The sequence below is a fragment of the Carassius carassius genome, chromosome 9, assembly GCF_963082965.1.
Source record: "Carassius carassius chromosome 9, fCarCar2.1, whole genome shotgun sequence".
Lineage (NCBI taxonomy): Eukaryota > Metazoa > Chordata > Actinopteri > Cypriniformes > Cyprinidae > Carassius > Carassius carassius.
In genome coordinates, this window is record NC_081763.1 from 24,467,257 (window position 1) to 24,611,435 (window position 144,179).

Consider the following 144,179-nt stretch of genomic DNA (forward strand, 5'->3'; position numbering starts at 1 on the left):
GATACATTAAGATTATCAGGATATCAAAACATTTAATAAAAACACGTTTTTCATTTAAAAATCGATTACACATATTAAGTTACACATACGTCTCGATGAAATATCGGTGTTTAACTTTCAACACTGCCCCCTAGTGGTCGGGAGCACTTCCGTTGTGTTGTGGCTTAATTTCGTTGTGTTGTGAGAATTTAGTTGTGTTGTGGCTTAATTTCGTTGTGTTGTAAGAATTTCGTTGTGTTGTGGCTTAATTTCGTTGTGTTGTGGCTTAATTTAGTTGTGTTGTGGCTAAATTTCGTTGTGCTGTGAGAATTTCATTGTGTTGTGAGAATTTCGTTGTGTTGTGGCTTAATGTATTTGTGTTGTGGCTTAATGTCGTTGTGTTGTGAGCTTATGTTTGCTTTTTTAATGTTGTTGTGTTGTGCACTACTGGGCCACTGTACTTATGTGCCAATCCTTAACGGTCTAATTGTATACTTCAAAAAAAAAAACAATTCCACAAATTGTAAACACATCTTACTGATCTTGCTCCGGATTTTATATCATATAATATTTTTCAGGTGGTTTGATGAGTGTTCATAATGAATCTTTGGGCTCTTCAACTGTAACCTCAAATTCTTTCATGTAAAATTTAATTTCAACTTTGTTTGAAATGCTGGTATATATTTTGTGATATGTTCCTGCTTTTGCTGTTGCTCCATTGCATTGCTGTACGTGAAGCCAGTATCCTTTCTGATTGGGGTGCTAATAAAATTCATTTATTCATACATTTGTGTGCATGGTTTATTCACCCAGAATAACATTCATCCCTAATTTTGTCATAATGCTCATCCAATAATTGGCACAACCATTTTTTTTTTAATGGCATCTGTCTTGATTTCATGTCCCGTTTAACAAGCAAAACACACACACATTTTCATTCACTTAACCTGGGTTGTGTACATGAGACACACACATCCTCAAACCTGTTTAATTGGCTGCGATGGTTAGTGTTAGTTAATTGATATGACTCATAAGTCCTCATGGCCCTATACTCCTCAGTACAATTTTAATGGCCTTTGAAAGTTTTGCCAGAAACAACTCATTAATTTTCATAGATGGAGATCAGGAAGTGTTAATGTAGTCATGTGTCACTGCATGATTTAAAAATAATAAAAAATGCTGTAGTGGTGCTGTTTATTCAACAAGTAGAATGTGTTGTCTTGAAAACATCCAAAGGCATAGAATGGGGACCGCTTTGGACTCCTGCTTCATGCTCGTAAGAAGTTTTTAATAACCTGCATAACAGGTCAACGTTGTCTGTTTTTAGTAGATCATAGTCGTGAAATGTACCATTAGTCTTGAAAAAGGCAGTTTCTAACTAGTATCAAACCCAGCAATCAAAAATGTGTTCCAATAATGTTTTACTAACATTCCCATTAGGTTATGAAAACTTTATTTTCTGTTGTTCTCTATATGTTCATGAAGTTTTTTAAATGTTTTATTAACATTTAACATTTTATCCATTTAACATTTGGTTTTAGCATTTTGCAAACATTATGGCAATGTTACTTTCCATTGTTCTCTAACATTTTTGAGAACATTTATGAACCAGACAACATTAGAAGGAAACTTAAGGGGATATTGGATGGAAAATTCACTTTTCAAGTTTCAAGTTTCAGTTGTTTCAGTATTTATATAGCACGTATAAAACCAAAATGACCAAAGTGCTGTAAAGAGATTCAAAATAGTAAAAAGAATATAAAAATCAGCACAACTACACAATTGAACAGGGACTCGCCCTAATAATAAAATAAGTAAATGTATTAATAACACAAGAGAAACGAGGTATAAATCCATAAGAGACTAAACAAAGACCATAGTAGAAAATATTTTTTTTGCCAAACAAAACAGATATGTTTTTAGGAGAGATTTAAAAGTGGACAGAGATGGGGCAAGTCAAATCTCTGAAGTGAAGCTATTCCACAGCTGCAGCCCAACCACTGAGAAAAATTCACTTTTATATGGTGTTTACATTTAATTTGTTGTAGCAGTGTGTGGAAACAACCACCCTACAATGATAAAAATCTATTCACTTCTTTTCAATCCTCCCAAAACCCAAGCAGTCTCAATTATCAAGCTGTTTTGATTTTCTGAGCAATATAACAAGTACATATATTGTACAAGCCCCACCCATGACCGCTGACAGAGTAGTCACATGTTCCGTCACATGTTCCCTTCACTAATGGACTTCTGGAAGGGCCCTTCATGAAGGGATTCAGTTGTTCTTCACGTCTCTTCATTTGGGATTCACGTCTCTTCAAATGGCGCCCCCTTCCCGAAGTGCCATTCGCAGTTTGGAATTTGCAGAAAGACTCGAAAGCAATGCAGGTGTCTTATAGTGGGATGTAAAAGTGAATATAAGAGTTTTCATTTTCTCCTGACATCAGAGCCACTGAGGACGCAGTGGATTAGTTTTGTTTTTTGATGGTTATGCACCACAACTAAATTGGTTTATATCTCTGTAAATCGTTTTACTCCAGACTGCTTTCTGAACGAATGACGATTCAAGGCAAGTTTTGCTAAAATGTTAAAACTCAAGGATGGATCATTATCCACTGTTCATGATCCAGCTGCACCTCCAGAAGAAGTAAGTCTCACACTTTGGGCCCTATCTTGCACCCAGCGCAATTGACTTTGTACACCGACGCATACGTCCTTCCTATTTTGCACCCACGCAAAGCGCGCTTTTCCCTCCCCAGAAGCACGTCGCTAAACTAGTGAATGAACTTGCGCTCCCTGGGCGGTTCAGCGCAAAAAAGGAGGCGTGTTCCGGCGCAAACAATCCCTGGTGCTATTTTGCTGTTCCATTAAACAATTGCGCCACTGACCAGAAAAAACCTAGTCTAAAGTCAGTGGCGCGTTGCGCGTTGTTCATTATGCTATTTTAAGGGCGCATGCTTGATCATAATGTATAGCGTGCACAACGCGCATACACTTTGCTCATGTAATCTACACAGATGCAACAGTTACTTTTGCAAATCATAAATTGTTACAATAAAAAAAGATTAACACATGAGATGACGGAAATCATTGTGGTGTGCCACGAAGATGTGAAAAAATAGGCATAAATCTAGCTTACAAATTATTCAGGCTAATTGTAGTAATTAAGGATCAGACCTGTTTGCCCAATAGTGGCAAGACATATATGTATATACGGACATCTGACAAATTAGTTTGTCCGTCAAGAACCAGGAAAAAAAAAATCGACTCCATAATGGAACTTGCGCACCTGCTTTTAAAGGGAATGTTGGATGACGCTCTGATTGGTTTATTTCACGTTACGCCCAAACCAAACCTATGAATAATGAAGCTACCTAAGACCAACCCATTTTAGATTTGTGCCGGGCGCAAGAGCCATTTATCCCGCCGGGAAAATAGCAACAGCGCCGAGACCCGCCCACAAAGTTACTTGCGCTTTGCGCTTTGACACTTGCGTTTCAGATCGTTAAAATAGGGCCCTTTATATTTTTTATGATTATTGTCAAATCGCCATTCCTCTCCCACAGAGGAGACCTCCTGTCTCAATAGGAAATGCACATCAAGCATTTAATGTGGTCTTTAGCCAAAACAACCAAAAAACACATGCATTATGTGAAATGATAAGGAGGACTTTCCTAAGGACAGTCTGATTACAACATTCTTGATTTTAAGATGTCTGGAGGTCTGACACTAACAAGCAGCTGTCACTGTCTTTCTGTGGAGTTATCACAGCTTTTCACTGATCTAGATCAAGGCTGCTGACAGAACTACAAGAGAAATTGAGCCAAATTCTGGATTTATACAGAAAGAGCTTGATGATGAGTCCTAGTTTGTTTCATGTGCCAGACATTTTCTAGTTTTATCATTTTGTGAAATGCCAGTGCATCTGTGCTAATGAAAGCATCAAAGATACTGTATGTGTAAACCACTTGGCATTACAACATTCACATTAAACCTCTTTTGACAGATTAGTTTTATCATTAACTTCTGTTCATTTAAATGAGATTTTCCATTCTTTTACATTTCACTTTTTTGCGGTCTTATTCAATTGACTAAATCTTTTCAAATGTTAGCTTTTAATTTGAATTCAGTCCTTTGGATTTGCCAGCTCGGATGTGTCATTTCCCCCATCAAAAGAGCTCGGAGAGGATATACTGTAACAAAAAAAAAAATATATATATATATTGAGCAGTGCAGCAGAAATCTGACATCAGCAGAAATTTTATGTACACAAGCTGCCCAAGGTCAGTCTCACAAATGTATTTAAGCATTTTTTTTTAAATGTCATTATAATAGTTGCCATCATCCTTCAGTTCTCCATTCTGCAGGTTCAGCTCAGTGTTCCAGCATCCTGTCAAGGCTTCTGGAGTTTGGGCCATGTTTCTCCTGCCAAATGTCTGGGCTCGCCCTGGGCTCTTTCTCTTCCACTTTCCCTCAGTTCTTCTGTTCCTTCAGAAAGCTCCAGTCTGTCTAGATTAAAGATGGTGTGAAATTGATGTTTGGATGCTTTCAAAGGGCTTCTGCTTTATCTTATTTTCCGTAAAGCCTCAAACCTCACTTTGCACCCTTATCAGTACTTTCCTGGGTTATCTTTGAAGACACTACCGTATTTATATTTTGCCCTAAAATAGAATATCCAGTGTTTCTCTAAAGATGAGATTATCATTCTTTAAAAATGTTTTAACTTTAGCTTCACAGTGACTCTTTCTAAAAGAAAAAAATGCAAGTGTATATGTATGTACATATATATAAATATATATATACACACACACACACACACACATATACATATACATACACACACACATATACACACACTGATTCTAATGAAATGATATATTAAGTAATGTGATTTAATATACAGTAGGTGTGATTAAGTAATCACAAAGGATGTGATTTATTTAAATGAACAGTAGATATTTTGGTAATATAAATAATTATCATATTATAGTTCAAACCGAAATCACACACACACACAAAGTTAAGCTATTCAAGTCATCTGGGGAAAATTATAGTTATATAATTAGTTAATATAGTGGTTATAATTATTTTAGCATAAATTAAATTGTTTGAATTCCCTTTAAAAATAATAAGAACTTGTCATACAATGTAACATTCATGATTCTTCTACATTGTGATCAGATCCTCGTCTAAGTCCAGTAACTAGATAAAGGTAAATCCACTGAAGCAATTACACAAAAATCCTTTTCATTGTTTTTGTTTTTTTTTTTTCAAAAGTATACATCTTTCTAGGATGCCGTCAAACAACAATAACTGCAATGACATATTTCTTGTAATATAGATATATATTGTATATATATACACGCTTACTTAGCTATCTAAATGGGGACATTCCATAGGCGTAGTGGTTTTTATACTGTACAAACTGTATATTCTATCGGCCTACACCTACTCTATACCTAAACTTACCCCTTAAAGGAAACTTTCTGCATTTTAACTATTTTTTAAACTTTCTGAATTTTCAGGATAAACTCAGGTTTTAAAGTATATAAGAAAATCCAACAAGTGGCAAAGTTACAAAAACCTCTAACTCTGATGGACAGGGGAAATTAGATACCTGGTTATACAAAGCCAGACAAAAATCTCATCTTTTGACGAGGGATTTGTTTGGGAGTTAAGAAGCACTTTTGGGACCCCCGGAGATCTGTTTTATTAGAAGTAACAGTAGTAGTAGTAGTAATGTAATAGAAATTATAAATGTATCTACCAATGTGTTTGGGGGCAAACCGAGCTGGACGATTTGGTCAGTCACCGTTTTAAACAGATTTATTAGTTTTGCTATAGAAAATCTAAAAAATTCACACTCTGCTTACATAGAGCAGCAACAGGAAGTGGCGAAGCACGTGAGGTTGTTATGGCAACCAGATACACTGCACATGAATAACGGCTCAGTCTGCGCTTCTATTTTGCCACACTAAACTTAGCAATAAACAGGTTTAAAATAATACACAATAAACATTTCTGTCAAAATTATTTCAAAGGAGGCTTTTATTAAGCAAATCAAGGAGTGAATTACTCACTCAATACTTTAGCTGGGTTTCCACACAACCTGTCCTCCAACCAATACGCTCGTATAGGTCGTTTGTCCAATTCCCTGAAATACGACCCATCAGAGCGTATCCTACAATTGCGCCCCTATCGGCAAAACGTCGTTTTCATATTAATGTTTTGTTTTCTTTTATTTGCACTCTGGTTTGTGTTTCGTGTAGCTCAGTTGGTAGATTATTGCGCTATACCTTGATATGTAATCATGCTATCATGGGTTCGATCCCAGGGAACAGACGTTTACGAAAATGTATATGCTCAATAAATCATAATTTAGCATGATTTCTGTGAGGGTTAGGTTTAGGGGTGGGGTTAGGTGTGGTCATTCAGCGAATAAGCAACCTAGTAAAATATGTAGGAAATACTGTGAGATCGGTGTAAAAAGCCCACACATTGCATTTAAATAAATGTGCGTTTTGATTGGTAATGACGTGATACGTCATTTCATGACGACAGACGCAATGCGATACTTTCATTATTTTTACTGCCGCTAGATGGCGCTTAACTTTAAAACGTAAATATGGGTCGTAATAAGGTGCTTGTACAAACGACCTATATGGTCATTTTTTATTGGAGGACAGGCTCTTTCCACAGGCAGGGTCACAAAAACTGTCATTATAAAACTTTCCTTTCACTGTGCAACTGTGAAGCGGACCAGGACAATGTCCCACCAGTATTTGTTTTGGATCCTTATCCACAGTCAACCGGTTTTGGGCAAAGGGAGGGGCATTTTTTGCATGATAAATATGAGCAGCACGCAGCAGTTTATATGTATGTTTATCCATAAATGGATAAAAATGTATCCTGCAGTTAAAATTATTAAGTGCAGACAGTGAGAAACTCTAGCTTATATTTATGCATGTAAAAAAAATTCTGATTTAAAGGTTGTGACATACGTATACGTGCACATCAACCCGATCACTTAATTTAGCTCTCATGTAAACACTTGATTCAGATTCATCAATCAGTATAAATTCAGTTCGATTGAACCAAAAATTGCACAGGGCTATTGCTGTAAATGACTAAATAATGTGCACACCATCTTTAATAATGTGCCACACAAATACATTAAATTGATAATTAAATAATCAGGAATCTTACTAAAAATAAACTTCAGCCACTCATTGGATTCCTTCAAAAGGATAAGCAGACCACTAGCTTCTGAACACACTCAGGAGCAGTTCAAGGTTTTCATTTCTGCATGCAATAGCATAAAGCAGTCAAGCAAAAGACTCAGAAATTTGATTCTACACATTATGACCCCTTGTCTCTTAGTCATTTCTGCTTTCTCAAACTGACTTGTATTGATCAGTTACAATGCATCATTCAATCAGTGGCATTTGGCATCAGTGTCAAACATAGCATTTGTTTTTCGTGACATATTTTAATATATGAGCACAAATAAATTTTGTCAATCCTTTGTCAAACCTTCAAGACATCAAAGCTCTTTAATTTAGTTATAAAGCACAGAATAAACCTCAAATCATGCCAAATATTATTGAGGCTTGTAAGAATGTGGATAGATGTTTATCTCCAAAGGTGACAGAAGGAACACCATGAATCTGAACACTTAAAGGCTCATTTGCATCTTCCAAAGAGCTCTCTGGGGTTTTGTAAAGCTGGCTGCATCACCTCTTCACAAGCTTCTCCAGATGAGACAGATGACAGCAGCACAAAGAACTAGTGGTACCTCATATAATTCAGCAAAAATACAGCACTCAGAAGAGACTCAAGAGTTGTATGGCTCTTTCTCACAGTACATCCGAGTGTGTGAACTGTCCACAAAACATGACTAGATTAAATACTTCTCAAAGTTTTTAGCCTTTGGTCAATGAAATTAAATCTCCGTCCAGAATTTCACAGAGACCTGTTGCAATAACGAGACCCTCCAGTGGGGAGAAGTTATGTTGAATTATACAATTATGACTTTTTTTCTGTATTGCACTACATTCATGTCAAATAGGATGACATCCAGGGGAGAAAACATAACATCCTTTTAACATGAGCAGTGAAATCATAGATTTTTGAGGGATGTAAAAAAAAAAAAAAATGGTCGGAGGTGGTTATTTGTGCAAAATGTCACAGATTTACAAAAAGTGAATGCACTTTCTGCTAAATTTCAATTCGTTTTGTTTTTAAATTAGGTGTCCCTTTAATATATTAATTTGTTATTTGGAATACATTCCAGTGTTGTCAGGATATTCACATGAGGCAGAGGTAAGTGAATTCGAAGCACAGTGTTTATTTACAATTCAAGTGCATGGTGAATACTTGGGGTTTTCAGGTGCGGGCTATGTGCAGATCACAGGATGCGGGGCCGAAGACAGGCGAGTACTTCCGTTGCAGGAATGTCAATGCCACAAAGTCACAGATTGTCAATACTCCTTTCTTTCCTTTTCAGACGCATAAGCTATCGAGTCGACTCGGGGAGAACACAAAAGACTAGAGGGATCGTTGGATCTCAGGTAGCAGGAGAATGCTCAGGAGTCCTGGGGGTAGTAGAACAAATGACACAGGTTAGTGTTTCAAAAGGCGAGTATACTTTACGTCTTGTTGTTCACGGTACATCAGAGGATCGGGAGACAACAGCGTATGGTCGGTTCCTGTTGGAGGCTTGACCCAGAACTGAGGTTGAGGTGACTGCTTTATAGTTCCATTTGATGAGGTCGCTGATAAGGAACAGGTGTGGGCGATTAGCTTGACAGGTTCCTTGACACTACAACCCCCCCCCCCGCCTGCAGGGTCCACCTCTCTTACCAACCTTGTGGGGGTCTGTCACGAGGACGTGGAGCCTGAAGAATCTGAGGCCAACACCATGGTGGAGCCAACAGTGGGAGGAACCAGGGGGGAGCTTTGACAGGAGGATTTGGCAACACCCCAAAGCCGATCCACGGAGGCGGAACCAGGGGCATGACGGAACCAGTGGAGCAGAGTGCTTGACGGACCAGGTCGCCGTCGCCGGTCTGGATGCCCAAGGTGGAGCGGCTGGCTCGCGTGCCTGAGGCGGAGCCGAGGACTCGGCTGACCAGGACGACGATGAGGCGAGCGAAGATGACAGGGAAACCGAAGGAAGGGAGGAGCCAGGTGAAGCCAAAGGGGTGGAGGGTCGAGGAGAAGCCGGAGACCCGGAAGTCCATGGTGGAAGTGCAGCGATGGCCGACCGAGGTTTATCTGGATGGACGAGGGAGCCCGGAGGAGTCCTTAGGCAGGCGGGTCTCAGTGGAGCCAAAGGGATGCAGAGCCAGCGGGCTGACGGGCCGAGGTGAAGACATGGATTTGAGGGGCCGAAGTGCAGCAGGGGAGTCCGCGCAATACTGAGCTGGTGAAAAGGAAACCTCTTCGGGGCCTGACGGGGGAATCGGGAGCCCATTCTGGGCCTGACTGGGGAAAACGGGAGCCATCCTGGGCTTGACTGGGGATCTATCAGGTGAAGATCTGTGGATGGGACCGGAGGCTCTTGACACATTTGTTGGTCGCTGTCAGAGTCGTCGTCTATAGGTTCCCCAAACACTTCTCTAAAATGGGGCATGAAATTCTGTAAGGACGAGGTGACCGCAGTGTCCTGAAACCACAACGCTTCGGCCCATCTCAACGCATAATGATAATGAACGAGATTTTCGACCTTTCTGTAGGGTATTGATGTGCATGTTGTTCCAGGATGAGCATGCATTGCGATAGGAATCCATTGCAGTCCTCCTCCCGGCCGGAGAAGGGCGCTGGTCGAGAGCCTGAGTTTACGATGTACACCAGCATGGGAGCGGTGTTTGCGGAAGCGCCGTCTTTGGGTTGTGCCTAATTTATAGCTGTTTGCATCAAGCCTTCTGTCAGGATATTCACATGAGGCAGTGCTTATTTACAATTCAAGTGCACGGTGAATAGTTGGGGTTTTCAGGTGCGGGCTATGTGCAGATCACAGGGTGCAGGGCTGAAGACAGGTGAGTACTTCCATTGCAGGAATGTCAATGCCACACAGTCACAGATTCTTAATACTCCTTTCTTTCCTTTTAAGACGCATAAGCTATCGAGCCGACTCAGGGAGAAGACTAGAGGGATCGTTGGATCTCAGGTAGCAGGAGAATGCTCAGGAGTCCTGGGGGTAGTAGAACAATGACACAGGTTAGTGTTTCAAAGGTGAGTATACTTTACGTCTTGTCATTTGCGGTGCCTCAGAGGATCGGGAGACAACAGTGTATGGTCTGTTCCTGTTGGAGGCTTGACCCAGATTTGGGGCTGAGGTGACTGTTTTATAGTTCAATTTGATGAGGTCGCTGATAAGGATCAGGTGTGGGTGATTAGCTTAACAGGTTCCTGACAAGTGTATTAACTTGATTTAATGTTCTTTGTTCAATTAGACCCAGGTTTATCAGAGTCTAAGGCCTAGTCCACACGGACACGGGTATTTTTATAACCGGAGTTTTTCCTCCTGCGTTTAAAAAAAAAATCCCGTCCACATGAAAACGCAAAAACATGCTATCAAGCGCTGTCAAGAGCATGCCACACCAGCAGGCGGCAATATAACCCAAATTGTAAAGTCACCTTGGCCAATCAGAAGCAGTCAGCGGCGCACAATCTGGCGTCAAACACAGCGGATAACGGCGCACACTCTGACGTCGCAAGGCAATAACCCCGGTTATAATGTCCACACGACAACACTGCAACCGGCGTTTCTGAAAATGCTCACCCTGGCCGTAGTTTTCAAAAATGTTCGGTTTCGGTGGCCTGAAACTGCGTTTTCGTGTGGACGAAAGGCCGAACCGCGTAAAAAAAGTCACGGTTATAAAAATACCCGTGTCCGTGTGGACAGGGCCTAAAATGTTAGTAAAATTATTTCTATTAAATCAGTTGATTGGACATAATGTGAAATAAAATATTTACTTATATACTTACATATGATAACACGATTAGCCTGTTATTAATTTGTTGTCACTATTTCAAAATAAGCACAAAGCTTTTCTTTTTTCTTCTCTTTCACGTATCTGCAATCAATGCCTGATTAAATCGACAGGCTGCACATTATTTTGGCTGGATGAAAAACCATGAAATCAGCTTGGGTCTTCGATTTGACAAGCCATCTTCGAACCCCACAACTCTGAGGCTGTATTTGATTTGGGGCAAAGTGTAATTTATTTTCTGAAATATATTTGATGTGGCCATTTAGCAATTCATTATGAAAGAAAAAAAAAACTGGATGTAATTTTCGCTGCTTTCTTCTTGCTATTTGCAAATGCCTGGATCTGTCAAAAAAGAAATGTGGGTTATTAGAGCAACAATGAGCATTTTTGGAAGAAACCTCTGACCTTGAGATTAAAATGCCTTGAATCATTGAGAAACAAGTAAGAAATATTGAATGCACTCTGCTTCAGACAGTCAGCATTCAAAAGAGTTCAGATATTTTACTAATACCATACGTCATCTCATAATATAAGGCCAAGCAGTAAGTGGCTCTTTGGATTGATCTAATGCAAATCAGTTAATAATCAGTTTCTCAACTTGGAACAGTGAATTTCACACATTAAGGATATTGTAATTGAATCCTGTTTTAGCCCCTCATTTTCATTCAGTAACATTACAACAAAAGTGTCAGTTTTTAGGGCTGATAATTTGACTTGCTAATTTAGCGTGATTAATAAAAACATTAAAATAACACAATGCAAAATAAATAAATGCAATTAATCATGTCTCTGACCAGGCAATACTCTGAATATTTGTGTTACCAGTCATGAAGATCTCTAAAGTTCATTATGTATTATAATTTCCTCTAGTCAGTAGGTGAATTAATCATATGTGACATAGGGTGAGAATATTTGATGCATAATTTTATACTCTAGTTTGAGGATAAATATAACCTATAATAAAATGTACGAATTGGTAAAAAAAAAAAAAAAACACAGGACTCCAAGGAAATGTTATCATAAGGATTGTGACAGTATGGGTGCACCCTTTCCTTTATTTCACAGTACTTCGTCTGAAAGCAGGTAACATAGTTTTAAGAAATACAAAATAACACACATTGTGCTCTTGTTTGTATTTGATGCCCTCCGTTCACAGATTTCTCAACATTTCCTAATTTAATGAGTTACAGGAGTGCTACACTATGCATTATAAAAACATGTAGGTTACTTGCTAGATTAAGTATAAACCTGACAGCTGTTGAAGTCTATTGAAATGTACTGTCTTAAAAAACAAAAAACAACAACAACAAAAAACAACAACAGATGAAGATTTTTCAAAAACATCAACAATTAAAGAAAAAAAGAAAAATACAGTTATACAGATATATCCAGAAGTTTAAGGCGGTTGAAAAAAAAAAAAAAAAAAAAAAAAGGAAAAGAAAGAAAGATTTTGGACAACCCAGTTACTTCCTGCATTTCCCTAAATGGCAGATCAGCAGTGATGGCCACAGGGTCCGTGCAGTGGCATTCAACATTTACAAAAGCATTTTTACCCGCCAAACAGTAGAAAAGCCTAAAACAATACCCTTAGGTTTATAAACATTTGTGTTTCTTCTGATTGATTAAATATTGTTGACAGATATGTCAAATGCATGAAACTGAAAAGCATGAAAAATGGGAATTATGTGATTGTAAAAACAACAACAACAAAGAAACTGCAGCTGAAAAGGCTGATTTATGTATGTGATACATTCATCCATAGGGCTGTTGGCTCGAGATTGGTGGAAACATCTGCAGAAAAATGTGTAATGAGCTGCCACCCAAGCACTTTGGTTCACGATTAGATAACCCCTCACTACTATTAGGCATCGTAAGGTCAAAGCAGAAGTGCATGTTTTGTGGAGCGCTTTACTGGTAAACATATCAGACATAACTACTAAATGTGTATCAAAATGCTCTACTGTTCCATTTTTCATTTTGTTCCACTTTGACACTGCAATCATGTATGCAGATGTTTCTAAACCATCCCAACCAAACGGATTCACTTTGTGGTTATGACACACAAATATAACATTATTTCAGCCTTGGTGTAATATTGTGCGGTCCGATTAGTGGTATGGATTAAAAATTGGCAAAGCAGGGTAGCGTAAACTGTGGCCTAAAAGAAAATATGCCATTTCATTGACCAGTGCAATGTTTATCCATCAGGACGGTAAACATTCATTTAAGGACAGATAATATCACAGGAGCTAACTCCAAAATCCATGGTCTAAACCTGAATCATTCACATTATAGATATTTTTTCTCCATTTTTAACAGCGAACGTTGCAAATATAGAAACAGTATCTGTACATAGTTCATTTGTATTTAGAACAAACTCAAATATTGGGAGAAAAATGGTCCATAAATTACAGTGGTCCTGCAGAAGAAATAGTAAGATTTCAGAAATTGTCTGTCACTGTTGGATTCTTTTTAGTCTCACAGTACACAACAGCAAATCCACTGTCACAGGACTTGGCCATGCGGTAATCAAATACTAAAAATCCATTTCAACATATATATTTTATATTTGCAATATATTCTCCCCTTGTTGCTTTAAGTAACATCTTTTAATTTTGGTACACAAACCTTTTTCCCTAAATTGAAATTCACTGTAGTTTAATATTTATCCATTAGAACGTGATTTCACTAGATTAAGGATTCCTTCTGGTCCTGTTTATTGTGGTCCTTCAAAAAAACACAGACAAACATTTGAGTAGTTTAAGATTTTTGTTGGGCTGACACTCCCTTCCAGTAATCTAGAATGTCATGAAGATCTTCATCCTTAGCAAACTGCACTTTTTTCCTCAGAGCATGACCTGCAGCCATGTACTCCTCATTTTTGTGTCGCTTGCGATGGAGTTTAAAGCGCTCCCAGATGCTGTGTGATGGTTTGCTGTAGTACTCAGGACTAGACGAGTAACTGAGATTGTGGTATTGGGGAGAGAGCTGCGAGTAAGCCAAGTCTCTGGCACGAGGCCGTGTCAGGGGCTCCAAAATGGACGTTTTCCGACTATCTGGTTCTTCCAACTCTTCAATTTGGTGGGCGTCGGGGTAGGAGTGCCGATGCTCACTATACTGACGGATCTTCTCCGCCTCTGCCCTTAGTATCGCAGCTGTGGGTGTGATAGTCAAAATAGTTTCCCCTGTGGGTGAAGTTTTCTCAATGTACTTTGACTCTGACTTGTAGGGCCCCTCTGAGCGGTAAGGCCTTGGACTCCGCAGTGGACCACCAGTTGCTGTACTCGGACGCTTCGGAGAAGCATCTGATGCGTGATGTCTTTGTAAAGAGTGGTGGTAGCTGTCCTTGTAGACAGGTGACAGGAAGCCAGACTTGCTCTGAGGCTGCTCTGAGATCAGTACCAGTTGAGGTTCAGCTGTTGAAACAGCACCAGATTTCACCCCTTGGAAGGAGGTGGACTCTGATTTCAGAGCATCTATACAATTGGTAATAATCTGGTTTACCTTGTCTACTTCCTTTGCGATTGTCGATATCTCGGGAACTGAGCCTTGGCTGTTGCCAGGCATAGACATCTCACATTCCCTTCGATCTAGGTGTTCCCCTGTTCTCACTTCCATGTAATTTCCTTTGGCCATTTTTGGAGTGTCACTAATGTCTTGAAGTTTGTATTGCTCCATTCCACTGCCGGAAGGTAGATAGGGCATGCGGGTCATGCTCTCCCCAGCCATCATTTGCTTTTGAGACAGCCTTGATATCGTCCCACCCTCTAGCTCACCACCATATTTAAGCTCAATTATGCTCTTCTTTAAGCTTCCTGCCTTTTTGTGCTTTTCATCTTGTTGTCTCTTTTTTCGCAAGCAATAGTACACTATCCCTAAAACAATTACCATACCGAAAAGACATCCTATGATAGTCATTATGTAGTGAGTGGCTGTTGCATTACTAGTTGCTCGCTCTTTTCCATTCCTATGCCCTGTGGATAGTGTTAAACAAGTATGATTGAAACGCAATGAGTTTCTTATGGAAGCCACACAGTAGGTGTAATCGGTGTGGGGTTTTAGGTTTTTCAGTTCAATGTCCTCCTTCTGTCGCTTCAGATTCTGTATAACAGTGAAGAAGCTGTTATTGTACAGGACAAGGATGTACATCTTCTTGTAGGGGTAAGGGATCTGAACAGTGATTACTGCGTTCGTGTGAGACACTTGCTTAAGTTTCATGATTGGTTTCACATCTAAGTCTATGTACGTGGGACTGATGCTGATTTCCTCTGGCTCAGTCCCTGAGGGACAGTCTTCCAGCCCACATGGTGTAGAGTCTGGAGGGTAAGTGGTGGTCTCAGTAGGCACAGCGATGTACGAAGTCGTGTAGTCCTCCGTGCACACAGTGGACAGCATATGCAGAGCATTCCGGTATGTGGGATTGTTCGGATTCTGACTTAGGAGACTGTAGCCCGAGACTCCTGCAGGAGAATCACACACCATCCGTTCACTTGTCCTGTTGGGAAAGACAGAGAGCCACTTGACAAACCCCAAGAGCTCACAGGAGCAGTTGAAAGGATTGGTGTAGAGTTCACAGGTGGTCAGCTTTGTCAGGCTGGTGAAGGTGGACCTATCAAGCACCTGGATGCGATTCATAGAAAGGTCAATGTTTTCTATGTTTGGGCACTCCCAGAAGGCATTGGGTGTCACAGTCTCAATCAGGTTGGCCTGGAGGTAGAGGTACTGCAGCTTTCCCAAACCCCTGAGAATCCCTTCAGTTAAGTTACGTAACTTATTAAAACCCAACTGGAGAACCTGCAAGTTGAACTGGGCTGAAAAAGCACCATCCTCAATGTAATTAATCTCATTCTTGGTCATATTCAGGTATGTGAGGTTGGTAAAGCGGCTAAGGGCAGAGTAGTGGATGCTCTTGATCTTGTTCTCATTCAATCGAAGGTCCACTATGGTGCTGTTGATATGCTGAGGGATGGCCTCATAGGGTGGCTGGTTTTGGCTGCAAATGGCGAGCCATACAAAGCCCTTTTCACCTTCTATGAGCCAGCAATCCCCCCTCACTCCACTTATGTGAGTCAGATAGATTATGGCCAAAGACCAGAAGAAGGCACTCTTCCACATATCTCCTTTACTAGCTCCTGATGCCCTCCTGGAAGCCATGAGCAATGCCAGTTGGTAGCGGCTTGGGGTGCCACTTGAGTTTGAACTAGGCTGGATGGAGCCTCACAGTATTTAACAGGGTAATAAACCCTTTCCCTTTAGCCAAGGGATAAAAATGTCCAGTCTCTGGTCCAGAGAATTATTTCATATGAGTTGGGGTGTTCTGCACTAATATGTCAGCCCCTTATTAAACCCGCTGACCATAGCTTATACATTTGCAGGTTAAGTCTCCAATGGAGAAGTTTTCACACCAGTGGAGTGTTTGAGCTGGGTCTTAGTCTTTCACCAATTCAAAATGGCCTGTGCTTATTTCCCCAGGGTAGAGCATTGTAGATGGCTTTCATCCTCTTGTCTTTTCTTCTCTTCCACCATTTTAGTCTCATTTATAGGCCCAGAGGTACACCCTGGATAAGAAAAGAAAAAAGGAAGCATTGACTGATGCTCACAAAGTTTTTAAATTAAAAAAGCAATATTCGAAATACAGTTCAACTTGCGACAGCAGTGATGACATGTTCCATACTATACAAGCAGCATGCTATGTTTGTGTGCAAGCTCAAAGGAATAATTCATATATTTCATTGTATGTATTTCCCTGACGTCTTACTCATATGTCTGTGGACCTGTGAAAGGTAAAAGAATAACTTTATCTGACCATCAATTTTTTTTTGTACACAATTTCACTTCCCTTTCAGTTTCTGTGACATATTGCTATTATCAGAAACCATTGGCCAATTTCCTCCTGACAGATAAAAGAAAGCAAAAGTGTCCCAGTTCTCCCTCCATTAACTCTGAGACCATCAAAATGAGGAGAACCAATACTTGGTGGGTGAAACGGATCAATTACATTTCGTCCTTTAAAATGTTAAAGTGAAAACTGATTGTAAGAAGCTCTGGATAAAAGCGTCTGCAAAATGGCTTAATGTAAATGTAAATTTGACAACCAGTGGCTCTGGAGACCAGTTTATCAAAATCAAATGCATCCATATTGCAGAGTTTGGAAGATTTGCATCTAATCTTATATACTTGATTTATAGGAAATACTAATTTTTGACCAAAAAAAAAAAACCTGACCAATTACTAAACACTAAAGTCTTATGCAAGCCTTTTCTTCAGAAGGAAATCAAAAGGGGATTATATTTATTTTAAAGACACTGCCCTTACAAAGAGAAGGTACATTCCCTGAGGTGCCAGAGACAAGAGGGAGCTTCAGTTCACAGTCATCCTAGGCAGTCTTTGAAACCACATTGAGACAGCTCTAAGCAATGTTGGCTGTATCACAAATCATTTTGTGAGTTAAGAGAGGATGGGAACTGGTTTGAAAGCAAAGGCATTTCTTTCCACTGCCATGGACATAAAGGCACTTGCTGTGTGTGTTTTATGTGTGTGTGCATGTGCATTTGTATTTTGCAATAACCTGAGTGCTATTAATTATTCTTATTTTGCTTTATTACTAAAGTAAAGGAACAATATACTGTCCAGTAACTAAAGACCGCTTTGTCCTCTATTGGAATCACCACAATGTCAAATAATGCATGTTACCTACAATTTCCATCTAATATAAATAAAACTATGCTATTTTACAACCATAGACTGTGTTAGAAAAGAACGCAACAATGGCAGCACAATATTAAAGTCATTCAGTGTCTCCTTGAAGCTGGTGAAAGCTCCTAAAAGCCTCTTCACTCAATGGAGGAACTATCTAAAAACTTGCACAATATGGAATTCTTTACAGAGATTTCCACTGCACTAAAAACTCATTCTAATTACCCTGTCTGATTGACCCACTGTAAGCCGTAACTTCAGCAGCTACTTGCCCTGTGAAAGCCACGATTACTGGCAGAGAGGGAGCACACTGATTTTAAGCGAGTGAATTATGCAAGAAGGGCTTTCACTGAAGAGGACAGAAGCATTTCTCAAGTGCATAGATGGACATGGTCCATAAAGCTCTCTATGGAAGGCAGTGGATCAAATATGGTATTTTACTGGGAATCTGGGTTTCCCCCAAGTGATGCGTTGGTTTTTCTGTGTGTAAGATCACACTAAAGTGTACAGCACAAATGACATCTTGTGCATCTTATTAAATCTTTGTTAATCATCGCTCAACTGAATTTTAAGCATTTAGAGGAATCCAAAAATCTGAGTAAACAATGGAAATCTGGGATTTAAAATCCCATTTAAACCAAACAAATAGTTTTAGGAAACAAAAGTTAATGTTAATGAAAAATGACAGAAAGAAGAATAATCAGTAATCAGCATTGTTATATTGACCATGTGACTGTACTGATTGTCAGATGTTCTTCTATTGAAGCTCAAGATGCTCTTTGGATCATCTCAAATCATGTTGGAAAACATGATCATTAGATTTTACACAAATCTGTGGAGTTCATTCAGCATGACTGCTGCTTCCATGAAAGCAAAATAATGTGATGCCAAATCAGAAGGTCTAACTTGTTTTTATTTTATTTTTTTTTCATTTAGATTTTCAATTGTTAACAATTCAGTTGTTAACAATTCAATTGTTATTCTAATAATATAACAATTATTACATGAATTAATTAAATATTAATTGGGCCCCCTCTGCGCAGCTGTTCATCTCTAGGACCTAACTGTCCCATCAAAAGCTTTACATAACTTTAATCAAAGGCTTGCAACTGTCTTGCTGCTTGTAGTTCAATACAAGTACTAGCACATGCTGGTGATTTGTAAATGCAAGTCTGCACACAGTATACAGTTCACTATTTGATGCCATGGAATTTTACATGGAAGATTTAAAGCCACCATAAAAATGTCCTTAAAGCAACACTATGTAACATTTTTTACCTTAAAATAATGTTTCCAAAATTGTTTCAGTTGTTCATCAAGTTGTAACAGGGTGAAAGGCACTTATGCCTCCCTGCAATGATGCTAAGACATTAACACAGTGGTAGCTAATTTATATGTAGTTTTCAAATTAAAATAATCATTAATTCTTCTCTCTTTAGACCAAATCAATTAAGCTTAAGAGAAATTTGAATCAAGGAATACATTTGAAAAAGTGTGTGTATTTGAGCGCTGAGAACTGATCGCTCTGTATGTGAGAACTGAGGGAGTGGAGCGTGCGCACGAGAGAACACTTCTATCAGGGTTATTCCACCTATCCAGCCTTTAGTACCTTTAAGTTAATCTACAACGAATTGTGACTACCAGGAAAAATGGGACGTCTGGTCATCTCATCCCTGCCCCTTCGGGTGCTGAGGCCATTGTTTCAGATCACTAGTTCGCATTTTGGTAGTCTATCCATCCACTGCAGCTGTTATACTGACTAGATATACAAACGGCCCTTATCCGATCGCAATCCAATGACAGGGACGCACATTTTGAAAGACAATAGCCTATAGTATGCATTTTGAATGTCCAATAGTCCTCAAATAACATTATAGTCCAGTCTCGTCTAGTTAACGAAAATGCGGCATAAATTTCGTCATTATTTCGTCATCAGCTATTATTTTTAGCTCATCAACGTCTCGTCTTAGTCACATGAAAATTTTTTCGTTAACCAGTATTTTTCGTCGTTGTCTTTGTTAACGAAATTAACACTGCTAGCACTCCGTGCATTAATTGACTGTCTGCAACTAACGGAACACCGTCACTGATGAGTGCGCTAAGGAAGGACCAAACCATTTCATGCAGATACAGGGGGGTGGTCGGTCAATATGGATGTTTTATTTTTTGGTCAATGGTGATATTTAACTTTTATTGCCAAAATAAGAAAAATCATAGACATCATTCATTTTATTAGTATTTGAAATATACTCAATGATGTTTTATATAGTGTATAATATAATACAAATTTTAAATTAGTTTTTACCTATTTTTTGGGCCCCTTGTCAGTCAGGGGCCCTTGGAATTGTCCTAACTTTTCCCCCCTATACGGCGCCCATGCTTGTTGTTTTTGTTCACAGGAGTTGATAATATCATCACAGCAGCTAGTGATTGACATGCAAGAGTTGGACAAGGAAACAAGCAATGTGGTTATTTATAGAAATAGGTGTGTACACATAACAAGTATATGTGCATTTCCCCCTTGAGACTACAAGCTAGCAAGATTCTCCGTGTTTGACACTGAAATATTACATTCATGACATTCAAGTGATTTGTTTTGATAAATATTGTTAGTTTCAACAGACTGAGAAAGACAATTGTCATACTCTGCATGTACAAATAAAAATTAGGAAAAAACTGCTAAAATTTAACATTCAAACTTTAATTTACTTGTGCATATACTCCATAATAATATTTTTATACCATTGTAGCAAGTTAAATGCAGATCTTGTCAGTCAAATGAAAAATGCATTTGCTGTGAACTAATTTTCAATGAGATGCAAATACAACAAATAATATATTGACTTCTAAAGCCACTGTTTGTTTAATTAACAATTTACTTGTCTGCCACAAAAAACAGTGTCTGAAATTATTTAAATTTATGGGTACTTCTCAGCAAATATTGACATAGGCGGCTAATTAATCAGCAAGCATATGATGCAAGGAATTTCATTCCATTTTCTTTTGTTTTATTTTATTGGTGGTTAGCCCTAATTTTTATTTATGTCTGTGAACCGAAGCCAACATAATCGTATCCCATTTGTTTTAATTGCCAGTTCCCTTCCACTAAACTGCCACACTGCAATCAATCTAGGCTCCTCATCTAAGTAAAATTCAAACAATTCTAGAATATGCTAGTGGAGAAAATTTCCCATGCAACCCAATTACAAAGAGATTTTTGTATATATTGTCCATGGTGTCTACATTCTTGTGTGAAAGGCAACTGGGCCAATGTAAAATAGTATATTAACAATCAGCAGGGTGGTGTACTTGGACATTTTCAAAAAACATAAGTCTTTAGCCTCTACACAGCTCCTATTATTTGCCGAAGCTCAGCACTTCTAATCTCAGGGTGAAAAAAAAATTGTGTTCACGAGAACCATGCCCCCGCCTCGCCTGCTCACGGCCCATATTTTTCTATGGCGACTGATAGGACAGTGACAGGACAAGCAAGTGACAGGATGATAGACAGCTTCATCATGGGACACTGCTCTCTGGATGGTTTAATCCTCTGCCCGTGCCGCTCCCTGGTTTCAGCTGGCCTGTGCAAACAGATATCCTGCTGTCCAGAATGGCAGCTGCTGACACGAGAGCCCTCTGTGTCACGCGCAGGTGCAGAGCAGGAAACTCAGCTGGTGGATATATTCTGTGGTGAATGGAGAGCAGAATGACAGCTCGAGGTAATGGAGGCTTCAGCACCAATCAATCAGATTCATCAATGACACTTAAAGGTCAGAGGTCATCTTCTTAGTCAGATGACCTTTTCTCTATTTGGTTTGTCTTTTTTAGACCTGCGAGCTGGTGTCTATGTTAAAATGACTGAAGTCAGACATTTAAAAGATTAGCCCAGGGACAAGACAGTTGTGCACGGACTAACTTTTAGCATAGGATATATAGTTCCCTTTAAAGTTAGTCACGTTTGACGTTACATAGACACTGACGTTTGGGATCCACTCATTCAGATTTTTGCTTTTTAAAGATGACTCTCCGTCAATGTGTTTTTGGGAAGCCATGTCATCCGGACTAAAGAGGACAAGGGCAACCCAAGTTGTTATCAGCACTCAGTTCAGAAGCCTGCATCTATGATGGTATGAGGTTGCATGAGTGCACGTGGCATGGGCAGCTTACACATCTGGAAAGGCACCATCAATGCTGAAAGGTATATCCAAGTTCTAGAACAACATATACTCCCATCCAGACATCATCTCTTTCAGAGAAGATCTTGCATTTTCCAACATGCCACACCACATACTGCATCAATTACAACATCATGGGTGTGTAGAAGGAGCCGGGTGCTGAAATGGCTAGCCTGCAGTCCAGATCTTTCACCCATAGAAATCATTTGGCGCATCATAAAGAGGAAGATGCAACAAAGAAGACCTAAGACAAGAATGGGACAACATTCCTATTCCTAAACTTGAGCAACTTGTCTCCTCAGTCCCCAGACGTTTGCAGACTGTTATAAAAAGGGGAGGGAATGCCACACAGTGGTAAACATGGCCTTGTACCAACTTTTTTGAGATGTGTTGATGCCATGAAATTTAAAAGTCAACTTATTTTTCCCTTAAAATTATAAATTTTCTCAGTTTAAACATTTGATATGTCATCTATCTTGTATTCTGAATAAAATATTGAAATTTGAAACTTCCACATCATTGCATTCCGTTTTTATTCACAATTTGTACAGTGGTCCAACTTTTTTGGAATCAGGTTTGTACCATTCACATATTTGAGGTTTCTGAAAGAAGACTTTTATGCACACCAAGGCATTAATTTGATGAAAAACACAGTGGAACAGCAATATTGTGCGTAATATTTTTAAGTTCAAAAGAACAATGTTTATTTGAAATATAAATCTTTTTTTTTTTACTTTGTATTTAACTCTTTATGGCACTTTTGATCTATTTAATTTGTTTAGATTTATTTAGATTTTGCTGAATAAAAATGTTAATTTCTTTAAAATAATAATATAAAATCTTATTGACTTTCTAATGATCGTGCAAATAAATTTAATCTGATTTAGGTTCATAAAATTATAACTCATAAAAATGAGTCATAAAAGTCATACAACTGCATTGCCTACAATCAAACGTGTTTGAATAAATCCATTTTTGATCCATTTCAGAAAGCCAGTGCCATCTTGACATCAGGACAGAGTCACAAAGTAGCCAGTGTTAAAATTTGTTTTGTCTGAATCTGAATGAGGCCTGAGGGAGGGATTATATGGAATTGTTATTCAGTGTTGGCTGGGTTTGTGTTTGGACTTAACAGTGGTTTACCAACAATGCACATTTCTATCCTAAACTTAAACATTATGCCAAGCATTACTGCTTCCCTTCCCACAAATTTGAGCCCTCTCATCGTTCTGTTCTACGTTCATCCACATATATTAATGACTCTCGCTCTGCATATGCCATTAGTGCCTGCTGGCAGGCAGGGTTACAGAAATTCACTTTGTTTTCAGGGGTGCCTGAGGAAGAGCACGGACATCCATGTGTTGAGAGCGGCTTGGCATGAGCTATTGGATGGATGCGAAATTGGTTGGACTGAAAAACCAGAGCCTCTCACGTCAGTAATGGTGCTATGTGGTAACATGATCATAGTTTGGGTTGGAACAGCCATTGATATTGATCCTGAATTTCTCTGAACAGATGCTTCCCATACAAACAGAAAGAATGAGGCAACTGTGGTACAGGGACCGGAATTCGCTTACGGTTCCTAAAGGGATAGTTCACCCAAAAATGAAAACATGGAGCACAAAGAATTGTCTTTTGTTTTTTTTTTTTTCAAAGAATTTTTACACAAATCATCACACTATATTCTCACATATGACTTAAACTAATGCGTTTTGAATAAATAATGAGATTCAAGCTCTGTGGCTTTTGCTTAAATTTCAAATTTTCTTAAAGAGGAGGTTGATTACGATTTAACTTTTTTAACGTTAGTGTGTACTATTCCTGTTTGAGCATAAGCAATATCTGCAAAGTTATGATGCTGAAGGTTCAATGCAAACTGAGATATCAGAGATATATGAATATAATGTCTTTTAAAATTCTGGCAGTTTAATACCAACAAAAACGGCTCGTAGGGACTGCAACGAGTTACTTCCCGGGTTTGTGACATCACAAAACCCTGACATTTACATAAACATCGCCCCCGGGAACACATGCAAAAAACGGGGGGCCATGCCGTCAAAACTAGGGGTGCAAGAAAACATCTGTTTATATATGAATCACAATTCTGTCTTTTAATGAATCTAATGGATTAATACATTTCAAAATCAATTTTCTAAAACAGTGGTTCTTAATACTTTTCTTTGCGTCCCCCTGCTCTGCATCTCTCTCTCTTTCTCATTCAGATCATCAGCTCTTCAGCTCCAATAAACTGTGTTCCAATTATATACTTCATGTTTATAGACAGACAGATATTTTTCACATAGCTATGAGAAGCGTTAAACATGGATGCGCATGCTGTTGCCGTAATGTATTAAAGTTTAATCAGGATAAAACCATATGTAGTATAAAAGCTAACATAAGCAGTAGCTTTTACAAATAACAGCGTATCTAAAAGTATGAGACAACAACAAACAAAAAACATACCATTAAGAGCCATGCTTGCACAGGTTCTGCGCAATCCTCTTCACTAATATTCTCTACTTCTCAATCGGGCTCAAAATTATAAGCAATACAGACGATGTCATTGTTTACAATACAACCGAAGCACATGTCGCTAAGGTAAGGGGTGGGATGCGAATATAGTGAATATAGCGAATCACAACACATTGGACCAGCTAACTAATCTCAGCCCAAAGCCTATTTCTGAGGGAGGGGCTTCATAAAACCAGGAAATGAACGGACCTTTACTAAACTTATTCGAAGAATGACGAACTTCTGCTACTTCTCACACTTTTCAAGTATTCAAGTATATTCAAGTATTCATCATTAGCCGTTTCAATAATAAGCTACGGAATTCATATTTCTTTTGAAGCAATACTGCTTAGGAAATGCATCAAACTAAAGAAAACCCCATGAGAAAATCTATCACTTAGATGAATCTGAATTCCTGCAATTTCCAAAATCACATTGTCAAAATCACAATCACCAAAACCATCTGTGCATGTGCTGATTTTTAGAGTGAGTGTCAAGAATATGTTTATGAAAATAGCTGGAGTTCTGCATTGATTACTCATAAAATGTGGTCTGACCTTAATTAAATTAAATTATACAAACACTATCTGCCTAAACAAATAAAATAATGAAAGCCTTTGGAATGGAGGCATGGTTTACACAAACAAACCTTCCTTGATAAGAACAGATTTGCCAGTAACCAGGATTTGTGTGATTTGTGCACAGAGGTTCACTTACTTATAGACACTTTCCTCTATCCTTTAAAAAAAAAACTTTACCTACCAAACTCAAATGTCCATGAAATGAATATCAGAAATCCATCAGGGCAAAATGTGAAATTGGATGACTGATGGCTTTAATGGGCAAAAGAAATGGACTCCATCCTGGGACCCATTCTCCCAAGTCTGTGACATTTAAAGCAACAAAATGGCAAAGGCCAAGAGTGTATATAACCACAGCCAGCATGATACAGAGGCTAGACCCGCTTTAGGTAAAGTTCTGGGTATACCAACAGAGACTGGGCTCATTAATATAACATAGACATGCTGTTTGTCCAGCCAGACTCACTCCAGTTAGACTGATTTTACCACAAAGTGCAGCATACATTACAGATGAGCTGCATAACTTGTTAGAGTAAACATGGAATATGTTCACAGTGGACACAGATAAAAAAAAAAAAAACATGATCTGCATGAGCCATAATTTCCATTCACATTTTGTTTCTCATGTTTTTGCTTGCATTTGGCTCCAAACTCCTTCAAAACATACAGAATCTCTTGCAAATTTTAGTATAAATGCTTCCATTAACAACACAGGGCATGTGTTGTTATGGAAGACTATACTCCACTCTTAAACAAACTACATAAATAAATGGTAATAGAGTCTGCAGGGACACTTCCTAGCTCCACTTTCTTTATCCTCTGCCCATTCCTCATTAATAGCCTGAGTCTCTATAGTCCAGCGGAGGCCATGTGTGCTGTAGACCAGAACAGTCTGGGTCTTCAAGCCAGACGGAGCCTCCTCTGGGAGTGCACAGCTGCTTCCTGGTCTGGGTGACATTTCGCTTTGGCGAGCATGCGGAGCAGTGATGACTTTTTCTGTTGTTCTCAATGCACAACCTAATGAGATGGCTATAGATAAACTCAAATGTTTTCACCACACATAAAGCACTTTTGAAATGCTCTTTGTTATGATTTAAAAGAAAACTGTAATTAGGAAAGGGAATGACAAATTAGTTTTCTTTAATATTTCAATTGTTCCTACTAGACTGCAAAGAAATGAAAGGGAGGGACTTTTGAGCAACTACGCTTTCTCCTGACAAAAGACCACAGGAATCTTGTGTGTGTGAGAGATCTTAATGTGACACACTGTGAAAAGTCTGCAATCAAGTAACAGGATTCAATTTGAACTCAAATATTTCTCATTAGATTCTTCCTAAACCAAATGATCTGAGCCAGGGATATATTGTGTGGTAGATTTACATTTTCAAATGTTTGGGATTGGAAGATTTTTTAATGCGAAAGAAGTGTCCTCTGCTTACAAGGGCTGCTTTTAAATACACTTTTAAATAGATATGTCTAATTACATAGATGATTATGGATAAATAAGAGCTCTAAAGTGGCTGATAAAAACATTTCTGAACTCTGAATTTTAACTTCTAATCATGGAGCCTATTATAAATTCTAAGACCCTGGTCACATACAGTACACTGTGAAATTATTCTTAGATCAAGTAAATAATGATGAGAAACATTTGCCCTGTAAGACATTCATGACAAATATTTCAGTTCATAATGACTTGACTGCAGACTGAGCAGTTAGTAAACAATTTAAGCTCTGTATACTGTACGCCCACAAAATAATTATTGAAACATCAGAGTAAAGGTTTACCAAAATAACTGAGAACTCATTTGGGTCTCCTTAGCTGTGAAAAAAACAACTTCTGAGCAATGATATTATCCTCTGAACTGGACTGTTTTCCAGCACATGCAATGGCTCTAAAATACTAATAACTGGCAGTGAAAATACCTTGAGAACATCTATAAATCTTCTGGATCTGCATCATAAACTGAATTCTACACATACAAAAATATTCAAAGCAGTACTGGAGAATCCCATGTGAGTAGTGATTGCTGCTGCTTGAAATCCTGTTAGACTGAACGGAGCCGCTATTCTACGGTGCTCTTCTACAGAGCCCTGAGGGTTCAACACTCTGTGATGAGTACATCACTCTTAGCAAAGTGCAGGTGGTTGGACCTTCACGCCTCATAGAGTAGCTACGCAGATACACTGTCTACTGTAACTATCTCACCACCCAGGACCCGTCAGCAGAACTGTCAGACTAAATCACAGAAATGTTCACAATTTAAAAGGGGTCATGAAATGTCAACATGTTCTTGATATTTACCCATATAAGAGGTTATGCTACAATAAAACATAGTGGAAGTTTCATACCTCAAAGGGGTCATATGATGCTATTTCAATCTCTCCTTTCTCTTTGGAGCGTTACAAGCTCTTGGTGCATAAAGAAGATCTGTAAAGTTGCAAAGACTAAAGTCTTAAATCCAAAGAGATATTCTTTATAAAAGTTAAGAGTCAACCACACCCTCCTAAACGGCCTCATTCAAACATGCCCCCACATGTCTACGTCACGATGTGGATAGATTTGCATAACGACGACCAAATGTTAACACAAAGAAAGAAGGCGTAAAAAAAAATTCTCGCTGTTGCTACTGGCGCCATGTTGTGGGCAAGCTGTGTGTTTCATTGTGAAAGCGTCCAACTTCCAAAAGAGGACGCAACTAGAAATCAGTGGTTAAGTTGTATTTACAACACTGTTCCAGAACAGTTCATCCCAAATATGTGTCAGATGTGTGTTGCACATTTTATGAAGGATGAGGACTTTCCTGAGCCAGTAGGGTACAATGCCTAAAATAGTATATAGATCTGAAAATGCATTTCATGAGCCATTTAAGAGCTTGCTCACAATTCCATTGTTCTTTCTTTCTAAATTCAAATCCAAATCACAGATCTATATTCCTTTTTGCTACCTCAAATTCATTAATTCTTAATTGATTTTTGAATTCTGCACAATCTAAACCACAGAACCTCCCCATTGTTGCCCCCACTGCTTCTTTTATCTCTTTCTCTCTGCCCCTCCAATTGCCCAAGTACCTCCTTTCTTCCTTGTCATTTCCCTCATATTTTCAGCCCCATCCACCTTTCCTTTAGTCTTCCTTCAGAGGCATTCTGAAGGTGTTTGAACCCCTCTGAGGCCGTCCTGCTATGATGTTCTCTGGCTGCTTATTTGAAGTCATTTTGAATTAAAACCTTTACATGTGTTACAGGAAAACATAAAAGAGTTGCACAGAAGGGGCTCAGAGGTGCTGCAACAATTTAGTTGTAATGAAGCCAGCTCTCGTGGGAGAGGAGGACATTTGGCACATCAAACCCTCAAATTACTTTTGAGTGTGAGAGAATTATGAGGAGTTGGGAGTCGTGCTTCATTTGTATCAGATGATAATTACCAGAAAATAACTGGTTGGAATTGAGTGTCAGGGGTCCTGCCCCAGCCAGACCTCTCCGTGTAAAGGGAGCTGGACTTTCTCTTATGACTGTGGAGATTCAATTTCAGGTCCGGCTTTCAGGTTTGCCCCAAACGGCTCAGTCAAGAGCACAGACTGCCTTGGGGCTCTGCACACTAATTATCTTTATCTAACGTTAGCGTGCTGATAAGTGAGCGTCATTGTGCCGATTCAGGGTACTTCGGATTCATTTGTTTGTGGGACAAAGCCTATTATTTCCTCATGCCCACTGGCGTTGCCTACAAATATAAATTGAAGGTAAAACAGATGACCGGATGCGTCTCTTCATATGCTACACTTAAATGTGACATTGAGATTTCTTCCAATTTCAGTTTCTTTCGCATGAACTGAATCTTTAGCTATGATCGAGCACAGCGTTAGTTCAGTCAGGCCACGGAAGCATAGGCTACGACCAGCTGATGCGGTCAGCTGTCAAATCGCTCCAATCACTATCACTCTCCTATTAGACACAGAACATATATACGTGGCACCACTGCTCGGTAAGTATGCTCAACGGTTTGCAACCCTCCCTCCCCTTTATAAGCATGAGCATATTACTGCGCACCTTCTGGTTGTCGTCTTCTTTGTTTCAGATCACTAAGGCTTTCAAATCTTAGCTGGCATGGACCTCACTGCTGAGAGACACTCATCCTCATAACCAGGCTACAGGATAGACATCCCACTGCCACATCTACTTGATTATTACTGTTTGCTTTAAAGACATTATTAAGAGTCTTAATTGTCATGTATTTCTAAGCTGATGGTTCCAGGGGGTTAATGTTTAAAGCTCTTGTATGTTCAAATATTTTTTGAGCAAGAACCCCCATAAGGAACCATACCGCCAAAGGTAAATTGTGTTCAATAAACTCAAGTAACTTCCCAAAGTGGTTCCTGTCTAAACTGTATTTAACAGTGACTCTCTGGCAGCACATTAATGCTAAAGTGCCTCAAAAACAGATCACTAGATATTGTGTATTTGATGAGTATTAAAATGAGCATGTTATGCCAAAAAGGTTTTTAAAATATTATAATTATTATTATTTTAATATGACCTACTTAAGCTACTGCCTCTATAATTTGATTTTACGCCAAATTAAGTCTAAATTATGCTTCTAAATGGGAAACATAAACAAAAATCTATATTTTCAGATTCATCAGATATAGAAGCTATAGTCATGATGTCAAAACTTGTAAAAATACTTTGCTTCACTATAAGTAAATCAAAGAGTGAAAAAAATAAAACTGTGGTGCTATCAAGACACTGCTCTGTTTATGCAAACACCACGATCAGCCCAGCAACAACATCTGCTCAACCAATGGCACCAATTTGGGACAAGACCATCAGTTTGACCATCCAATAGTAGACAGGGGTTTGCTTGATTAAAAACATACATTATTTTTGTAATAACATTCGGTGTTGCTAATGGTGCAGAAAATGCTTTGACATTAAGCAACACAAGAGTTACAATAATCATTTATGTTCAGGATTCATCCAACACAAGTCCTCATAAACCCTAAAATGCTTGAATGCAGCTGAGAGTACAAAATATTCAATGTCCCATATATCCATCCCAGCAGGTAATTTAACTTAAGGATATGACAATAATCAGGTTGTAGAGCACCTGTTTCTCCATAGAAATGGTGTCAGTCTATAATTGGACTAATTTGATTCAGCACATGAAATGTGTGTGATGGATGGAGGAATAAGACCTGCAGGTTTTATTGCAATTTTCCAGACCATCAACTTGTTTGCTCGGTGCTGTGGCCTTTGTGTGGAGCAGCTGCAGGCAGGAGGATGGGAGCTGACTCCTTTCCCACTACTGACTCAGGATTTGGAAGCCTACAGCACATCATCAGCCAGCTCAAGTCGAGAAAACGGAGAAGGAAAGAATATGAGACACAGTTTTATGGGTTAATGTGGCCCTGTGCACCATCCGTTTGCTCTTTCATTTTTGTCTTCCAAAAAACAAGGGCTGGGCCATCAGAAAACACATGACAAAACAGTGCACAGAAAATGGGACAGTTTAAAGGGACAGTTCACCCAAAATTAAAAACTGTCATTTGTTCACCTTCAAGTCGTTTCAAGTCCATATGAATTCCTTCTATGGAAAAAAATTTAAATAAAAAGAACAACATCATACAGATTTAAAACAACATAAGGGTTAGTAAATTATGACATAATATTATGTATGGGTGAAATATCCCTTTAAATGTCCTTCTCTCTTCTGACCATTTCAAACAATATCTGGTCTCAGAAAGAAATTTGGGGTGTTACCCCATACTTTTCTCTGCCCTACTTTTCTATTATTGTTATAAGTACAGTCGTCTCTTTGCATTTGTATTGGTTACTAATGTCATAGCCAGTTATATATAAATGTACTCTACTCTAAATTATGATATGTGGTGGTTGCCAAACCATTGGACATGCAGTAAATACGGGCAGTTCAATGTAAAGTGTTCATTTGAGTGGAACCTCTTAAACACAGAAATACTGGACACAATCACCTTAAATATTGCCCAAAAAAGCCTGAGACTGAATAGCCTACATAAGTAATTCCTCTTATGTAAACATGACACAGCAGAACACAACGTAAGAGCATTGTGCTGCTGCCATGGAAACCTCTTACAAAGCCTCATTATTACCAAGTGAACTCATAATGGGTTCTGGACATAACATCTGGTTATTTGGAGCAGAGCATATTGTAAGCATGCTCTTCGCCCCCACAGAGATTAACCTCAAATCACCATCACAACGAATAACAGCATCAAACAGACTTTGTGTTCATGGAAAAACCTGAGAAAATGTCATCACAGGGTCGATGACTATAGAAATGCAGTATACAAGTGGCAGTTTGGAATTGCTGTTTGATGGAAATGAAACACTTTGACAGGAAAAACAAACAGACTTTTGAGAATAAATACAAGAAAACAATAGCTTTTTTCTAAAACCTAGTTGGCCGACCTAATGGTTACTACATTTACAAAAGAATGGACTGATTTGGAATGCCCTACTTAGGCAGCATCATGTCAAGTAAATGGGAGACTTGACTTGGAATTGATTTCAGTACAAGCAACATGTATGTATTTGGGTAAAATACTGAGGTAAAATTATTCTACATTATTAATACTTTTCAGTATTGAATGAATTCTAAGTATATTTATAATTGACATTTACTTGTTTCCTCCATCTATTCATTTGTTTTGTCACAGAGCATATTGCAGTGCATTCTGGGATTGTATTGTATGGAAAATATAGATGCAAAGCTGCCCTAGAATCCAGCTAAAACGAGTTATCTTACACAGTTTTGGAATATAACAAATGCTTTATTTTCTTAGGCCACATATGCAATTAACAGAATGTTCCAGACCAAAGGAAAGCATTTAGAAAGGGCTGACAGTCAATAAATCTGACTGAATTAGTAAAGACCATTTATTTTCCGCATTCTGTGTTCATGTACTCTTGTGAAAAAGAATAAGAATAAGAAAATAATTATATAAAAAAGTGTCCTCTTGAGAATCCTACACATCCAACTCTATTAACAATTATTTACCTGTGAAATCCAGTAATTCAATGAAAAATGTTATTTTTCCACGTTATTCAGGGAGTACTTCTATTAGAAAAATACATACATCCCATGCAATACAGAATATATATATATATATATATATATTTGTCACGCTCACCTTTTTTACCTCATGAAAACCTTCAGTCCTCAGATACAGTACATGAGCCATTTTTGGCAGCCTGGCTTCCATCATGAAGATGCAACCAGATTTAAGCAATATCATGAGCAGGGGTACTTAAGCCTTAATATTGCGCCCATTGCGGAGTCATCAGATATTCAAAACAACGGCATAATTGCAAAATTGATATTTTTACAGTGATTAAGAGATTTAACAGAGATTTAAACTTTAGTTGTGCATATTTTTAGGCAATGAAAATAGTTTCAAAAGAAGTCAAAGCATCAAGCAACAGTATCAAACAACCTCTATGTACTGCTCACATACTCTGGTCTAGAACGTTGCAAGCTCAGCCAATCAAATTCAAGCTTTTGTCAAAATGGATTTAAGACAACATGGAAAAAGAAGAATCCAAACAATCTAGTTTCATTTCATTTCCTATTATGTGGATAGTAAAAGGCAGCTAAACAAGAGCTTGAAAATGCCAACACCTTGAGCACAATGTATGATCTATTTCACTTTAATTCAATAAATAAGCGAAAAGACCATTTCCCTGAGTACAGAGAATATGAATAGCAAATGACAGCAGCGAGTGGAGGAATGAGACAAAAGTTTTAGGGAGGGGGAAGGATGTTGGATGGAAAAATTGAATCAATCACGCAGAGAATTCGGCGGCAGTGAGGACATTGGGCCTGTCAGAATATTCCAGCTCCTGCGTATGTGATCTATCCGCAGTGACGTAATGACTGTGGAGTGGAGACCGGAATGGGAAATTGGATGGATAGAAACATTGAGAGCTGTCCTGCCAGATGGCTGTTTTGGAAAAAGAGGATGCTGTAGAATATTTTTTATATTCTGTCATCACTCTTGTCAATCCATTCAAATTGTGCATAGTAGTAATAAGTTTTTTTTGTTTGTTTGTTTTTTTCTTGTTGTTGTATTCCAGCTCCTTCAAGTGTGATCTATCCGCAGTGAAGTAGTGACTGTGGCATGGAGACTGGAATGGGAAATTGTATGGAGGTGGACTGAAACATTGAGAGCTGTACTGTAAGATAGCTGTTTTGGAAAATATGGTTGTTGTTGTTGTTGTTGTTGTTTTCTTGGTTTTTTTGAGATGAAATGATTTTACATGGTATAATTCTGGAGGGTGGCGACTGAGAGGGAGATGAGATGGAAAGTCGATAGGTATGGAACAGCATCAAGAAGACTGGCACAGACACATAGGATTTGTTAGGGAGCTTCTTGTAAAGATGATTTCAGTATCACAGCAGTTAGGATTCTGGACATGTTACTGAACCTTATTGTCCTTAAAGTGCTGAGCATAACAGGAAGAAACAAGCAGTGACTAACACATTTTGATAACAGCTGTGCAAGAAACTTTTGAATTAGCATTTTTATTGCAATTGCTTATTGATGTTTTTTTAAATAAGACAGGGCATGAGGAGGGGAATGTCTTTAAAGCCTAGAGGAGCCTGATGAATATGGAATTTGCTGTGCTCATGCTATTCATTAAGTTGTAAATGTTTTTTGAGATGTGGTGGCCACCATCTTCCATCTTTTGGAAATCATCTTTCAGCTCTTGGCAATTTCCATCAGTGGGTCCCTAACAGGGCACCTTGGCCAGCCCACCCCCTCCTCGTCTCCACCGCCCCGCAGCCATCCCCAGGTTTCATCTTCCTGCAGAGGTGTGAGTCAGCCAGCCCTCCTCACAGACTGCAGCTGTTCCACTGCCTCCTCGCTTCCCCGAGAGATGTCGGTCGCCATTCCTGGCCAGCTGAGCTCATGCTATTACCTCCACAGGCACTTCGTCTACTCGCATAACTAACACGCTGCTCTCACTCTCACACACGCTCTCGCATTACCAAACACCTAATGAAAGAGGCACAGAGAATCGAAGATCTGTTCGAAATGCCTGGTTCCCAAGCCCTCACTAAACAGTTCAGCTGCATTAAGCCACCTTTCACACTGACAGCCATGAAATCACTGGAGGCCATTGAGTCTCGCTGTTGGTTGTTGCTAGTAGGTGTTTATATTTGACTCCTGAATTAAAAAACTAAAATTCTATATCCAGGATGTAGTCGAAATTGTAGTTGTTTAACACAGTTTTTATATATTATTTACTCAAAATTCTATCACGAGAGATCATTGAGTCTTTTTGTTGTTAGCTGCTAGGTGTTTCTATTTAACTAAAGAAACTTAAATAATTCAAGTTACAGATTTTCTGTCTGGTCTCAGATGTCTGGACCCCACTGTAGTGTATATGTTATTGACATCTTATAAGATTGCATAAGATTGCAAAATTGCACTAGTTTACCCAATTGCCACACAATATTCACTTAAAATTTACTCTTCTTTGTCATGTGTGTTTTATCGTTTAGCTATTACCTAACTGATGAATCTTAAACACTTCTTGTGATTTTTATGCAATTCACTTTTTAAAAGGCTGAAAAAAAACATATTTATATTTGCAGGACCAAATGTAATTTAAATCAAATTGCAGTTATTTTACCCCATATTTAGATAACATTAACTAAACATTCACAAAATCCCAAGGAAATTATTTCACTGGAGGGCAGTGGGTCTTTTTGCTGTTGGCTCCTGGTAGGCATTTCTACTCGACTACTGAATCTTAAATAATTCTACTTCATGTAAGATTTTCTTCAAATGTATGGACCCCACTGTAGTTCATATACAGTATATATATGTGTGTGTGTGTGTGTGTGTGTGTGTGTGTGTGTGTGTGTGTGTGTGTGTGTGTGTGTGTGTGTGTGTGTGTGTGTGTGTGTGTTTAATGACAGTAGATAAGATGTACAAAATGGCACTTGTTCTGTGTTAAATAAATAAAATAAAAAAACACAGAGACAATATTAAATAAATATTAAATAAAATAAAAAAACACAGAGACAAACAAAAATTGAAGAAATGTAAATAGATCTTTGATTTTTGTCACATCATTTTTTTCTGCTGTATTAAACTCTATCACACCTACCCAGAATTACCTCAGCTTCACCAATGCTTTTTATTTATTTATTTTATTTTTTTGTAAGTGCAAATATTAAAAATTGTGACTGAAGGACAGACAGCACTACAAAATGTTTATTCTAAATAGTTAGGATCGGGATAATTTTGTGTTAACTTCACATCAGTCACAGTAAACTAAATTCCTCATCTCATTTTATTGCTCAGCGAATAAATTTGAGTTTCAAATCTTATGAGGGCAATTTATCTTTATAAGAGATCAGTAAAACTTGTGTGACAGGCTCTTTTAAGTCTGCAAATAATTATTTTGAGTCTTCCTCAAAAGCGCTAGTTTGTAAAACTCTTTTCTACAGAAACAGTAATTGGACTCAAAGATAATGAGGACTCCTTAACAGATGACAACATCTAATCAATCTTGACTCCTTTGACTTCCTTTAGATCCTTAGAACAGTTGCAGCAATCATTCAAAGTCCTCAGTTAAAATGCTCTAAATAAATGTTGGATTTAGTTGATTATTTTAGCCATAAATATCTCACCATCATTTGTAAGCAACTAGTATTACTTTTATGTCATTTCAAACCCACTGGACTTTCATTCACCTTATGTTTTTTGATGGAATTGTGGGATTTGATGGTTAGGTAACTGCACAACTAGGGATATATTTATATATTAGTTGTCTATGGATAGGCCTTTGGGTTTTTCAATACCTGATTCCAATATGATATCTAGAGAACAGAATAACTGTTAAAATGCTGTTAATTCAAAAATATAAAATGTTACTTATTTTATACAATAAAGATTTTATGGGAGCATCATGTCTGCTATTTATTCATTAATTTAAAGGGGCACCAAGTTAAGGAGGACTGCTATTCAAATAAATAAATAAAGTAGGTGTATAAGACTCATGTAAAATAAAGTGTAAAATAAGTCAAAATCAGACATCATGAGATTAGACCTGATTGTAGAATTAGACTATCAGAAACGAAAAACCTATTTTTAAATTAGTAGCTCTTTAAAAAGTATGATATTTCTGGCCTTGTTGATACATCATTTTTATATAATATCAGAACAGATACAGCAATGGTATTAAATGGTAGTGCTATTTTATGACAAATGCATGAGACAAAGTCCTTTTAAAGATATAAAGACAAGCTATGATGAAGTGCAACACAAGATGAAAGAGCAGGCATTTAATGCCACTAGATGGCACCTTCCACACTTCACACAAAGCGTCCTTTTTCCTCACACCTCTCTATCTCATTTCTTCACTGAGATCACTGTAGGCATTATACAGACACTACTACTGCATCTCATGTGAGAGAGAGAGTAGTCAACGCCTGAGATGCCAAAATGCATTCCGTCTTCTAATCCATATCCGCAGAACACAGTCTGCGAATCCATTCAGTTAAAAATCTGTAGTGCCATACAAACCCTTTCAAGAGCACATAAAAAAGTATGTTACATGAATCAATGATATTTTGACAAAGCACGTTTCCTCAGAGTTTAACATGAGTTTGATGTGGATGCTATGAGCTGGTTCAGTCATAAAGCAATTATGTTTCTAAGGGATTCTGCAAGAATGCACTTCACCTTTTCAACTATTTAGACTTGCTGGGGCATGTTAAAGGGGAAAAAAAGAAAATTATGTCATAATTTATTCACCCTCATGTCATTTCAAACCCACTGGACTTTCATTCACCTTCAGAACACCAATGAAAATATTGTAAAATTTTTTTTTTTTATGTCCATCTATTGAAAGTCTAAGTAGTAATAAGTACCGGTAACTATTTTCAAGCTCACATCATATCTGGAAGCTAAAACACGATAGCACTAAGATTATGATATGAGTTTCTCTTACAATATTTTTATTAACTTTTTTAAGTTTAAATATGTTGACTACATAGGCTTTCAGTGAATGGAACAAATATTAAGGATTACATAGGATTATGGTGTGAATAGTTTAAATCTGTCTCTGTCTCTTGGTGTTTGTACTCAAATCTCAGCATGCAAGTAATGACCAACAGTACTAACTGTATACAGCCTTTTAAAATCACCAGTTAATACATGACATTGAGTTAATTTATGTTGTAAGCCAAAGCAATGTCTTATTACAGCTTTGTACCTAAATTACCAATAAAAAGCAATGGCAGATGGTCATACATCCTTATTTAGAGGTGAGTGGCCTCAGGTTTAAACCATTGTTGTGCTTACAGCCTAAAATAAGGTGTTCTCTTTATCTTTAAACTACCTCATTGTCCCGAGATTAAATTGGCATCTTTTTGCTATGAGAAAGTAATACATTTGCTATATATGGTGTTTTAAATCTTTTTTTTGTGTGTGTGTGTGTGTGTGTGATTATATATAAATATGACTATATAAAAAATTAATTATTAATATATTCAAAATATTTAAATTCTATTTAAAATATTTACTTAATAATAAATATTACTGTTGCACAATGTCCATGTATACATGAAAAAAGTGAGTATTAAAAAAAAATATATATATATATATATCATTTTAAAATTTTTATTGTAAAATTACAACACTAGTGGCGGTCTTAATTTCTTCGTATTCAAACCTTAAACCATCAAGTTTCTCTTTTGGTGGAAAACAACAGGGAACCCTTAAAGCTTCTCTTTTGTTGACAACAGCTGGTTTATAAGTGCTTCTCTTTACAAGTTTGAAAAGATGGTTGGCGTATGTTGCATTCCCAAATGTATGTTAGAGGCAAGCCAAACTCACAGCCCATGCAAAGATGAGTGTGTGTGGAGCATCACTTAATGTGAACTGAGCTGCTAATAATCACCCAACTCTACATTAAGGTGATGTGTGTGATTTTTAAAATCACAGTTTAATTTACATAGACAATTGTAAGCCATCAGAACAGTGATTCTCAGAAAAGTGTAAACACTTTGTTGTGCTTTTAAAACAATGCTCCATCCAGCACAGCAACAATGGCTCAACCAATGGCATAGTAGTTGGGGCGGGGCTACTTGTTTGATCAACCAATAGCAAATGGGAGGTGTTTTCAGGAAAACCTCTTTGTAAAAAGTCATTAATTTAGCAATTGTGCTTGCTGTCGCTAGAGAAATGACATATTCACCTTTAAACGCTTCTTTCATCTCGGCCTTCCTAAAATTCTTTGATTACCTCAGCTGTCAGCATTCTTATAAGATCATATAACTCTCTCTGAAAGCAATGGCTGCAATCTGAGCTTATTAGTTTCACAATATAAAAACAGCCAAATATATCTCAGATGCCGGTATACATCTACTGAAAAACAAGATGTAATATTAATGTTTATTTACAAATCGCGCTTGACTGAAATTATTCAAATTCATGACCCTTTGCACTTAAGGCAAGAATTATTCCTCTGAGCCACATCAATTCATGCTCAGGTAGGGGGCTGATCCCTGCTAATACTGCAGTCCTACCACTGTTTCACTCAATCACTTCACTGGCCAAGAAGTCAGAGAGCATCTGACAGTCACACTGAGATGAATCTTCCTGTGTAAGTCATGATTTTGTCTGGAATGAAAAGGGAAAAGTACCTGAACATATTACACAATCTTTTCCACATTTTTTACCACAGAATTCTGTGAAATGTTTAAATATACACCTGCAAGCATTACTAAGTGAACATCAAAAACTTGGGAATGACGTTAAATTCCTAGCTTTTATTCAGATTCACACAGATTCCGTACAGGCCTTCAGCTCCCCATGTGTTTATCAGCATCGGCAGTGAGAGAAGTTACACTCGCTGTAATGAACATGTGACAGCTGCCTCTCAGCCTCAACTCGATTTATTTTCTTCATCATTACCTCTCTCAGCTCAAGTGAACCTCGATTAACAAGCAAGCTCTACTCTAATCATTAATAGAGCAGTAGAAGAAGCAGCCATTTGACTCTTACATACACCATCTCATAGGACCTTTATTTATCCTGCCATGCAAATGTAAGGGGCAAACTAATATATAGCTCTCATAAATATAGCTCTCACAAATCACAGTGCACGCTGGCCATTAATGCGGAAATGTATTTATTATTTTATTTTTATTTTTTGTATACTGCTGTGTAGTTGTAATTGTACTGCTGTAATTGTACAGTGATGCTCGTAATTGTATATAAAAATGTACTGTATTTATGTAAAATAGTGTATTTTTTTTTAGTATTGCCCTGATTAAGCTGGGCTGAGTTTCCCAAAAGCTTTGTAAGCCTAAATTTGTAAAAAGGATCGTACGACTGATCTTAATATTACAGTCTGTTTCCCAAAAGCATCATAACGTAAGTAGCCCTTGAAAATCATTGTAGATCTACTGGTGCTCTGGAGTAATCACAAAGCCCTAAGTGTGTCGTAAGAAGACAGATTTATGCGGTCACCTGCAGGACAATCGGCAGATTACGCCTTTAACTTGATTCAAGTGCAATGTGATTATAATATAAGGATTTGATTGTACACTTTATGACTCGTTTTATTTTTTTTATATTAATTTATAAATGAAATAATTAAAAAGGGCAGAAAAATAGAAATATACATTAAAAATAAAATGACTGAAAAAAAAATGAATAAAAGAAGTAATGCAGGAAATTCTTCAATGACAGGGGAAAAAATATGTCAAGGACTTGATTAAGTGCACAAAAACCAGCAATTTATTAGACCCGGAAATAATGTCTCTCTATCTCTCTCTCTCTCTCTCTCTCTCTCTCTCTCTCTCTCTCTCTCTCTCTCTCTGTACTGTATATAAAGTATATTATATATTATTATGTAAAGTATAAAATTATACACTATAATATAATATAATATAATATAATATAATATAATATAATATAATATAATATAATATAATATAATATAATATAATATAATATAATATAATATTGTATTATAGTTATTATATCCAAGTTGTCTGTCTGGAACGCAGCAATAGGTTAACGTCAATAAACGATTGTGTACAACAGTTACAGAGCCATTCTGTAAGGTGGCATTTCAGCACTTGACAAATGGATAGCGACTTCTTAGTAGAACTTAAAGCACCGCTACGTGGCATAACAGATTTGTACAGTACATAATATTCTACATGACAAATTAACTGAATTCACACAAATCACCCAACCTGATCTCATTAGTATTTATAAGTATCATAAATATACCTGTTACATGGCAACTTGTATAAAAATCATTAAATGACTTTTCACTCAGTTTAACATGTTTAAGTTTAAAATTGAGTAAATTGAATCCTTCAAAACAACTTGAATATGGCACCAAAAATTATAGATAACAGAAAGAGACGGTTATAATGTCTAAAAATTGTTAAATGCATTCTATAAATGTGATGGCATTGACAGAATTAATGAATGTAATTAATTCAATACAATAAAATCAATCCATATTCTATGAACATAAAGTGATTTGTAAACATTTGTATATTTCTAAAGTTCATATGTAAACAGCTTAAGGTTTAGATGCTGTCAATTTTGTCAATTTTAGTTTGTATGCAAATGTGCATGTGGAAATGCACATTATGTATAAATACAATTATTAAAGAAGTCATGTTGAATCATCCTGTTAAGGTAGTCAAAGTTACCCTTGGTTCTGAATACTGGTTGTGAATACTGTTTCCTCCTCAATGACTGTCTGTAGCCTTTAAAGCTACTTGTGTATGAGTCCCCGGTTTGTAACTTAACAAGTAAATACTTGCAATACGGAAACTCTGCAAAGGGTATTTAAAGTATAAGCACAACTGTAAGCAATATGTTATCATCAGCATGGAGCACAGTTCATGGGGCTGTCTGCTCAGCCATGTCATACCTCCAGCTTCTCCGTCAGTGCACTGTTCATTTGGACCATTTAAAAATGGCTGTTGTTGGGGAACCGGCCCACGTGAGATCTCTGGGCTCCACAATGGATGATTTCCCTTTATGCAAAGTGTGTTATTAATTTCTGAATGCAACGTAGTAGAATAAAAATAACAGCGTTGCTTTGTGATCAACTCCAAATTATGGGCATTTTAGAAAGGCCTTTGTTAAGCCAAAAAAAAAAAAAAGTTTTAAGGGCTGATCTCAGATCTACTACAGTAATCCATTCAAATGAGTCTGAGGATCAAGTCATTAGACACTCAACAGTAAAGCATGATGGAAACACACGTGTTTAGCAGCTACAATATGGCTGTATTTCCCACACAGGTAGAAATACAAGAAAACTATTCTTAGAAATCCTTTTAGATATGTCTAGACACACAGTATGTGCACTTCTTGGTCTGTCTTGATGAAGATGTTTTGTTGCTAGCATGTTTGGTTATAATTATTTTTTTTTAAACTGAATTAAATAATTTATTGTTTTTCTTGTAAGCTTTCTGCAGTGGAGGAATTTGAAATTGCATGTGAACTGATGAGCTATCACGTCCGCCGCCGGTTTTGGAGATGCAGTTGGCTTTTATTAATCCTCTCTGCTTTCAGCTTGCATTGCAGTGAGTTTTCTAAATGTAAGTCATTAGAGATGAACACTTGCTTTAAGTTGATGCAGCACGTTGTACCTCTTTTTTCATGCCCCATATAGATGAAATTATTGTATGGCAGAGTTAATGGCAATGGCTGTGGGAGGGATGCCTCTTCTCAGCTGGAAATAAAAATGATGACATTTGGGTAATGCGACTGACTGATTCGTTGAGAAGAATAACATTAGTGGCGCAGCAGAAGTATATTTACAGTACATATTCCGGAGGAGATGTTAGGCATCAGAGGTTTTAAAAAGTTACACAACACACAAACAGTGATGAACTCTATATGTTCCATGTAGCTCCACACCAAAAACAGTTTTGCGTGCAGTCTGGAGTTTCGCCTACTCAATGAGAAAGTGAGAATGAGCGAGGGCCCAAGAGGTAAAGAAGAATACTGATGAATACTGGGGTTCAGAATTACTTGGGAGAAATGCATCTAGAGACTTAAAAAGCTTCAAATGTCTATAAAAGCAATAAGCCACAAGAGGCCATGTGTTAGAATGATTTTACCACAGGGTGTTTTTGGGTATGATGTGAAGCCCCTTAGCAGCGGTAAAAATCACTGCAGCACATGGCTTTGAGTGGATTATTGCAGCAACAGCAATATGAAAATAGCCATCAATGCTCACTATGTGCTTAAATAATCCACAAAATCAAATGATGTATGCCCCAAGCAATATAGTTCATTAGAATAACTGCAACGTATGGGCGGTTACCAAGCAATGTAGTAACTCATCAGTGTGTGCATTCATTTCAGTCACTCTTTCTACGGGTTACGGAGGTGTCTTTATAAGTAAGTGATTTGACTAATTAATTTAACCGATTCAGTCAAAAACACTGATTCGTTTAGGAAAGAAGCAGTCATTTAATTATTAATTCAACTAATTTGTTTAAAAACATAACAAATGACTGACTTTTAAGTGACTTACTGAATTAATAATTTAACGGATACCATAACACTATTACTGTGGTTTGCTCTGTGTTGCAGCTGCAACTTCTTGATTATTGAGCTGTTTTATATCACACAATCATGGTGCCTCCTTCTTACTCAAACCTGAAAATGCTTTTTAAATGTTTAAATGTTTCTGCTGTAGTTCTAACATGACAGACATAGAGACAGACGATAGACAGAGATAAAAACATTATGTATCACCATATCCATGAAGGAGAAGGAGGCAGCCCAGTCTATGAGACATCAGTGCAGCAGCACACACATCGTTTAGGAGGTTGATGGTCTTCGGGAGAGCTAATGTGTCTCAGTGCCAGATAATATTGTTCAATTTACATTGTTTATGGGTCTAGAATTCATAAATTATTGAATACTTGACAAAATCATTCATTTTCACCGCTAGACAATATTATGTATATCTGGAATCAACCTGGGGCTCTATAAATAGGATTCCAGACAGACAGGACATGTTGAATATCTGCCTCAGACATTCCCCTCACAAATGCCTTGCATTATAAGGGAAAACTGTCAGTCAAATCAAGTTGTCTGACTTAACAATGCAACCTCTGAAGGCTCTTTCCCATCAGACAGTCTGGTCCTCTGGGTTCTGAAATATCCCACAATGCCTCACACAAAAAGCTGTCAACTACAAAGCAAGGTTTCAAATCTGTTCACTGATGAAATACTCCTTCATCGTTTAATTTGGACTGATTATCACTTTGGAGTGTTTTTTTTTGCTAATACACTAAATAACTGCACTATATATATATATAGGAATATATATATATGAATATATACAGGTGCTTCTCAATAAATAAGAATGTTGAGGAAAAGTTCATTTATTTCAGTATTTCAACTCAAATTGGGAAACTCATGTATTAAATAAATTCAATGCACACAGACTGAAGTAGTTTAAGAAACTAAAAACTTTTTTTAACAAAAACCCACCAATTCACTATCTCAACAAACTATAATACTTCATAAAACCAATAAAAGAAAATTATTTAAAAAAAAACATTTTTGGTGAATTGTTGGCCTTCTGGAAAGTTTGTTCATTTACTGTACATGTACTCAATACTTGGTAAGGGCTCCTTTTGCTTTAATTACTGCCTCAGTTCAGCGAGGCATGGAGGTGGTCAGTTTGTGGCACTGCTGAGGTGGTCTGGAAGCCCAGGTTTCTTTGACAGTGGCCTTCAGCTCATCTGCATTTTTTTTTTTTTTGGTCTCGTTTCTCATTTTCATTTTGACAATAGCCCATAGATTCTCGGTGGGGTTCAGGTCTGGTGAGTTTGCTGGCCAGTCAAGCACACCAACACCACGGTCATTTAACCAACTTTTGGTGCTTTTGGCAGAGTGGGCAGGTGCCAAATCCTGCTGGAAAATGAAATCAGCATCTTCAAAAATCTGCAGAAGGAAGCATGAAGTGCTCCAAGATTTCTTGGTAAACGGGTGTAGTGACTTTGGTTTTCAAAAAACACAATGGACCAACACCAACAGATGACATTGCACCCCAAAACATCACAGTCTGTGGAAACTTAACACTGGACTTCAAGCAAATTGGACTATGAGCTTCTCCACCCTTCCTCCAGACTCTAGGACCTTGGTTTCCAAATGAAATACAAAACTTGATCTCATCTGAAAAGAGGACTTTGGACCACTGGGTAACAGTCGAGTTCTTCTTCTCATTAGCCCAGGTAAGATGCCTCTGACATTGTCCGTGGTACAGGAGTGACTCAACAAAAGGAATACGACTACTGTAGCCAAATTCCTTGACATGTCTGTGTGTGGTGGCTCTTGATGCCTTGACCCAAGCCTCAGTCCATTCCTTGTGAAGTTCACTAAAACTCTTCAATCCAGTTTGCTTGACCATCCTCATAAGGCTGCGGTTCTCTTGGTTAGTTGTGCATCTTTTTTTTCAACACTTTTTCGTTCCACTCAACTTTCTGTTAACATACAGCACTCTGTGAACAGCCAGCTTATTGGCAATTCATTTTTGTGACTTACACTCCTTGTGAAAGGTGTCAATGATTGTCAGAGACCATTTTGAAGGCTCAGGAAACTTTTTCAGGTGTTTTGAGTTGATTAGCTGACTGGCATGTCATCATATTCTAATTTGCCAAAATAGTGAAATGGTGGGGTTTTGTTAAATCTGAGCCAAAAACATCACATTAAAAGAACAAAAGACTTAGACTACATCAGTCTGTGTTGAATTTATTTAATACATGAGATACTGAAATAAATTAACTTTTCCTCGACTTTCTAATTTATTGAGAAGCACCTGTATATATATATATATATATATATATATATATATATATATATATATATATATATATATATATATATATATATATATATATATATATATTCTTTTTTTTTAAGAAACAGAATAAGTCTAGATGACTTTTTGTGGTAGATAACATTACGCCACAAATGATTTTGACTGAGCTTAATGTGTACTGAACCTGGAATATTCTATCAAGTATTTGTATTGCTCTTATTCATTTACATGTTTAATGTATTGTTCCGCAGCCCTACAAAGGATAAGCAGTATTGAAAATGGAAGGCTGCTAATGAATTGGTGCATATTTGGAGGATTGTCCACGCTCAGTTCTCTACCCGTGAAGATAAGCAGAGTAAAGCAGCATCTAATCTCTTTGGCATTGCCCCACTGACAGTCTGGGTTGCATCAGCCAGTGTGAACTAGAATGAATGCACCAAGACTCAATGGACAGATTTATGTAAGAAGTCAACACACGTGGCTGCTGCTGTCAGTGAATAGCCTTGGAGGCAAAACGGTGCAAGTGCATGAGATATGGAGGAAAATTCATAAGAACTAAGCAAATTAAACTGCCTGAGCTATTCACTATGATCAAATATTAAAGCTCTTTCATATTTGCCACTTCATGTGATTTATAAGGACACATCAAAGGATCGGCTCATTCTTACTAAATTAAGTTGTCATAATGGTTTCTGTAGACATCCATGTCATTGATCTCTAGACGAGGACAGAGACTGTCAGCTGTAGATCCAGCCTGTGATGATAATTAAAGTGTATCTGACAAAGATGATTAAAACATGAATGAAAATAAAACTGAGACTTTCAGCATCCTCTATGGCTTTGGAATACTATCATGGCACACGTTTATATTTAACTTTTTATGAGGCACTGAAAGGTCTGATGATAGCATTTATCTTTTGGAAAGTCATGAATTTTTAAACAGCATGACATTATATACAGGTGCTTTTTGAAGCTCCTGACCAAACTTGTAAACAAAATAAATAAATAAAAATCATTATCATACATTGTTCTTTTACAAGTTCAAATAAATTAAATGATAACGGCTGTCAATTGAACACATCAATTTGGAACAATCAGATATTTAATTAATTAGTGACCCCTGCCCCATTTGTACATTTTGTAATAATCCATTTTCTTACCATCAACTGAGCAACTGAACCATGAATTACCACCAAAATGTAAAACAGTCAACAAAACAAAACAGAACTGAACTTATTTGAACTTGACACAGTCAAAAAAAAAAAACACCTTGGAGTCAATGGTCCTAGACGAAGAAAAATATGATGTGCACCAACGGCCATGTATGCATAGGAAAACAATAAAAAAATAGTCCAAGAACACATCCTGTATGAACAACCACTCTACCTTGGAAAAAACAACATGCTTGGTTGCAACATGATTGCTGTGGATATTAGGTACAGAAATGAAACAAATAGCAGACTTACTCCAAAGCTACTTTTTGTAATGTCTATTCAATGCTGTACTCATCTGCTAAAATAATAGTGTCTTTGAATCAACATTATGTAACTGATTTAATTTTATCAGCGGACAGAATTGAACTGAAGGAGAATCAAACTAAAATCATCTGTTATCACAGTTCAAACAATGGGTATATGTTCATTTAATGTCTGAAAGCTTTGACAGAAATCAGAGCGATAACTGAATGTTAGATCTTTAACAGTAGCACTTTAAAAAGGGGCTGATCCAATCAGAGAGGAGGAAACATGGGCTTTAGAGCAGCCTCTCGCCGTGCCACTATTCAGGTCATGGATGCATTCCAAAGAGAACTTACCCCGGTTAAACTTTCTAGTGATCACATGCATGTCTGAGATCCACCATCAGTAGCTGGCCTGTCCCTGTAGGAGAAAAGGAGAAAACTAATTAGAGGCGCATTTTCACATTCACACAGGAGTGAAAGTGACGTGACATTCAGCCAAGTGTGGTGACCCATACTCAGAATTTGTGCTCTGCATTTAACCCATCCGAAGTGCACACACACACAGAGCAGTGAACACACACACACACACTGTGAGCACACACCCGGAGCAGTGGGCAGCCATTTATGCTGCGGCGCCCGGGGAGCAGTTGGGGGTCCGATGCCTTGCCCAAGGGCACCTAAGTCGTGGTATTGAAGGTGGAGAGAGAACTGTACATGCACTCCCCCCACCTACAATTCCTGCCGGCCCGGGACTCGAACTCACAACCTTTCGATTGGGAGTCCGACTCTCTAACCCTTTGGCCACGACTTCCCTTAAATGACATCACTATGCACATTAGAATGTGTAAGAGCAATTTCTTTGCCTTAGACATCAAAACAAAAATGCAAAAAGTGAGATGGACATTCATTATGCAAAGCATTTAGTAACCTTTTTAAACTGACAAAAAATAAATTTATAATAATAATCAAGCAGCCATGAAAATCCTAGCCTATTAGCGTTATATCTCCTGACTTGCCTAAAATAAACATATGTAATAAATAATATTACATAGCAGCTTTTCAGTGCTTTGACTTTTTTTATGATGAGTGTTTTATCCATGGATAATTCCTCTATTTATATCTTGCAATACTTCATGCCTTTAGAAATTAATATTCACTTCTCAAAAGATGCAATGATATGCTATGCAAATAAGATGACACTAATGAGTTAGCAATTATTAACACTTCATTAATTCAGTATGCCTTTTTCTGTGAGCTCCTTGCACATCCATCCAGATTGCTAATGCATGTTCGGCCCAGCAATGTAAAAATTCTAACAAAAAGACGATTAGCTAAGAACACAGAAAAAAAGACTACAGGAATAAGGTTTGAGTTTTTAGATTTCAACAGGAATTATATTAGAACAGAATGAGAAAGTTACCTGAGCACAAATACAATTTAGGTGCTTCAGCTTCAAGACAAACAAGAGACAGCATGCTAATCGTCACCTTGGAATTATAAGTTTCTATCTGCCATTTTTTGTCAAAACGTATTTACATTAGGTGTTGTTGTTTTTTTTCATATTTTTTTTTTTCATTCTGGAACTGATGTATGAAAGAGACTTGTTCCACATATCCCATTTCACTATATGTAATGCAAAAACTTTGAAGCTCAATATCTCAAGCTTATAATTCCAAGGTGACATAATATTCAAATATGCATTGTTAACTAAAACTAAAACTATTCAAAATCATTATTGTTAAACCTGACATAAAATAGAAATGTTGTCATAACTAAAATAAATAAGTACTAAAACAAAACTTAAATAAAAATAAATTATTGGTAATAAAAAAAAAAAAAAAAAAATTAACGGACAAAAGCACATAATAAAATGACAAAAAAAAAAGAAAAAGAAAACAATACATTTAAATATACTATGAATATAATTCTGATTAGAATAAAAATATTAATAAACACTATTAAAAATAATATATATATGTGTGTGTGTGTGTGTGTGTGTGTGTGTGTGTGTATACATGCGTGTGTGTATTTGTTTAAAGTACATTATTTCTGTAATTATTACTCATTTAAAAAGTACACTTAAGTGTACTTCTTTTTATAAGAAAATGACCATTAAAAGAGTAAAATTAACAGCTATTTAGGCCTCACTCATCTGTATTTTATGATCATATATATATATATATATATATATATATATATATATATATATATTTTTATATATATATATATATATATATGTATATATATATATATATATATATATATATTTATTTATATATATATATATATATATATATATATATATATATATATATATATATATATATATATATATATATATATATATATTCTCAATAACACAGCACTAATAAGTATTGCAAATGATGTTTGTGCTGCTTTTAATTAGTATTTATCCTTAATAGCTGACTTGTTGACTCACATTATACAATTCACAAATTCTTATATATCTAGCAGTGCAAGGGTACTGGAATATATTGGATTTAAATGTCTAGCATAAGCATGCCTGGTTCTATGGGGGTACTAGAGGGTGCTAAGCACCCTCAAATGAAATCAAAAGCACCGTCAGTTAAAGCTGTATTAATGGCATTTTATTGCAGATTTAGCAAACTATCCTGGGCTGAGTTTCCCAAAAGCTTCATAAGCCTAAAATTATCGTACAATTATTTTAATATTACAGTCTGTTTCCCAAAACCATCGTAACTTATGTAGCCCTTGAAAATCATCGTAGATCTACTGGTGCTCTGGAGTAATCGTAAAGCCCTAAGTGTATCGTAAGAAGACAGATTTATGCGGTCACCTGCAGGACATTCGGCAGATTACACCTTTAACTTGATTCAAGTGCAATGTGATTATAATATAAGGATTCGATTGTGCTTTATTGTACACTTTATTACTCATTGTCTTTCTTTATTTTGTATTAATTTATAAATGAAATAATTAAAAAGGACAGAATAAATAGAAATAAACATTTAAATTAAATGACTGAAAAAAAATTATAAAAAAAAGTAGTGTAGGAAATATGCTTCAAAGACGAGGGGAAAAAATATGTCAAGGACTTGCTGAAGTGCATGAAAACCAGCAATGAATTAGACCCGGAAATAACCTCTCTCTCTCTCTCTCTCTCTCTCTCTCTCTCTCTCTCTCTCTCTCCCTCTCTCTATACTGTATAGAAAGTATATTATATATTATTATGTAAAGTCTAATATTATAATATAATATAATATAATATAATATAATATTGTATTGTATTGTATTATAGTTATTATATCCAAGTTGTCTGTCTGGAAAGCAGAATTAGGTTAACATTTCAATAAACGATCGTGTACTACATTTCAGCACTTGACAAATGGATAGCGACTCCTAAGTAGAACTTAAAGAACAGTTATGTGCGATTGATTTAAGTGCATTCTTGGGAAACGCACGTGAAACAATAATGAACGATCTTAAAATGACTTGTAGAAAATGCTCTTAACCACTAAGATCAAATATTATCGGGAAACCAGTGCGTTATTGTTTGCGCTCTGGAGATCAATTTCTATTTCAACAGATGTTTGCAGCATTGAGCAGTGTATCCAATCACAGGCATCAGAGGCATTTAAGTTAGAATCCACTCAGGTATTATGTTCAGCACCAATCCTTTCATTATAAAAAAGTTTAGACGTGATGTAGGCAAAATAAGAGATTCAGTGTTCAGCATAGAGCACATTATTGATTATAACATATCTTTATGATATTACGATGAACTAAAATAAGTGACAGCTTTTAAATGATTATGAACGCAGCGCTCTATAGCATATAGAGCGTCATAGCAACCTAGGCCACTAATATATATATATATTGTTTGTTTAGCCGTCCCTGGTTTGGTTGGAAGAGGTGTGTCAGGGCATGGCAAAAGTGATAGATTTGAAAAGCAATATATTATGAGAGGGCCATGTGTTACCGCGTCCCAAATGACTCAAAATAATAAACCACAAAGTTAACAAAATGATGCACTCCACTGGGCTGAGTGAGAGCACTTCTCTACTGTCTTCACGTGCTATTGGAAACTTCCTATTTCCCACTTGTGATTATGAGCACATTGCATTCTTTTCTGTTAAAAATAACAGTGAACAGTGGATTGTGAATGTTGATGCTTAGCCTAAATAATTTTCATGTGAGCGCTGCTTAGGCCCTCCAATTTTTCTATTAGCTACCAGCATTTATTGTTGTTACACAGCATAGTCACTTATAATAATCAATATTTTAATCACTTACTGTAAATACCTAAATACAATCATTTCAGAGTTCCTGACTCTTCCAACTATGATTAGCTTTCGTTTGCTAATATGAAGCATTTCTAGAATACACACAGTTAGCTAAAAAATAAATACAGTTGCACATGGAAAAAGTTTCACGTGAAAATATCAAGCACTGCAACTGTCAGTAAAGCAGGGGATTGTTGATGCGGTATAATTAGCTGGTCAGGGTATCATTTGCATACCCCTGAAAGAGGTCTCAGGCAGCTGTCATACAGCAAAAGCCTGTGAAACCTCAAAAGCAGCGGAACCTAGAGCTCCACAGAGACAAGGTTCATGGATTCGGGTGTTATTCTTTTAGTTAGTCGTCATAATGACTCCATTTAGCTGGTCAATGACCCATTTAATGGCACAGAGCAGGCTTTGGAAACACTGTGTCCTTGACAGGGCAGATTTTGCAGCTGCCCTGGCGTATGCTACCTTTAACCCAAACTGTGGCCCCTCTCAACAACACCAGCATCCCTGCAATTTCCTATATGTGGGAACTAAGAGGAGCTCAAATGTGACTTCCAAACTTGTAACATGACAACAGCCATATGCACAAACTTTATGAAAATAAAATAGCATTAGTGTAGTTTAATTAATGATGCATAGATCACAGAGAGCTTTTATACAAATAAATAAACAAAACGAAATTCAGAAACAAAAGTATTTTATACATCACGTCACAGGACAATTTTTTCTTCATGGCCATCTTGAACACACACCTTATGTGCATAGCTGGATATGGTCAGACTGCAGGCAAAAATAGACTAAATCTGTTATTTTATTTTTTGTTATTTATTTATTTTAGTGATTTTTTGTTATTGATTTATTTACATTTATGAATTTAGCAGAAACTTTTATGCAAAGTGACTTACAGTGTATTTTTATTTATTTTTTTTATCAGTATTTAGTTTTTTTCATAACCGTGTGAACAGCACAAACCACTTGAAATCTTTTAAAATTTAATTTGGGGCACCTAAAGGACGTTTATCATTTATCAGGCCCCCTGGTAAAAAAAAAAAAAAAGTGTCCCAATATTTTGCTGGATATTTTATTATAATTATAATTATTATTATTTAATAATGTCATGAATATAAGGATATCAGTATTTTTTTTTTTTTTTTACCTGTAATAAAGTCGTTCACAACCTGAATCCGCAATAAAGATCAGCTTCATTGCTAACAATGATAGAAGCTATTTTCCCCCAGTAGAAGGCTTCGGCCTAGTCCCAAACTAAAATATATGCCCTAGCTGGTTCAACTGAAAGATACTTGCACTGATTGATCTTAAAATATGTCATTACCCTTCTTTTTTCTCAAGATGCACACCAATAATGTTTTTTCTAAGGCATGTTTATAAAAATTACTTATATGTCCTAATTGAACTATGGCCTAATCCTGATTTAGTGTAAGCCCTGTCTGTAACCTCATCTAGAACTCTTGCTGTTTTCTGTCTTATAAAGCTTCAGTGTGAGAAACCACAGGGAACTATTCAGTCCGTGACTGTCTTAATAAATCAAAGTGTTCCAATTCTTAACAGATGATAGAAAACACAAGAGATGATTGCTGAAATATTGTCAACTTTTTTTTTTTCTTCAAGTAGATATTTAAAATGAAACATTAAATAAAATTAAGTACTTAGACTTGCAGTGTGAACATAGCCATTGTGACAAAACCCTGACCTATATGTGATGTAATTAAGACAGGAAAGCCACAGGTGTGCCGGTGCTCACAGACGATCAGACCCCAGTCCTGAGGAGCATATCACCAGCACACTAACTACGAGCTCCTCAGCGGCTTATGCATCCTACTGCCACTCAGCTCTGATTGATAGCCTCTGCTCAGCTGCTGACAAGTGAAGGAAGCTACATATGGGATCTGTATGTGGGCAAAAATAGCCCCGCCATGGTCCACTTTGGCTTTGCCGCAGCTGCTTCAGATAAAAAACAACAACACAGTCATTACACGTCTTGCAAAAGAACCTGGGTCTTTTGAACTGCAAAATGGGAGCACCCTCGGGTTAAATATTTGAATCGATGGCCATCATTAGAAGAGTAAGGATGTTTTTACTGCAGACAACAGCCATTGATTTCATTAATCGATACTGGTAATAGAAATGCTCATTAATGGCATGTTATCCAATAGGCAAACTCCACAACAACTCCCATCCCACAGAATGTTTCTTAACATTTATGACATTTATAACATGTATTACGGGTGCCAACTGTAATAAAGCACATAAACCTCTTAAAGGGATTTTCCCTGGTGAATAAGTATTACTCACAGACTTTTGGATGATTTCAATACAATCTCATCATCCTCTGCATCCTGGTGCTCCTGACCTTTGGAACTGTTCTTATGGTATGGAACTCCCTGGGTAGATGCAATTATATGTTTTATGTTAAGAAACTGCACTGGTCTAATACCCTCTTTAGCACTTGCTCTCTGCAGCAGAGCAGTCTTGGATTAAAGGATACTTTTTTCCTCTATTCATCCTCACAGGTACAAACAGGGCCTTGTTCCAAGGTAAAAAAAAAAGAGCATGGGACTAAAGAAGACTGAAGCAGTGTAGGAATGAAATGAGAAAAAGAGAGAGAAAAAATATGAAGGACATATTTGTTAGGAGTGAACTGACAATGCCTTTTCATTAGCAGTATGTGTCAGTCTATTTGTTCCCAAAAGGAGTTAGGCAAATCCATAATGTTTTCTTCTAATATTACTTCCTCGGTAGCAGAAAAGGATCCACTACGATAATGGTTTAACTTAAAAGTCCTAACCTTAGTTAGGCAAATCCAAATAACAGAGAGTAACTATACTTCACTGCTCATTCTAGTGATGCTGAAATATGCATGTGGTTATTATAAAAAAAATAGAACGTCTGTTTGCATACACCAAAACAACTGAATAAAGTGTAAAGATATTAATTATCTTGCTCTCAGTACAAATGAGTAAGAACAAGCAAAATAATGTTTTCCTGTACAAACAAAGGGGGAAAAAAACATCTACATGTGCAGGGAAGTAGAAATGGTACATGTGGTTTATTTGATTGTTTTAATGAAGATCATTTTAGCATTATGATCATGTACAGAACTCTTTCTTTACATATTCACCTTAGAAATGGCCACGTCACTCTTATATTAAAAATAAGGTACAAAGTAGCTAGTAGTATTTTTTCTGCACTGTAAAGGATTTGTTTTTCTTAATTAAAACTCTCAGCTATTTACAAGTGAATTGAAATATAATAAAACGATTCTAACTAATATCAATATTGTATTTCCATGTACAGTAGCTATTTATTTGGTAAGTACTTCTATAACAAGAAAGATAAAATGTACATTCAGTCAGTTATTGTTGTGAAATGAACCCCTCAGAATTAAAACCCTAGAATTATTCCTCATTCCATCACCACTCAAATTTGTCAAATATAAATATTTAATTTGATATACCTTTTAACAAAAAAAATTGAATAAATGAAATAGAGTACAAGTAAAAAAAGAACCTGCAACAATATTAGCTTAATAAGGGTGGAAAGAGATTGAATCTTCTGCCACAAGGGCCAAGAGCAGAGAGAATAATCAGAGAAGGGTTGCGACTTTGAAGCCGCACAGCGTGTGCAAGTGTCAGAGGATGATGGGGGTTTGAACGAAAGCATGCCGTTGGTGAGGACTGATAGGGCTTCTTCTAGTGACTGCCCCTAATGCTGATTTTCAGGTTATTTTAAGATGGAAAAGTCACGCAGCTCATCTCTTGAGCATTTCTGAGAATCTCTATAATGCTCTGGGGTGGTACCCACTGATGCACGAGTCCACGTTTGAACAGGGCTTCTGCTGCAGATCTGAAGAGAGAACGCCACTATAAGAGAGGCTAAAAGAAGCAATTTTTATATGACAGTGATCGAGTAACATAGGAAATATTTTGACCACATAACAAATGTGAATTTAATTGTAAAGAAAAAAGGCATTGTGATATTGTGTTGTCAGTCAGAGAGATATCAATGCCACACTCATGGGAACACGCGCACAAAAGCCATCAAGAGAATTATAATAAAAGACAGTCTGACTACATTGCACACTTCCTCATGTTGTGGACTGGCAGCAGTAGGAGACAGAGAAGAAGAAAAAAAAAAAAACTGAGGAGACCCCCGTGAACGTGATTTCACATCTGAGTGACTCTGTCTCTGTTAGACCTGGAGGAAGAAAAGCAAAAGCCACACTGTTCGTTTCCCCCTAGTGAGATGAGGAGAGGGAAAATCTTGAACCATTCGACCTCCAAATACCCAGAAAACACTCAGATCAAAAATAAAAGCATAAAATCTGCAATTTGCTACAGAACTGCCTTTCTGAATTGATTTTTTACAAGGGATGCCTTTACATACCCTCAGTGTTGGCACAAAACCAACATAAGTCCAGTCAGGGCAACATCTATTTGGGCATTTTCTCATAGAGAATTTTCACCATAAAAGACATTAAAAGCTACTATAAATCTATGATTATTATACATGAGATTTATCAGACCATCAAGGACAGCAGTTTATTTTTAAATGCTGTGTGCATATTACAGCATGCAAAATATAATTTGTTGCATTAATTAAAGAAGCAGTTAAGATCAAGATTAAGAACTACATAATCAGCAATTTTTTATTTTTTTTTATTTTTTTGGTATTTTATGCAGAAAAACTACACTAATAATAAAGGTTTAACAAACATGTGGAATTAATTTCCTTTCCTATTAATGGTATGAAATTAATATTGTGATAAATATCAATACTGAATGATATTTAAATATAATATATGCTTTGGTCAGACTTTATTTTATTTTATTTTTATTTTTATTTTTATTACTATTAACAAAAGTTTTGCCTCTATAAACTCCAGCACAGTTGTTTAGGTATGGGGCAGGATTAAGGGATCTAAAATATTGTCATGCAGAATAAGGCATTAATATGTGATTTATAAGTACTAATAAACAGCCAATTGCTTGTAATATGCCTCCTAGTTATTAGTGAAAATTGGCCCTTAAAATAAAGGTGTTACCACTAAAAACCTTATGTTAAACAGCACGCAAAACAAATCGGTCAGTTTACATTTCGCCCAGAAATACTCTTCCTATCTAAATGTGCGGTTCTTGGCCAGAATAAGCTGCAATGTGGACTAGACCTCTTGCTGGGGTCTGGTTCCGAGAGAGTGAGATCATTACATCATGCATTGGCCCAGAGTCATAATCATCCATCTGTAAGAGTTTAGGAAACTAATGTTGAAAATGAAACCTGACTACACACAGAAGTGGTCATGTGTTCTAATAAGAGAGAGGAGAAATGTTTTAACAGTGCAATCTGTCTCAAAATACAAATGATGTCTGACATCATGCTCTGGATATTCTAATTGGCCTCTGAGGGCTGGACGGAGCATCAGCGTAATTGTGATGTATCATGCAGGATGTACAGCCATATGCTGCAATAGATTTCCTCTCTTGTTATTTGTAGTTCATCAGACACAAAATATGGAGGCAGACCTACTGCAGATGAGTATTACTCATAGCAGATGTACACATTTGATTATTGAAAATGGCGTCTTATGGGGGGCTATATCCATGTTGACTCACCAGGTTTTCAAAATCCACAATGTTAATTTATTCATCACAGCCCATAAAGAATACAGACGGCATTTGATCTATTTCTGGCATTTTGATCTATTGCCGAAAACCAGGGAAATTGTTATAAATTGTATAAAGTACAGGTATTATAAAAGAAAACTCAAAGTAAATAAATATCCTGAATTTTCAGGGTGGGACAAAAAATACATCCGCTCTGGCAGTTTTCCTAAATGTAATATAAACAACATAATTTCAAAGAGAAACAAGAAAAACTCTGAGGATTATTTCTACTGTAAGAGACAAAACAGCCTGGAGTACACATGAGAATAAATGAAAAGAATGATTATATCAACACCTGCACTAACTGCTTCTTTAAGTCAGCTTTTATTGTTGCATTTTCTTACCCAAAGCTATTGTCAAATAGTTTTTCCTTTTGTATATCTTTTCAGCCATTTTTATTTTTTTATTTTCAGGGGTCATTAATCTGCTTTGCGCATTACTTTTTAGCTGCACTCCACAGTTTTATTGTTTTATAATCTAAGTTCCCAACACATTCATCCACATTTGCTTCCAATCCAGAACAAAATGTAATATAAATACACGTGGAACATCAATTTTGTCTTAAAGTTTGTCATTCCACAATGTTCTCCGTTATGTAAAGTTAACGCCTCCACCTGTCAATATTACAAATGTCAAACTCGACGCAACACCACTTAAAAGATGTACACTTAGAATCTGCCCTATAAAAGCACATTACAGTTTCGCAATGGCAGCTTGAAGACATTGCGTTCTTTTGTCACAGCCACTTTAATGGAGTGCACGTCTGTGTAAAGAAAGAGCAAGCGTTGTGTTTTGGAATGCAGAGGAAGCCATTATTGTGCCTTGTCTAGATGTTTTTTTGGTGAACCTTGCTCAAGGGAAATCGTTCATTCATCAGGCCGCTTTTATGGGGAAGATTTGTGTCGGAATTGTAATGTATTCTAAAGAACGGCCCGAATTACAGATTTGTGAAAATTAGATTAATGTACGACCCTCCTATTCTTGCTCTCAAGGATTATAAAATGATGGAGCTCTTATAGAGCTTACTAAAGCTATGTAATGACTTTTGTGCTTAATCTATGGAAGATATCTTGAGTGACTCAGACAGTAATTAGTTATTAAACTAAGTATGTAGGGTGGGAGGACGAACAGGCCCATTCATCACAAGTGTTTCTTGGCTTTGGTTATGGCTGTGAGCATCGTATTTTCAGAGGATATGGAGCTATGAAATGTATTGAGTTCACGATAAATAAGTAATCCAGGATTGTTTTCTGGAACATGGCAGAGTAAGACTGCTCATTCATAGATAATATATAATATATAAAGAGATTCTTTCAGGAACGAGTACGATTCACTTGGACATTCTGCTAGCTATAGGTGAGTGCGCTGAAAGTGTGCTTTAATTAACTAGTAATACATTCATTGTTTTGATAAGATGGTGCATACAAAAATAGACACTCATAAAAACGGGGCTTGAAATATCAACAGTTTACCTAATAAATGTGTGAGCTGATATATCCATTTTTTTATCAAAACAACTTTTGATGTTCAGCTAGCTATAAATTAAACATGGACTTGTATCGTATTTTTGTGATTATTGTGCTTTGTAGAAGATTAATTTCCTCTGTAGTCTCCCCTTGTGGTTCTGAAAGAGAGAAGTGCAGCACTTTAGATTCTAATACGAGACAAAAGTGGAACTAATTATCTGAGTCCTCAAGGAACCACCCCCTTCCCCCTCCTAAAACCTAGGGACCCTGAGGCCTGACCAATGATGAGAATCTAGTCTGAAGGTCGGGAACTGGGTCTTGTCATAGTAGACTTGGTAGGCTCCTCTTTTTGCGAGCCTCGCTAACTGTCTTAACGTTTTCAGAGTTATATCCGCTCCCCAGAGCTCCGTCTAGGCAGTAGAGGGGTGTATGCTTTTCTATTTTGAACTTCACTAACTGCCTTTGATGCTGAGTGTGACTAGGCTGGGGCCTCCACTCTTAAGAGCCCAAACTAGGATTGAGTGTGTAGGTTTCCTCTCGTTTAAGAGAGTCATTCTGCTGAAGCCTCCGCTCTCCTTAGTTCCACTTGGACAGTAATATTGGTAGGTAGGCTCTTCTTCTCCTTTGAGCCTCTCCAACTGTCTTTAGCGCTGAGTGTTGTTAGGCCTCCTCTCGCTCTAGAGAGTTGTCATGCTGAGGCCTCCACTCTTTAGAGGTTCTCTAAAAGGGTTGATTGTTAGGCTTCCTCTCGTTTAAGAGAGTCATTCTGCAGGAGCCTTCGTTCTTTAGAGCTCCGTCAGGTGCAGTGATATGAGTTTGAAGGCTCGTTCTTGAGCCTTGCTTACTGCCTCTGGCACTGAGTGTAGCCAGGTCTCCTCTCACTTTTAGAGGGTCGTTATGCTGAGACCTCCACTCTTAAGAGCTCCCTTGCCAGGGTTGAGCGTTGCAGGTTTCTTCTCGTTTGAGAGTTACTCTGCTGAAGCCTCCGCTCCCCAGAGCTCTTCCTAGGCAGTAAAGTGGTGTAGGCTCTTCTAGTTTGAGCTTCACTAACTGCCTTTGACGCTGAGTGTCGGCAGGCTGAGGCCTCCACTCTTAAGAGCTCAAATTAGGACTGAGTGTGTAGGTTTCTTCTCATTTAAGAGAGTCATTCTGCCGAAGCCTCCGCTCCCCTTAGCTCCGCCTAGGGCAGTATAAGGAGTGTAGGCTCTGTTTTGAGCCATGCTAACTGCTTCTGGCGTTGAGTGTAGCTAGGTCTCCTCTCATTTTAGAGAGTCGCTATGCTGAGATCCCCACTCTTAGAGCTCTGGACTTTGGCCGGTGAGTTAGTCTATGGTGGTTGGAACTTGAGCCTGCCTTAAAAGCCTAGAAGTTTTCGCTAGTAAGGATGCTGCCCCTCAAGTCCTGACTTGGAGAGGCAGTTACCTAGGCACTATCCTTCAGCATGGCGGCATGGGTATACTGTTCCCAAAGCGCCCCCTAGAGGACGCTGCGAGAGTTCCCTTTCGAAAGGGAACGTCTCAGGTTAGGCATGTAACCATGGTTCCCTGAGAATAGGGAACGAGACGCATAACCTGAGACGTTTTCTATTGACAATTTTTATTTTTTATGTAATTTATTCCTGTGATGCAAAGTTTACTCCAGTTACTCTAGAAATAATTTTTGGTATTATCAATGCTGAAAACAGCTGTGCTGCTAGAAGTATGTAGGTATCTTCTGTAGCTTCTGAAGGGCAATACAAAATGGGGGGAGGGGATCCCTCAGTTGATGTCAGTGTGAAAAGATGGATCTCAAACAACCACACTTACAGTCACTGCTGGAAACGGGTTCAAATATGCAAAAAATGCCAGAAAACCAAATAATTTGCAGGACTTGCGATGATTTTTCTGAAGATCAGCGGGCAGTTTAACTGCTCAGGACAAGTCAGCACTATTTATCAGTTATTATTTTGTCTTGTCACGAATTTTGTATGATCCCTCTTATTTTGGTAAAACAATTAACACTTTGCAAATTCTGCAAGGTGTATGTAAACTTGACCACAACTGCTTTTGGTATTTTGCAAGTGTTCATTTTGGAGTCTACTTTTATTTTGGTGTATTCTTAAGCATTTCTCGGCTGAGGTACCACATATATATTATCAGGGGAACATGCCAGAATTTTCCGCCCTTCTTCTAACATAAAAGTCTCATTCAATAGAGGCATCTTGACTCAGCCTTTGACTGAGGATTGAGGGTTTGGAATTCTTAATGTGTCTGTTCGTGTTGCACGGCTCTGGATCAATCGCTGTGATAATCTCTGGCTGGGAATGAAATTAAGGCCTGCGGCTGTCCAATCAGTCGGCGAGAACTGCCAGGAATAGATGTGGGATAACTATTGTCATCAGGGCCATTAGTGTGGCTGGACTCTAATTTCGACTGAGATAATTCCACAGACAAAGAGGAAGACCTATGGAGCTCTATTGAATAACACTGTGCTGCTGAGTCCATCTTTTTACGTGATAAGATCTGAACATTCCTACTCTATCCGCTTCTAGTGCACAATGCTCAACTTCGGAGAACAATAAAGCATCTTTTAGCCAACCAGAATGAATAAGCGCTGACATTTCATAATATCAACTTCCATACAAAATGATAGTGAGTTGAGCAAACGCATATTTCAAACCTTTTTCTTCATTCAGCTGACAAATGGAGCATACCGGCACCAACAAAAGACTGCTTTGTCATGCCATTGATGAATTTATGATTAACACTGCAGTTCATCTTGTCAATCAAATGCAATTTATGAGGGTGTTTTCTGAAAGGGAGGGACTGTAAAATGTGTAGGGTTCTAGCAAGCTGCCTGTCTGTAAAGAGACAGCACAAGAACGTGATCGAAGTGATAGTTCACCCAAAAATTAATATCCTGTCAGCATTTACACACCGTCATTTTAAAGCTTTACTATGTGTAGCATAAAAGAAGATAATTTAAAGAATGTCTCAGTTTATTTAATTTTTATTTTATTTATTTTTATATATATATATTTTAGTTCAAGCTCATGCTCACCTGCCATAATGTGTGCCATACATTCTTCAAAATCTTCTTTTAATGTTCTGCCACGGAAAGAAAGTCATATTTGGAGCATCTTAAATAATTTTTTTTTTCAAAATATTCCCTCAAAGTGTTCTGCAGAATAAACATGAGGGTGAGAAAATTAAGACTGAATTTTCCACAGCCAGGGAACAGAATAGGAGGCCTACAGATCAAGTTTCTAAATACAGATGCCCTCTAAATGTTTATCATGCTTGTCAGTGAGGAGAAAACGATGGGATGCAGATTTGTAAACAAACAAGTGCAGATTGCAAATTAAAAGCATTTATTGGAGGCATCCTGCATGACAGGAAGCTTAAACAGGTTTAACAGTGTCACAGAGTATCCACTTCCATGAAAACCTATAATAACTCACCTAAGACTATTTCATGAGGAGAGGACACAGCTCTGCCCGCGTTTACAGGCATGGGCCATCATCACACTCGTGTTCAGCAAGGAAACTGCTTTCCCTGTAGCTCTGCATGAGGGAAACTGCCGAGCGAGGCATTTTAGCGTGTGCTTAACAAGCTTGCTCTCACCTTCCGTAATGTGTGCCGTACATGCTCCCCTGTAAGCGCAACAGCTCTCTCCCATGCTCCATCTCTAAGGTTACGGGTCTGAGAGCCGAGCGTGAGAAAGCACTACAGTATCTCTCAGCTCTTTCATGCTTTAATTCCTGCCCATTAAAACATTCCCCATTGATAAATGTGGAAAATCAATTTGCAAATTTGCTGATTGTTGAATCTCATCCGCTGGGTGCTCATTAAACCCCTTGTGAGCCTGTTTCCATCAGAGCACATTGTGCCTGTGCAGCTAAATGGCTGACGGAAGCCCCAGAAATCACACATGGCCACATATCATGCTCTTGCATGAGCCACTACCTGCTTTTAGCAGTTACGGCACCGTAAAAGTTCATATTCATGATGGCATTGTTAAAACCCAGCTTGCAGTCAGGAAAGAATAACATTTCAGAGTAAATCAACAATAAGCTAGTGTGAAAGACTTTCACAGCCAACCATTAAAACTGAGATTCAGCAAATATCTTTACTTAAAGGTGAGGTGTGTGTAATTTCTAAAACAAGCAAAAATGGTAGTGTGTGTTGTGTACTTTGACTGCAGCCTTGGCTAGCTAAGCAATCACAATCCTTTTCCCTTCTCAAGAACAATTGTTCTTATTGATGAACATTCAGTTCTTGAAATTTATGAAATCACAATATTAATCACGGCTGATTAATTTCATAAATAAATACTATTAGTTTCTACTAATAAAAAAAGGGAAAGTCTGAAAACAAGAAGATATGTCATAATTCTAGCAGAAATACGAGAATTATTGTAGCCTGTATGGGGTGGAGGATCTTAAGATATGAATTTGTGCCAAGAAGATTGAAAATGCCTCAAGGTTACGTATGTAACCCTAGTTCCTTGAAGGAACGAGACGCTGCGTCTAGCGCTTTGGGGAACGTCCCTGACGAGACCGACTCTGAATATCGTGTGCAATCCGTCCATCGGAAAGGCGTGACGTCACGGGCGGGGTGACGTAGCGACAAGGAAGCTATAAAAGCACGTGCCGTGCAGCTGGCCTCAGCTTCGAGTAGGGAAGCAAGCGCCGGCAGGGGTGCCGGGAGTATGGCTTTGCGACGCAGCGTCTCGTTCCTTCAAGGAACTAGGGTTACATACGTAACCTTGAGGCGTTCCTTTTCAGGAACTCGAGCTGCGTCTAGCGCTTTGGGGAACGATGTGCCAACGCTGCCAGACTTCCAAATCCCTGCCTAGTGTGTATCCGAAGAGCACAGCTAAGATGAGAGAACAGAAGAGCCCGGTGTGGCTCGCATGTCAAGATCGTAAAATCAGACAAATGTGGAGGGCGTGGACCACCCCGCAGCGTTGCAGATGTCCAAGAGGGACACACCTGCTGAGAAGGCCTTAGAGGCCGCCATACCCCGAGTAGAGTGAGCCTTGGCCCCCAAAGGAGGGGGAAGACCAGAGGACTCATAGGAGACGTTGATAGCCTCGACTATCCAACGACTAAGGGTCTGCTTGGTGGCAGGAGAACCCTTGTTAGAAGGACCATAGCAAACAAGCAATTGGTCGGATTTTCTCCACAGGGCAGCTCTGTGGACGTATGCGTCCAGTGCTCGCACTGGACACATACAGTTTAGCTTCTCTTGGTCTGGCTCCCGAAAGGGAGGAAGACAGAAGGCCTGCAGTACGATAGGTTGTGATGTAACAAAGGGAACCTTCGGAACATAACCCGCTCGAGGGTGTAAGAATGCTTTGGCCATACCAGGGGCAAAGTCTAGGTAGGTAGGGGCCACCGAGAGGGCCTGGAGATCTCCAACTCTCTTTAGAGAGGTGATTGCTAGTAACAGGGCAGTTTTAATCGTCAGATGTCTGTCTGAGATGTCTTGAATTGGCTTGAATGGAGCTTTACACAGAGCCTCTAGAACCACAACCAAATCCCAGGGGGGAACACGGGACCGTACTGGAGGTCTCAGCCTCAGTGCACCTCGGAGGAAACGTGTAACTAGGGGGTGTCTACCCACTGACTGATCATTGAAAGGGACATGGAAAGCAGCTATGGCCGCCACGTAAACCTTTAAGGTGGAGTGGGATAACCCCGCAGAGAGCCTGGCTTGTAAAAACTCCAGAACTGTACCAACTGGGCAGTTTGCTGGGTCAAGCTGGCGGTCTCTGCACCATGAAGTGAAGAGTTTCCACTTCAGGGCGTACAGTTTCCTCGTAGAAGGAGCTCTGGATTGGAGTAGGGTCTCAACAACCTCGGTTGAGAGACCAGCTGCTAACAGTTGTGCCCCCTCAGGGGCCACACCCGCAGCTTCCACAACTCCGGGCGAGGGTGAATTATCGTGCCCTGCGCCTGTGAGAGTAAGACTGTCCTGATCGGTATCTCCCACGGAGAGCCGTCGAGGAGCGAGACTAGATCTGAGAACCATGCTCTGCCCGGCCAGAACGGGGCTACTAATAACAGACGGACCCGTCCTGGCGTACTCTCGCCAGAACTCCCGGGAGCAGAGCGATAGGGGGAAAAGCGTACAGACGAAGCCTCGGCCAGGTCTGTACCATAGTGTCCAGTCCCAGAGGAGCTGGATGAACTAGAGAGAACCAGAGGGGACATTGCGATGTCTCCTGAGTCGCAAAGAGGTCCACCTGGGCTGTGCCAAATACTCTCCATATCTGCTTCACCACCACAGGGTGAAGCATCCATTCCCCGGGCCTCGGCCCCTGCCTCGACAGTATGTCTGCTCCCACATTCAACCTCCCAGGAATATACACTGCTCTGATCGAGAGGAATTTGCCCTGGGACCACAGAAGGATCTGGTGTGCCAGCTTGTACAAGGGGTGTGAACGCAGACCCCCTGGTGATTGATATAAGAGACCACTGATGTGTTGTCGGTGCGCACCAACACATGGTGACCTCTCAGGTCTGGGAGGAAATATTTCAATGCTCGATAGACTGCTAGCATCTCTAGGCAATTGATGTGCCATGTCAGATGGCGACCGCTCCACAGACCGCGGGCAGGGTGGCCACTCATGACCGCACCCCAACCGGTGAGGGACGCATCTGTCGCTAGTGTTACACGGCGACAAGGAGCTCCCAGCACCGTGCCCTGATTCAAGAACCAAGGTTTCTTCCACATGTCTAAGGCACGAAGGCACCGCCGCGTGACCTTGATAACTCGAAGTGGATTTCCCCTCGGGGAAAAGCCCTTAGACTTGAGCCACCACTGTAGGGGTCTCATGTACAGCAGGCCAAAAGGTATCACGTTGGACGCAGCTGCCATCAGCCCTAACAATCCCTGTAATTGTTTGACAGTGAGTGACTGGCCTTCTTTGACTATCTCGACTGATGTGAGGATCGACTCGATCCGAGCAGGAGACAAGCGTGCCTGCATCGTGGTCGAATTCCACACTATGCCTAGATAGGTGGTTCTCTGAACTGGAGAAAGTACACTCTTCTTGGCGTTTAGTCTCAAACCCAGCTCCCCCATGTGTGCGAGAACGACATCTCGATGTCGAACCACCATCTGCTCTGATTGAGCTAGGATCAACCAATCGTCGATATAATTTAGAATGCGGATGCCCTGCATACGGAGGGAAACCCGAGCCGCATCTACACATTTCGTGAACGTGCGGGGTGAGAGTGCGAGGCCAAAGGGAAGTACTCGATATTGATAAGCTTTGCCCCCGAAAGCGAACCTCAGAAACCTCCTGTGTTGTGGAAGGATGGATATGTGGAAGTATGCGTCTTTGAGATCTATTGTGACAAACCAGTCCTTGGATCTGATTTGAGCTACAACCTGGTTGACAGTGAGCATTTTGAACTTCAGAGGCATAACTGAGCAGTTCAGGAGATGTAAGTCTAAGATCGGACGCAACCCGCCATCCTTCTTTGGAACTATGAAATACCGGCTGTAGAATCCGGATTCCCTGTCTAGAGGAGGGACCACCTCGATGGCCTCCTTCCTTAATAGGGTATTCACTTCTTGTTCCATAACCAGAGCCTGCTGGGGGCCGACCACAGTCGGTGTAACCCCGTTGAACTTCGGTGGTGGATGACCGAACTGAATGCAATAGCCTCTTTCTATTGTACGCAGGACCCACTGAGATACATTTGGCAGTAGCTTCCACGCTGCTAAATAATCTACTAAGGGAATAAGTCTCTCGAGACTGACCTCTGGTGTAAGAGGCCCCCGAAGGGGCGGCGAGCATCCCAGCTCCGCTGCGCTCACGGGCAAAAATAACTGGGAGTAGGGCTCGCTGGAGGCCGCTGCGCCCTGAAACTCTGGCAGGGTTGGCAGACCGACCTCCTGAGGGCACTGAGGTGAGGCGGGCACCGTATAATGAGGTGGACCGCGCTCTACCCCAGCAGGGGCTACCCTCTGGATCCTGGCGTCAGGATCTTTTCGTCGAGGACTTCCTGGGCTTCGATGACAGATCTTAAATCGGTTTTAGCCCTAGAAGCCCCCGACTCAGAGCGTCGCTGGGGCCCTCGGTCCCGACGTGGGGGAGCACGAGCGGCGACACTCTGTTTTTGTACTTCCCGGTATGAGGAGCCGGTATGTGGCGTGGTCATCTCCCGCCCAGATGCATCACGAGAGCGACGAGGGAGGATAACAGTGTTGACTGTGTCGCCAAACAGGCCCGAGGCTTGAAGCGGGGCGTCCAGGAGGCAGACCCTGTCTCTTTCTTTTATCTCTGACAGGGTCAGCCACAAATGCCTCTCCGCGGCCACTAAGGCTGCCATAGACCGCCCAATTGCGCGAGCGGTCTCTTTAGTGGCGCGGAGGGAGAGATCAGCGGTCTTTCTGAGTTCTTCTACATCTTCAGACTTAATCCCCTCCCCCTCATCGATATCTCTCAGCAGGTCAGCCTGATAAGCTTGAAGGACTGCCATAGTGTGAAGGCAAGCCCCAGCCTGACCTGCTGCCACATAACCTTTGCCCACTAGCAATGATGTAACTCGAAGAGGCTTAGTGGGCAATGTCGAAGCCTTTAGAGACGATGCCGAGCCGGGCGACAGATAGCCTGCGAGCGTCTGCTCGACCCATGGCATCGCTCTATAACCCCGCTCTCCCAGCCCCATCACGTTGCCATAATATAGTGAATCAGGGCCGAAGAGGCGGGTTGAATAAGGGTGGTTCCACGATCTCGATAACTCATCGTGGAGATTGGGAAAATATGGAAGGCTCCGACGTGGAGGTGGTTGCCTCGGCCGCAGAAAGCGTTCGTCTAGTTTGCTTCTCTGCGGTTCAGTTTGTTTTTCAGCAGGCCTTTCGATTTTTAATTTATCTACTGCTCGCGCAACCACCTCCAACAGCTCCTCATACTGGGGCGACAGGGGTGGCGAATCCCCAGCAACAGTTTCCACATCGACCTCCTCGGAGGAAGAGAGGTGAAGAGTTGATCCCTCACCCTGGGGGGAAGAAACCAATGAGCGTGCTTCCGAACCCAGGGTTTGGGCGTCGGATCTGGCAGATGAGGAAGGAGATAAGGACTGGCCCGTCTCCATTCCCTCTGACAGATCCACCTGCGATCCCCACGAGTGCAGCAGCGGGGCCAGCACCGCGAGGAACGCTGGTAAAGGCTCCCTCCTCGAAGAGAGCCCTCCGGGATCGAAGTGTCCGCATTGGCAATCGCTCGCAATGCGGACAGTCGGCCCCCTCGAGAGCCGACTCAGCGTGCTTCGATCCCAGGCAAGCCACGCACAGACTGTGTGTATCCCCGCTCGTAATGTAGCGAGGGCAGGGAGGAACACACAATCTATAACGTGGCTTGGAATCGCCCTTCATATGTTTGGTCTTTTGCTTTTGTTTTGGCATATTGAGCTGTTTTAGCGATCTTTTAATGGCTAAGGGACAGACAACAATAAATAGGACCAACGGGACAGACTTTTGACATGCACACACAGAGCGCTTGCTGACAGACGCGAAGCTGAGGCCAGCTGCACGGCACGTGCTTTTATAGCTTCCTGGTCGCTACGTCACCCCGCCCGTGACGTCACGCCTTTCCGATGGACGGATTGCACACGATATTCAGAGTCGGTCTCGTCAGGGACGTTGCCCAAAGCGCTAGATGCAGCTCGAGTTCCTGAAAAGGAACGATTGATTTCTATGATCTCAAAAGCTAATAGACATGGGCTAACAGCCAAAAATCTTTAATCAAAGTAACCACACCGGCAATGAAAGTGGGAAAAAAAGTTTCAAAAGGTTTTTGTTTGAATTTTGATTGATTTGATTTCAAGTTTACACTCCATTTTCTCTGAATATCAGCACAGCTGATTCAAAGACACCTGTCATAGGTCACATCACAGTCGAAGACACTCAACTTTGGCCATAACTCAAGACAAAATGTGAAGTTAGTGTATTTAGCCTTTGCACAGCAGAATAACCTGAAATAAAGTTACAGGTATGCGGAATCTGGAGTCATAATAAAAACCTTGGTCATCCAGGCAGAAACACATTTCCTTGAGCAAACGTAAATATTGCTTTAGCTTTGCATCTTGTCCTTAGAGAGCATGCAATCTGGCACCTAAATAAAATATGTTACTTAAAAAGCAGAAAACACCAAAGTCTGATGGAATTCCTCAATCGATACTGAGATAATTGCATGCAGGTCTCATGCAGTTTGTTTTGGCCGTTTACTTGGAAATCACTCAATAATGGAAAGATTCACTTGCGGAGTGTTTGCACTCAGGGCATTAGTCAACTTCTGGGTATTGATGGGTCTTGCCACAGTTGATTCATTAAACGGACTTAGAGGCACTAGTAATGCACTTGTGGATCAGATAAAGCCACGTTGCTGACATGCAGCCAAACTTTCAGCAACAGAGAGCTCAGCAAGGGGTCTGCCATCAGCCATGCATGCCGCACATACAGCATGTTAATAAAGCACCACTGCAGACCTCACACATACTGCATCTGTGCATACAAAACAGACTCAAAAAGACACATCCCACTTGAAATTAACTTGAATCCTGAGACCTATTTCGCTTTAAATTGAAGTTCAGCTCTGTTTAAATTAAACATCCAAAACTAGATTATTCATATACAGTGGAAGACACTGTTTACTGAGAATATGTTATAAGATTTTATGCTCTTTACTTTAATGTGGGCACATTTTAAAGAAAAATACCAAACTGAGTGTTACAAAAGTGAAGTGACATTCAGCCAAGTATGGTGACCCATACTCAGAATTCATGCTCTGCATTTATCCCATCCAAAGTCTACACACACAGCAGTGAACACACACAAACCGTGAACACACACCCAGAGCAGTGCGCAGCCATTTATGCTGCAGTGCCCAGGGAGCAGTTGGGGTTCGGTGCCTTGCTCAAGGGCACCTAAGTCATGGTTTTGCCAGTCCGAGACTCGAACCCAAAACCCTAGGGTTAGGAGTCAAACTCTCTAACCACTAGGCCACGACTTCCAAAGATGACAGGAATCACATGAGATGTGCACAATAAATTTACTTTATTAACTAAATATATTGATATCTCTTAAATGAGAGCTCATGAGAGAAGTAGAATGAATCAATCTTTTGAATCAGACCTTTTGAATTAATCTGCTGATGCAGTTCACATAACTGGATTGAACTGATCCAAGAATCAGACTGATTTGGCTTTTTAGTTTACTGACTTGAAATTCAGTAAATGAGACGTATATGGACCACTTTAATTATACTTTAAAGAAACTTTTGCATTCATTTTGAAGCTTAAAAATCTGCAGTAACCATTGCAAATAACTGAACAATGTATACATTTCTCATTTTGCATTCTACGAAGTCACGCAGGTTTGGAACACCACGAAGGTTAGTGTATCATGCAAATTTACTATCCCTTTAAACCATTACATTTCCTGTAGGTTTATTTCAAACGTATAATTCATTACAGGGTTATGATTCCTAGATAATAATTAATTTATTCCTGGCACACTGATTCTCACCAGCGCATTTTCTGTTTGACTTAATAAACCATAATTGCTGGCAGCAATCAGTCTATTACGCTACTTCCCCTCATTTGATTCATTTAAATCACTTGAAATGGATTGTGGCACAATGAATATAATTTTTCAGACTTTCAAAAGGAGGATGAGCAATTAATGCTTGTAGATTAAGCCTATGTCAGGCAGAATATGCCTCAAGAGTGAATGAAATAGAAATGGAAACACTCCCTCTAAGGTAATATCTTTAAACGAATACCCTGACATGATTTAACTTGATCAATTAAATATTTCTGAATGGAAAAATGGACCCTTTTTCAAACACATTACCATCAAAGTGAAGGCTGTAAATAGCATAAACAATAGCAAAAGCACTGCTACCTAAACGGTAATGCCACTTTGAAGTATGAGTAAAGAGGTGCTTAAAATCATATGATATTTGCATTTTAGATGAAGGAAAATAATAATAATTAGAGAGACAGGAAAAGATTGTTTCTCAGCTGCAGCATAGCTTGTCCCCCAACAAATAACACTAGTCTATATTTTGCCTGTTGACAGCACATTCACTCCTGCCCTCCTGCTTTGTGCTCTTCTCTTGCCATATTGTTTACGTGCATCTACACTGGGTCCTTCTCATTAGAAAAGGGCAACTATGCCAACAGAGGCGGCACCCAAGCAGGGGCTCCCGCCGTGTCAATCACATCCACTGCTCCAACTATCTTACGGCAATGACGTGCCAATCAATGCTTTAGAACAGATTGATGAGCACAGGCTCTCGGCTAGCAATACTGTTTGGAGGAGACCAAGGCCCAATCCATTCGCTAGATGAGATTTAGTTGTTCTCCGATAATTCTAAAGCCTAGTATTATCAAAGTGATTCATTACATAAATCTAAACAGCAAGAATTACTCTGACTGAATGAACAGCCATCAGCCAAAGTCACATAAAATGGCTTACTCATTTACCATGTTGGTTTTATGATGTGATGAGGAGTGCTGAAACACGGTGCATCTGTGAGTTTGAATGAAAGGGGCTTATTTCACAGCAAATGTGCTTTTCTTCAAAGCTGGTAGGACAGCTATTGCACAGAATCACATGTGTAATATCCATCCAAAAGCCCCCTGTTTTTTTTTTTTTTTAAATACATTCAGCCATTTACATGTCATTAGAAATGTCTTATCTTCTCACTGCCATGACAGTTACGCAAAGGTTTTTTTTTTTTTTTTAAGCATTGCATCAATAAAATTGCATTCAAAACCAATAATTATTTCATAAATGCACATTATTCAAACGGGTGAGAAAGATTTTTTATTTTATTTTATTTTATTTTTGTTGTTGTTGTTGATTTATTTGGAAGAAATTAATACTATTTCCAAATATTTCTATAATAACAATTTCTTGATCAAATTTCTGCAGTGACACTGATGACTGGAGTAAAGGTGCTGAAAATTCATCATTGCCATCACAGGAATATTTTTATTTTTATATTTTTATTTATATTCCACTATATTACAGTTTTACTGCATGTAATCAAATAAATGCAGCTTTCATGAGCATAAGAGATTTCTTTCAAAAACATTTAAAAACCTTACAGACACAAAACTGTTGAACAGTGGCAAAGATGGCAGGAAATTGCAATTCTACAATATTTTATAAATGTAAATATATATATATATATATATATATATATATATATATATATATATATATATATATATATATATATATATATATATACAGTACAGACCAAAAGTTTGGAAACATTACTATTTTTAATGTTTTTGAAAGAAGTTTCTTCTGCTCATCAAGCCTGCATTTATTTGATCAAAAATACAGAAAAAACAGTAATATTGTGAAATATTATTACAACTTAAAATAATAGTTTTCTATTTGAATATACTTTAAAAAATAATTTATTCCTATGATGCAAAGCTGCATTTTCAGCATCATTACTGCAGCCTTCAGTGTCACATGTAACATTCAGTCTATCACATGATCATTTAGAAATCATTCTAATATTCTGATTTATTATGAGTGTTGGAAACAGCTCTGCTGTCTAATATATTTGATGAATAAAAGGTTAAAAAGAACTGCATTTATTCAAAATAAAAAACAATTTCTAATAATATATATTCTAATAATATATTTTCTTTACTCTCACTTTTTATTAATTTAACACAAAAAAAACAAAAAAACAATACTGACCCCAAATTACTGACCAGTAGTGTATATTGTTATTACAAAATATTTATATTTTAAAAACATAGCTTCTTTTTTTTTTTTTTTTTTTTTTACTTTTTATTCATCAAAGTATCCTAAAAAGTATCACATGTTCTGAAAAATGGTAAGCAGCAGAACTGTTTCCAACTTTGATAATGAATCATCATATTAGAATGATTTCTAAAGGATCATGTGATAATGATCCTAAAAATTCAGCTTTGCATCACAGAAATAAATGATAATTTAAAGTATAATAAATGTAAAAACAATTATTTTTATAGATATATATTTGTATATATGTATGTGTGTGTGTGTGTGTGTGTGTGTGTGTAAAAAAAATATTAAAGATTTTCTAGTAAACTAAAGACAGGGGAAACAAACAAAATTAAATACTAAATGTTGGCCAATATATACCCAATATCCGCTGTATTAAAAAAATTATAATAATTGACGGATATCCCATTTCGTACCAATATATTGTTCATTCCTATTTTATTATTGCATCAATTCTCTTTTCTTGCTGTATTTTCCCGCATACATGCATTTTGTCATGTCTGTGTGTACAAAAATAATATGTTCATTGGAATGGTATAACAGGACTAATGGCACAATAAAAACATGGCTTTTGCTCCCTGTATATTAAAATGGTTTACAACACCATTTGGCAATTTTTTTACACTACAAACCTCATCTGTTAAATGCATAAAATACCCTGGTCTTGCAGGCTGGAATATACATCCCAAAGCTAGAGTATTTCAAAGGTACTTACAGTAGCTCAAAAGTGCACTGGCCTACCTCAGACGTGTAGTTTGAACGCAACATTTGTTGGATTCGTCACGAAGACTCCCCCTCAGAAAATGAATAATTTACTTGAGCAAGTCATATCAAATGGAACTTAAAAGGTATTTGTCTTTGCTCTTGAGTAGTAATCCAAATGTTTTCCTTTGCACCAAATGTATAATTCATCGAGCCCTTGCACATTGTGGCAGAGATTGTGTGCACCTGAGTACACCTCGGAGTAGGGCACTCAACGTTTCCACATTTGCGCTGGTCGACATCAAATTTGCACTCAAGGTGACAGATACCTTATCTCTCCAACACTATATAAAATCACCACAGACTTGAACCGGTGTCAGTGGTGTTACACATGTGGTTGTTGTGAAATATGACGTTAAAAGGTTAGTTCACCCAAAAATGAAAATTAGGATGTGTTTTACTCACCCCTGAGGCAACTTAGGTGTATATTACTTTCTTCTTTCAGACGAATCCAGTTGGAGTTATATAAAAATTTGTCTTTGATCTTTCAAGCTCTATCATTGCAGTCAGTGGGTGTTCCATTCCTTCAGTCCAAAAGAAGTGAAATAAAAAGTGCCCTTCCATAAAAAAAGTGTCTCACACTGCTCTGGGGGGTGAACAAAGGCCTCCTGTAACAACTTGTTTTTGTAAGAAAAATTTCCATATTTAAAATGTAGTAATCATTTTAATCTAGCTTGCGCCAACAGTTGTACACAGAAGCACTTCCGTGGGAAATTACATATGAGGTCAGGTTTGCGCATGCACCAGTCAGAAGTGACGAATGTGGAAACGCAGCGGAGAGATCAAAACAAAACAACATTCACTTATTAGAAGTATAAAACGAGGATTTGTAAAGAAGAATGTTGGAGGATTTCGATATAAGCCAAGAGGAGACTGGTTTTTCTTTGCTAAAGTAGGGAAGCTTTACTTCTTTTGATCTTATAAACAAATGTTGGTTTTCATGTGACTCACCGGTGCATGTGCAACACTGACGTCATACGTCATTCCCCTGGAACTGCTTCTGTGTTCAACTGTTGATGCAAGCTAGATCAAAGTGACTATTACGTTTTAAATATGGATATTTTTCCTGCAAAAACACATCAATTCGCTACAGGAGGCCTTTGTTTACCCCCAGGAGCTGTGTGGCTTATGGCTTTTTTTATGGAAGGGCTCTTTTTATTTCACTTCTTTTGGACTGAAGGAATGCAACATTCGCTGATTGCAATGATAGAGCATGAAAGATCAAACACAATTTTTAATATAACTCTGACTGGATTCATCTGAAAGAAGAAAGTCATATACACCTAGGATGCCTCGAGGGTGAGTAAAACGCAGCCTTATTTTCATTTTTGGGTGAACTAACCCTTTAAGTCTCCAGCACTATGGCTTTAGATAAGGCTTGAATGCTAGCCAGACTGCTTGTGATGCAAGATCACAGTGAAGGATCTGTCTCTCTCTCACTCTGTTTCATTCCTTCTTGGTCCAGCTCTACGGATTTAATACCACTATTGATTTCTCCACTTTAAGAAAGAGCCTTTCAAATGGCATCAGCAAATGAACTTAGAAACTCTGTCCCCCAGCATGCCTTTGAACTCTGGGATTTGATGAAGAGGTGCTGCTCATTGTACATGAAATTACTAGGACTGTCAATCAATTCAACCTAATTAACTACAAGATAAGCTGATTAATGCATTAAAATAAATTACATAGTGTTGTAGTTGTTGTAGTTGCACTTTCAAGCTCACTAAGTGAAGCTCGAGACCAGAAGAGTGTTGAGACCGAAGCCACATGATCATGAGTCCTTGACAATACCAAGATCATGAAAATATGCTATTGAATTTGACTTTGACATAAATGAACTACTGGTCAAAAGTTTGGAATAATATATTTAAAGATCCTTATGCTCACGAAGACTGCAATTATTTCATCACAAATACAGTAAAACTAAAAAATATTGTGAAATATTATTACAATTTCAAATTGAAAACCATGATAGACTGCCATTCAAAAGTGTAAGGTAAGTATGAAAAAAAAAACAATACATTTATCCACTGAGGATGCATTAAATTGATAAATGATTGATTTTTTTTCTATACATCAAATAATCCTGAAAGAAATATCATGAATATAAAATATCAAAAATACTAATCAGCAAAAACTGCTTTCAATATTAATGATGATAAAAACCATAATTAATAATAAGTGATAATAACTGAGCACCAATTCAGCATATTACAATGATTTTTGAAGGATCATAAAACACTGGAGACTGGAGTAATTATGTTGACAATTCAGCTTTGCATAATAGGAATAAATTACACTAAAATATATTCAAATAGAAAATACTTATTTTGTAATAATTTTAATAATATTTATTGTATTTTAAATCACATAAATGCAGCCTTGATGAGCAGAAGACATTCATTTAAAAAAACATTAACAAATCGTATTATTCCAAACTTTCTATCTAACTTTATCTGTAGTGCACATCAATATTTTGGGTGGAATTCAAAATCCAAAGTAACGTAATTCAAAGAGATAATTGTAAATATAAATAAAATATTCACTGGAAATTACAAAAAGTGTTTTTAAAATATCCCAGCCTGATCTCACAGCAATTCGTACATACAGTGGGTACGGAAAGTATTCAGACCCCCTTTAAAATTTTCACTCTTTATTGGATTGCAGCCATTTGCTAAAATTATTTAAGTTCATTTTTTTTCCTCATTAATGTACACCCAGCACCCCATACTGGCAGAAAAACACAGAATTGTTGACATTTTTGACAATTTATTAAAAAAGAAAAACTGAAATATCACATGGTCCTAAGTATTCAGACACTTTGCTCAGTATTTAGTAGAAGCACCCTTTTGATCTAATACAGCCATGAGTCTTTTTGGGAAAGATGCAACAAGTTTTTCACAACTGGATTTGAGGATCCTCTGCCATTCCTCCTTGCAGATCCTCTCCAGTTCTGTCAGGTTGGATGGTAAAAATTGGTGGACAGCCATTTTCAAGTCTCTCCAGAGATGCTCAATTGGGTTTAAGTCAGGGCTCTGGCTGGGCCATTCAAGAACAGTCACGGAGTTGTTGTGAAGTCACTCCTTCGTTATTTTATCTGTATGCTTAGGGTCATTGTCTTGTTGGAAGGTGAACCTTCGGCCCAGTCTGAGGTCCTGAGCACTCTGGAGAAGGTTTTCGTCTAGGATATCCCTGTACTTGGCCGCATTCAGCTTTCCCTCGATTGCAACCAGTCGTCCTGTCCCTGCAGCTGAAAAACACCCCCACAGCATGATGCTGCCACCACCATGCTTCACTGTTGGGACTGTATTGGACAGGTGATGAGCAGTGCCTGGTTTTCTCCACACATACCGCTTAGAATTAAGGCCAAAAAGTTCTCTCTTTGTCTCATCAGACCAGAGAATGTTTTAATAAACTCCATGGGGGTTTTCATGTGTCTTGCACTGAGGAGAGGCTTCCATCGGGCCACTCTGCCATAAAGCCTTGACTGGTGGAGGGCTGCAGTGATGGTTAACTTTCTACAACTTTCTACAACTTTCTCCCACCTCCCGACTGCATCTCTGGAGCTCAGGCACAGTGATCTTTGGGTTCTTCTTTACCTCTCTCACCAAGGCTCTTCTCCCCGAAAGCTCAGTTTGGCCAGACGGCCAGCTCTAGGAAGGGTTCTGGTCATCCCAAAGTGTTCCATTTAAGGATTTTGGCGGCCACTGTGCTCTTAGGAACCTTAAGTGCAGCAAAAATGATTCTCATTTGCTCTGACATGCACTGTGAGCTGTAAGGTCTTATATAGACAGGTGTGTGGCTTTCCTAATCAAGTCCAATCAGTATAATCAAACACAGCTGGACTCAAATGAAGGTGTAGAATCATCTCAAGGATGATCAGAAGAAATGGACAGCACCTGAGTTAAATATATGAGTGTCACAGCAAAGGGTCTGAATACTTAGGACCATGTGATATTTCAGTTTTTCTCTTTTAATAAATGTGCAAAAATGTCAACAATTCTGTGTTTTTCTGTCAATATGGGGTGCTGAGTGTACATTAATGAGGGAAAAAAATTTAACTTAAATGATTTACCAAATGGTTGCAATATAACAAAGAGTGCAAAAATTTAAGGGTGTCTGACTTTCCGTACCCACTTTATTTTATGAGGTGGCTTATTTGTACGAATTCGTACAACCACATTTGTACAAATTCATAATAAAGATTTTTGCCAAATACATATTTTACGAGTTGCACAATTGGTATGAATTTGTACGAATGACCTACACCTAACCCGACCCCTAAACCTAACCGACACTGGGGATTAGAGAAATCGTATAAAATCGTACAAGTGAGGTTGTAGAAATTCGTATGAATTAGCCACCTCGTAAAATACGTATAAACTGCCATGAGATAGCGTCGAATATCCTTATACTGACCTACTTTTCACAGCAATACAATTTACACATTTACGAGTTTAAGTTAGTGTTTACACAAGCGTTTACTTTCTATTTATTATATAACAATCTGTATGTTCAATTTCTGCACCACAACATGTAAACTCTGCATGCCAGACCAAGCTCAGTAGAACTGCCACTGGCATGGAGGTGGTGATTTCACCTATGAGTGACCTCTCTCTGGGCATCCCCAAACTGACACACACACAAACACACAAATACATCTTGTCTGGACTAGCTCCCAGATCAGTTTGCATCATGCAGGGACAGATCTTATGTTGCAGACAGACATCCTGGCTTGTGTTTTCCCCTAGACAAACTACAATACTTTTATAATATTTTACTAGCCGGGCCTCTCGCACCATATCATCACCAGTCATCTGGTGTTATATTATATTATAACACCATTTTTGTATTATATTATATTATATTATATTATATTATATTATATTATATTATATTATATTATATTATATTATATTATATTATATTATATTATATTATATTATATTATATTATATTAATAGTTTTGTTATTATTATTATTATTATTATTATTAGTTGTTGTAGTTTAATCAGTATTATTATTAAAAAATAATAAAAATTCACTGCAGTAATAACACAGTAGTAGTCCTTATCTTAAGATCAAGTGTTTGTGACATAGGACTATGGTAAAGTACTGTACATTATATGACTCTCAAATATATGTATGTGTATGTATGTAATGTATGTATGTATGTATGTATATATACCCTAATTAAAAAATAGTATACTTAAGTAAAATTTATTTGTATGTACTATGACTAAATCTATTTGTCGCACACTATAAATTGGTATACTTCAGGTCTGCTAAATTGGAACAACTTTTATAACAAATTTTGTATTTAATGCTTTTTAGTTGTGTAAAAACAACTGTGTGTGTGTGTGTGTGTGTGTGTGTGTGTGTGTATATATATATTCACACACATGCACATATATTTAAGAGGATTTGTTATTTTTATATATTAAGTATATGTATATATATATATATATATATATATATATATATATAATATAATTACATAAATATATGCATGTTAACATTTCCAAAATATATACAGTGGGTACAAAAAGTATTCAGACCCCCTTAAATTTTTCACTCTTTGTTATATTGCAGCCATTTGCTAAAATCATTTAAGTTATTTTTTTCCTCATTAATGTACACTCAGTACCCAATATTGACAGAAAAACACAGAATTGTCGACATTTTTGCACATTAATTAAAAAAGAAAAACTGAAATATCACAATATCACTTCAGGTGCTGTCCATTTCTTCTGATCATCCTTGAGATGGTTCTAAACCTTCAATTGAGTCCAGCTGTGTTTGATTACACTGATTGGACTTGATTAGGAAAGCCACACACCTGTCTATATAAGACCTTACAGCTCACAGTGCATGTCAGAGCAAATGAGAATCATGAGGTCAAAGGAACTGCCTGACGAGCTCAGAGACAGAATTGTGGCAAGGCACAGATCTGCCCAAGGTTACAAAAAATTTCTGCTGCACTTAAGGTTCCTAAGAGCACAGTGGCCTCCATAATCCTTAAAGGATTACCCTTCCTAGAGTTGGCCGTCCGGCCAAACTGAGCTATCGGGGGACAAAAGCCTTGGTGAAAGAGGTAAAGAAGAACCCAAAGTTCACTGTGGCTGAGCTCCAGAGATGCAGTCGGGTTTAAGTTGTAGAAAGTCAACCATCACTGCAGCCCTCCACCAGTCGAGGCTTTATGGCAGAGGTGCCCGACGGAAGCCTCTCCTCAGTGCAAGACACATGAAAACCCCCATGGAGTTTATTAAAAAAACACCTGAAGGATTCTCTGGTCTGATGAGACAAAGAGAGAACTTTTTGGCCTTAATTCTAAGCGGTATGTGTGGAGAAAACCAGGCACTGCTCATCACCTGTCCAATACAGTCCCAACAGTGAAGCATGGTGGTGGCAGCATCATGCTGTGGGGGTGTTTTTCAGCTGCAGGGACAGGACAACTGGTTGCAATCGAGGGAAAGATGAATGCGGCCAAGTACAGGGATATCCTGGACGAAAACCTTCTCCAGAGTGCTCAGGACCTCAGACTGGGCCAAAAGTTCACCTTCCAACAAGACAATGACCCTAAGCATACAGATAAAATAACGAAGGAGTGGCTTCACTCCGTGACTGTTCTTGAATGGCCCAGCCAGAGCCCTGACTTAAACCCCATTGAGCATCTCTGGATAGACCTGAAAATGGCTGTCCACCAACGTTTACCATCCAACCTGACAGAACTGGAGAGGATCTGCAAGGAGGAATGGCAGAGGATCCTCAAATCCAGGTGTGAAAAACTTGTTGCATCTTTCCCAAAAAGACTCATGGCTGTATTAGATCAAAAGGGTGCTTCTACTAAATACTGAGCAAAGGGTCTGAATACTTAGGACCATGTGATTTTCAGTTTTTCTTTTTTAATAAACTGTCAAAAATGTCAACAATTCTGTTTTTTCTGTCAATATGGGGTGCTGTATGTACATTAATGAGGAAAATAATGAACTTAAATGATTTTAGCAAATGGCTGCAATATAACAAAGAGTGAAAAATTTAAGGGGGTCTGAATACTTTTCTTACCCATTGTACATGCATGTGCGTGTATTTATTGTATGCATTTAGCAGACGCTTTTATCCAAAGCGACTTGCAGTGCATTCAGGCTAACATTTTTTTACCTAACATGTGTTCCCTGGGAATTGAACCAACAACCTTGCACTGCTAATGCAATGCTCTACCACTTGAGCTGCAGAAACACTGTTTTTATATGTACATAACAAATATACACCGTACACACACATATATTATGTAAGCAAAAAGTTTAAAAATATTTTTTTTTCTAAAACCGTCAAATTTCATCTTATTTACAAATTCTTTCACATAGATATATTCAGTAATATGCTTGACTTTTTATTGTTTTCCTTGAAAATGTCTCACTTAGTGGGAGCTCGACAGTGATTTATCACTGTACTGGCATCGGGTGGCTTTTGCCAACTTCATTAGAACAATGAATCCACAAGCGGCCTATTCCAGTAGGAGCCAGCAGGACGCATACACACACAAATGGATTGCTTGCCTAATAAGTGCCCGTTCAGTGTCTTTTACTTAATTAGTTTCCCATGCCTTCAGTCAGTAAATAAGTCTGAAATGTACACACCAAACTAATGATGCTCAAAATCTTCCCTTGAAGTGATCTTTGTTGATGCTTGGTTGAAAAGGAAAGGACTGCTACTGTTCTCCTGAACTTAAATGAGTGCATCACTCAATTAAAATATAACTCAACAGTCATATAATATTGCTTATGCAGTAAATATGCCAGAGTATATTAGACAATTTGATGGCTTTGTCAGCTTGGTTGTCCTCCCCTGCCTCTCTGTGTTTTTGGGTCACTTCCTTTTTACTGGGCACAGTAGTTTGTACGTGATGTAATTCAGGGGAGCCTTTGAAGAACAAAGGACATTTTTCTTTTCAACTGATAAGTCCTACAGCAACATCACGGTATGAATGAAGAAGAGACTTGTCAGCTCAGCTATTTCTTCCAAAACAAAGACTTTCAAACTCTCAAAGTCACCGCGGTTTCCTCTTCCTTTAGTCACACCTGCCAGGCATCACGAGATACAAACTAATCATCCTGTTGATTCAAAATGTAATTAGTTGCACAGTACACAAGATCTTAATTATCTATTTCCTTGGGTGTTTGTTTAAAGGGGCTAAGATAATTGGCTATGTTCACACAGTCTAAGCGCTTGGGAGTGACAACTGTATTTACAAGCAGGTGTAGCTCTCAAATGATCCTGTTCACACAACACTTCTTTATTTTTGCATTAGCCATGAATAATGCATGTTGCTCCAATGCCTTAAACTGAAAAGTGGTCTAGCTGGTCTCTTAGCCTGGCCAAGCTGGTTTATCTAATTTACCAAATGAAATATCCCCTAAACCAGTGATTGTTAACCAAGAGGCCGGAGCCTATGGGTCTATTATTTTATTTATACATGTACCACTTTAAAAATTATCTTTTATATTCACAATTTTACATACGTAGACTATATGACATTTTTATTTTTTGTCATTTGCACCAACATACTGAAAGAAAATCTCCACCACTGCTGTAACCATAACAACAGTGACTGAAGTAAATATCTAAGATGGCAACATCCATAATGCTGGCAAGACTTATCACAATTGACAGGATGTTATTTAATGAATGAATCCAATCAAAAGTTCATCCATCAAATCTTAATTAACCGCCAGCAGTTTTGAATTGCAAAGTGCATCATTTGGTGCGTGCCCAGACCACAAAACTGACGGCAGCAGCTCTGGTGGAAACTGACGTCTGCTTCTAAAAGCTTCAGTTGAGACACAACCTCATCTCACACTCAAAATGCGAGTACTGAAAATTTAAGGAAGGTTACATAAAGGGTTGCATGTCACTCTGCTATAAAACCAAACTATGTGCGAATGTAACTGTATTTAGCCCCGTAAAACAGGACTGACATTGTATTCAGCTGCTGTGTTTGAACGTAGCCATTATTCACAAGTTCCACTCGGTATTGTAGCGAGAGCCACATACGGGCTCAGTTTCACAGGTAAAATGCAGATGGTGTCAATGAGAGAAGTCTTTCTCTCCCTTTGTCCTGCCTGTTAGATCTCCTGTCTTCCAAATCCATTTAGCGGCAGGGATGTAAGACAGCAAATTATCCTCGTATGTCACGCCATTGATACATGCCGCCTGACATGCGTCCATCAGCCTAATGCCCTCAAAGAGCGATCGCGGTTACCCCGAGATCTTCTGCTCCAAACGTGATTGACTCAGCTCCCGCTGCGACTTGAGTTTTGATGGGTGATGTGGATCTAGCAGTTGTTGAATCATGCATGGATGGAAGGTACCTGGACTATGAGGTGACGGATTTATGGTCTTATTTGTGTACTGTGTTCAGACTCTCCTCCTCTTTTCTTCTCTCGGTGTAAACAGAATAGGACACAACCCTTACTGTGACAACTCTGCCACATAGTCAGACTGGAACTCCTCTATAAGTGCACTGACATGAGTCTGTGCCAGAGGGGACAGGCACGGTGTGTTTGCTATATATATCCAGCGGCCATGCACCTCTCATCCATTGCTGCTTTATCCTGTACTCTGTAAATCACACAAACCTCACACATCATCAACGCATGCCCTCATATTATCATCTATAACACAGAGGAAACCATTCCAATGATGCATTCTAGGTATACGAATCAATATCTAATTTAAAAGAACTGATGCCGGTACATGACTGTAATTTCCTCACTGCTCACTTTTTCAAGACGTCTCATACTCTTTTGGAATGCCAGTCAAATACTGATATTTCATAATAAAAAATAAAAAGTCAAATAAATAAATAAATAATGATAATGGTAATGAAATAATAATGATCATAATGATGATAATTAAAAACAGCTTTATTTAGTACAATTATTACACAAATAAATAATTAAAATAATAAAAGAATAATAGTAATTCAAATATTTAAATAATTAAATTAAATTATAGTATTATTAATATAAAATATTGTATTTAAAATTAAGAATTATTAAAAAATTAGAGATGCCCCCTGACATGTGTTAATTCTATTATAGAAATTAAATCTTGAAGTACTACTTTATTTTTGCAGTTTGAACAAGCAGAACCCATCACACAGTGTGCATTCTCCACTTCATAAAAAGGATGGGTGGACTACAATACAACTGAAAACAGTTTTCACTTTACATACAGTAGTGTTATGAAAAATACTGCACTCATAGCACCAGACTATTTAAAAACAGCCAAAGATATAAGTCTGCAAGTGTACAATGTTCTTTGTTTTTTTTTTGTTTTTTTTCCACAATGTAATTTCTTTAAATTATTTTCATTAGAGAATTTTCCTCAGCATATATTAATATATAGTTAACTTTACAATAAGGTTAAATTTGTTAACAAATGTATGCATTAGCTATCTAATAAAAAATGCACAACAACCCAAAAATGAAACTTGTCTTCATTTATTCTACCCGATGTTGTAGTTAACCTATATGGCTTTCTTTTTGATCTGTGGAACATTTAAATAAATAAATACAATTAAAGTAAAATGGAACTGAAACTGTCTGGTTACCAACATTCTTCAAAATCTCTTCTTTTATGTTCCACAGAAGAAAGAAATTAAAATAGGTTTGGAAAAACTTAAAGAGTAAATAAATGGTGAAAGAATTAAAATATATATATATATTTATTCATATTTTTTTGGGGGGGGGGGGGGGGGTGAACTACTCCTGTAATATACTGTAGGTTACATTCATTTATCAGTATTGTTCAGTATTAATTCATGTTCATTCATAATATATAAACTTGTGCTAAATTGGTATGTTAAAAATTTATAAGTAGGTATATGAAACAATAAATGCTGTTATGTTAGCTATTGGAATAAATAATGACTTGAACTAATGAATTGAACATATTGTAAAGTCTTGCAGATATAAATTCAGTTAATTCAGTTAAATAAATGACATATCACAAATAAATTAGCGCTTGCTTGACAGACCTAATTCAACTTAACATGAGAAATGCCATTATCCCCCATCACATGTGCATTTATAAAGAGTTATGACTGACACAGAGGAGTCACGGTTCATGACCGCTTTTAATAGAACAGCACAAGTACATCACAGTGAGTGCGGCAGATGTATGTTACGCATGAAGAGAGGAGCAGCGGCAGCCTCAGGGACGCGGTTCCAGCCATGTAGATATGTGCAAAAGGTTCTGTCGCCTCTGATCAGATAGCGCCAGCTGCTGAGGCCTCCAGCTCTGTTCTCAGACCTGCCCTGATCCTCTTTTCTTCCTGAACTTCCAATACGAACCCTGCACTTCGAGCGTGACAAATAATGGATTACAGGGATTAGAGGTAAACGAACATAAGAAGCTCCATATGTTTTGAACCTCCTCCTGACCTAGATGTATGTGCATGCGAAGGAGAGATAAAGCCACATGTGGGCGCATGTTGCCAGTTGTGATGAACAGCAAACCAACCAAGAGAAGGTGGCACTGGCTACCATGTTTGCGATTGGCCATGCTTTGGCGTGAGGCTGGAATTCATTAACGAGACATAATTGTACATTTCTGGAGGGATAGGAAGAGGCAGTGAAAGGCAATAAAATAATGAGTCGACATCACTGTGCACAAATGTTGCTTATGAGGACGGTGATCAGGACTAAATGAATCCAATTAAGAAGTTGTTATTCTCAGACCTCATGAATCTATGTGTATTCCTCAAGGATATACGGTCACCCTGTGAAGGAAACGTGGACAATCTGACCATCCCTCTTGGTTCTAAAAGAAACATGTGGCCATTATTCTCTAGGACGGGCTGGAGTATTAAAGGAGCCAACAAAGTGAAGTGTCTAAGGCTGCCAGGCCCCTGGGATTGGCGGTAAGAAAACGATGGGATTACCCAGGGATTAAGAAACGATAAGTATGGAAACAAAACCACTTTAAGAAGACACTTTCATTTTACTGTGCCAAGTTTGAAAGCAGACAGTAAAGCTCTTCAGCGCAACCCCTGTTGGAATAAATGGCTTATAAATGGAGAATAATAGCAGAAGAAGTGGCCACTGCAGGACTCTGATGAGCAGGAAAGACAAGGGGAGGAAGGACAAAAGCACTTGTGACTCCTCATATCCTGACTGAATGGGAATTAAACTTCTGGTGTCACATGCATGTTCACACTCTTCCAGTGCCGATTCATTGCTAAGGGGTTGTTTTGAATGAGAACCCTTCTCACTATTATCAATGTTTGCATTGCTTAATATTTTTTTTTTAATAGAAGGTTCAATATAACACAAATTCTGTAACACTAAAAAAAAGTATTTACTGTCACTTTTGATTAATTTAATGTGTCCTTGAATAAAACTTTTGATTTTAAATCAATTATAATAAATGCTGACTCCACACTTTGGGGAGATAAAGTTTGTATTTAGCCATTTTTTTTTCTAAACCTTCTTAAATTTATGATTTAAGAAAGGACAAAAATAACTGTATGACAGTAAGTTAAGAAAATGTAACTTTAAGTATCTTAATCATATTATTATATTATATTTTCTCAGGGTCATTTAGTTTGTTTATATTTTTACTGTAAAGCAAGACAAAAATACCCCCCAAATCTCTCCAGAGCAGGGATGCTGGTAATGAGGGATTCTGTGAAGCAGATGAGGATTTGGGGAAGCGGTGGTTGGAAAAAGACAGCCGAGTGCACGAAGTGGAGAAAAATGGGGAAAACAACAGACATGGAGCTAGTTTGTCGAACGGTTCGAGTCCCTTGGTGATTTGTGAGTCTAAAGACCCCACAGCTGCTGGTGTGTCACTCTAAAGGAGGGTCAACCAGGTGTAACTCACACGGCTACAAAGAGGCTTATCTTAATTCTGAAGGCAAGAAACTCTAAGACCCCATTCACGCATAGTCCCTCTAATTAATGTGGACAGGTAATTCAGATGAGAGCAGGGGAGAGCTTACTGCTTTCAGGTCAGCGCTGCTGCATGGCAACTGCAAGGCGCACACACACACACACACACACATCTATACCCGCAGCAATTTAATCAAACGCACTTAGAGCAGCCAATAACAACAGGTATTATGTAACATAAGCATCCACATGAGCCAGGACTGAGATTACTAATAACATGAAGTGATGAGCAAAACTGTGTTTAAATACCCCTATATTCACTCCTTAATTGTTCTAACCTGCAAGAGAAACCCCTGAGAAAACATATCCACAGCTCTTTGGCATGTAGTGCGGGAAACTGAGAATGACTCAAAAGAACTGAGAGCATTTGGGGAGGGATCGTAAATAAATCCCTCCGAAAGAAAAAAGACAACAAGCATATTTGTTTCTGGCTTTTGCCGCATGCAGGCGAATGCCATTAGATGAGTCATATGCGTACAGTATCTCTCCATTATGGTCATCAGTTGTGGACTGAGCAGGTTGTTTACTGTAGTGTATAACGCAGCATGCAGGCCAGAGTTCACCTTCTGCTGCCTGCTCTGATATATATTTTTTTTTAATTAAATTTCTATATCTGCACATACTTTTAAGTCTTAGCTTAAAAAAAAAAGAAAAAAAGAAAAGAAATAAAAGGCACTTATGAAAACTTTCATTGTTATTGTCCAGCAAAAGTTACTCTTTTGTGAAGCATGTCATATGGGGTAAGTTGTCAAATTAAACAGCAAAATTTTAAAAATGTTCAATAATTATGAAACACAAAACAATTCAAGCTAAAAAAAAAAGTGAACATACAGAAATACTACAAAAGCCAAAAAGGGGAGAGAGTAAATAAAAAACAACCACTTAAGCTTTAAAAAAGAAATTAAGTAAATAATCTATTTAATAAAAACATAACATTTAAAACATCTGTCAGAAGTAAATGGAAAGAAAAAGATTTAGCAAGAATGCATTTTACAGAAGTTACCATTTTTTGTAAGAATCCAAATGTCTTTTTTATTTCAAATCAATGCTGTTCTTTTGAACTTTCTAACTAAAAAGAATTCTGGGAAAAGGTATCAGTTTCCACAAAAATACTGAGCATTACAACTGTTTCTAACATTGATAGTAATAATAATAATTATACTAAATGTTTTTGAGCAGCAAATCAGTATATAAGAATGATTTCTGAAGGATCATGTGACATGAGGACGCTTGACTGATTGGACACACACTATTGGAAGAGAGCTGAACTGGATGGTGACATCACTGAATCATCACTGAACTGACTTTAGCTAAAAAAATGACTATTGTCTTCTTGCATTATTGACAAACTAGACTATTTTCCTGTTTGACTCTGTAAAGCTGCTTTGACACACCCAGTATTTTATAAAGCGCTATACAAATAAAGGTGACTTGACTTGACTTGACTTGACTTGACTTGACTTGACTGAAGACTGGAGTGATGATGCTGAAAATTCAGCTTTACATCACAGAAATTAATTTGGTTAAAAAAATAAAAATTAAATAGAAAACAGTTATTTTAAATTATTATAACATTTCACAATATTACTGTTTTTATTCTATTTTTGACCAAATAAGTGCAGCTTTGGTCAGCATAAGAGACTTATTGAGTTCAAAGGATGAAATACAAAAATGTAATGAAGAGATTTTGAACTAGATGTTTTAAGCTAATATGCAAAACCTACAAAAGCAGAGAAAACAAGCATTTGAATAATTGGACTTTTGACCCAAAACCTCAGTTTTGTGACAACTTACAGTCCTCTGTCACAACAAGCCCCACTCTCCCCTACAACATGCTCTAAAGGCAGCTGCAAAAGAAAGCAATGGTTTGGGAAGATCTGCAACAGTTGCTTTTATAGCTTACTACAAAACACAGCAAATTTAGTCTGCCATTGCGAAATCTAACAGGCACAGATGTCTTAAATTCTTAAGCAGCTCTCAAAAATGATTCTGTTCCTTTTTGCATCAAAACTTCAAATTACAGCATGTAAAAATTGTAAAATCCAATGAGCCGTGGCACTGTTAAATATCCACAGGCTAACTAAAGCAGAAATAAAGCAGAGAGGAAGCAGTTTACTGATTTGCACAGCCATAGTCTTCCAACATTCCCTTTGATATACCACACTTTCCAAAACTTCTACCAGGGGTCATAGGACATCTGTCTGCATGTCACGTAAAGAAATGTTTTGACTTTGACTTCATTATTCATCAGCAAATGCAACCGGTTCCCCAGGCAATTGAGCTTCCATTCATGCCTGTTTTTTCCCCCATTATCCAAACAGATCAAGCAAGAATAGATCAACTCCAGAGGTCATAGAGATCTGGATTTTATTGTCTTACACGCTAACCATTAATGTTACCTCTGAGCAGAGCAGAGATCTGCTAAAGCGTGAGCTGTTCAGAGCCCGAGAGGAGTGAAAGCAGATGCAGTCCAGCGCAAACATGGGCATGACAGAGGCAGCAGTAACCTCAGGACCCACTGCCAGCGTCTTACACTAGAATTATGCACCTGCTGCCAAAATGTGTTGTCCACACACACATATTCAAGCAAAATATACACCGGCAAGCACATGGAACCATAGAAAACTGTCTGGCTTTCTTAAATTTTCAAAAACATAAACAGATATGCTTTGCAGAATGATGATAACTTAATATGACAGACACAGATTTTTAAATGCACCTAAAGGTCTGCACCAAATTTTTGGCATAAAAAAACACAACAAAATGCTGGAAAGAACTCCCCATATATATATATATATATATTGCAATGACCCGTAAGTCAGCACTGGCAGCCAGGTGCATCATGGGAATTTGTTTAACGTTCAATTATGAGTTATTTAAGCAAGATGGTTGAGTTCTTGTATTAGTAATGTTATACATGTTCATGTCTAAGTTAATTTGAGTTGATTCGGGTTCATTTACTGCCATGTTATAAAAAGGGGTGACTGTCACCGTCATGGAGAGAGATGTGTAGGGGAGTGACTTGTGATATGGCCTTGCCTGTGTAAGTTTGAATATTGAGTTCTGAAATTAAAGAGTAACAGACACTACTGCCGGCTGGTTTGTTGATAACTCTTCACAAACAGAGACACTCACGGTCGTGCGGTGTATGGGACGCGAGTGCTCGCTCTCCCCGCTAGCGAAAGTAAGTCGCGCCGTATAGATGCTAGCACCCTGCTAGCCGTTAGGTTAAAATAAACAGTCTAGCTTAGCTCTAGTTAGCCCACGGTATTCGAACAACTGTACGTTGTTACATTGGTGTCAGAAGTGGGATTTAGGCCGTTTAGAAGACGGAGCTATGGAGCAAAGTATAGGCGAAATAGAGCGTGCTCTCAGAGAGAATCGTATCACGCTAGAGCGCCTGACAAATGAGGCGACGCGGAGAAACAGGGCTCCGCACTGGCCTGATGGCGCCAGCGTTCCCCGGACTGTGTATCACTCTCTTAGGCATGGGCAGGATAAACCTGCGACTCTCACACCAACACGCCAAATCAGCGTCCAGGCTGGCCTCCTCTCACGATCACCCGCAAAGCTACCACGATACAGCGGGTTGACGCCCCTGGAGCCCTACCTGGCCCAGGTCGATCTGGCTGCTCTCCACGATGGATGGACCCGCGAGGAGACGGCGACTCACTTGGCCCTCGCCTTGGAGGGTTCTGCACTTCAGGTCCTCATCGATCTGTCTCCTGAAGAGCGACGTGATATTCAGGCCCTCACCGCTGCCCTTAACAGCCGCTTCGGGCAGAGAACCTCTGCAGAGCAGAGCAGGGAAGAGCTTACTAACCGATGTCAACATGAAGGAGAGAGTGTGGGGGCATTCGCCGCTGACATACGTGTCCATGTTAGGAAAGGCTACCCTACCTTCCCAGCCACAGCGAGGGAAGAGCTGAGCCTCCATGCTTTCCTGCGGGGTCTTACACCTGAGCGGATACGTCAGCATGTCCGTTTGTCATCACCTCAAGATCTGAGTGAGGCACTGAGAGAGGCTGAGCGAGCTGAGGAAGTGCTGCAGGCTGGGCAGACAACAGGTCAATCTCCACTCCAGCGCCAGCTAGCAAGAGCAGCAGAACGAGAGCTTGACGGTGTCCAGTCTCAGGAGGAGGTCAGCCGGGCTCAACCAGTGACCCCCCGACGGAGGTCGAGACTAGACCGCTGCTTTTGCTGTGGAGAACCGGGGCACTTCGCCAGGGACTGCCCTGCCCTGAGTCCCCGGCCCCGGGCAACATCACCCCCGGGAAACGACCTTGGAGTGAGGCAGTGAGGGGACCCTCACCCCGTTCTTTGGCACCCCTCCACAATGACTGCCCTACTGTGGGGCGCTGTGGACTTATCAGAGGATTGTACCTTGACTGTGTTATTGACGGACAGCCCTGCAGCGCCCTGGTGGATACGGGGTCCACCATTTGCTTGCTACGAAAAGGATTGTTGCCAGGGACGGCCGGTCCTCTTCCAGGGGACTGGACCCCCACCAATACCGAACTCCTCACCGTCACGGGTGAAAAGACAGTAATGCCTGGGAAGAAGCTGTTGTCTGTGGCGGTGGGGATGAGCCAGACAAGCCATGAGTTCTGGCTCGCCGACATCAGAGATGAGTGCATTGTTGGTTTGGACTTGTTGGCCCACTGGGGAGCATGTGTCGACGTGCTGGGGCCCGCACTGTGCTTAGGTAATGAGAGCGTGCCGCTCCGGTCGGGTCGGAGTCATCATGGAGAGGCTGCCGCCCCGCAGCCACCGCTTAGACACCAGTGTTCACTGGCTCCGGCCCCCGGCCGCCATACAAGATCTGCAGAGACTCAAGGGGTGCTCCATGGGAGTATTGCAGCTCAGACTAGTGCATCCCAGTCATTAACACCGCACGCTCCTTTCACCCATCCATCACCTGAGACTGTTGCTGCTGTTGAGGAGTTGGGGCGGCGAAGCAGTGAGCATCTGAGCGTGCTGCAGCAGGAGCAGCTGCAATGCCTATTGAAAGACTTTGTGGACATTTTTGCTGCTCGAGAGGAGGACTGTACTAGAACAGATTTGGTGCAGCATCACATTGACACTGGCCCCGCTGCTCCCATTCGCTTGCGGCCCCACAGACTGCCTCTCGCCAAGCGCCAGGCTGCTGAAGAAATGATCCGAGATATGGCAGCTAACGGCATTATAGAGCCCTCAGACAGTCCCTGGGCTGCACCTATGGTCATGGTGCGGAAGAAAACGGGGGGGTGGCACCCTTGCGTGGACTTTCGGCGGCTAAATTCGGTCACCCGCAAGGACTCATACCCACTTCCACGCATTGATGACGCATTGGATTATGCTGCTGGATCCTGTTGGTTCAGCTCTTTGGACTTGCGCAGTGGGTATTGGCAAGTGGAGCCGGCGGCGGAGGCCCGGCCCAAAACTGCGTTTACCATAGGGCAAGGACTGTGGCAGTTTAAGGTGATGCCCTTTGGGCTGTGTAATGCCCCAGCAACCTTTGAGAGGCTGATGGAGCGGGTCCTTAAAGACATTCCTCGTACCCGCTGTGTGGTCTATTTGGATGATCTATTAGTCCATGCCAGAGACTTTGACCACGCTGTCCACAATTTAAGCGAGGTCCTGACAGCCATCCGTAATGCCGGGCTGCGGTTGAACCCGGCCAAGTGTAACCTGCTCACCCGCCAAACGCAGTTCCTGGGGCACGTTGTTAGTGAGAGCGGGGTGGCCACCGACCCAACAAAGGTGGCCACAGTGAAGGACTGGCCCCCACCAACCAACATCAATGAGTTGCGGAGCTTCTTAGGCCTGGCCTCCTATTATAGAAGGTATGTCAGAGACTTTGCTACCATCGCCAGCCCCTTACATCAGCTGACAAATAAGGGTCGGCAATTCGGGTGGTCCGAGGACTGTGCGGCAGCCTTCCACCAGCTAAAAGCCGCTCTTATAGATGCTCCTGTTCTGGCCTACCCTGACCCCAACCAACCTTTCCTGGTGGATACTGATGCCAGCAACGTGGGGGTTGGCGCCGTACTCTCCCAGAAGGGGGAGACTGGAGAGCGAGTGGTGGCTTATTATAGCTGCAGCCTTAGTCGTCCTGAAAGAAACTACTGTGTCACCCGGCGGGAGTTGTTAGCTGTGGTCTTGGCAGTCCGTCACTTCAGGCCCAACCTCCTGGGCACCAGGTTCACACTGAGGACCGACCACGCTAGCCTCACCTGGATGCTGAACTTCCGCCAACCAGAGGGTCAGGTGGCAAGGTGGCTGGAGATCCTCCAAGAGTACGACTTTGAGGTTCAACACCGACCAGGGCGGCAGCATGCCAACGCTGATGCCCTCTCCAGACGTCCATGCCTTGCTGATGAATGTCGGTATTGTGCTCGTCAGGAAGAATGAGATCTGGGCCCATCGTCAGCAGCCACAGAGCCGGGTGGCAGTGGTGGAGACGCAGGGCCATTCACCATCGAGCAGCTGAGACAACAGCAGGCGAATGACCGAGTTATGGTGAAGGTGAGGGGTTGGCTGGAGGCTCGAGCACGTCCGGACTGGCCAGCGGTGTCCTCACAGGGGCCTGAAATCAAGTCACTTCATTCTCAGTGGGGCAGCCTGGAGCTCCACGATGATGTGATCTACAGAAGGTGGCAGGCACCCAGGGGGGGAGTGGACCGTCTGCAACTCCTGGTTCCCCACGCTCTGCAGTCAGAAGTCCTCCATTGGGTTCATGGGGCAGCTGGAGCTGGCCATTTCGGGAACTCCAAAACAGTGCGGCGGCTGCGGCAGCGGTTCTACTGGCCGGGGTGTCGGCAGGATGCAGAGCTACATGTTCACTGCTGCGATGTCTTCACGGCACAGAAGGGACCCAGCCAACGCTCTCACGCACCGTTGCAGCAGTACCTAGTAGGGGCACCCATGGAGAGGAGTTGATATCTTGGGACCATTTCCCATCACAGAGGCCGGCAACCGCTTTGTCCTGGTAGCTATGGACTATTTCACGAAGTGGCCAGAAGCATATGCGGTGCCGGATCAGAGTGCTTCCACGTCGGCACAGCGACTAGTGGATGAGATGTTTGCCCGTTTCGGGGTGCCGGACGAACTTCACAGTGACCAGGGGCGGAACTTTGAAAGTCGGTTGTTCAGTGAGGTGTGCCAGCGGCTGGGGGTAAAGAAAACAAGAACCACTCCCCTCCACCCTCAAAGTGATGGACTGGTTGAGCGGTTCGACCGCACCCTGGCCACCCAACTTGCTATCTTGACTAGTCAGCACCAGAGAGACTGGGACCAGCATCTGCCCCTGGTCCTGTGGGCATATAGGACAGCAGTGCAGGAGTCAAGTCAGTGCACACCGGCAGCGCTGATGTTTGGGAGGGAGCTCCGCACGCCGGTGGACTTGGTGTTCGGGTCACCCCCCGAGCCGGAGATTGCTGGTGGACCAGAACTGGACTACTTCCGGCGATTGAAGGAGTGTCTGGGCACTGTCCATCAACTGGCCAGGGAGGCTCTAGAGGACGCTGGAGCCCGCCAGAAGCGGGCGTACGATACCCGGGCCCACGGGCCTACCCTTAAGCCAGGGGACAGAGTGTGGGTGTTCTGCCCTCAGAGAAAGCGTGGGTTGTCACCCAAACTGACCCATCATTGGCAGGGACCCGGAGAGATACTAAATCAAATTTCGGAGGTGGTCTTCCGGGTCCGAATGCCTGGACGGGGTAGGCGGGTGTATATATATTAGTGCTGTCAACGCGTTAACGCATGCGATTAATTTTTGTCTGGTTTAACGTGTCAAAATATTTAACGCAATTAACGCAGCATCCGTATTTTCTGCCATCCATTGGCTAGCTTTACATTATATGATCACGCTCTTATTCATTTAAATGCTTTTAAACATTTCAAGCACGGCAAGACAAAAGAGAATGCGCTGTCTGTGAATGCCCTAATGTGACACATACACACGTACACACACACACACACACACAATGCATAGACAGGGCGCCAGAATCCAGTTCTCTTAAGCGCTTGAACTAACAATAAACATCCCAAAGTGCCAGTTTTGTCGATTATCCTCATAGGAGCAATCTTAAATGATTTATATAAAGTCTAAAATGAACAAAAAGAGTTGTGAGAGAATGAGGCGAGATCCATAGACAGTATATAAACGTTGAAATCCGCGTGTCTGTCTGCTCTTAAAGGGACAGCAGCCAATAAAGCTTCCTGTCAGTAAAGTTAAAGAACAAAGGGAACAGAGAAAATGACTCGCTGCTCTTGACTAAATAACTTTTGTAGCTTTAATAAGGATTAACTATTTAATTTATAGTTTATGCAGTGCAGACTGCATATAACTTTGATAACTTTATTAAATTTCTGTATATTTCCTAACTGTTAAGACAGGAAGGGCAGGAGTAAACATGACATTTATTATGGGTTCATGTTAGCATTGTTTTAAGTTTACTTAAATTAAAAACTGTTATATTTTTGAAGCCTAATAATAAATGTAAAAAATAGAAAAAAATCAGTAGCTGTATTAATATCAGTAATACTGGCCTTCATTCATAAAAAGATGCCATTTAAACAAGTATTTAAAACATATTGTCTTTATGTTGTTTCTACATTAATTTGATTAACTGTGAAATTATTACATTAAAAAATATATTAAAAACGTACAAAAACATTTCTCTTTTATTGCGATTAATTGCGATTAATCACAGAAAAAATGTGTGATTAATCTAGTTAAAGTTTTTAATCAATTGACAGCACTAATATATATATATATATATATATATATATATATATATATATATATATATATATATGTGTGTGTGTGTGTGTGTGTGTGTGTGTGTGTGTGTGTGTGTGTGTGTGTGTGTGTGTGTGTGTGTGTGTGTGTGTGCAATGTGTGTCTGTGTGTGTGTGTGTGTGCAATGTGTGTGTGTGTGCGCTCATGTTTTTGTGACATATCAGGACACAACTCTGTATAATAACATGGGTATTAAACCATGTCCCCATTTATCAAAATGCTTATAAACCAGAATTAGTTATTTTTTGTTTGTTTGTTTTTTTGTTTTTTTGAGAAAGTAAAACTGCACAAAGTTTCCTGTTAGGGTCAGGTTTTTTTTTTTTTTTAATAAACATTATACTGTTTTTGTTGTTGTTGTTGTTATTAGTAAACTGCTCATTTTTACTGAACCTATATGAGCCAACTGTGAAGATGTACACCACCACTGATAGATATGTTTGTCTATATGTATGTTCTCTATTATAGATCACTGTAAACAACTTGTCGCAATTCATGTTAAAACAAGCAGTTCATTTATTGCTATCACTTGATTAATCAGTCAGTCAATTCAATGTTAGTGCTTTTGTCAATTATATCAATTTGTGTACCACAGTTTGAGAGTTGCTGGTGTGTTATTTATTTTTACTTATTTTTTAAGTTTCTTAATTACTTATTTTGGATTACTGTATTACTCTTAAAATGTATCAAAACAATTCACAAGAATAATTAATGTGATTTAGTTCATGTTTATTGTGTTATTTAAAAGTCGTGTTTGTTACATCTATGGGGTTTTGTGTTGTGTGCACCATTTGTGTGCTCATTGTGTCTCTAATTGATTAATGGCCACAGGCCAAAAAAAACACATTTAATGATTGTTAATGCTCAATCAAGCATATCAAGCAGATTACTCTGGTTAAATTTAATTGCTTTATCAACATTACGCAATTTATATAAAATATACATCATAATTATAATAATCATTGTAAAATGAAGGCAAACGCAAATGCCATTATTTTTACCCTGTATATATATATATATATATATATATATATATATATATATATATATATATATATATATATAACGCTTTTGGAGTGTGTTTCACAAGAAAATACTATTTCAGTTTTTCTACTAAAGATTTTTAATTCTTTTTCTTAACATGAATCTCTATTTGTAACATTTTCTAGCAATTTTTTTCTAGTGGGAACTGTTTCAAAGTAAATCCCAGACCTTGTTTTTCAGTGCAGAAGTGGTGTTTTGTTCCTAACGATTCTGAGCTTTGGGAAAAAAATGTTGGGTAAATGATTCAATGACTCACTTCTTAATTAATAAGCTTTTTTTTTTATTTTTTTGAGCCTTTATTAGATTGAACAGTGTAGTTATTACAAAAAGCAATGGGAGGAGAGAGGGGAACAATATCAGGAAATTACCTCAAGCCAGGACTCAAACTCGGGTTGCCTGAAGCGCTACTGCACCACATGTTGTATGTTGAATCAGTGTCTGTTACATAAAAAACAATCAACTACTAACGTAAAATTTGAAATGATAAATAATCCCCACCACTAATAATGTGTGCAACAAACAAGCTTGGTTTTAACAGCTTGTTCGCAAATATTCTACACTTTCAGATTTCGTAGTTGCACTGATTTGTTTTCTCTCCCACTGGGCGTATTGCACCCTTGTCAATACGAGATGGAATGTAATGAATTTACATTTCCATTAAGTGTATTAACGATGTCCTGGTGAGAGAAGTGCATTGTATTGATTTCCATAAAAAAAAAATTGTATAAAAAATAAATAAATAAATAAAATAAAATAAAAGCGAGCAATAAAATAAAAAGTGAAATCTGTAAATACTTCTGCTCATATATAGAGAACTAGTTCATGAAACATTTTTTTTTTCATATACTTCAGCCTGACTCTGACTGTCATCACACAGGTCATATTTCTGTTTCAATCCAGAGAAAATAACCTTTCTCAAATGAATTTATGATTAAATGGTGACAGTCAAATGGGAGAGCGAACAAGAAAGCAGGGAGGGAATCTTAAAGAATTGAGTATGTGATAAAAGATTTGTACGTCACTCAACAAAACTACATTTTCTGCCCAGCTGATTTGGTGTAAACAGAGGTGATATATAAGCTATGTAAGCACATCCTTCAGAAAGCATCTTTCTGCTTCTTCACAGGTTAGAGGGAGGAGCTTCTGGTCCATCTCTTGAGGGAACATCTGACAGAAAGCTTCTTGCATATTTAACCAGGACTTTGCTCCGCTGATGAGATGAGTCCTGCTTTCACCATGCTCTTATCAGCACATTCCCTTCCTGGGACACACCACTTCATGTTGGGATTGAGAGAGCCCAAGTCAAGAAAGCATGTTTGTGGGGTATTTAATAAATATTTAATATAATGAAACCAGCATTGACTCCACCGAGGCTCATACCATTGGAGGTTTCCGGAGCACTATGAGTAATGAGAGGTGAAAGATACAACCTCTCTAATTAAAAGAACACAGGAAAAAAAACATTAACCACTAGAGACAAGCATTTAAGCATGAAAAATACTATCAGACAGTTAGGGATCCAGTTGTTTGGATGATAAAAAAAAAAAAAATCCCTTTTTCACTTAAGGAGATATTCCCCACTGATTTGAATGTGGGTAATGTAAATTTCTATGGTGGTCAGAAGAGATTAGAGTTTTTAATCAGACCCAGATCTTATTGGAATATCAAATAGAATTAATTGGATTTTCCGCCTTTTTATAACATGATTAATGTGGCCAGCCCTTGTGGTTTTAAGCAGCCGGGTGCCTTAAGAGGCTCTGCTCTTTCGGTATTTTCACCAGCTTTCTTCACTCTCGCGGGGGGAGAGGAGCAATAAAAGTCAGAGTCATAACAAATAAGGTTGACAGTGTATGAACTGAGTAGGCTGATAAATTCAAAGGTCATAAATCATAGCTAATCTGGTGAATTGTGTAATGTTAATCAAATAAGATTGGGTTTGGTTTGCCTCAGGAAGGAGAGCACTTCTGTTATTGCTTGGCCGATTACCTGAGCACATCCTTAGAGGGATTCATAAATTCAGTTATTACATTTAGGAAATTTGAATGAATGAAGGAAGGAGGTTTGGGTTTGTTGGGAGTGGGGAGGATAGACAAGGCAATGAATTTCTTACTTTGAAAGTAAGAGTAAGCAAATGGCACGTTCTACAATGATGGCACAAAATATAGCTTGGGAAAAAAAAATTATAAAATGAATCCTTTTCAAGTATGTTTTTTTTTTACCAGTATTATTAAGTTATAAACAATAAAGGTTAAGCATCAAATTTAATCATCTAATGCAGATTATTAGTTATTTGTAAACATCACATAAACAAACAATCATAAATATTATATATGAACAATTTATTTAGACACTTTATGCAACTGAATATCAATTCAGCAGATTGTTAAAATTACAATAATTATTATTATTATTATTATTATTTTTTTATTATGAAGTGGGACAGATAATAAAAAAAGGGATACCAATTTGTAGCATATTTGTGCCAAAAACTAATGTTTGCAAAGACTCAAAATTGTTCTTTAATTACTTTTTTTAAGTATTTGCTGGCAGCTAATTGTATGCATTCATGAGGGAGATATATATATAAAGAGAGATTTAGGGCAATGATTCACTAAATTAAATTCCAAAGACCTTTTTAGAAAGACTACACTTTTGGCCAAGGCATAGCCTTCCCATTTAAGGCCAACAGTAACACCCATACTTGCTTCACTACTATCTGGTCCAAAATTGAGAGCCTTTATTTACAGACTTACTCCGTCATATGTATTTAGACTCCAGAACAAATACAAATGGAAAGCACCAGAGCCCTGTTTTTTCATAATTTGCACATTTCATTGATTGGCCTTTATAACCATGCATGTTAAATATTGCATTACTAATCGATCTACACTTTAAAAGCCTCAACTGAGAATGGCTTGATCATTTAGTATTTATGAAAACACTTTTTTATTTTATTTCACGGTACACAAACATACATTTACTAACAATGGGCTTTCACCAAGAGAAAAAAAATATATACATAAAATTACGCAGGAATATCCTGCTTTACCAGCATCTGATATCTCTATTTTAAACCTCTCTTCACAGCTTTAAATCTACAGGACATTTTAACAGCATGTATACTTCCTCCACAGCTCTGTAAAAGCGATAGGATCAGGTGGAAGTAAATACCCACTGCAGGGTCTGATCACGTTCTACTTTCCCCTGCTTTTCTACTCAAGCAAAGCCCAGAGGACATGTTCTCATGTCTTTAACTCTCTTACTGCTTTCTGGCTCAGGTGGTCCAGCGCTGAAGTGAGAAGCTGTAATTGGCACGCAGTGCTTCCGAATATCCATATTTATCTTGAGGATAACACCTCACGCACGCTGCAATCTCCAATCCCATGGTGAGACAGTGCTTTTCCCACTCTCTCGCTCTCTGTCTCTACAGTATCTCTCTCTCCCTTCTAATCTTTTCCCGTCTTCACAATAGGTAATCAGTGGGTCATTCTGATTGGCTCTGAAAGTCAGCCCTGGTTAATGAGAAGCAGAGGGCATGTGGGTAAGAAGACTACAGGTGGAGCATCAGTCTCACATTCTACAGCTGGAGAGGCACCTCTGTATCTACCAGCTGTCGGGCCTGGATAATAATCATTAAAACCGCAGGCCTGCAAATCATCTTCATACAACACGAGCATGGCTGCCGCGAAGGACTCGCATATTACAGCCTCATTTGGCGAGAATGTTTTGACACGAAAACGAGGGATGGGTTTTGATCATTTTGCAGCATCGCCATTTCGGAGTGACACGACAACGTAATTACTGAAATCCACCTGGACTTTGGCTAAGCATGTGAATAGATGTGGAAGAAACGACCGTTGAATGAATGTCACAGTGTAATCTGAAATGGGATGCCGTTAAAAGGCTTTCTTTAAGCTTGGCATGCAGTGAGGTCAAATTTATAAAAAAAAATATACTGAGACTAAATTGATTTAATTCAGTAGGTGATGCTGTGTGAATCTGAAAATGCTATGAAAGCCCAATGCTATGTCCACCTTCATCAAGTTGCAATCCATCATCATAGGATTGCCGGCTTTGCGGAAATGACTAGGCAGAGGTCTACATGGCTAGGACCACTCAAAGCAAAACAACAAGTGTCAAACACAAACCCTTTTTTAAAGGCTGCAAAATAATCCGTAGCATTTTGCCGTTTCATTTCGCCTTTTCCCCAAACAGGTCTAAGAAAAGACCATAGGAAAGAAAAATCGCCGGTGAGCTCTCTTTAATACCCCAATTGTTTCTACAAGACAACAATGAGATTGAATCGAGAAGAAATACTTGAATCTCCTTCTTGTAAGATTTTCCTCCTGATTTTTCTCCCGCATGTCTCCTCTGGAGTTACAAAAGAGATAGCAACAATGTCACTGTGATTAGATTTGCCGAGATATAAACTCCAACATCTTTCATCAAATTCTTCTGAGATCAAATTATCTGAGCTGTGTTATCTGCTTCATTTTGCAGTGCTATACTCTGTAAAAATGCACCTCATTTGTTTCTTAGAGCTTAACAACAAAGATGGCCTGGGGATAATATGAGAGAGTTGTGATGAAAAAAGTTGAATACGTGTATATTTTTTTAATTGTTTATATTATGTAAATACACACACGGATGGATGGATGGATGGATGGATGGATGGAGGGATGGATGGATGGATGGATGGATGGATGGATGGATGGATAGATAGATAGATAGATAGATAGATAGATAGATAGATAGATAGATAGATAGATAGATAGATAGATAGATAGATAGATAGATAGATAGATAGATAGATAGATAGATAGATAGATAGATAGATAGATAGATAGAGCAGCCAGTGAGCAATTACATCTTTCTCTGGGATGTCCTTGGATGGACTCTCCAATAAACTCTTACTGTGCTTACTAAATGACCCAATCATTAATGCAATTAAGATATCTGCCTCTAATTCAACGAGTCTCTAAGTATCTGTAAAAATCTGGATGTGATACTAAAGCAGATTGTCACACCAGCATGCTAATATCAAGCCACCAACTCATTACTGAACCAATATGGAGCTTAAATATATCAAGAATAATGTAGTCATATCCAGGTGCATGTACACCTTGAATTAATGAAATTAATGCTAATAGTGGGCCCGAGCAAATAGAGGCCCCATCCACTGTGCGGTGAGAGAGACTAAATTGGAACGTTTCCAAACAGCGTAGCCAACAAACTGTGTGAATATTGGCACATTTTTAATAAGTAGATGATAGTACTGTATGTTATCCGGCAACTTCAGAGACAGTTTCTATGGTAACTGTGCTCTTTCTCTCTGCACTGTGAGAAAATATCAGTTGAATTCCCAAAGATTTCTAATGAAAGTAATGGTCTTTAATCATATGACCTCTTAAATTGGATAAATTACATAAAACAATCCCAAGTCCTTAATTATGGACAGATGCTTGCAGTGAGGTCAGCAAAAAGCCTAGGCCAGCCAAAAGTGAAATTTATGGTCCATCATGGCAGAAATGCTTAGATGCTTTAAAACCCGTCTTGGCAACTGATGCAATCTCCAGTCAATAGAATTTAAAAAACATTTTACTTAATTATCTCCTGAACTTTGAACAACCATATGGGTCCTTAATGATAATTGAAAAAACAGGGATCAATATTGCACATTAGCAAGATATTGGTCATAGAAGTCATGCCCTTTTGGCTCTGTCATGTTCTGGTGCTCTTTGGACATAATATGTATTAACTTGGCAGGTCCTTGTTGATTGCCTAGACACATGCAGCATCAAAAATACTCCAAATGCCTGCAAGGAAACTCCAGTCTTCATTGAAATTGTTCCCTCTGTTAAGTATCAAAGCAATTTCACTGAACAAGGAAATGGACAGATGGTTGCTAGAGCATAACTGAAAGTTTTTTTTTTAAAGTAACATTGACAAGTTAAATGAGGAATATGGGTCTGTCATCTCAACTGGGTAAAGAGGTTCTCTAGTACAATCTAGGGGAAAAAAAATTAAAAGGTGCAAAGTGCTCTTTGTTTTCATGCTGGTTTCATATGGTTTTATTATTTTACTTTTTGAAACTTTTGAACACCTTTTTAAACTTTCACTCAATTTCAATAAAAAGAAAAAAAAGAAAGAAAGAAAGAAAGAAAAGAGAAAGTAAGTTACAATTTACTCACCTTTCTATCGTTCCAAACCTGTATGACTTTCTTTTTTCTGTGGAACATGAAAATCAAACAATCCTTGTAAACCATTGGCTTCCATAGTATGAAGAAAAAAAAATTATTCACATTTTTCAGATGTTTCTAAAAACATATTTTATGTTCCGCAGAAGAAATTAATTTATACCGTTGCTGGAACAACATAAGAGTGAGTAAATTAGGACATATTTTTTATTTTTTTACATCTTTGTTGGAACAATCACGTAACATAATCATTATTTCTATATTTGCAAAAAATACAAATAAAATAACTATATGTGTATTTAATTAGTTTTATGAATAGTATTTTAATGTATCTGTTAATAAGTACATCACAGACCCAAATGTTCATCCAACTGACCAACATTGCACAGTTATTCATCTGCCACCATCTTTGTATTTGACGTTCAAGTTTTGTATAAATGCCCTGGGGGGCAACTGACAAAAGAACACAACATGGTCTTAAAAGGATGGAAAATATTTGATATCTGCTGGTAAATGCCATCGTTTGGAAAGTGCACAGTTCACGCTACTGGCGTGCTTGAATAAGGACCGACGACCTGCGTGACTCTATTCTTTGTGTTGTTCTCAGAAAATAACATTCTCCCGTATACTCCTCACAATGAACAAGATAAGTCTGTCAAAAATAATAGAAGGTGCTCTCTGTGCGTGATACGGCTCAACACATGGATAAACTGCCCTGCAGATTCAACTGAGGGACTGATGGAACAGAGGGGAACTGGACGAGTGGACTGTTTGAATTGTCATGTGGGCATTAAGTATTATTTACTGTGATGAATAAGCCACACAGTCAGATTATAAATGAGCTTTTCCCCAGGAGAGGGTAAACAGTGACACACTTGACACAAAGACAGACATGGTGTTTGCTTTCGCAGCTTTTTCCTCCTCTACAGCCATATGTACGGTGCCACACGATGAATGATATCTCCTTTGTTTTCTCATTTCATTTCCTCAGAGATATCCTCAGACTTTTGTCAGTTTTCAGAATATCCCATCTGTTTGAATTGTCTTCTGTGAGCAGACGAATACATTAATCAGATCTGCAAGTATGAGACAGTTTAAGTTTTTATTTATTTATTAATTTATTTATTTATTTTTGAGAGGCCAGAAGCATTCTCTACCAGATGGTAGTTTGGCTGTTTCAACATACCCATACCTGTTTCTAAATTTATTTCTACAGTTTCTTTCTCAACACATTTCTAATATCACATGCTATTCTGTCCCACTAGGCAATAAATCAAATCTTGAAACGTGATGAACAAAAAGTTGAAATTCTTTCCAATTTCAAGTGCAACTGTTTCCAGCTTGATTCCAGAAGTATTTGACACATTCATTTTGTCCACAGAGATTTTAAACTATTGCTTAATACATAGTTCTAGTCATGAACTAAACCAACCAGCTGTGAGATGAGTCATGATATTACAAAATTTTATTTGAAGCAAAAACTATTTGAAAAAGGTACTGTGCGTTTTTACAGAGCAATGAAATACACAGTTAATAATGCACACTGACTGACGTACTCAAATTAAAACTATTGAAAAAAAAAATATTGAACTACTGACTTAGTCATTGATTCACTGCATAAAATCACTGATTATTAAATCAAATATATATTTTTTAAATCCAATATATAATAAAATATATATAAAATCCAATATATTTAAAAGGAATATTCAAATTTATGTACTTTTCTCTTTAAAAAACTATTTCTTTATGAAAAAAAATAATAGGGTGGGAGATTTCTATCATCATCACCTATATCAGCATCAAAACTATCATTATTGCTATTATCATAATTAGAATGTACAAACACATATCTGTAGTTTATTTTTAAATACATTTTTGACTAATAAATTCTCTCATGGAATTAAAAACAAGGTTTTCACAAGCAGTGTAACTTCATTCACAGAAAGATTTAGTAAATGTAGAAACAGAAAGTATTGACCATGATGGTCAGAGTATTAGTGGTCTTGTGTGTCAAAGTGAGGGAACAGATGAGGACAGGAAGCTCTCTATTCCAGCCAAAAGCCTTACTAAGAACTGCACATGGAATCTAAAGGAGCACATTACTGGACTCACGCTTTATATTGATAACCCACGCTTACACCGTGTATGTGCATTACTGCCCAACAAGTATTATTTTGGCTTTGGAACAGAATCAATGCACAGGCCTTGTATTTTCCATATGAACTGATTACAATGATTGCAATATGGACAGTTCATTTAATAGGAAGCAATTTACAGTGTGTGCGTGTGTGAAGAATATGCAAGCGTCAGCTCTTGCTTGAAACGCAGGGTGATCAAGAATATTGATCCTGTTAAATACAATGACACTGTGATGTAACCCTGACTAAAATTTAGCCATCATACTAATAGGATTTTAGATACATTTATTATTTTTTATCAAATAATGGAAACCATGATCCGGTACACTACTATTTAGACATACATTACATTAGAATGCTTTATTTAGAAAAGATGCATTAAACTGATCAAAAGTGACAACAAAGGCATCTACACTTTCAGGAAAGGTTTTGAACAGTAAGATTTGCAATGTTTTTTTTTTTTTGTTTTTTTTTAAGAATTCTCTTCTGCTCACCTAGCCTGCATTTATTTGATCCAAAATACAGCAAAAGCAGTAATATTGTGAAATATTTTTTCATGAGCATTAGACAAATGCTGGTTTTTGTATCTTTCTATTCATCAAAGAATCCTGAAATAATATTTTAAATATGAATAATTATTAACTGTTTTAAATATCAATTTTATATATATTGAAAAAAATTGTTTAATTTCATTGTAATCTGTTCCCAAAAGCACAACTTGTCTTAGTCTTTGTTTTATACCACATGAACGATGCACCAATGGTTTATGATTATACTGATCTCATAACCCCTAAAAGCACTGCATTCTGATTGATATCTACACTGAATGCATATCTAAAGAGAGAGAGAGAGAGAGAACTCTCTGAGGAGAGTGGCTGGCTGCTCAAAAGCTCAATCAATAAAAGAACCTCTGAAGTGAGCATTGACAAACCTGTTATGTATCACCAGCTTTAATGGATTCTCATGCATAGGATATTCATCAAGTCAGGATGTAGGCCTGCGGGTATATAGCCATGCTACTCTGTATCCTGACCTCTAATTACTTCGCAGGGGGGATGACGAAGACTAAAGAAGGGTGTAATGTTCAATATCTCTTATACTCTCGAATGAGGAGCCTGATCACTAAAGGATTTGCCAATAATAAGAGTGCTGGCAGCAAACCCCATAGTAATTTCTATCCATGGATATTATTAATACAATGTTTGTTTGTTTGTTTGTTTGTTTGTTTGTTTGTTTTTTTAAATGGTGCAGTTCAAGAGATATTTCAACCTCATTTCAGTGTATGGGTTAAAGACATAAGTGTTAATGACTGCAGTAAAAAGTAAAAACATATTGTCTTTGAACTTTTGAAAACATAAGACTGTATTAATTTTTTTGTCTGCATGTATAGGTTGCACCACATGACATTTTTTTAAAGAATAATATTTAGAATAATACAATATAATCATCAAAAATGAACCAACGTAAACTAACATAAACCAACAAAATATAAAAATTAATTTTAAATAAAAAATTTAAATTCATTGGAAATAAAAACAGAACAAATTTAATTGTCAATTTTGTAAAAATACATATTTTGAAAAATGTCAGCTTGACAGATTTAGTTATTACTGTTTAATTGATTTAGTTATATAAATTACTTATTGGATGTATTTATACTAAATTAAGCATGAAAAATTTGTTGATATCATCTTTCTAGTGACATATATCTTAGGTAAAAACTGTTAGCTTGAATGCATTGTAAGTCGCTTTGGATAAAAGCGTCTGCTAAATGCATACATTTAAATTAATTTAAATTAAATATTTCTGAGTAAAACGGCTTCTTGCATGAGAAAAAAATCAGCAAATGATTGGATTAAAAAATAATAAGAAGAACTTGATTTCATGGTTACTGGAAATACATTTTTGACGTACAGTGGTGGCCAAAATTATTAGAACCCTAGTATTTTCAGTAACTAAAAAATGGTTTTAAGTCAGTTATTTCTATCTTTTGCTGTAGTGTTTTAGTAGAAATTATCAGTTAACATTTCCAAACATTCATTTTGCCATTAATTGTAATAATCCAGTGAGATGTTTGTTTGCACAAGAAGTCTGACAGCAGCCAGTGCTCCACACAGAGATCCGATCTCATTATCATCCAGTCTGTCTGGAATAACATGAAGAAACTGACCAAACTACAGATTAATGCCAGAAGAACTATGGCAACATGTCCAGGATGCTTCAAGAGACCGGAAAAAAAAAAAATAGTGAGTATACCGGTGTTCTAATAATTTTGGCCACCACTGTAATGGCAACCAGTTCATGCTGTGAACAAGATTCAGAATTACTAACAGAACACATCTAAATGTAGCATTCACTAACTATAGGCTCTGTAATCACCAACCATCCCAAAACACTGGTCCCACTTAGTCGACGTTATCTTACTTTATTTGCTTTGAGAGCATTATGCTGTGACTGACAGGGACATCAGCCGCGTTAGAGTTGCAATCTCCAAAGCAAACTCTGCCACGGTGCTTGCGGGGTTAGAATGGGCCACACTGCTAGGTAATCACTAGCCACCCAGTTAATGACTCACACAAGCTACTGATTCAAGGTGAAGCTGTTAATGCCATTTGTGTGCTTTCTAAGAGATACAATCGCAACAACTGTGCAATCTTTGCTTTGTTACATTGAAATAAAACAGCACTCAAGGGCAAAGGCTGTATAGCCATCGGCTTTCTAATTTCAGCCTTATCTGCAAGTTCCAGTCACTTATTTAACACAATGTTGAGGCCCCCGGATGCTCACTGAAACCTCCATTTTCTCTTTTCTGAACATCTGCTTTCAGATTTTAATTACTTGTCAATTTCAAGCTGTCCCAAGGCTTAACACTTGCTGTCAGCTTCCAGTCAGTCCCTCCCAGCACCCCAATGCATTACTGCCAAAGGGTATTGTGTTCAGGATAAGAACAGGGAAAGAGAACTTTAAAAACCAGCCTAGCCTTGAATCCCCACGTCACTTTGTCGAAGGCCCTCAAGCTTTCAGGTATAGTAAAAACCTTTGTTTGTGTCAAGACATATCCAGCTGATAATCTGCTTTGAAGCGCAAGGGACATTGCCACAGGCTTGCAACATCTCCATCAATTTAAAATCAAAAGGCTGCCGTCTCAATGTGTAAACAAGAAACATCTATCAAAAGTACATAATTCATACCACAACGAATCAAAGCCCAATATGCCACTTCAGTCCAACAGCCTCTCAATGGTGTTCAGGACCACGGATAGCCCCTCATTTGCTATTCAACCTCTGCCGCCTCACTACTGGCATATGAATTAAAATAGGGTCCTTCCAGTCTTATCTAGTTATGTCACATTCCTGCATCTAACCAATGCTGTTTATTGTAGAAACACCTTTTATAAGTATAATATCAGGCATGTGCTTCGCTGTAAATTTCCTAAAAATGAGGCACAAAACTTTCTTCTACAAAGAATCTAGATCTAGGATCATAGAAATATCATGAATAATTTAGAAATATTATATATAAATACACTACTGTTTGCAAAGTTTCAGTTAAGTATGTTTTTCCATACATACATATATGTAAGCGTTTGCTAAAAAATCTCTCTCTCTCTCTCTCTATGTATATATGTATGTATATATTATATATAATCAAACACTGCCTTTGATGTATAAGCTATATAATATTATTTTTCATGTTTTTGTAAAAAAAAAAACTCTAGTATGTACAGTACACACACACACATACACACATACATAAATATACATATATATGTATATATACAGCTGAAATTGACACAGCAAAAAACAATCCATTTTCAGTATTTATGAAAATATAATTACAAATTGATTGCTATCAATGACTTCTTCACCTATGCAAGTCTTCTCTTTTATTCTCCTCTGTACATTACTGGATCATGGCACTCGTCTCTCAGAATGATCAGTTCAGAACTGTCCTTATCCATTATCAACACACACTCAGTGGTGCTGTAAAAGCCTTCTACCTCACATATCACCAACAACTGCACTTGTGTTTTTTATGAGTCTATGTATTAAGTGAGCACATTGGGCGGCTACATAATTTATCATTATGCTTTACGTGAGTGCTGCAGGCATAAAGGATGTTTTTTATAAAGCCAGATAATATGATATTAATATAAGCGTTGCTATCCCAACAATGCAGAGACAGACAAGCCATCTCCCTCTATGTCTGTCTATCTGTCTGTCTATCCATCTATATCTCTTTCTCTGTATCCACAGCACGATAGCTCTCTGCTCCACAAAGAGCCTGGCTCTGACACCTTGCATACAAAATAGCTGACTCAATTTTCAAGCTGCATAATCAAGATAAGAGAGATGGAGAGAGAGAGAAGGGGATAGACCTACACATCTAACAAATGATGTTTTAGTTTTTTGAACCAGCGCAACTCATTGAATGTTAGGTTATGCTTAAGCACAGCTCTTGAGTTAATGCTCCTGATGAAAGTCGAGAATGATTTGCTGTGTTTTTACCTAATGATTAAAGCGAGGGTGGAGATTCTCAACCTGTTTGTAGCTTACAGTGCAATTCAGTCATTCAGTCATCTATATACAGGTTGTACAGATATACTATTACTGTATATCTTCTAGTGAATGATCTTTCAGCAAAGACACATACATGCACAATAATAATTCCAAAATAATAATAATTATGATGTTCATGCTTCTTCTGATCTAAGGTTTTTAATCATCCCTGAAAATACTCCAGTGGGTCCTTGGGTAAGATATTTGAAGAAACTTACATTATTTAACTGATGATCTGTTAAGCATTATATACGGTTTTTTTTTCTTCTTAATAATAGTTATTATAAATTGTTACCAAGAAAATCTAGCTTTTTTATGCTGGGCGGTCCCTGTGGTTGGCTCAGAACCTGGATAGGGGTTCCCTGGGTCAATAAAAGATGAAAATGCCTGCTGCAGATGAATAACATTCATTATTTTAGGCTTCACCAATACTTTTCAACCTGTTACCATCATAACAAAACCGCTGTAAGTGGTTGACGGTCAAAATGATTTAGCTCCTTTGCACCTTCTTAAAAAAATAATAATAATCTTATAATCCAAAATCTGGCTTTTAAGAACTCTGAAATTTATTTATAAGTCTCAAAATAGATGCTTTCATTTATCGAAAAAGGTTTGTCCTGACAAATGTGTTTGCGTGTTTTGAGGGGGATAGCTGCTTTACTTACATGCTGAGACACCTTCACTCTGTTTACTTTCTCAATTTCAAGTTTAATTAAAGCACTAAAGCTGGTTTATGTATTCATGAAATCTATAAAATTACATAATCTGAAGTACGTCTGCGTCATACATTCAACATTAACTCAATTATTATCTCTCTGAATAATTTATTTTTCTCAATTTAGCAATCCCTACGTGCAGTCCTCAGACAGACACTCAGGCACATATTTAATTCAACACTACACACAACTGGTAAAAAACCAACTGCATTAGTATATACAGTCAGAACACTTGCATTGTTGAAATAGACTGGAAAACTTTCAGAGAGCTGTCGACGTTAACGGACACCGTAAGCTACTATGCGTATTTGCCATGTACGCGATTCACTAAAATGTTGTGACTGAGGACTGAAAGGGGCGATCAGTTGTCAGTTTTACGGCTGAAGGCGAACTCTAGCGGCTAACCAAACCTGTCTGCTGTCCAGGGTCCTGAAACGTTCGGCTACATTTCTGGAGATATTAGCGAAAGCACGAGATATTCAAGCCTGTAACATCTCTAAGAAAGACGCTTTGGAGTTCAACAAGCCCTGGACTAACAGGCATGAAGTATTCACTTGCTTAATCTAGAATTGCATATTGCCGCTCAAATTCATCATGTCAGTATTTGTCAAATTATTTCATGCAGAATGTCAAATGATTCCAAAAGAAACGCTATTACAACTCACGTGCACATGTGAACGTCTATATACACTCACGCCTTAGTGCAAAACGAAGCGAATTAATTTTTCATTTCGAGTCCATGTTTCAGTGACAAGCACTATCAACACAACAGACGATGCATTTATAAGTTATACAAGTCACGCCTAGGCATTTGTTGCAAATACGCGGACGTACAAAAGCCACACGGATAACTTACATGTCTCAGACTACACTTGCGCTCCTTTCATTTCTCGTCCGACAAAACCAACGTTAGTAGAGACGCAGATGCGACATTCCAAAGCATTTCTCACTTACCTCTTTCGCAGAGCGAAGCAAGAGTCTCTCCGTAACCAAACCGGGGTCCCTATGTCACCATGTACCCCCTTGACATTTTCAAAGAGGCAGCAGATATCGGACGAGGGTAAAAAACACACTCACACACACACACAACAACAACAACAAAAACTAAACGCGCGCACACACACACAAGGTTCCTCTTGGCCTCGGAATACAAAGAGCTGCAGCTCCTCGCTGCGTCAAGCGCGATCATCAAAGATCCATAAAAGAGCGAGTGATTAATTCAAGGCAGAGCCTTTATGTATTCCGCACAGACAGAGCCATGGCAGAGTAGTTTTGTTTGTCAAAAAGTGAGCGACAGCGCCTTATAACTATTTCCGGGCATTTATGAGTTGAGCTGGGGAGCGGGACTAGAGCACTGCTCATCCACAGGTCCAGTTGGGGCAAAGTTAAATCTCATAATAAGATTGTAGGTTACTGCGAGGCTATAAATGGTGTGGGTTGGACACTGAAGGCAAGAGGGCTGTGTGCCACGTGAGAGCACTGTTTAGTTCAAAATGTGAGATGTTAACACATCATCACTGTACGCAGTAAGCATCTAAACTTCGAATTTGTATCTACTTAAAGCAGCGCGGGCAGAACATTGGCTGTGTAGAAGAAAGCCTTTGCCATACACTGCCAAATATATTTACGCTGCTGGTCGAGGGATTAATATGCTTATTTTATTCTTTAGCAAAGTTATAGATATAACAATACCTGTTGTACAGGCTACTGGGACTCCATTTATTTAATACCGGTATACCGGATTCATTTTTCAGGAAATCGGTTAACGATTATCAAACCTTAATGTATGGAGTATCCTACACTTTTCAGTGGCGCTTCAACTAAATAGCCAACTCGCCTAAAGAGATACATCGCGACCAGCGTTGCTCGATTACAGAACGAATGACTCAGAATAAGAGCTGATTCTTTCTAGTAAATAAAAAACAGCGCAGTGCAATCGAGAAACGAATGATTCTTAGGAGACGGTCTCGTCTAATTATCGACTGAACGATTCAAATGAGCAGCTTCTTTTGGTGAATCAAAAACGCCTATGACTCAATCAAGGCGGTTATTGAATTATCAGGTACTGGATCTAAACTGTATAACTTCCGTCATGAACTGGTATGTTGTATTTAAGGCTAGTGACACTTAGGTCATCACTGCACCTACTGATTGATTAATATGACAAGGTTCGGTTAAAAACAGATTATGAATGAATAAACAGATTTTGTAGATGGGAACAGTTGCTGAACAGCATGAAACATCATTACAACTGGTTCAAACACATTTTCCATTAAATGTATTATGCCATATTGTTGTATTAAATCTTTATTATCTCATAATTTGGCAACAGACAGAATAACAGAATAAGAATTGCATTACATCTTTTTTTTCTAACCAGAGGACTACAAGAATCATTAATGGAACCGTTGTTGGACTAGAATCATTAATAGGTATCACAAATAGAATCACAAAATTTCCTTCCAAGGTCCAGACATACAGGCAGAATACTCAAATGCAATTTTAAAATTTCTTGCTGGAATCATACAGGGAGAGGGTAAAAAAAAGTGGAAAGAAACAAGGCTTGCATCATTGCATATTGACTTCTTGCACTCTTGGGGACATCTATCCACCACATACTTCAAATGTACTCAGTCACAATTCAAGGTCAGTAAGCCTTTGAGATATGATTGACAGCCATTCTTCATACTTTGTAACAATGACTCTCTGGAGGCAGTACTTGAAGAAGGGGGCAGGAGGGAGCTGTGGGCTGTTGTCTGGCACAGGATGGATGCATTGTGGAGGCTGAAGTTCCTCAGCTCTCTGCAGCACTCATAAAGAAGCATGCAGGCACTGAGTGGGCATCTATCTGTAGAGAAGCGCTGGTTATCTGGTGCATTACCCACAGAGTGGCCAGGCTTTTGTGTGTGTGTGCCTGCTGAGGATCACCTGTTCGCACAGCTGCAGGGCTAGGGCTGTCAGCGCTGACTGCTCATTACAGTGGGCAGGCTGATGTGACGTGACAAGGTTAAATGCCTTCTATTCCTGTTGTAGGTAGCAGTCAATCGGGGGTAGGACAAGGGGTGCAAATTGATCCCTCATTAAATATTATGCAACATGCAAATATTGCAAAGTATATGTTCATCATAAATTAAGCAGTGTCCTGAGTCACACAAATTTTGTCCTCATTTAAATGTATATTTGTCTTCACAAATCAAAACAGCTGAAGCTATATTTATGTTAGGAAGGTTATTAGACCTGTAATTTGTGTCTGTGCTATAAATTCCAACTAATTAAAAATGAAAGGGAGAGCTTATGTCAGCATACGACCTCCTGTAGTTTGTCTATGTGCCTCTAGAGGTCCTCTGTGTGCCCTTCTGCCTTAATTCTTCGTCGTTTACTCTTGTTAGCATTATCCAGGACACCTGTGCCTTGTTTCTCCTAAAGTATTTTAGATGAGTTTTTCTTCACCTTCCTCTGCATCACCTCCGAGTGGCGTCAGGCCTTCTCCTGTGGCAGAGCCCCGACTACCACCTCCTAAGCCCTTTGCTGGCGATCCCAGTTCCTGCCAGGGTTTCCTCACCTTCGATCTCCAACCATCAGGTTTCCCCATGGATCACTCTAAGATTGCTTACATTATTACCCTTCTCTCAGACAAGGCACTCTCTTGGGCCTCCACAGTGTGGCAATCCCAGGATGCCTGTTGTAAGTCCTACGTGGCATTTGTTGAAGAATTCAAATGAGTGTTTGATCATCCTGTCAGTGGTCTGGAGGCTTCTAAGCTCCTACTCACTCTCTGTCAGGGTTCCCGTAGCACTGCAGATTTTGCCATAGAGTTTCGGGCCCTAGTTACAAAAAGTGGATGGAACGATGAGGTACTGAGGGTCTGATTTAAGGGAGGGTTGTCTGAGCCCCTTCAAGATGAGTTAGCAACTCGAGAACTGGCTGAAGATCTTGAGTCCCTCATAGCAATAGCCATCCGCCTAGACAATCGCCTAAGAGAGTGGAGGGCAGCTCGTCGCAAGGAGTAGTGTGTATTTCCATGTTACCCAGGCTCAGTTTCTTGGATTCATTGTCACTCCTGGTCTACCTGGAGATGGACCCTAAGAAGGTAGAGGCGATCCACAACTGGCCCATACCTACCACGGTCAAGGAGGTTTAATGTTTTATTGGCTTTGCAAACTTCTATAGGAAGTTCATTAAGAATTTCAGCTCTGTCGAGGCCCCCTTGACGGCACTTACTAAGGGAGGAGGAACCAAGATTCAGTGGGGTCCGGAGGCAGCAGGGGCCTTCGAAGATCTCAAGCGCTGCTTCACTTTCGCTAATATTCTTTTGATCCCTGACACAGACAGACCTTTTGTGGTGGAGGTGGATGCCTCAGAGGGGGTAACACCCTACGGTGTATGACAGCTAGCAATCCCACGTCTTGGGCCACTTATATAATTTGGGCTGAATATGCCCACAACACCCTCCAGTCATCAGCCACTGGACTATTCACCTTGGAATGCCAGTTTGGATATACCCCCCATTATTCCCAGAGGAAAAGGCGCAAGTTGGTGTTCCCTCGACCCAACGCTTTGTCCAACGCTGTCGGCTAACATGGAGGAAGGCCAGACATACCCTCCTTCGGACTTCCCAGAGATACCAAGATCAGGCTAATCGCCCCCGCTCGACAGCTCCCAGTTTCCAAGCTGGTCAAAGAGTTTGGCTATCTATAAAGCACCTGCCAATCCAGGTCGAATCCAAGAAACTCTCCCAGAAATACATCAGCCCTTTTCGCATAGCAAGGAAAGTTAAACCTGTTTCTTATCACTTATTTCTCCCTCGTTCTCTTAGAATTAACCCCACATTTCATGTCTCATTAATAAAACCTGTCTTGTCTTCTCTGTTTGGTCAAACATGTATTTTACATTTTTATCAAGTGATAAAAATTAGGCATTGTAGGGTATGCACATATTACTGAAATCTCAGTGAGCCTATTTCAAAGCATAATAGCAAAACAGATGAATCTGACTGATTAAACGTGATGCCAATCTGGAGAGAGAAGATGCGCATCGATACTCTGCAAATTTCCTATTCACCTACAATCAGTCTACAAAGCATGACTATGGGATTATTTTATATTTGCACTGAGATGTCTAAATTGAGGCTAAATATTTTAAGTAGCTGTCAATATTACAGAGAGTGGAATCTAATGTCCATAAATGAGGAGAAGACAGGCTGTGAGGTGAGTTATTGGTTGTGATTTATTCAAATCCTCTATTTATTTGCTAAGCCTGTTAGAAGGTGAAGAGAAAGAGGAGGCTAGTTATAATTCTGAAAAGCAAATGTTTAGTGGCAGTCGATATAATGGAGCATCTGCCACCCCTGAATGTGGCAGATCCATCTTAACATCTGGACTATGGACAGATGCCTGCAGCAGTTCTCCTTTTGTTTTGGCAATGTCAAAAAAATGAGATACTATTAGGTCCAGGATTTTTATTTATTATTTTTTTCTAATGCATGATTTAAGTGCCTTAGTAGCAATGTTAGGCCATTTATTTAAGTGGTTCAACATATTTCCTTCACAGCAGATGTGGATGACTGCCGTTAGTGGTGTGAAGAGCACATTGATTACAGATTTTCATGCCATATGGGCCCTCCGTGATGTTTCTTTGTAGGGCAATTGCTAATATTTCCATACGTCGCTGCTGGAATATGGGACTTTCAATTAGAAGGGGAAAGCTCAGTTTACTTGTTATTATTCCATGTTCCTTGTTTAGAGGTTTTACTGTGCTTAAAATATGAGACCTAAAATTACATTCCATGAATGAATGGACCATTTATTTCATTTTCAAAGTTTTCTTCTAGGAAAACGCCACCAATAATTGGGATTTAGCATTTTGAAATTCTGGGTTCATATCTCACCTTTTTCCTCTGAATTTCAATATTGCATGCGAGAAAAAAAAAAAAAAGTTTAATGGATGTGCATGCTCCATGAAGACATGGCAGCAGTGTCATGTCTTCATCCATCGCGCTCTGCCTAAGTATGTGAAAAATGGTGGATTGTCTTTGATAAGTGTTTTGTCTTGCTCCTCTCTCTAAATTTCAATGTCTCATGAATAATGCAACAGAAAGACAGCCTGTATAAATATTATAAAGCAATGTAAGTTTGTAAGCTTCCCTGTGAGTTTTAGTGGTGCAGCATTCCTCAACATCAGCAGAATTGTGAAAGCACAACAAGAACAAGGTAACAGCATTAAAAATCAGAGCTTTTACTAACAAGAACATACAGCACGAGCCAGTGAAAGACACTACCTTGGGTTATCATAACTGCAGAGCCTTTAACTTTAAGAGTTGTTTCTTTAGAATTGCATTTTAGTCCTTAGTGGTCTTTTGAGGTGTGTGATGTGCCATCATTTACATAAACATGCTGAGTTCACTGTTTGAGGTAACAGCAGTTCATTACGTAGGAGTTACATTTGCATAAATCTGAATATGCAGTGACACCAGACGAGGTTGGCACAGACTGTGATTTTTTGAGACAGTTAAGTACACATCTCTTTGGTAATTAATGAAACTTATGCTTGCAGTCATTTCACAGTTGAGACATTTCAGTGTTTAATAAAAACGAACAAGTAAACTTTCGAAATAAACATGGTTTCTAGAAACTGGTAACTGGTAACTGGAAAGCATAGTTGGTTAAGCTTCCAAACTTCCACTCACAACCTTCAAGAAGAATTTCTACAAGTACATAACTTAAGCCTCCTTCACAGTTAAATAAACACTATAAATACATTTTCTTTAAAAAACCCTATTCTTCTCTGATATCTCTTTCTCTTTACATCATTTGTACTGCTGCTCTAGCTTGAACTATTCTAGCTTACGCTTGAAGCTTGGCATTGTGAGACTACAAGAATTGCTCTTGTATGATAAATTGTTGTGATGTTCCTCATTTATAAGTCTCTTTAGATAAAAGCATCTGCTAAATGACTAAATGTAAATGTAATGTAAATGTAATGAGTTCAAATCCATAGCCCTATGAATGAGCAATTTTAACAATGAAGCTTTTCTTTGCAAGCACCACTCAATATTTGCTACCACTGACTATACGCATAAGACACAAGATATGAAGATAACATCATTTTTTTTTATTTTATTTTCACAAGCAGAAAAGAAGCTGCACCTGAAGTGCCATATGCATCACAAAAAAACTGCATTTATGTGACTGTTTAATGCTGCACAAATGAAGAATGAATGCTTTTTCTCAGAAATAACAATTGCTATGAGGTAAAAAAGAAATAATAATAATAGTAATTTTGTAATAATTTATATTCAAATACATTATTATTATTATTATTATTATTATTATTATTATTATTATTATTATTATTATCCAAAATACAAATAACAAATAATTATATTCTGAAAATAATATATGTTTTTAAATATTAATCATTATTTTAATAAAAAATATAAAACACAATAACATAAAAAATGGTCATTAAATTAATCAGTGGTAGTAATAATAATAATACAAATAACACATCAAAAATAGTATTATTATTTTTGTTATTATTATTATCCAAAATAAGAAACAATTATAAATTCTGACAACTATAATATTAATTATTTTTAACAACAATATAACACATAATGTAATAATGTTAATATAATTATTGTTTTAAATAATAATAATACTAATAATAATAATAAAGTAATATTTAAAATAATGGTATTATGATCATATAATAATAATTATATTGCAAAAAATATATTTTATTATTTTAAATAGAATCATGTAAATTGTAACAATAACATGAAACAATGAACTAAGCATTTAATATAGACTGATATTCAGTCCTAATTATACAGTTAAATACATAATTTACATTATGTAAATGCATTAAATAATATAAACAATTTGGCCTTATTGTTATCTTAAAATGTATTCTTTATCATGACAATGGCAAAGTTCTGCTCTGATGATCATTATTTGTTTGTTTGTTTGATAACTCAAAATTTGCATGCATTTAAGAAATGAGACAGCCCTAAAGGAATAAACTAATCATTCCTAACACCACTGAACCAGTGAGGGGGACATCTGCGAGCAGAGAAAACATCTTCAGATGTTATGTCTAGCAGCAGTCTTTTCCATAAGGCCAAGGAACTTTGAATGTACCGCTGTATGACTCAACCAGATGCCTGCGATGTTCCAGTAAACCGCTCTATGCAGGAGAAAACCGGCTCTAATGTAGACCAACTACAGTATCATGTTCACTTACTCTCAAGTATGCATAAACACACATACACAGTATACACAAAAATACATATATAGACTCACGCAATATGCGCCGTGACCCCACAGTGGCAGCTTTCGTCCTGACCACTGGGATAAACACACCATCTATTCTTAAAGCTCTACAAAAGAGCTACATCTCTTCCACCAGCAGTGACAGGCCTCTTTTCTCCCCAGACTCCTGAATGGAGGGCCTTTATTTGCAGCAGTATGGAGGCAGAGTGAAATGCCTGACTCGTGTGCTTTGAGGTTACTCCAGTCATCCACTGCCCAATCCCTTAGGGCTGCCCTACTCCACAGCTGTAAATAGTGCGTGTCTCAGATTGATACACTTACAAGGAAAACGCGTACAGGGTTATTTGGAAAGTGGAAGCATGGCATGCATAATTAAAATTGGCTAAGTGCCTGTGCACAAGGCTCTGGTCATTTTTTGCCAGCTTGTTCCTTGTGTGTCAGCTAAAGATGAAATTTCCGGCCCCCCTTTATATCTACGAGTATTTGGCTCACAAATATAGCATGTACTTGATTTACCCATCTATATTCAGAGCCAGATGAAAGCCGGACACTTTTTTTTTTTATCTTCTCCTAATTGTGTACGAGTCTCCATTCTCTGCATTGTGACTTTTGTGTCCATTGACGCCCCTGGGAATGATTTCTGGAATCACTCTCGCTGTCTGGTCAGCAGTTGGTGGCATTATGCTCCGCACAATGGCACATTAGAGGGTTTGAGAAGACAGGAAGCACTTTGAAAGAAGGGGCTGGGCAGTGTTCAGGGTATATGTGAGGCTCAGATGCATTTGAATGCAGTGCATGCATGGGAATAAGGCATTCATTTGCCAAGCTGGCAGCAGGGCTGCTAAACCACAGACGCCTTTGACTTCTTGCCAGAGTGCTCGCTTATGCAGTCAACAATCCTTTCACCTCTGAGCTGGCACGCGCCTGCTATGCATCTAACTGCAGAGGAGAGAAGCGGATCTATCGCTGTGACTGGCACGCCACAATTTACTATCTCTGCTGTCCTAGGACAAATTTATTAATCAGTATCGATGATTAATTAATATTCAGCAGAATATGGCCTCCTCTATATCATGGCCATATTGTAACAACCTGATTTCATTGTTCATTAAACATATTCCATGCTGTTGTGCTGTTCAATTAGGCCTAAGGAATCAAGCTGGAATAGGCTGAGTGTGTGAGAGCAAACACACACATGCTTGGTTGCCAGTGTGTACAGTATTTGCTTATCAAAAAGATCATTTGTGTAAATCACTGATGTTCACTTTCCTTATTTGTATTTTTTTTTTTAAATGCTACAGCAAATTTTAATTGGTAAGTTATTTTATATATGAGTGAAAAGTTGAAAATGGTTTAAAATTGCATTATATGTAGTTTTACTGTAATTTACTGTCAAATTTATATATTTTTTATGTTTGTAACAAGTATGAATTACCATGTAATTTTGTATATAATTATACAACAAAATATTTTGGTGAAAAATGCTAAAAGGACATTCCCTGTGTGACCTCACTTATGCTTTATATAAATAAATTTGTTTCCTCTTATTTTTGTTATCAATAAAATAATAAAGGGTGTTTTGAGTTCCTTTTTTTGGTATTTTGTTTATGTTTATTACATTATTTTAATGCCGTATGTTACCACGCTGGTGTTTTGTCTTTGTTTGTATGCCCCTGTTACTGTACACTGTCTATACACAAGTATTGTTGGTTTATGAACTCTGATTTATTATAATACCAAAGCAATTTTTAAGCCCCTAAACTAATACCACAGTACATGTATGTGGATTTTTTCATCACAATATTTTCATATATCGCATGTCTCAAACTCCAGCAGGCAGTTTCTGCGCTACTATTGTCATCTGGAATTCAAATAAATAAAGCATGTTTTTAAACATCCTTTGTGAATGCCCCTTTTGCATGTCACAAATCAGACTTTAAAAGTAACAGTAAACTTCACTCAATAAAAGGCCCAATGTGCACACCTTCGCTGTATCTTCACTTTTACCAGTTCAGACTGTTTTTGTTGTTGTTGTTGTTGTTATTAGTAAACTGCTCATTTTTACTGAACCTATATGAGCCAACTGTGAAGATGTACACCACCACTGATAGATATGTTTGTCTATATGTATGTTCTCTATTATAGATCAGTGTAAACAACTTGTTGCAATTCATGTTAAAACAAGCAGTTCATTTATTGCTATCACTTGATTAATCAGTCAGTCAATTCAATGTTAGTGCTTTTGTCAATTATATCAATTTGTGTACCACAGTTTGAGAGTTGCTTATTGAGAGCTATTTATTTTTACTTATTTTTTAAGTTTCTTAATTACTTATTTTTGATTACTGTATTACTCTTAAAATGTATCAAAACAATTCACAAGAATAATTAATGTGATTTAGTTCATGTTTATTGTGTTATTTAAAAGTCGTGTTTGTTACATCTATGGGGTTTTGTGTTGTGTGCACCATTTGTGTGCTCATTGTGTCTCTAATTGATTAATGGCCACAGGCCAAAAAAAACACATTTAATGATTGTTAATGCTCAATCAAGCATAACAAGCAGATTACTCTGGTTAAATTTAATTGCTTTATCAATATTACGCAATTTATATAAAATATACATCATAATTATAATAATCATTGTAAAATGAAGGCAAACGCAAATGCCATTATTTTTTTATATATATATATATATATATATATATATATATATATATATATATATATATATATATTTATTTATTTATTGTGTGAAATGCGAAAGCCTTTAAGTGAAGTGTGCATCTGTGCATAGATCAGTTTTACTCTGTTTCACTCTCAGTTTTTTGTTGTTGTTGTTGTCGGGATTTTTTCTCCCTTCCGTTGGCGCAGGTTTAGGACACTCTCACTGGGTCGCCCACTAGTCTGCAGCTGTCTGTGAAGAGCCTGCCAGTATGTTTTCCTCCCTCCATCTTTCTCTCTATCTCCATCTTTTCCAGCCCTCCCCAGAGCTGAGGCGGATTCCAAAACCTCTGTGACACCACGCAGGCTCTGTGAGTGCAAACACAGACACATCCACCCACATCTCACCGTCAAAGTGATCCCCTGCTCAAGATGCTGAGGGGAAAACAGATTGAAAAGCGAGTGTGTGTGGAGGGAGGAGCAAAAAGAGTGAAAAATACCTGACTCATTCCCTCCTCTGCCTTTTTCCTTTCAATTAAATATGCCTTGCAGCTAGAGATGGAGCAGATAATGGACTCCTCTGATGATACTAACTCGGCTACTTTTAAAGCCAAGGCAGGATGTTGGCCTCTCCGTGTTTGAATTGGGGGGATGCTTTAAAAATGTTACATAACTTCACAGTTTGAAATCGACACATGCTACTTCAAAAGTCACATCTTGTTTATCTTCAAGCTTCCCTGCTAGTAAATACAATGTTGCTTGTTCATTCATGTGCTTCGAACTGGGAGTTATGCTATTTCTGACTGACGTATTAACAGATAAATATGCATTATATTAAATTCACCTTTATATAACATAACAGTTTTGAAAATTGTCTTTACAAATGAATGGAAGCTAAACTTTGTGTTTACCCAAAAAAAGATCAAATAAAACCTGATAAGCCTAGAGGGGACGGGGAGCTTTTGAAAAGTTAGTGTCAAGTCTTCAGATCTGGATTGTCAGATTTTAACCTCCCACCCATCCTCCTCAATCTCTCTCTATCTCTGATTCTCTCTTCCTCCATTTTTCTCAAGAATCTATGAAAGGCCTCTCCCTTGGCCAGAACCTCATCAGCTCAGAAGCTTACTTATGGACACGGTACTTGGCATGTTTTTACATAACTACAGGCAGGGTACCAGCGAATCTCTGACTCCTTTCAGAGGGAACTGAGCCCATGCTTGACGTCTTTGAGAGATGTGAAGTCGCATAAATGCTTCAATAGTCACAGCCAAGTGTTTTCAAGAATGCATTAGTTATTTCCAGCCCAGTCAGTCTCGCACATCTTAATGCATTTAAGGACCCTATACATGTGCATATGTTTCATTTAAACAAAGACACTTTGATGGAATTTTTTTAGATTCTCATCTGTAGCAGTCGTACTATTCATGTTGCTCATGGACTAATCTCATCATTGCAAGGCATGCTGGGAACAATTATTGTTCTAACCCCCATGATACACTCTGATGTCTCTTTAACAAGAGGCCTCTTTTAGGTGCTAGGAGACTTACAGTGTACTGTATACAGATGAGCTTGGCTTCACATTTCCTCTCCGTATCTGCATCGCTTGACATTTTCATGTGTACCCACCTGGAATTTAAGCCATCGATGGCATAAAATGATTTGTGGCCACTGTTGAATAGGGGAGACAAGATCTTTCAAGAGGGTGAAGATGTTTCATGATAAACCTGTTGATGCCAAAAGACTGCTATTGCCGGATTAATTTCTGAGGTTCCTTTATCATATATGCATATTACCCATGTCATTGCCCACATACTTTTTTTTTCATTTTATTTTTCAGCTCGAACTATTACGAAAAAGGAGCAACATGAAGATTCTCTAAACTCTCTTCTTCCATGACATACAGGTTGAAACTGCATGAGGAGGAGTAAATGATGATTCATTTACAGTCTGGAGATTTTTTTTTTTTTTAACTGTAATGCTTTTTGTCCAAATTGGGACAAAAGGATCATTGATGACATGACATGTTGTCAAGGATGTACTGCAAAATCTGATGGTATATTTAACTCAACATCTGTTCCTGCCATCATTTTAGGAAACATGTGGCACTGCATTGTGCACTATTGTTTCTTTGGCTCTATCACAGCACTTTCCATGAATTTCCATGTTCACAAACTGAGGATACCAAGTTGAATATTAAATGATCAAATATTCATACTGATACTGAATGATTACCCTATGGAATTTACATGTTAATCTTCAAGGTACTTCAACTACTGTAGCATTTTCATGCTTTTTTAATATTTTTGTTTTTGCTAATAGTTACCTTAAAACCTTACAGTAAAGTAGCTGAGAAGTCACACAAAAAAACTGCATAAATAAATACAGAAAACCTTTATCGTTCAGCTCTGTTAGTACTACTGTATGTGGCAAACCACAGTAAATAACATAATTTAAGGTACTGTACATAGACAACAAAACAGATGTCAACAAAAATATCTAATGTTTAAGTCTAACTCAAGAGGCATGGGAGGCACTTTTGTTATTCTTATTCCTCACAAAAACATTTCACTGCATCTTGACCCAGATAAAAAATGTTTGCTGTACTTAAAATATTACTTGGATTGAAATGCAATATTTACAACGTGGTTTTTAAAGAGCTGAGTGGTTGAATTGCAGTCTTTGAGGAAACTAAAGAGGCCTGCAGCAAAAACAAGAAAACAACGATAAGAAATCTCAGCAAAGTTGGTGGCTTGCATATTTGCTGGTACATATGTACATTTCTGTGATGTAGTGGTTATGCTAACTGTAAGAACAGATTTTGTGTGGCGCATTTAATACAGTATGATGCACAAATCAAAGGTAAAGTAGTTTATCCGTCTCCTGCGAGAAGAAACAGTATTTGTTTCATGAAGAATGACTCCTGCTACTTGTAAAAAAATTCAAACAATTAGCAATAAATACTGACAAAACTGCAAGTATGGGCTGTGTACAGATAATGAGGTGTCTTGTATTGAAAACTGAGTCATTCTCTTTATGGGATGATTTTCCATCCCTATGGAAAATCATTTTTTGTATCACACTATAACATGGCCTGAAATTTCACCCATAAAGATGAATTATGCTATTATGCTTTTATGTTTGTTTGTTTTTACTTTACAACGATTATGCAAGTTCAGTTGAATATGTATACAAAATAAGAAACATTTTGATTATAATACAACTTACAAATGTACTTTTAAGAAATGTTATCACTTGCCTATCAAAGCAGACTGATTTACACATTTCTCAGAGTACTATTTGTCACCTTAGTTAATGAAGTTCTGTCAAAGTATACCTGTTGAATACATCTTTTGTATAAAATGACAGTTCGTCATCATCTACCCAAATTAATGAAACTCGCAAAAAAACATTTTTTTCATGTGAAACAAATATTAAAACTTCTCTTTTGCATGCACACAAAAAAAGTGAATTTGTCAAATTCAGCAGCATTTTCGATGTTTTCTGTTTTTTAACATAAAAAGAAGAAAATGTCTCTTTCTCTCTCACTGTAATATTGGTTAGCAAGTCCCCTTGCACACTAAACAAAAAACAGTCCTTATATGGAGAGCTATAAAAATCAAGTGAGCCAGTACTGCCGCTTGTACCCAGTGTATTAGATTATACAATTCAGAGCTCAGTGACTCAACAAGTTGTTTACTGAACAATATACACATCCTTCTCATGATGCAATGTAAAAAAAAACTGTATCCAGACAACTTTTTCTTCAACATTTCATGATGTTGAAAAGGTACTGCATTGAGAAATTGACCCAGGTGGTATTCTAGCCTTTAAACAGAATTAGACATTGCTGTAGGAGTTTTTCATTTATTTATTTTTGAGGAGTTCTGAAGCATCTGTTCAAAGACAAGCGGACTGTTTCAGGCCACACACCATTATTTCTGGCACAAAAGCAAAGCAGAAATGATAAAGTGATTCCATCACAAGTGCAGTTATTCATCAGAGCTCAAACTTTCATGGATTCTGTCTGGAGAATGTTACCTTAATGACATGAGTCACTTTGTGAGATCAGCCTGTCAATCAGAAAATCTTGGAATGCAAAAACTTGAGTATTAGCCAACTGTATATTATCCTCTGAAATTATGTGGCCAACATCAATGAAGATGTAATACAAAAAGAGAATATCTAATATGAAGTAATGTGGTTAATAGCCATGATGTTTACTGTAGCTATGAAACACTTGAGAGTCACTGCTGCTTGATGTAATTGACATTCAACCCAATTAACATTTTCTAGAACATACACTAACATTTTTGAATTATATTTTTTTATTTAGCAAGGATGCCTTAAATTCCTCAGAATAAAAAAATAAAAATAAAAATAAAATAAATGCTGTTCTTTTAAACTTTTTTGTTCGTTAAAGTATGTGTCAGTTTCCACAAAAATATTAAGCATCTGTAAGGAATCCATCGAAGAGAGTTGAAATAGTACTCAAATGCAGTTAAATGACATCCAAAATCAGCAAAAACTTAAGAAAAGTTCAAAACTAAAAAAAAACTTCAACTTGAACATGGACAAAGTAACAAAACAGTTGTTACACGGATAAAACTTGACTTGAAGCGACGCTGCACAGACTGATCAGTGTATGACATCAAAGTACAGCAAGAGCCATTCGAAAGTATAACGAGCAGTGAAAAAGTTACTGGTGATGTGAACGGGGCTTAATCGCTCTTAAGATACTTTGATCTGCGCAGCGCCGCTTCAAGTCAAACACACCTAATGGCAACATGAGGGCTACTTATACCAAACAATACAGGTCACATGACACAATCCAACCAATGAGAAACAAGACACATGGCTAAGACAACCAATGACTTGAAGCATGGCTGCAGATGGCGGTCAATATCTCTCAAATACACAGACATTTCAGAAATGTTTTCATGAGCAACAGAAACACTTTTTATAGACTGCTTAATACAGCACCATCTTTCAAGAATAAAGTTCAACATGACACATTGAACAAAGGGACCAATAGATCATATGACAGGGTAGGGAAACACATGACAGGAACATGAAACATGGTTAAATATTAAAATAAAAGACAAAAAAACCTAAACAAGAAACAACCCAAAACTAGTGTGCTAGCAGCACAACTTTTTTTAAAAAATTGATAATAAGAAATGTTTCTTGAGCAGCAAATCAGCATATTAGAATAATTTATGAAATATCATGTGACACTGATGCTGAAGATTCAGATTTGCCATCAAAGGAATAAATTACATAAAAAAATATACTTAAAAAGTAAACTGTTATTTTAAATTGTAATAATATTTCACAATATTACTGTTTTTAACTGCAGTTTTGATCAAATAAATGCAGGAAAATAATGACCACTATTTTTATTTTTGTTTATGTCTAAACTACTTTTTTGACAGGAATGACAGGATGGCAGGAAGATTCTATAAAATAAACGAATTGGCAAGTTAAAACTTAACAATCTCAATTAAAAATGTAAAATAAAATACAATAAAATTTTAAAATGAAATAAAATAAAATAAAATAAAATAAAATACAATTACAAATAAAAATGCTTCTGCAGTCACCAGAATCCTCATTAATCCCAAAATTGGATTGATAAAGGATGTATAACAAGGGCACAAGATTATCATGTTTATGTTGTATTTGCCTAACCAACTGAGTAGTCGTGAAGCCAGGCTTCTTGCTCAGCAAGGTCTGGAGCAATTACACATACGCATACTGCAGAACATTTCATTTACTGTAAAACAGTATAGTCTACATAATGACAACTTAATGGCCTGGTCGTTCATATCGATCTTCTCCTGGATGAAATTCAAAAGGCTACAACCTCCTGGGTGGAAAGCAGGCCAAGCTATGAGGGAAACCTGGAAAAGTATAGATGTAGTTTGATCTAATGCCAAATAAACAGCACAGATCGGTTCATCCACAGGTGATGAGAATAAGAGAGGGTTTTATAAAGTCATATGAATGGTCATCTTAGTCTAAAGACCTTTGGTTTGCCAAAACATCTCAGCCCACATCTGATGTAAGTGTCTCTGACAATTAAAAGCAGAACTTGATTGGATAACTCAAAGGGGTAGATGACAAAAGTGTGTCATCCTTATTGAATAAAAGTGATGAAACGGCTGTGTGGAGCAGCGATTTCCATGCGTATGACTCAGCAGCTGGATGGAGCAACAGTCAGTTAAAACTCCTCAAGGACAGGATGTTTTATACCTCTCCTCACCCAATCACATGAGGTCTGTTTGTCAAATTACATGACCTTTAGGGAGAACAACTGATAAAGTATCTTGGATTAAAGGCAATTCAAATCAGATTGATGAGCTACATGGGCTGATGTTTTATGATCTATAGAATCAATAGATTAACAGCATGGGCACTCATTATTATCCGGGGATGTTAGCACTGTTTGCCAATCATGACATTAGCCAATCATAAATCTGTTTACTGATAAGCCTTAAAGGAACTGCCCTTAACAACTGAGCATTTCAGACTGAGAGGGTTAAAAATAATCATCTTCTTTTTATATAAGTGAACAAAAAGGAACATATTAAAATAATAAAAACCCTATCAGGAATACTATAAATTCAGATTTTTCTATTCAGTCTTTGGCATAGAAGGCAAGGCATACATAGACATTCTGTTTGGGTTTTCTGATACACAAAACAAGTAATTTCCAGCAGTTCCTTTAGTGTATTGTGGTTGGTGTGGCCATCAAAATCACAACTTAAGTCTAAGCTCATTTTTATTCACAGAAGTACTCAAAACCTTCTGTTTGAACAATTACATTTTTTGCCATGTATTAACATGGGTTCCTGGAGACCATAATAATACAAGAGTACAACAAATATTAGAATACAGTATATGTCATGGCGGTGCTCATTGGTCGCTCAAGGAAAAGGTAAATGCCTATTGCACACTTAAATAAACTTTGGCAATTGTTGATATGACGACTAGTAAATAGATAGATTTTTTTCCAGGTATTATAGACATTCCTACCGCTTTGGTTTAAACAGGAGCAACGCTAGATGTTAGGTCTGAGGTAAAAGCATGTTAATCCCCTGGATATTATAGTATTTACCTGTTTAGCTTTGGAAGTTTAATGAATTATTACTTACATACTGTCCGAGCTAAAGGATGCAGGTTTTATCCACAGCCTGCCATTGAATTAGCAAAAAATGTAGACAAGCACTAATTAAATGTGTATCATTTGGACCCAGTGTCACTTTGCAAACTGATCTGACCTTTACAAGAGCACTTCAGATATATATTCCAGCTCTGAGATGTGTACATTTTAATTGATAGGGACAAACCCCACTGCTGGGAATGGCTGTATAATGTCATGCTTCAAAGGCTTTCATCTCACCCACTGGCATGATTCTATCTTTGATTTCTCTGTGTATGATTTGCGCGGCAATGTGCCATCGCGCTGTGACATGGATCACCTCCTGTGTGCTGCTGGGTAGGTGCTCTTTCACTTTGACCTTCAGCAAACATTTGCATTACCAAACAAGGCAAGTGATTAACATAAGACAGTGAATATAGGCTGCAAGAACAAGTGACATAATGTATATCCATATAACAAAGACTATAGCATACCCAAGATGTGTCACTCCTATAGCTTGAAATGGGGAAAAATTCAATGCTCAAATGTAACCAATTTTCCCATTCTAGCAACGTTAAATACAGTAATATGCATCTGGGTGCCAATATATACGTGTAAATTAAATGCAGATAAGGTTGTGCACAAGTTTACCACTAACTAGAATTTATAAAGTAAACTTTTTTTATGCTGTAACTCTGAAAATCTGCACACACATGCTTTTAGCACAAAATCAATGCACAGTTTTTGGACCCTGGCCTCCTTTTGTAGTTTAAAACGTTTTTAGATGTTTACAGCAGAAGTAGTGAGATTTTTGTTGCATTGACCACACAACTGGGCTGATGGAAGAGCATAATGTGAAGCGGACTGAAGATAGTACCGAACTGTTTTTTCAGGATAGACTAGTGAGGGCACAGGTTCAGACACTGCACTCTACCGCTTCACCACACACCTTAATACAAAGCTCTGGAGCGAAGAGCAAAGTCCATTTACAGAAAAGTTTTCATCAAACTAGATGGAGTGATGATAAACAAACATTCCCATTACAAAACTAGGATGTAAACTGATTATTTACATATTATATAGTGTTGCTTCTAAGGATGGCTTAGAATGGTTGACTAAACAATCAGCATGGCCATCTAGTTTTTTTCCTGCTTATTTTTTAAGCTTTAATATTATTTATTGCTTATAAGATGTAAAAATGGCAATTAAGAGAAAATGAATTAAGAAAAAAAAACTGAACACGCAAGTGTCAGAGAAGTGTAAAATAAAAAAAAAGAATCAGTCGAAAAAAAATAATTTGTTCACATATCAAACCGAATCTTTTAGAGCCGCTTTTGAAAAAAACAACAAACCAGTGTTATTTCAGTATTATATATACTGTAAACTAAAATTAAACTGAAAATCTGAAAAAAACATATATATTATGATTAAAATCATTATGTTATATATATATATATATATATATATATATATATATATATATATATATATATATATATATATATATATATATATATATATATATATATATATATATATATATATATATATATATATATATATATATATATATATATATATATATATTATATTATTTTTTTTTTCAGATTTTCAGTTTAATTTTAGTTTACAGTTTAATAATTTTACTGTTATATGCTATTGCCATTTTTAGTAGTTTATATTTTTAACATTACTATTCAGATTTAATTAATTTTTTTCATCTTATACACAAAATATATATATATATATATATATATATATATATATATATATATATATATATATATATATATATATATATATATATATATCTTCTTTTATGTTCAGCAGAAGAAAGACACATGTATAGGTTTGGAACAACTTGAAGGTGAATAAAATACAAGACAGAGTTTTCATTTTTGGGTGAACTATCCCACTATCCCTATTTTAGTGTCAGTACTTTAAATAGAATGAAATAATGGACATAGCTAACAATATCTGATGATGAATAATTAATTGAAGTCTAATAGTTTTCACTTGTCCTACATAACAACACAATGATTTGTTCATACATGGCTATAACTGACATGACTATTTGATTTTGGAAATATATTTCAGTGCATAGTTAGTTTCTTGTTTTAATGGCACCTTTTACAGATGATGTACTGTGTTATATCATATTGTTTGTCGTGAATGACTCATGCAGCCCAGCCGAATCTATCACAAATAAAAACCACTCGTCTCGCACAACACTTGTCATCCACAGTCTGTTCTTTTCCAGGTGTGTGTCATTCTAGAGACAGATTACAGACCATATGTAGAAGAAAGGTTCAGTATTCTGTGTGGATGAAGTCTCACACAATGTACCCGCCGGAAGCCCTGGAGACAGAGGGTACATGTCCATTGAGAGCGGCTCCGGTCCTGTCTCAAACTCCGTGGCTCTCATGTGTGAAGAATGCACCATATGGAAGCAGTGGCGTGAAAAGCCTACCGGGCACCTGAGCAAAGATGACACATTGAGCACAACTCCGTTTGCACCATGGTAACATGGGAGTGGATCAGAGCTCACCATTCTTTTATAGTCACATCAGCCTACCATGTTCTAACAGACGTCATTCTGTTTCATGCGTATATGAGCGTGTTTCGGAAAGTGAAAACAACTGGACTATTATTTATGACGTTAAAGCATGTTTTTTATAATCAAAACAAGACAAGTTAGTGTGAAGAGCTCTTTTAGGGCAGTTCAGAAAGCCTTGATCTTTCATGTCAAGATAACTTCTACCTATTTAACTGTGATTCGAATGTTCAGGGTGACTCACGGTGATGTGTCGGTGTGTTGCTCCTCCTGAGGAGATCATTTTTTAACAGTCAGCCAAATCTGGTCAGTGAATTTCTGTTTAACCTACAAGAGAAGAGAAATGCAGAGGCTGAGAAACACATGGTCAGTGGAGAGATCACAGACCAGATGGGAGGAGGCAGTTAGTTACTGTAAAGGAATAGATCTTTACCTTCAAGGAAGGATGTACTTACCTTCATGTTGTTTTAAGCCTGTGTGATCTTATAAAATTCTGGTCATTCTTTTCAATGCAATTACAATTAAGGCTGGAGAAAAGGATGAAAAATAAACAGAAAATGTTGTCAACAACCTCGCAAACACATTTAATGGCTCAAACTTTCTGTGAACACGGCTGTTCAAAGTTGGGGCTCAGTCAGTGTTTTTAATGTTTTTGAAAGATCTTACTCTCACCAAGAATACAGTAAAAACAGTAATACTGTGAAATATTTTCATTATTATTAAATAAATACAATTCAAAACAATGTGTTCTTTTTTATATATATTTTAAGATGCTATTTATTTTAGTAGCAATTACGCCAGTCTTCAGTGTCACATGGTCCTTCAGAAATCATTCTAATATGCTGAATTGTTGCTCAGGAAACATTTCTTATTATTATCAATGTTGGAAACAGGTGTGCTGCTTAATAATTTTATGAAAGTATGATTGTATATATTTTTTCAATACTCTTTAATGAAAAGAAATTCACTTCTGTTTAACTAAATGCATCCTTGCTGAATAAAATTATATATTTGTTCTTCATTTGTAAGTCACTTTGGATGAAAGTGCCTGCTAAAAGAATAATTATGTACATAATAAGGGGAAGATTATCAGTGGATAATGACTTTGGTCTGTTCGCTATACAAAACTTTTGCATGACTTCATAAGACTTGGAATATAGTGAATATTTGTGCTATTTTTGTCGCTTGAATGATTCAGCCCCCTTTAAAGCAATGTAAGCAGAAAATAAAGCATGGGAACCATTCCATAAAAGCAGTGCTTGTCCTCAAGTTGTACTTAAGATTCAAAATTCAGAGCCATAAAGCCTCTCACATGTTTTCATTTATGAGCCGTTAACATTCACATTAATGTTAATGTTCTTCTGACTCTATCGGCTGAGAGCATTTTTTTCAGACAACGTTTCATGTGATTTTTAACTTTCCAGTATTTTTATCAGATTTCTGTTCAGTTCAGTAAAAAGGTACAGAAAATAGCTAGAATTCATTAAAAGTCTACTTGCAGTATGCTGTGGATTTAGTATATACTTTTGGCCCTTGGACTTGCAATGTTACAAGCATGGAAACGGCACAGGTTTTCTCTTTTTGAGTCCATAAAAGGCAGTTGGCTTGACAGACATATTGCTCAGTGTCAGGGGATATTTGGGTCAAGCCTTGTCAAGCCTATATATATATATATATTAATTTATGCATTTAGCAGACAATTTATCCAAAGCGACATACAGTGCAATCAGGCTAACATGTTTTACCTAACATATATATAATTTTTTATTATTAAATTAAATTACATTAAATATGCAAATACTGTCATCATACTAATATAATACTATCATTAATATGTAAGTATCTATCATTTATAAAAACCATTCAAATAATAATAAGAAGAAGAAGAAGACATACTGTACAATCTATTAAACTATCGGCCCATGTGTGAAGACATTGCACAGCGCAAATCCGTGAATGAATGTTCCAAAGTGAGGTAAACTTCAACGATTTTCCCCTGCTCAGGGAGTAGGGAGCAATGAACACTGTGTAGAGACCATGTCAGTGGGAACAAAGTTCATGTACGGAGCTCACTTCTAACGAGCTGATAACAAAGAGAGACATACATAATGTACAGAGCAGGGTATCGCGAGGACTGGAATTGAGAACCGCTGGTGTAGGCTACTCTCACAGGAAACAGTCCTCATTCTCCGTAAAATGTGTTGCACACATATTTGGGTTTAACTGTTCCAGAACAGTGTTGTAAATACAACTTAACCACTGATTTCTAGCTGTGTCCTCTTTTGGAAGGCCAAACAAAGTAGTTGCGCTTTCATAACGAAAAATGCAGCTTCTCAACGACATGGCACTGGTGGCAACAGCGAGAATAAAATGTACGCCTTATTTCTTTGCGTGAACATTTGGGCGGAGATTTGCAAATCTTCCCACACAGTGACGTAGACATGTGGGAGCATATTAGAATGAGCCATTTTAGGAGGGCGTGGATGAGTCTTAACTTTTATAAAAAAAAATTCTCTTTGGATTTGAGACTTTAGTCTTTGCAACTTTACAGATCTTCTTTATGCACCAAGGGCTTGTTATACTCCAAAGAGAAAGGAAAACTTGAAATCGCATCATATGGCCCCTTTAAATGCTATGTGATTAATACGCTGAAGCCACATGACAGTGCTGATTGACTGAAGACAATACAAAACTTCACACTATACAATTTTCATCCTATTTTCACTTTATAAATATTTGTGATTTTATCAATATATATGGTTGTCAAAAGAGAAAGACGCTTTGCAGCCAGATGGTGTAGTTAAAACATCTACCAACAGGGACTAATGGGGCAATGCTAATCAGATAAATCTTGACCCCCTGATGGAGGCAGTGTCACTATGAAGTGCTCACAGGAAGTCACCAGATTTAGGCATCCCGTCGGTCTTATGCTTTTTTCATTCTCTGAATCGGAAAATTACCTTTTCTCATTTTCTCATCCATTGCATTTGTATATGCATAGTCATTATTCTGTGCTGTTGGTTTTCTTACAAATAAAATGCAATGCATTAACGTCTCAGGTTACGAATGTAACTATGGTTCCCTTCTTCGTGAAGCTTGCGTCCGAAGCATTGCAGGGAGCTAGAGGACGCAGTGTCTCGTTCCCTCTCAGGGAACCATGGTTACATCCGTAACCTGAGACGTTCCCTGTCAAGGGAACTTCGAACTGCGTCCTCTGAGGGGACACTATGGGGAAAAGTATACCCACGCCGCCATGCTGAGGGGAGTGCAGACCAGAATCATGGCAAACACTAAGTACCAACTCTACCATTTCACAGGGAGTCGCCCCTGGGACGGTTCGACGGCTGTCTATGACATTATCCCTTATGGCCAAAGGCCTACGCTACATACCCAACTTACCTTTAGGGCCCTGGCCCGGGGTAGAGCTGAAGGCTTGGAATCACAAAAGATTCCTTTAAAGGGATATGGCTAAGAACCTAGCACTTTCTTCTACCAAGTCTTGCCTGTCACACAGGGGCTACTGCTAGCTTTCGCAAAAACTTGCCGAAAGAGCTGTCCCAACAGTACTCCAGTAGCGGCGCCCTGTTCTAGATAGGTATCAGAGGATACCTGGGTGGAGTGGTGTCCAAGATGAACGGGGCTTTAACCGACTCAAGAAAAGGCATGAAGCAGCCGCGCGAAGCCCTCACCATATAGGATTTTAGAAAGAACGCAGAGTACTAGCGTGCGAACTTACCACAGTGTGGATTTCAGAAAGTGTGCAAAGACTTCACGTGCACACTTACCATAACATGGATTTACAAATACTGTTCTATGGAGGTGCTCTCGTGGCACTCTGATAGAGCAGCTCGTAGATGGAATGGCCCGGGAGCAGAACAATTGGAGGAAGGAATGTACAGACGCAGCCTCGGCCACATCTGTACCATGGCGTCCAGCCCCAATGGAGCTGGCTGAGTCAGAGGAAGCCAGAGGGGACAGTGCGATGCTCTCTCGAGCCGCAAAACCGATCCACCCAAATCTGGCCAACCTCTCCTAACTCTGCTTCAACACCTTGGTGCGAAGGCGCCATTCCCCGAGCCTCAGCCCCTGCCTCAGCAGGTTGTCTGCTCTCACAGTGCGTCTCAAAACAGTATGTAGTACTGGAGCACTCTGATGAAAAAAACGAGCATTCAGTCTCCTATGAGAGGAGGACTCCGAGCTCCGAGCAGCATGCTCATAGGCGACCCTTTTTCTTTAGAATTTCTTTAGATTTTCAGAAAGTGCGCAGAGTCTTGCGTGCACACTTACCACTTACGTGGATTTCAGACAGTGCGCAAAGTGTTCACGTGCACACTGACCACCATGTGGTTTTGAGAAAGTACACAGGCTTAGCGTGTAAACGCACAGTATGTGGGAGCTTAACCTCCAGGGAGGCCTGGTGAGGCCTACTACCTGACAACCACAGTAGATCGCTCTTACCGTTTTGGTCATTTCTCAGATGCAAGCTTCAAACAAAACAGTCAATGAAGACGAAGAAGATAAGTGACGGGTCCTACGGGCGCGTATTTATAGTCGCGCTGGTAGTGATGTCAGAGGCTGTCACCGGCCAACACGTTGGCGTTTTTCAAAGTATGCTTCAGACACTGGTCACGACGAGGTGTTCCCCATAGTGTCCCCTCAGAGGACGCAGTTCGAAGTTCCCCTGTCTTCGTGTTCAGTTTGTTAAAAGCCGCTACACCGCACACCACACCTACGATCCTTAAAGTGACATGTCATTTAGCCAGGTATGGTGACCCATACTCAGAATTCGTGCTCTGCATTTAACCCATCCGAAGTGCACACACACAGAGCAGTGAACACACACACACACTGTGAACACACACCCGGAGCAGTGTATGTAAATGACAATGTAAAGTTGCTTGTTCAAATAAATTAAAACAGGGTCATGAACAGGAAGGCTGTCCCTGACATCCTGGTCAATACAAAAGTCATTCTCTATGATTAAAACTCATATGGTGAAGGTAACAAACAAGTGCTATTCATTTCAAATATGCATTAATCTTAAAATATATTGTGCACAAGTCCATGATACATTAGCATTCATTAATTTGCAAATGTGTATATCACATGTGCTGTTTGTGGTGCATGTATGTGCATATGTAATGACAGTGATTCAGTATCTCCACCCACCCTAAATACCAAACGACAGTTCAAACTCTATATCATTGTTTCAACATGCCTCAGTCAACATTTCTCTGTCAATTCAGTAATTGTTGGTACTTTGATGGCCTCAAGCATCATTGTCATTCTGCAGTGGGCATCATTGCTATTACACTCAAGGATTTGCAGATGCTGTGATTTGTGTAAACAGCTCCATGTAAATTTAAATCCAATAATCAAAATAAACATGAGGTTAAACCCCTTCCAAAGAAACATGACCAATTTTAAAGCAGCTGTAAAGAAATATACAAATATATTATTTTCTCTCATTTTCATTTGTGGGACAGGTGAAGCATACTAATAAAATCAAAAGAGGAAGGTGTATTCCTAATAAATTTACTAAATTTACTAAATTTACAGTCATCAGGTCCGTACACTGGCTTCCAGTTACATTTAGGATTGATTTTAAAGTACTTTTACTCGTATATAAGTCACTAAATGACCTAGAACCGAAATATATTTCAGATATGCTCACTGAATATAAGCCTAACAGACCACTCAGATCATTAGGATCTAGTCAGTTAGAGTCCGCCTTTAGTTACTATGCCGCCCGCAGTTGGAATCAGCCTCCAGAAGAGATCAGATGTGCTAAAATACTAGTCACATTTGAATCTAGACTTAAAACTCATCTGTTTAGCTGTGCATTTATTGAATGAGCACTGTGCAATGTCCGAACTGATTGCACTATATTTTCACTGTTTTTTTTATTTATTTTATTTTATGTAAAATCATTTTCTAACTGTTTTAAATTCATTTTAAATAAGTAATTTTTAAATAATTTAAAAAGTTTTAAAATTGCTTGTTTTATTCTTGTTATTATTTTTCTTCATTATTATTTTACTTTCTTTTATGTAAAGCACTTTAAATTACCATTGTGTACGAAATGTGCTATATAAATAAACTTGCCTTGCCTAAATAGCTGTGGTAATTCAGTACAGAGATCTGTCATTGGGCCTTATTCACTAAAAACATGCATATCTACAACAGCTGTGTGTGCGCATAAATTTGTTCTTACAAATTTACAGAAACCCATTACAGGGTGAATTCCAAATAGCATTTTTGCACCCTTAAAGGGCACTTCAGGAAGGGTACTAAATTTGTATGGGTGTTCCATATGAAAGTGAAGACCGGGGTACATGTGATTGTCACTTCAAGGAAGTACTTTTATTGTTTATGTGAACCAGTGTGACGAATTCTCGAGTTAACAAATAAACAGAATACTTGAAGTTGCGTAGACCTAGGTGGTTCTAAATATGAGAAACTATGTAGAAATAGAACATTGTGCAAACTTGATGGATCATGATCTCTGTCTGAAAACATTTCTATGCAGATTTGACACAAGCGTATGCACGGTTAGTGAATGAACCCCGTTCTTTTCAGTGCAGACAAGTGCACTTTCTGTATGTTAAAGAAGAGCCAATTTTTGGTTGTTCAGAACCAGCCCACAAGATTGTGGATTGTGCAAATTTGCACCCAATTGTGTTGCATTGTTACCTTATTTGCATAATTCCTTTAGTGAAACGGGAGCTAAAACAAAACAGACAGCACATGCACATAAACGGTGCAATCAGTATGCACAATTCACTATTATTGAAACCCTTCCTTCCTCTCGCACTTTGTGAAATAAGGGCTGCTTTCACACAGATACATTAGACTCAAGAAGCAGAAGGCCAGCAGTTATGCGTATGCCCATAATGCCCATAATGACTTTATCAGGTTCCTTCATCTGCATACAATCATACGGTGCAGCCAGCCATTGAAAGGTGCTGGGATTAGGACAACCTCCAAGACTGATGACGAGTCAGCACCTATCGGATCATCCAGACGGAAAATTAGCATTCAATCATTAGCGCTGAGAATGTGACACCACTGTCTACTTATCAAAGACAACCCCTCAAAGCAGATGAAATCAACTCACTGCTATGACATGGTTCTGTGATTTATTACAACCGATATTTTGGCATTTTCCATAACTTGAGCACACTCACACACACTGCTGGGATTGAATGAATCAATGAATATATATCAGCCTCCGAATGTTTTGCACAAAAATGCCAACCCAATAATTTTCATTATTCAATCTAGAAACAGATGGTGTTGGGCCAATTAGTTAGGGAATTTACATTATTAGTATTTGGAATTTTGCTGCTGGCTTCAGTGCAGTTTCTAGTTATACTTCTTGTGTTTTGCTACTCGGCAAATGATGTTCTTACCAAGCAAGATGTCCGTACATGCATCATAAGTCATCATGCAGGGGAGGATGATATTCTCCCTGCAGCCTGTTTTTCAAAAGCTTTCATACCTTACTTTTAAAAAAGTAGAGTTGTTTATGCAAATGACTTTAAAAAAAAAAAAAAAAAAATATTACTTGCTTTTGTGGCAGAAGGTGAATCCTGTGAAATCCTTGTAATGTGTAACAGTTGTGTTATGGTTGTGGTCAAGAATATGTATATAAAAAAATCTGACATAACAAAAATCTGCATAAATAGAAAACATTTTTTTAGTGAAATAAAAAAATACAAAAATTACATACCAGGGGAAAACTGAAGAAAAAAAATGGATTTGAAATGGAAACAAATTACATTTAGTTTCTTAAAACAACCTGTTGAACATACTTCTTTGTGATACTGTGTCAGCCCTAAAATACAAAATTTCTGAAAAAAAAAAAAAAAAAACATGATAAAAATGCTGAATCTAAATTGAAAAGACAAATTGTACACAACGCAAAGCTCACTATAACAATGCTAGGGTGTTATGGGTGGTTGCCGGTGCATTTTGTTATACATTGCTAAAATGTTCTAAGTTCTTTATAATGCATTTGCTGAGGAGTTCTGGATGTTTACTGGTTGATTGTTAGCTGGCCCAAGTCAAAAGACCATTCTGAAGCATCTGCATGGTCCCTGTATGCCCAATGTCCCTGTAGCTCCACTCTATCCTGGAGTTTTTTTATCTGTTTTATCATTCATCAGGTCAAAATTGCAAGTCAGATTGCTTAGAAATGTAATAGCAACTTGGTTTGAGGTATTATTTCTGTCTGCAGCAGTAACGGGGTAGGATAAGAGACACAGCAGTTTAAAACTAAATGCTAGGATATAGTTCAAATCTCTACCTAATGAACAATACTTATAGTTATTCATGCTTTAGCAACTAGATCCAAAACCCTATTCTTCATCTGAGATCCCTTGGTCACAGTCATTTGTAATATATCAGGTGGGGACTGACGTCCATGACTGTCACATTTTACCGTCTACACTAATCCGGTGACGGAGGATTCAGAGGTAAATCCCTGTTCCTTACTGCCCATTAACCCAGGTCAGGAGACTGCACAGGAAGCTTTGATATAATTCAAATTGACACACCAGCAACCTGGAACATGCTCTTCCTCTGCTGCTGCACATTTGTTGCGCAACAGACAATATCCTTCAAGAATAGCTAAATAATTAGAAAGTCATTCTGAGTCCCCTTCTTTATTACTATAATTGCAAAATTAAAATTCTCTCCATGTTGGCACCTGACCTGTAAAACTGACTTTGGCTGATGTTTATCAGTTTGCCCGTCCCTGAATAACTCAACTTCACTGCAGTTTCAAACTGAAATTAATGCTAATGGTACTAAAGCACCAACAACTTTTATTCCTTTTCACAGAGGCTGATTATCAATTAGTAAAGAAGATTTATTTTCACACAGTTCCTTTCACAATATATTATTGTATTATCTTAAAAACTTTAACCATAGTGCATTTTGAGGTTGCCATCACCTAACCAGCTTCATATCTATGGCATTTCTGATGTGTGTAAACTTGCTCTGAATCTCACCTGGTCCAACACTTCATTTGCATAGTGCTCTAGTCCTGTGAAACACAAGTCACAATAAAAGCTCAAAAACTTGTAAAATCAAGCTTAGCATTGGACTGGTCCACTTGACCAATCAGAAACCAGAATTTTTATACATGTCTGAAAGATGTCGGAAAGAGCACTTCATCTGGAAAAAAAAATCTGCTATGAACAAACATTTGATGAGCTTCTTTTAAAAAGCAGTTTTTATATACATTCTATATCATAAACAAGACATTGAACACGTGACAGGTGACGTCTTATAGACATATTGCAGATAAGCAAACACTCTAAAATACACAGAACAAAATTATAAACGCAATACTTTTGTTTTTGCCAACATTTTTCATGAGCTCAAAGATCTAATACTTTTTCTATGTACGCAAAAGGCTTATTTCTCTCAAATATTGTCGACAAATCTGCCTAAATCTGTGTTAGTGAGCACTTCTACTTTGCCGAGATAATCTATCCACCTCACAGGTGTGGCATATCAAGATGTTTATTTGACAGCATAATTATTGCACAGGTGTGCCTTAGGCTGGCCACAATAAAAGGCCACTCTAAAAGGTGCAGTTTTATCACACAGCACAATGCCACAGATGTTGCAAGTTTTGAGGGAGCGTGCAATTGGTATGCTGACTACAGGAATGTCCACCAGAGCTGTTCCCTGTGAATTGAATGTTCATTTCTCTACCATAAGCCTTTTCTGAAGGCGTTTCAGAGAATTTGTTAGTACATCCAACCGGCCTCACAACTGCCGACCACATGTAACCACACCAGCCCAGGATCTCCACATCCAGCATTTTCACCTCCAAGATCGTCTGAGACCAGCCACCCGGACAGCTACTGCAACAATCGGTTTGCATAACCAAAGAATTTCTGCACAAACTGTCAGAAACCATCTCAGGGAAGCTCATCTGCATGCTCGTCATTCTCATACGTCTCGACCTGACTGCAGTTTGTCGTCATAATCAACTTGAGTGGGCAAATGCTCACATACGATCGCGCCTGGCACTTTGGAGAGGTGTTCTCTTCACGGATGATATCCCAGTTTTCACTGTACGGGGCAGATGGCAGACAATGTGTATGGCGTCGTGTGGGTGAGCGGTTTGTTGTTGTCAATGTTGTGGATTGGAGGGGTTATTATATGGGCAGGCGTATGTTATGGACAGTGAACACAGGTGCATTTTATTGATGCCATTTTGAATGCAAAGAGATAACGTGACGAGATTCTGAGGCCCATTGTTGTGCCATTCATCCACAACCAGCATGATAATGCATGGCCCCATGTTGCAAGGACCTGTACATAATTCCTGGAAGCTGAAAATATCCAAGTTCTTGCATGGCCAGCATACTAACTTAACATGTCACCCATTGAGCATGTTTGGGATGCTCTGGATCGGTGTATACAACAGTGTGTTCCAGTTCCTGCCAATATCCAGCAACTTCACACAGCCATTGAAGAGGAGTGGACCAACATTCCACAGGCCACAATCAACAACCTGACCAACTCTATGTGAAGGAGATGTGTTGTACTGTGCGAGGCAAATGGTGGTCATACAAGATGCTGACTGGTTTTCAGACCCCCCCGGACCCCCCGATACAGTAAAACTGCACATTTTAGAGTGGCATTTTATTGTGGCCAGCCTAAGGCACACCTGTGCAATAATCATGCTGTCTAAGCAGCAGCTAACACAGATTTAGACAGATTTGTGAACAATATTTGTGAGAAATAGGCCTTTTGTGTACATAGAAAAAGTCTTAGTTCTTTGAGTTCAGCTCATGAAAAATGGGGGCAAAAACAAAAGTGGAAAGAATTTTAATAAAAAAATAAGTTTATAATTTTGTTCAGTATAGGGATTTTTAGAAGAAAACATGCACGTCGAATGTTTTCATGATGTACGTGTGCTATCAGGGTAATGGATTTGTTTTAAAATATAAAACAAACAGGCTACCATAATGAAGTATTATGACAAGTTTGAAAGATAAATCTTTAAACACTTCTTAGAGACTAAAGATAATGAGCTGCTGTTGCTCAAAAGTTACAAAATGATTTTTTTAGGATTTCAGCTTCATTATGGTTGTAATAAATCTGCATTGCACCAGTAAATTGAAAAAGGACAATGTCAAGGTGTCGCAATGTAAAATGTAAGTTTTCCAGATGTGAGTCATGCAATAAAACAATGTTACAAAAGAAAACGGAAAGTTACAAATAAAAAAAGTTAATTATTTTGAAAAATGTCTAGGCAAGATAAGAGTGAGGAATTCATGCAAGCTAGCGTGAAAACATCAAAAATTCTAAAAGTTTTCCTACAATGATAGTGAGCTGAAGGTCAGTTTGATATATAAGTCTCGCTCTCATCATCTCTTTTATCTATGAATTTGGGAACTAATAAAGTTTCATAGCTGTGGGTGAACACGTATAGATTCTACATCTCAGATTCATACTCAAGAACTGCAATGAATTCAACTCTATATTCATCTAGCAACTGACATAACCACAGAGACACACTTATGACATTTCTGAAAGTAAATAAATTGTGTCTGTCATCATGACTCTGGTTATTTTTAAGGCTGTGTTATGTGAAAGTCTAAAATGTGTTACACAACTGAACCACGAAAAAGAAAAAAGAAAAAACACCATAGAAAATAACAGTACTTTGCTTCTTCTGATTGCTGAGGATGAAAATGAAACAGATTTTCATTCATTCAGTCATTCCTTAACAATGAACGAGGCTTTCCCAGAAATACAAATGATAAGAATTTATTCTAAATTCATTCACAAGTGTTCATGTGTCACAAGATATTTCTCATGTGCTATCATCAATATTAAATAAATATCATCAAAATAAATTTTTAATAGATTCCTGAGATGAATGATTTAGAAGATCATACATCTTTCATTAGTTATTAATTTTTATATCTAAATAATAGCTCATGACAGAGAACCTTGTACATTTCGGAAGCTGCCTCATGGTTTTGAACACATTTCTAATATACAGTAAATCTCATTTGTACTTTGATTATATGTCACCATAAAGTGAGCTGTATCATGACAGACCAGCAACTGATTGCTGTCATAATGGCTAAATTAAAAAAAGGACCTTGTAACCCCACCACAAAAAAATAAATAAAAAAATAAAAGATCTTATTACTGGCACTTTAAAATTCCTTGGACATTTACACCCTTTTGAGAGGGTCATAAGGTGAATGTGTCGGTGAATATGAAGCATTCTGAACTGTAATTTTATGAGCGAAATATGGACTTGAATAAACGAAGACGATAAGTTTGTGTGCTTTTCACATAACCAGGAAAATTACTCAGAGTAAGTAAATTTTCCCTACAGAAAATCCTTAAAATCACCCTCAAAGAGCACATCATGAATCACCAAACAGCATGCAGCAGATTCATTGTCATATTTATACAGTATGTCCCACAATTTAATTCCTTGACCGTACTGTGGCATGGCCTCAGAAAATGAACACGTAAATGGTTTGACCAATACACTTCAGAACAAGTAATGCATTTGACAAGCTCTTTTCAGTGTTCCTGTCTGAAGCGAATATAAAAGGGATGAACTTAAATGAAAGTCTTCGTTAGTTTTCCCCTTCATTCACTCTCACACACATGAAACACATCATGGACATAACAGTGTACCTTTGAAAGTTAAAGGCATACAAGAGCCATTTTGGGGCTTTGATTTTTGGGCACATAGACGAGTTAATTTAATTTCAACCGGTAAACATTAAATCCTCACTTTGTACCATATGCTGCTTTGAGATTAGAGCCATGCTTTCTTATTTCACGAGCAAGAGGCTGCCAGAAAATAAACTTTGAACTTTCACCTCAGATTATGTTCAATGACCATCCATTGAAGAGTTCAGCTAGTAGTGTAAGCATTCTGAAAATTGGATTTGTGACACAACATTGTTAACACTCATGGTTCATAAACAGCTAATAAGGACAGGCAGTGCAGGCCCCTGAAAAATTGATAAAGTTGCCTTATAAACCGCCTTGATTGTCCAAATAAAATCTTCCAGTGCTGTTGCTTTGCATGTTCCTCCTTTCCGCTGCAAGATACGATGAATCGCTTATCTGTTTAAAATAAATCTACCAAGGAAATGCAAGATTGCCTCTCAGTAAATCTTGTCATCTCTAGTTCTTTGGTAGATCTATATTGTTCCCCTTGATTTGGTGCAGCATCAATCCCAATTAAGGAAAGACTGAGCAACACAGTGTGGCGTGTAAACCGTATACATCAGCGGCAACATCTACAGCTCCGGGATCCTTTGGCATTTTTAAGATGCATTAAGCTTTCACTTCCGTTCTTGAGAGTGTCCCACATAATGGATTCAGATGGTTCAAACTGTCAATATTTACTTGGTCGTAATGAATTAAATTTTTCTTTGAAATGTAATGCATTTTCTTACAGATGCTAATTGGTGGTAATGTACAATCCTCTCGTCAAGGGATTGCTGTTCTGGCTGTTTTTTTTTTTTTTACTTAAATTTTCAATCGAGTTACTATCAGGCCAATTTATGTGCTTTAAATAAGTAATCAAAAACAATAGTGCAAAAACATCTTGTAGATCATAAATAAAAGCTCACTCAATCATGGCAAAATTAGTCTGTGCTGTAATGGAAGAGTTGGATGCAGACAATGGTTCATATATATATAGGTTTATGTTCACTATGAAGGCAACTGCTTTAGGGCTCTTATGAACTAAACTACTCATTGGCAGATGAAAAGAGCAGTGAAATGGTGAAACGATGCTGTTACAGTTAGATCCTGCTCCAGTGTAGCACAGAGAAAACAAAATGTCATCATTACCCAAATTTGCTTACAGGCCTGTGAATAATATCTGACTGCAAACAATGATTATGGAACTTAAAGAAGATATCATTTGATGTCCAAGTTATAAATGCTGTTATATAACAGTAAGTTCCGTTCCTTGAATTTGCTTGGCTGAGCAACATTCTAAAGAGTGCATACAAATATAACAGCATTGGGATGTTTTATTGTTAGTTTTCTTCCGGGTCAGAATACAGTGTGTGAGCTACGAGTGTGCAGTGAAATCTTATCCACATATGTATCTGTTGTAATGACAAAATTATCTCTTTATATATTTGGATACAACTGGGTATGGTTGGGGTATAAAAAGCCCATTTTTGGATGTGCACTATACCATTTTAAAGTATATAGAATATTTTTTTATTCAGAAAGGATGCATCACAATTTCAAAAGTGACATTCAAGACATCTACATTCTTATAAAAGTTTTCAGTTTCAAATACTGTAATTGATGCTTTTATTTATTTATTGTCTTTCTTTGATAATAACATTGTTAAAAATAAAGAAATGTGACACTGAAGAATAGAGTAAAATTCAAATGTTAAAATACTGTATATTAATCAGAGGAAATTTTCCCTTTTTTTTCATTTAGTTTCTGGTGTGTCTGCCAGTTCAGAAAAAATAAAAAGAAAACACGCAGCCAGTTCTTAATGGGCTGTCTGAGTCTGAAACTGTGTCATTCAGCGAGCTGTTTCAGTCTGGGTGAGCATAAGCAAAGACACTTGAAACAACCCTAAACTTCTGAACAGTACTTTATTATTATTATTATTATTATTATTATTAAAATAATATATGTAAAGTAAAACAATAAATAAAATAAAACAAAAAGCTATACAAATTTCTTCCTGAATCTTATCAAAAAATATCAAACATAAGTAGTGTGTTCACTTTGGTTTAGAAAGGATGAAATTATGATTTTATTTTTATTATTCTATAGAAACTGTTATTCGTTTTTGAACTGAATATTTGTGTCTTTCTGAATAAGAGTGCAGAAGCAAAATTGCACATGATATTACTTAATTGGATA

General features: G+C 38.1%; 1 protein-coding gene across 2 annotated transcripts; it reads right to left on the reverse strand.

Annotated features, from left to right (window-relative positions):
- Nucleotides 1-12,644: 12,644 nt before the first annotated feature.
- Nucleotides 12,645-110,017, reverse strand: LOC132149378 (protein ELFN1-like). 2 transcript variants are annotated; one of them, XM_059558561.1, is made up of 3 exons: nucleotides 109,593-110,017; nucleotides 46,625-46,688; nucleotides 12,645-16,534 (listed from the first exon to the last, which is right to left on the reverse strand). In XM_059558561.1, the coding sequence occupies exon 3, from the start codon at nucleotides 16,128-16,130 to the stop codon at nucleotides 13,737-13,739; it is 2,394 nt and encodes a 797-aa protein (XP_059414544.1). In that variant the 5' UTR covers nucleotides 16,131-16,534; nucleotides 46,625-46,688; nucleotides 109,593-110,017; the 3' UTR covers nucleotides 12,645-13,736. The 2 variants fall into 2 exon arrangements, with proteins under 2 accessions (XP_059414544.1, XP_059414545.1); XM_059558562.1 differs by having other exon boundaries at nucleotides 109,495-109,599.
- Nucleotides 110,018-144,179: the final 34,162 nt, after the last annotated feature.

Bases quoted from the DNA above. Each gene is read 5' to 3' on its own strand.
- LOC132149378 (XM_059558561.1), bottom strand. From the start codon at position 16,130: ATGGCTTCCAGGAGGGCATCAGGAGCTAGTAAAGGAGATATGTGGAAG.